Source organism: Salvelinus namaycush, chromosome 7 (genome assembly GCF_016432855.1).
Source record: "Salvelinus namaycush isolate Seneca chromosome 7, SaNama_1.0, whole genome shotgun sequence".
NCBI lineage: Eukaryota > Metazoa > Chordata > Actinopteri > Salmoniformes > Salmonidae > Salvelinus > Salvelinus namaycush.
In genome coordinates this window covers 47,958,682-48,068,510 of record NC_052313.1, presented here as the reverse complement: position 1 = coordinate 48,068,510, position 109,829 = coordinate 47,958,682, and the positions used below count along the sequence as shown (strand labels likewise).

The 109,829-nt window shown below is 43.3% G+C and overlaps 3 protein-coding genes and 1 pseudogene across 3 annotated transcripts in view; 2 read left to right on the top strand and 2 right to left on the bottom strand.

Moving 5' to 3' along the window:
- LOC120050765 (multidrug resistance-associated protein 4-like) overlaps positions 1 to 8,339 on the top strand; it is a 16,177-nt gene extending 7,838 nt beyond the window's left edge. Inside the window, exons 16-20 of the mRNA XM_038997320.1 lie at positions 3,533 to 3,633; positions 7,104 to 7,451; positions 7,591 to 7,680; positions 7,802 to 7,974; positions 8,210 to 8,339. Of these exons, the coding sequence (XP_038853248.1) occupies positions 3,533 to 3,633; positions 7,104 to 7,451; positions 7,591 to 7,680; positions 7,802 to 7,974; positions 8,210 to 8,339 (842 nt within the window). The remainder of the gene's footprint in view (positions 1 to 3,532; positions 3,634 to 7,103; positions 7,452 to 7,590; positions 7,681 to 7,801; positions 7,975 to 8,209) is intronic.
- A 3,242-nt stretch (positions 8,340 to 11,581) lies between these two features.
- On the bottom strand, positions 11,582 to 16,978 carry LOC120050763 (annotated as a pseudogene).
- A 4,686-nt stretch (positions 16,979 to 21,664) lies between these two features.
- LOC120050762 (multidrug resistance-associated protein 4-like) lies at positions 21,665 to 60,706 on the top strand. The gene is made up of 29 exons (XM_038997319.1): positions 21,665 to 21,738; positions 30,056 to 30,166; positions 30,701 to 30,821; positions 30,990 to 31,214; positions 31,302 to 31,391; positions 31,898 to 32,061; positions 32,472 to 32,597; positions 39,277 to 39,526; positions 39,640 to 39,747; positions 42,359 to 42,448; positions 44,141 to 44,332; positions 44,453 to 44,547; positions 44,651 to 44,737; positions 47,693 to 47,789; positions 48,002 to 48,220; positions 49,882 to 50,019; positions 50,212 to 50,249; positions 50,350 to 50,456; positions 50,605 to 50,751; positions 53,209 to 53,288; positions 53,503 to 53,653; positions 53,791 to 54,021; positions 57,752 to 57,852; positions 58,240 to 58,587; positions 59,070 to 59,159; positions 59,281 to 59,453; positions 59,629 to 59,734; positions 60,257 to 60,391; positions 60,638 to 60,706. Exons 1-29 carry the CDS (start codon positions 21,665 to 21,667, stop codon positions 60,704 to 60,706), a joined length of 3,963 nt encoding a protein of 1,320 aa, XP_038853247.1.
- A 2,925-nt stretch (positions 60,707 to 63,631) lies between these two features.
- Positions 63,632 to 90,185, bottom strand: LOC120051320 (multidrug resistance-associated protein 4-like). The gene is made up of 30 exons (XM_038998137.1): positions 90,027 to 90,185; positions 88,137 to 88,247; positions 86,459 to 86,579; positions 86,085 to 86,309; positions 85,386 to 85,475; positions 84,338 to 84,501; positions 79,711 to 79,836; positions 77,173 to 77,422; positions 76,289 to 76,396; positions 75,527 to 75,616; positions 74,945 to 75,136; positions 74,303 to 74,397; positions 74,113 to 74,199; positions 72,076 to 72,172; positions 71,628 to 71,837; positions 70,808 to 70,945; positions 70,644 to 70,681; positions 70,423 to 70,529; positions 70,122 to 70,268; positions 69,872 to 69,951; positions 69,608 to 69,758; positions 69,406 to 69,525; positions 69,138 to 69,248; positions 68,889 to 68,989; positions 67,629 to 67,976; positions 67,402 to 67,491; positions 67,110 to 67,282; positions 66,420 to 66,525; positions 64,585 to 64,719; positions 63,632 to 64,397 (listed from the first exon to the last, which is right to left on the bottom strand). The coding sequence occupies exons 1-30, from the start codon at positions 90,098 to 90,100 to the stop codon at positions 64,311 to 64,313; spliced, it is 3,972 nt and encodes a 1,323-aa protein (XP_038854065.1). The 5' UTR covers positions 90,101 to 90,185; the 3' UTR covers positions 63,632 to 64,310.
- Between the last annotated feature and the right edge of the window lie 19,644 nt (positions 90,186 to 109,829).

The following is a 109,829-nucleotide window of genomic DNA, read 5'->3' as shown; positions in this document are numbered from 1 at the left end:
AATCACATTTCACAAAGTCACATGCTTCATATAAAACAGATGTAGACTAACAGTGAAATGCTTACTTACAGGCCCTTCCCAACAATGCAGAGATAAAGAAAATAGAGAAATAATAGAAAAGTAATAATAAATAACAATAACTTGGTCGATGTGCAGGGGTATGAGGTAGATATGTACATATACAGTGCGCCCGGAAAATATTCAGACATCTTCTCTTTTTGTTACGTTACAGCCTTATTCTAAAATGGATTAAATCATTGTTTCCCCTCAATCTACACACAATATCCCATAATGACAAAGCGAAAAAAGGTTTCTATACATTTTTGCAAATTTATAAAAAATTAAAAACATACCTTACATAAGTATTCAGACCCTTTGCTATGAGACTTGAAATTGAGCTCCGGTGCATCCTGTTTCCATTGATCATCCTTGAGATGTTTCTACAACAAGGTTGGAGTACACATGTGGTAAATTCAATTGATTGGACATGATTTGGAAAGGCACACACCTGTTTTATGTAAGGTTCCACAGTTGACAGTGCATGTCAGAGCAAAAACCAAGCCACTGATGGAATCGTCTGTAGAGCTCCAAGACGACAGGATTGTGTCGAAGCACAGATCTGGGGAAGGGTACCAAAAAAATTCTGCAGCATTGAAGGTCCCCAAGAACACAGTGGCCTCCATCATTCTTAAATGGAAGAAGTTTGGAACCACCAAGACTCTTCCTAGAGCTGGCTGCCTGGCCAACCTGAGCAATCGAGGGAGAAGGGCCTTGGCCAGGGAGGTGACCAAGAACCCTATGGTCACTCTGACAGAGCTCTAGAGTTCCTCTGTGGAGATGGGAGAACCTTCCAGATGGACAACCAGCACTCCACCAGTCAGGCCTTTACAGTAGAATAGCCAGACGGAAGCCACTCCTCATTAACAAGCACATGACAGCCCGCTTGGAGTTTGACTCTCAGACCATGAGAAACAAGATTCTCTGGTATGATAAAACCAAGATTGAACTGTTTAGCCTGAATGCCAAGTGTCACGTCTGGTGGAAATTAGGCACCGCTCATCACCTGGCCAATACCACTCCTACGGTGAAACATGATGGTAGCAGCATCATGCTGTGGAGATGTTTTTCAGCGGCAGGGACTGGAAGACTAGTCAGGATCGAGGGAAAGATAAACGGAGCAAAGTACAGAGATCCTTGATGAACACGTGCTCCAGAGCGCTCAGGACCTCAGACTGGGGCGAAGGTTCACAAGTCTCTGAAAGTCCTAGAGTGGCCCAGCCAAAGCCTTGGACTTGAACCCTATCGAACATCTCTGGAGAGACCTGAAAATAGCTGTGCAGCAACGCTTCCCATCCAACCTGACAGAGCTTGAGAGGATCTGCAGAGAATGGGAGAAACTCCCCAAATACAGGTGTGCCAAGCTTCTAGCGTCATACCCAAGAAGACTCGAGGCTGTATTCACTGCCAATGATGCTTCAACAAAGTACTGAGTAAAGGGTCTGAATACTTATGTAAATGTTATATTTAAGTTTTTTATTAGCAAATATTTATAAAAAACTGTTTTTGCTTTGTCATTATGGGGTATTGTGTGTAGATTGACGATTTTTTAAATCCATTTAAGAATAAGGCTGACACGTAATTTTTGGGGGGGAAAAGTGAAGGGATCTGAATACTTTCCAAAGGCACTGTAACTAGGAATAAAGTATACAGTGCATTCGGCATATGAGTGTGCAAAGTATAGATAATAAACAGTAGCAGCATTGTATGTAATGAGTCAAAAGAGTTATTGCAAAAAGGGTCAATGCGGATAGTTAAATAGCTACCCGGACTAACTACTTAGCACTCTTATGGCTTGGGGGTGGAAGCTGTTTAGGTGTTGCTGTTGGTTCCAGACTTGTTACATCGGTAGCGCTTGCCATGCGATAGCAGAGAGAACAGTCTAAGACATGGGTGACAATTTTTAGGCCCTTCCTCTGACACTGCCTGGCATAGAGGTCCTGGGTGACAGGGAGCCCTGCACTGGGCCTTACGCACTACCCTCTGTAGCGCCTTGCAGTCGGATGCCAAGCAGCTGCCATACCAAGCGGTGATGCAGTCAGTGAAATGCTCTCAATGGTACAGTTGTATAACTTTTTGAGCATCAGAGGACCCATGCTAAATCTTTTTTGCCTCCTGAGGGAGACCAGGCGTTGTCGTGCCCACTTCACGCCTGTGGTGGTGTGTGTGGACCATGATAGATCCTTAATGATGTGGAACTTGAAGCTCTCCGCTCCACTACAGCCCTGTCGAAGGGGGTGTGCTCAGCCCTCCGTTTCCTGTAGGCTATGATCATGTCCTTTGTCTTGCTGACGTTGAGGGAGAGGTTGTTGGTCTGGCACCACACTGCCAGGTTTCTAACCTCACAATAAGCTGTCTCATCGTCGTCGGTGATCAGGCTTACCACCATCTTGTTGTCAACTTAATGATGGTGTTGGAGTCGTGCGCGGCCACACAGTCATGGGTGAACGGAGTACAGGAGGGGACTAAGCACGCACCCCTGAGGGTCCCCTGTGTTGAGGGTTAGTGTGTTGGATGTGTTGTTGCCTATCCTCACCACCTGGGGGGCGGCCCATCAGGAAGTCCAGGATCCATTTACAGAGGGAGATGTTCAGTCCCAAAGTCCTTAGCTTATTGATGAGCTTGGAGGGGATGATGGTGTTGAGCACTGACCTGTAGTCAATGAACAGCATTCTCACATAGGTGTTCCTCTTGTCCAGGTGGGAGAGGGCAGTCCGGAGTGCAATAGAGATTGCGTCATCTGTGGATCTGTTGGAGCGGTATGCAAATGAGTTGGGTCCAGGGATGATGATGTTGATGTGAGCCATGACCAGCCTTTTAAAGCATTTAAGGCTACAGATGCGAGTGCTACAGGCCATAGTCATTTAGACAGGGTACCTTGGTGTTCTTGGACACATGGATTATGGTGGTCTGCTTGAAATATAGGTATGACAGACTAGATCAGGGAAAGGTTGGAAATATCAGTGAAGACACTTGCCAGCTCGTCAGCGCATGCTCGGAGTATACGTCCTGGTAATCCGCCTGGCCCTGCAGCCTTGTGAATATTAACCTGTTAAAAGTTCTTACTCACATCTGCTACGTAGAGCGTGATCACACAGTCATCCGGAACAGGTGGTGCTCTCATGCATGATTCAGTGTTGCTTGCCTTGAAGCAAGCATAAAGGCATTTAGATCGTCTGGTAGGCTTGCGTCACTGGGTAGCTCGCAGCTGGGTTTCCCTTTGTAGTCAGTGATCATTTGCAAGCCCTGCTACATCCGACCAGTGCCAGAGGATTCGTTCTTAGTGCTGTATTGACGGCTCGATAGAGGTTGTTATGGGATTTCTTATAAGCGTACGGATTAGTGTCCGGCTCATTGAAAGCGACAGCTCTAGCCTTTAGCTCAGTGCGGATGTTGCCTGTAATCCATGGCTTCTGGTTGTTGACATGCTGTGTAGCCAATTAATAGATTAAATGTTCTTATCTGTTCTAATCAGGGCTGGAGGCGGGAGCTGTGGGTTTGGTGTTGTCCTACGCTGTCACCCTTCTTGGGAACTTCCAATGGACCATTCGTCAGAGTGCAGAGATGGAGAACATGGTAAGATCACATCAAAGTCCTAACTCTGGTATTGTCCATCCCCCAGCTCCCCAGGCCCAGGACATTTTACAATATGTGAAGGATTTTACCTGGGAATAAATATCCACAGGGAAAATAATCAAACCCATAGATCAAATCACATTTTATTGGTCACATACACAGCAGATGTTAATGCGAGTGTAGCGAAATGCTTGTGCTTCTGGTTCCGACCATGCAGTAATATCTAGCAAGTAATCTAACAATTTCACAACAACAAAGGAATGAATAAGAATATGTACATATAAGTATGTGGATGAGCAATGGCCGAACGGCATAGGCAAGATGCAGTAGATGGTATAGAGTACAGTATATACATATGAGATGAGTAATGTAGGGTATGTAAACATAATATAAAGTGGCATTGTTTAAAGTGACTAGTGATACATTTATTACATCCAATTTTCTATTATTAAAGTGGCTAGAGATTTGAGTCAGTATGTTGGCAGCAGCCACTCAATTTTAGTGATGGCTGTTAAACAGTCTGATGGCCTTGAGATAGAAGCTGTTTTTCAGTCTCTCGGTCCCAGCTTTGATGCACCTGTACTGACCTCGCCTTCTGGATGATAACCGGGTGAACAGGCAGTGGCTCGGGTGGTTGTTGTCCTTGATGATCTTTTTGGCCTTCCTGTGACATCGGGTGGTGTAGGTGTCCTGGAGGGCAGGTAGTTTGCCCCCGGTGATGCGTTGTGCAAACCGCACCACCCTCTGGAGAGCTTTGCAGTTGAGGGCGGTGCAGTTGCCATACCAGGCTGTGATACAGCCCGACAGGATGCTCTCGATTGTGCATCTGTAAAAGTTTGAGTGTTTTTGGTGACAAGCCAAATTTATTCAGCCTCCTGAGGTTGAAGAAACACTGTGGACCATTTCAGTTTGTCTGTGATGTGTATGCTGAGGAACTTAAAACTTTCCACCTTCTCCACTACTGTCCCGTCGATGTGGATAGGGGGGTGCTCCGTCTGCTGTTTCCTGAAGTCCAAGAAAATCTCCTTTGTTTTGTTGACGTTGAGTGAGAGGTTATTTTCCTGACACCACACTCCGAGCGCCCTCACCTCCTCCCTGTTGGCCGTGTCGTCGTTGTTGGTAATCAAGCCTACCACTGTAGTGTCGTCTGCAAACTTGATTGAGTTGGAGGCGTGCATGGCCACGCAGTCGTGGGTGAACAGGGAGTACAGGAGAGGGCTGAGAACGCAACCCTGTGGGGCCCCAGTGTTGAGGATCAGCGGGGTGGAGATGTTGTTTCCTACCCTCACCACCTGGGGGCGGCCCGTCAGGAAGTCCAGGACCCAGTTGCACAGGGCGGGGTCGAGACCCAGGGTCTCGAGCTTAATGACGAGTTTGGAGGGTACTATGGTGTTAAATGCTGAGCTGTAGTCGGTGAACAGCATTCTCACATAGGTATTCCTCTTGTCCAGATAGGTTAGGGCAGTGTGGTTGCGATTGGGTCGTCTGTGGATCTATTGGGGCGGTAAGCAAATTGGAGTGGGTCTAGGGTGTCGGGTAGGGTGGAGGTGATATGGTCCTTGACTAGTCTCTCAGAGCACTTCATGATGACGGAAGTGAGTGCTACGGGGCGATAGTCGTTTAGCTCAGTTACCTTAGCTTTCTTGGGAACAGGAACAATGGTGGCTCTCTTGAACAGCAGACTGGGATAGGGATTGATTGAATATGTCCGTAAACACACCAGCCAGCTGGTCTGCGCATGCTCTGAGGACACGGCTAGGGATGCCGTCTGGGCCGGCAGCCTTGCGAGGGTTAACACGTTTAAATGTTTTACTCACGATGCCTGCGGTGAAGGAGAGCCCGCAGGTTTTGGTAGTGGGCCGTGTCGGTGGCACTGTATTGTCCTCAAAGCGAGCGAAGAAGTTGTTTAGTTTGTCTGGGAGCAAGACATCGGGGTCCGCGACGGAGCTGGTTTTCTTTTTGTAGTCCGTGATTGACTGTAGACCCTGCCACATACCTCTCGTGTCTGAGCCGTTGAATTGTGACTCTACTTTGTCTCTATACTGATGCTTAGCTTGTTTGATTGCCTTGCGGAGGGAATAGCTACACTGTTTGTATTCGGTCATGTTTCCGGTCGCCTTGCCGTGATCAAAAGCAGTGGTTCACTCTTTCAGTTTTGCGCGAATGCTGCCATCAATCCACGGTTTCTGGTTGGGGAAGGTTTTAATATTCGCCGTTGGTACAACATCATCGATGCACTTGCTAATAAACTCGCTCACCGAATCAGCGTATACATCAATGTTGTTGTTCAATGCTATCCGGAACATATCCCAGTCCACGTGATCGAAGCAATCTTGAAGCATGGAATTAGATTGGTTGGACCAGCGTTGAACAGACCTGGGCACGGGCGTTTCCTGTTTTAGTTTCTGTCTATAGGCTGGGAGCAACAAAATGGAGTCGTGGTCAGATTTGCCGAAAGGAGGGCGAGTGAGGGCTTTGTATGAGTCGCGGAAGTTAGAGTAACAATGATCCAGAATTCTGCCGACCCAGGTCGCGCATTCGATATGCTGATAACAATTAGGGAGCCTTGTTTTCAGATTAGCCTTGTTAAAATCCCCAGCTACAATAAATGCAGCCTCAGGATATGTGTTTTCCAGTTTACATAGAGTCCAATGAAATTCTTTCAGGGCCGTCGAGGTGTCTGCTTGGGGGGGATATACACGACTGTGATTATAATCGAAGAGAATTCTCTTGATAGATAATGCGGTCGGCATTTGATTGTAAGGAATTCTAAGTCAGGTGAACGAAAGGACTTGAGTTCCTGTATGTTGTTATGATCACACCACGACTCGTTAATCATAAGGCATACAACCCCGCCCTTCTTCTTACCAGAGAGATGTTTGTTTCTGTCAGCGCAATGCGTGAAGAAACCAGGTGGTTGTACCGACTGATAACGTATCCCGAGTGAGCCATGTTTCCATGAAACAGAGAATGTTACAATCTCTGATGTCTCTCTGGAAGGCAACCCTTGCTCAGATTTCATCTACCTTGTTGTCAATAGACTGGACATTGGCAAGTAGTATACTCATGAGAGGTGGGCAATGTGCCCGTCTAATAGTTCCTTCCGGCTGTATGTAATAAGACTTAAGATTTCCTGGGGTAACAGTGTAAGAAATAATACATAAAAAAACTAAATACTGCATGGTTTCCAAAGAACGCGAAGCGAGGCGGCCGGACCTGTAGAAATATGATTAATTGGAATCAAAGGGTTTTAGTTGCATTCTGTCATTCAGGAATGTTCAGCTGAAACAGCTCACTTAAGAAAGCAGCGTGTGGATTATTGAAGTTCTGTAAAGTTCTATAATTTAGAAGCCATACTAGCATTAGACCAAGGTTAACCACATTCCCAGTCTCAAAGAGTAGGCTGTCAGACGAGATTAGAACCAGGTTTGTTTGTTTGATTGACATGGTTATTTATTTACCGTCCTCAGATGACGTCAGTGGAGAGGGTGGTGGAGTACACAGAGCTGGAGAGTGAAGCACCCTGGGAAACCCAGAAGCGTCCTCCCCCTGAGTGGCCGAGCCAAGGCCTAATCACCTTTGACTGGGTGAACTTCTCCTACAGCTCAGATGGACCTGTGGTCCTAAAGGACATTAAGGCCATGTTCAGGCCCAAAGAGAAGGTTGGCATCGTGGGCAGGACAGGTGCGGGGAAAAGCTCCCTGGCATCGGCTCTCTTCCGCCTGGCAGAGCCAGAGGGCAGGATCTACATCGATGGAGTTCTGACCTCTGAGATCGGCCTTCATGACCTGCGCCAGAAGATGTCCATCATACCTCAGGTAGCTACTGTTGGTGGGTCTTCTGTGGCTGCTCTGTCCCGTAGTCCTTCTGAATGTAGTAAAGAAAAGGCTTCTTGTTCAGATATGGGTCTGTTGGAGCTTAATACATGTTTCTGTTTGTGGCCAATCTGTTTTGCAGGACCCAGTGCTTTTCACCGGCACCATGAGGAAGAACCTGGACCCTTTCCACCAGCATACAGACGAGGACCTGTGGAACGCTCTCCAAGAGGTACTGCTCCTCAGACTTCTATTGATACAGTAACAAGATATACTCACACACATTTACATACAGGTTAATATGTGTCTTTGGTGGCATCGGGGTCTTACTCCAGTAACTGTTTCCTCTCCAGGTCCAGCTGAAGTCTGCGGTGGAGGAGCTGCCCAATAAGATGGAGACGGTTCTTGCCGAGTCGGGCTCCAACTTCAGTGTGGGTCAGAGGCAGCTGGTCTGTCTGGCTCGAGCCATCCTGAGGAAGAACCGCATCCTCATCATCGACGAGGCCACGGCCAACGTGGACCCCAGGTACAGAGCTGCCTCACACACACACACACACACACACACACACACACACACACACACACACACACACACACACACACACACACACACACACACACACTGTCTGTCCTTTAGAGCTGATCAGCAGAGGCAGCTGATATGCTTTACAACTGGGAGGCATCTAGTAGTCAAGCAAAGCGTGATGGAGTTTCTTTATCTTGGTTGAGTCTCTTTCCCGAACTGTGTCTTGGCTCTGTAGAACAGACGAGCTGATCCAGAAGACAATACGAGACAAATTCAGGGAGTGCACTGTGCTCACAATCGCCCACCGCCTCAACACCATCATAGACAGTGACCGCATTCTGGTGAGAGCTCTTCCCATCAAATAGATGTATATCTGTCACACACACACACACACACACACACACACACACACACACACACACACACACACACACACACACACACACACACCTCATCAGTCATATAAATGAGATAAACCAGACTGAGCAGGTTGTGAGAAATGTACTTTTATTCTCTTTAATTTCAGGTTGATCTGAGATCTTATCCTATGTTTGTTTAGTGAAATGAGCTTACCCTGTTTACACTTCTCTGAAGGTGCTGAGTAATTAATTCAGTGCAGAGTGGTTACTCTCTATTGTAAACGGAGCGCTAGATCAGTGGTTCCCAAACTTTGGGGGTCGGCAGGGGGGGGGTCCCCCCCATCCCAAAAAATTGTTAAGTAAAGGTCTGAATTTAAACTTAATCCTGAAAGTTGTAATAGAAGAATGCAGAAGGTGCAGTTTTGATATTGGGGGGTGCATCAGCAGTTGTCCTCATCATGACAGTCATTGCAGACCTTAGAGAGCTATTCATCTAGGCCATGTCAGCTAAAGATTTTTAGCAAGGTTTTTTTGCCTATTGATTGTTGTAATGTTTGAGTTTTAAAATGGCAAAAAAAAAATCTGCATCCCATGGCAAAATGTATAGAATTGCTGGAAATACGCTAAATAAGAGGCGTATGAACAGTGCTTCAGCCCATAGAAAGACGGGGGAAGGCACGGGATGTTCCCCAGTGCTGGAAGTGGAGACTTAAGTGAAACAGTTTGGGAACCCCATAGATTTTCACTCCAGACCAGTTTAGCCAGGCTGACTTACTGACCTTTGACCCTGCCTTCAGGTGCTAGGAGCTGGTATGATCCAGGAGTTTGACGAGCCGTACGTCCTGCTTCAGAACCAGGAAAGTGCCCTCTACAGGACAGTCCAGCAGATGGGCAAGGCTGAGGCAGCTGCCCTGCTTGAATCAGCCAAACAGGTGAGCACTAACACTGCATCCCAACCCAGCACACACATTCTCTCAACTTAATGTCTTTAGTTTAATCAATGCACTAACAATTTATTCAGGAGTTTGGCCAGAAAATCTGTATAATTTGTTAATCATTTATTCCATCATTGCCATGGCTAATGACTTGACTTGTATATTAGACTTTTGGTGAATTCTGATAGCCCAACTGAAAATGTCTACCAAGTCACTGACACAGTTCACAATATTTTCATTCAGGTGTATATGAACAACGACAACAGCCATGGTCCAAAAATGGCCATGGCCTTCTTTGAGACGGTTGTGTGACGGTGCAGGGACTTGACGAGCAGAAAGAGATATGTGATATCTGCCCAATTTATATATTTTTTCCCACTAATTGGTCTTTTAACCAATCAGATCTTTTCATATCACTCTGGCTGTGTAAACGCAGGCAGAGTAATTAATGGTAAGTTGTTGATTACTTGTTTTCATGCAAAATCAGGAAAGATTTCTGGAACTGACTTTAATATGCAGTGCGTTATCAGTTTTTTTTATTTAAATAAGGAAGCAAAATGTATTTCCTTATTGACACTTTGCTGATGTGTGTTGCATATTTAATACTACTTTCATTGACAATCATAAGAAGAGTGTTACAACAATGGAAGTAGCATTGCATTTTCATACTTTGTGCCTCAATCTTTTACTATTTGAACTGCTGCTACTCCTATTGATTTATTCTACTGCACAGTATCCTGACATCATGCTGCACTGTTTATGCAATCACTTTACTGGGCAATGGAACTAATTGGCGTGTGTATTCATATACGTGCAATAGAAAATTACACTTCACCATTGTACGCACATGAAAAGACATGCTGTCATTATGCTATAAGGGATTCAGGGATTTTCATGAGGATTAACTTGACCAAAGTGAGTAACCCATGTATGTCTCACGTTGTTTGCATGAGTGAAAGCTGTGTGATGACAATCTAGATCATTTAAAAGCAGGAATACCTACCCGTCAATGTGAAAATGCATTGAACTTATCTTGAACTTTGACTTATTCCCTAATGGGGCAGTATAGAGACCTTGACTTTAGATTTAGAAAATGTATAATTTTGATTCCATTGGTTTTGCAGTGGATGTAAAATGTAATTGTTTTCCCAAAGGTGGTGTTATTTTTAAATGTACCTATAGCAACATAGTACCTCCTGTTTTTTACACGTTTCAGATATACTGATGTTCCTTACATAGTAAAGTTTGTTTGTAAAATAATATTGTGAAATGTAACCTTTATTCAAATTAACTGTTATTTAAGTCTGGTCTCTTATGTCAAGTCTTCAACTCAAAACATGTAGTTGCGCTTCTTTTGGAGTTTGTACTATATATATATATATACTAATCAGTATTGACTAAAGAAAAGGGACCAAAATGATAGCTCCTCAATTTTACACCATCTGTTCCTTTTCACAAGCTGGTTTTGTAAGCCTCTTTCCACAATTTCACTTTACCCTCTTCAAACACACACTTAAACAGTATTACATTATCCACCTTTTATAGACATTAACATTTTCAGATAAACCAAATATACACAGGTTTGACAAGTATATCAAGTATTTAAACGCATCATCTGTGACATTTTGCATTGAATACTTTGTGAAATTCCTAATCATGATTATCTAAGGAGAACCTTGCGCAATGTGAGTAGGAGGATGCATTATATAAAAGGCCAAGTAGGCTGCGTTTAGACAGGCAGCCTAATTCTGATATTTTTCTCCACTAATTCGTCTTTTGAACAATCGCATCAGATCTTTTTCAGACCTGAAAAAAATATCCAAATTGGGCTGCCTGTCTAAACACAGCAGTAGAGTTTTCCTTATCCAATCTTGTTCTGAGGACAAATGTGAATGGTTGGATGAAAGCTCAATGGTCAGTGGGCAGAGCTTGCAAGAGGCGAGAGCAGGTGAGAGTCAAATAAAGAACAGCCTTTTAGGGTTGGAGGGGGATGGGGGGGTGTTAAACACAGGTTGTGACAGGCTAGGTTGCCAGGTTGAATCCGGCATGTGCCTTTGTTTTTATACCTTCCCCAACATTCCTCATCTACATGACTAACGGACTGAACAGCTTTAAATATGTGAAACAACCAGTGTGGTGGTCTCCCCCTGATGGGGCAGGGATAGGAACCAGAAGGTTACAGGTTCTAATCTTGTTGATGCCAGAGGTTCGAATCTCTGTGGTTTTTCTTAAATGAAAACCAGTGTATTTAAGGAAAAAAATAAATTGTAATACTGAAGAGTAGACCGATACCCAGTTGGACGTGTTGGGTGATCATTGTGACTGGAGAGCTCTCACCAGAATACGATTGCTGTCTATGTTGGCGATGGTGAGCACGGTGCATTCCCTGAATTTGTCTCTCTATCGTCTTCTGGATCAGCTCGTCTGTACTACAGAGCCAAGACAAACAGACAGGTGAGGACACAAAGCTGGGAGGAAGAAACACTCACACTTTTGTCTACTACTAGATGCCTCCCAGTCTCATGTTGCATTCATAACCAAGTGGGAAGTTGGTAATTACCAGCTGGATGCATTCACATGCTTTCTTATTGAGAAAAGACAAGTGGCTTATTGACAACATGCCTGTAAACAAATTAGTGTTCGAAAACCATATTACTAAATAGCTTTTTATGTAAAAAAAATAATGTTTTTACTGTTTCATTTAACTGCCAAAAATGCTGTTATTGAGAATTTCCTTAGTAGGTGACGTCAGAGGTCAGCATGTGAGAGAAGTCGGAACTCAGGGATGATAGACAAATTTCCCCACTAGTAATTACCAGTTGAAGGGGCCTTCAAGTGGATTTTTCCCAGTCATAAGGGGTTAATACCACCTTCCTGCTTGGTTATGAATGCAGCATTAAAGCATATCAGCTGCCTCTGCTGCTCAGCTCTAAAGGACAGACGGGTCCTCCATGGCAACACGTGTGTGTGTGTGTGTGTGTGTGTGTGTGTGTGTGTGTGTGTGTGTGTGTGTGTGTGTGTGTGTGTGTGTGTGTGAGAGAGAGAGGCAGGTCTTTACCTGGGGTCTACGTTGGCCATGGCCTCGTCGATGATGAGGATGCGGTTCTTCCTCAGGACAGCTCGGGCCAAACAGACCAGCTGCCTCTGACCCACACTGAAGTTGGAGCCCGACTCGGCCAGAACCGTCTCCATCTTATTGGGCAGCTCCTCCACCGCAGACTTCAGCTGGACCTGGAGAGGAAACAGTTACTGGAGTAAGAGCCAGATGCCACCAAAAGCCCATTAACCTGTATGTAAATGTGTGTGAGTATATCTCGTTACTGTATCAATAGAAGTCTGAGGAGCAGTACCTCTTGGAGAGCGTTCCGCAGGTCCTCGTCTGTGTGCTGGCTGAAAGGGTCCAGGTTCTTCCTCATGGTGCCGGTGAAAAGCACTGGGTCCTGCAGAACAGAGGGACCACAAACAGAAAAATGTAATAAGCTCCAACAGACCCATATCTGAACAAGAAGCCTTTCCTTTGCTACATTCAGAAGGACTACGGGACAGAGCAGCCACAGAAGACCCACCAACAGTAGCTACCTGAGGAATGATTGACGCAGGTCATGAAGGCCGATCTCAGAGGTCAGAACTCCATCGATGTAGATCCTGCCCTCTGGCTCTGCCAGGCGGAAGAGGGCCGATACCAGGGAGCTTTTCCCCGCACCCGTCCTGCCCACGATGCCAACCTTCTCTTTGGGCCTGAACATGGCCTTAATGTCCTTTAGGACCACAGGTCCGTCTGAGCTGTAGGAGAAGCTGACCCGGTCAAAGGTGATGAGGCCTTGGCTTGGCCACTCAGGAGGAGGATGCTTCTGGGTTTCCCAGGGTGCTTCACTCTCCAGCTCTGTGTACTCCACCACCCTCTCCACTGACGTCATCTGAGGACAGTGAATTAACCACGTCAGTCCAACAGCCCTGGCTTTTGTACTAGCATGGCTTCTCTAAGCAGCCCAGTACATCATTGGGGGCCAGCTCCCTGCCATCCAGGAAGGAAGGCCCAGAAAATCATTAAAGACTCCAGCCACCCAAGCCCATAGACTGTTCTATCTTGCTTCTGCACAGTAAGCAGTACCGGTGCATCAAGTCTGACAGCAACAGGCTCCTGAACAGCTTCTATCCCCAAGCCATAATACTTCTAAATAGCTAACAAAATGGCTACACGGACTATTCGAGGTATCCTTGTATTTAATTTTGTCTCTATGCTCACTCACAGGACTCTACACACTCACTTCATTTGCACACACACAAATACATACAATCGTCATATTAGCTGCTGCTACCCTGTTTATCATACATCCTGATGCCTAGTCACCTTACCCCTATACATATCACCTCTACCACTCCAGTATCCCTGCACATTGTAAATATGGTACTGGAACCAACTGACCCTGTATATAGTATGCATACTTAATTTCTAGTGTTCTTATTTCTCATGTGTTTTTGTTCTCTTGTTTTTAGTACTACATTGATATTGATTACTTCGTTGTTGGGTTTAGAGCTAGCAAGAAAGGCATTCCACTGTACTTGTGCAGTACATTAAAACGTGAAACAAAAAGCACTATAGAGAGCGGCATTAAGAAGCTTCAGAAAACCCTCAGGCTGGATTCTTGAAAGAGCTGTTATGGACGAACATTCCATCCTGGCATGAATACCAGCATGAACAAGATGAAAGGCCAAATAGACCAGGAGGCACTTTCAGAGTCACCACTAATAGTTCTGAGAACTGGGTTACACATCTCAAACAACATATTTACAGACTAAGTTCTCTGGTGGGTTTGTAAAGCCTATTGTGAAGATGCAGGGCCAAAATGTGTCGTGGCTCACCTGAATGAAGTCCACAAAGGTCCAAGGTAAGTACGCATCCAGTTAGCCGATGTCCTTAGAGAAGCGGTTGATGACTCTTCCTGGGACACAAATTCCTGGTCTTCTCTCCTCTTAAAGACTTTTCTTTCTTTGTCTACAGATATATTATGTCTGACTTCAAGTAAACACAAATGCAGCATCCCTCAACACAAAACTGTGGCAACAGAAAATCGCTTTCCCTATATGTTCCAGTTTGTGCATGGCTTATGGCTCACCAATTGGGTTAATGTCAAAGAAGCGTACAGGTGTCCGGAGGATAGAGTTGAACATGCGGTTGTGCAGAGACTGAGCAGCTTTCACCAGCACATTGAACATCACCAGACTCCTGGCAAAGCCAAAGATGAGAGTTGCTCCAGTCAAACCTGAAAACACAGATTTCCCATTTTAGAATGTTACATTTTGAAGCACACATTTTGTAACAGACACACAAAGGTTATGGAGGAAGAAAGAGCCTGCATGACACTATTCTAGGAGTAGCAAAACAATTTCCAGAGTAGGGTTTCCACTGTGTCTCACCTGCGTAAATGCCGAGGTAGAAATCCAGGTTCAGCTCTTCAGTGACGTTGACACCATTTTGGACGGTCACAGTGCCGTTAACGTTGAGCTTCTCCTGCTCTCCTGCCCTGTCAATCACAGAGGAGACAGAGCTAAAGCAGAGAGCCAGTCCCAACACAGCATGTTAAAAGGGTAACATGACAGTTGCATGACTGGAAATGAACAGTGAAATTATGTCTTACCAATAGGCCAACCACCAGTCCTGCAGAATATATGCTGCCTGCACACAAAAACACAAGTGTGTTAGTAGACCTATATCATTTAATGAAGTCGTCATCAGATTGAGTTTCTTCCACACTACTAGGGCTGTTTTTGACCATGTAGTTGTACTGGGGTTATGATGTCATTACCTGAGCTAGGAACTGGAGTAATACAACTCCTATCAACACCAGGATGTTGGCGCCTGCCTTCAGGTACTTGACATAGAGGCTGACGCCGATGGTCCCCTCCGAGCGGCTCTCCTCGACTACTGTCTGGACAGGCTCTGCCTGCATTACACACAAACATCATAGGATTTATTGGGGGTTATTCATTAAAGCCACTGCAAATAAAATGACATCTGTGCAACATGATGTTAAGTGAGTCATTCTGTGCACTCTGTGTAGGATCAACTCTGTAGAGGTTCAAGCACGAGGGAAGTTGAGAACTTACACAACCCCTGTGTTGGGGAATCTGAGCATGTCAACAAGATACAGATTCACTTGTTTTTTTAATGACTTCGCTGTGGCAAAAAAAGTATATATTACGTGTGACTAAAGAATTTCAGTTCATTATTATAGCTACTGCCTTGGGCCAAATCAATGTAATGGTGTAAAGGCCGGATCTCTATGGCAAGACATCATTCACCCAAGTGTCGTCAAAATCGGGTCAGTGCTGTCTGAGATATTGCGTGTGACGGACTTTGCTGTGTCTGGCAAACTTCTACTAAAAGTTTGTACGCACTGCCTTCTTGTGGACAAAAAGAGCAAACACAGGTAACTTTCTTCACTCACTGCTTTGCTACAAAATATCATCAGGGACACAGAGTGAAAATGCTCCTAGCGACTGTATCTAAGAGCTGAACAGGAAGTGGGGGAGACCCACAGGAAGCTGTTCAGTTCCATCTTTAACGGAGCGTTTGGGGGAGGTGTGAGAGACCACTGAATTCTGCTAGAGGGTGCAGCGAGCGGCTTTCAGTCTCCGCCCCTGGGGCTTGTGTCCTCTCCTCCTCTTCCCTCTTCAGCAGGGAGGTGAAGTCGACCCCAGAGCGCTGGAGTTCGTTGTACGTCCCCTATGTCACCATGTGACCCTGAAACTGACACACGAAAGTCACACCTCAAAAAGCGTCCGGAGTTTGCATGTAATGTATACAGTTGAAGTCGGAAGTTTACATACACCTTAGCCAAATACATTTAAACTCAGTTTTTCACAATTCCTGACATTTAATCCTCGTAAAAATTCCCTGTCTTGGGTCAGTTAGGATCACCACTTTATTTTAAGAATATGAAATGTCAGAATAATAGTAGAGAGTGATTTATTTCAGCTTTTATTTATTTCATCACTTTGCCAGTGGGTCAGAAGTTGACATACACTCAATTAGTATTTGGTAGCATTGCCTTTAAATTGTTTATCTTGGGTCAAATGTTTCGGGTAGCCTTCTACAAGCTTCCCACAATAAGTTGGGTGAATTTTGGCCCATTCCTCCTGACAGAGCTAGTGTAACTGAGTCAGGTTTGTAGGCCTCCTTGCTCGCACACGCTTTTTCAGTTCTGCCCACACATTTTCTATAGGATTAAGTTCAGGGCTTTGTGGTGGCCACTCCAATACCTTGGCTTTGTTGTCCTTAAGCCATTTTGCCACAACTTTGGAAGTATGCTTGGGGTCATTGTCCAATTGGAAGACCCACCTACGACCAAGCTTTAACTTCCTGACTGATGTCTTGAGATGTTGCTTCAATATATCCACATAATTTTCCTCCCTCATGATACCATCTATTTTGTTGGAAAAATGACGTGTGTCCTGCACAAAGTAGATGTCCTAACCAATTTGCCAAAGCTATAGTTTGTTAACAAGATATTTGTGGAGTGGTTGAAAATCGAGTTTTAATGACTCCAACATAAGTGTATGTAAACTTCCGACTTCAACTGTAAGTCTGTCTCTGTGCATTTATACAGGTGTTCCCATGTGTGTTTACATCAACTTTGTTTACACTAAAACCTCAGTGTAATACATGGTAACACATACCTCCCCCTGCTTGCAGTGTGGGTCCTGCATTAACTTAAGCGCATTGGGTAGTGCATGTGTGCTCCTATGTAGTCTTAAAGTGTGTGTGTGGTATTTGGGTTCTCTGTCACCTCCCTGGCCAAGGCCCTTCTCCCCAGATCTGTGCCTTGACACAATCTTGTCTCGGCGCTCTACGGACAATTCTTTCGACCTCATGCCTTGGTTTTTGCTTTGACATGCACAGTGCATCTGTGGGACCTTATATAGACAGGTGGGTGCCTTTCCAAATCATGTCCAATCAATTGAATTGACCACAGGTGGACTACAATCAAGTTGCAGAAACATCTCAAGGATGATCAATGGAAAGAGGATGCACCTGAGCTCAATTTCGAGTCTCATAGCAAAGGGTCTGAATACTTATGTAAATAAGGTATTTCTGTTTTTTATTTGTTATACATTTTAAACAATTTCTAAAAACCTGTTTTCGATTTGTCATTATGGGTTATTATGTGTAGATTTCTGAGAAACAATTGATTTAATACATTTTAGAATAAGTCTGTTATTTAACAAAATGTGGATAAAGTCAAGAGGTCTGAATACTTTCCGAAGGCACTGCATAGGCATAAGGCTGAGACAATAAGACACAGTGGCAAAATAAATTCAACCACACCCTTGTTTCATCACAAAACCGGAGAGCAACATCTGTCCGGTGGAGTCCATAAAGCATATTGCATGTAACAAACATTTACATGACCTACACAGCATGGTCAAGCAAGTTAATGTTTCTGAAGTTTTTGGACTACTAAACAACTATTGATTTAGAACCACAGAGAGTTACCGCTAGTTGAAAAGAAAACAGGAGCTGCCTCCCCTATTCCAGCACCATTTCAACTTCAACATTTCAGCATCATCAAATCACCTATGCTTAGTCTAATACAGTGACAACTAAAAGATACCAAAAACTATTTTGTCCAATCAATGCAAGCTAAATATGATGTTGCTGTCCATAGTACTGGTTTGTGTGTGTGTGTGTGTGTGTGTGTGTGTACGTGCGTGCGTGCGTGCGAGTACAAAAAAAACATGTTGACTCATCCTACTTGTAGAGAAACGGCAATGCCATCCTCCTCTCGTTCATTTGGCCGAAACAGTCTATGACTATGTCATACAGTAGGCCTACAAGCTTTTAGTTTTAGTTTTCCTAGGCTACCTGGCTAAAATGCTTGCAGAGTATGGTAAACCAGCCATGTCGTGGACACCGATGTCTCACTTCCGGACAGGCTGAACACCTTCTTCCGTTGCTTTGAGGATAATACAGTGCCACCAACACTGCCCGCTATCAAGGACTGTGGACTCTCCTTCTCTGTGAATGGCGTGAGTAAGACATTTAATCTCTACAAAATCGGTGGACCCCCCACAGGACGGTTGAGCTAACGTAGGCTAATGCGATTTGCATGAGGTTGTAAGTAACAAGAACATTTCCCAGGACATAGACATATCTGATATGGGCAGAAAGCTTCAATTTTTGTTAAACTAACTGCACTGTCCAATTTACAGTAGCTATTACAGTGAAAGAATACCATGCTATTGTTTGAGGAGAGTGCACAGTTATGAACTTGAAAAGTTATTAATAAACCTATTAGGCACATTTGGGCAGTCTTGATACAACATTTCGTACAGAAACACAATGGTTCATTGGATCAGTCTGAAACTTTGCACATACACTGCTGCCATCTAGTGGCCAAAATCTAAATTGCGCTTGGGCTGGAATAATACATTATAGCATTTCTCTTGCATTTCAAAAATATATTTTTTTATTAACTTTTACCAGATCTAATGTGTTATATTCTCCTATATTAATTTCACATTTCCACAAACTTCAAAGTGTTTCCTTTCAAGTGGTATCAAGAAAATGCATATCCTTGCTTCAGGTCCTGAGCTACAGGCAGTTAGATTTGGGTATGTCATTTTAGGCTAGTCAAGGATCATATCACCTGCAACCCTAGACCCACTTCATTTTGCTTACTGTCCCAATAGATCCACAGACGATGCAATCGCCACCAAATCACACTGCCCTGCCCCATCTGGACAAGAGGAATACCTATGTAAGAATGCTGTTCATTGACTATAGCTCATTAACCCACAAATGCTGATGCTCCAGATACTCAACTAGCCTAAATAAGGCCAGTTTTATTGATTCTTTAATCAGAACAACAGTTTTTAGCTGTGCTGACATACTTGCAAAAGGGTTTCATAATGATCAACTAGCCTTTTAAAATTATCAACTTGGATTAGCTTATTCAACGGGCCATTGGAACACAGGAGTGATGGTTGCTGATAATGGGCCTCTGTTTATGGAATATCTACATGGGTGTACAATCAGCCATTTCCAGCTACAATAGTCAATTACAACATTAACAATGTCTACACTGTATTTCTGATCAATTTGATGTTATTTTAATGGACAAAACAATTGTTTTTCTTTCATAAACAAGGAAATTTCTAAGTGACCCCAAACTTTTGAATGGTAGTGTATATGTATATATATTCTTAATCCATTCCTTACTTAGATGTATGTGTATTTTGGGTATATGTTGTGAAACTTAGATATTACTTGTTAGATATTACTGCACTGTCGGAGCTAGAAGCACAAGAATTTCACTACACCCGCAACAACATCGGCTAAACACGTGTATGTGACCAATACATTTGATTTAGATTTTTTATTATACCTCAGTGGGAAAACGAGCTCGGGCCTGCTGTGCATGTGCGGCAACATGGGTTGCCATGTCTGCTGTTTTTGAACACATTGAGCTACTTTCAAAAAATATGTCGCGGGTATTGGCATTGGGCTGCTTCTAAATTGCACGCGGCCGCCACGGCAATTTCATAAAAATATATATTTCACCGTGACCTGCTGCTGCTGACTATCAGGCAGTGAGGCAGCCTGTTTCTGAGTGAGTGGGAGTGGTGGGGAAGGACGGAGGAGTGTCAGCACGTGCAGGTAGGCTGCTTAGATTGTCATTATGGAGACACCTATTTCCAACCCTTTTTCCATGAAACATATTAACACGCTAGAACTGATGCGCATCAAGAAATAACGGTGACAAAGCACGATAAATTCCCTCAGAGGTGGTATAAACTGCATTCTAATGTCAACTTTACATATGGTAAACCAGATGAGCCAAGTGTCGCAGTGGTCTAAGGGCACTGCATCTCAGTGCAAGAGGCTTCACTACGGTTCCTGGTTCGAATCCAGGCTGTATCACATCCGGCCGGGATTGGGAGTCCAATAGGGCGGTGCACAATTAGCCCAGCGTCGTCAAGGTTTGGCCGGGTCATCATTGTAAATAAGAATTTGTTCTTAACTGACTTGTAAAAAATAAAAAATGATCAAGGGTTTTACACATGCTCAGTTCTTGGATCTCAAGCGCTGCGCCAGTGGCAATTTGAAATGGAAGTAAATGAACTCCCTCACGTTTTTCTGTTATGGGGAAAAGTCCAGAATGAAACTGACATTAAATGTGGAGAATTATAAATTTGCATCTGTTGGCCATCAATTAGCTTATTTATTTATATGCATATTTAGGCTAGCCTACCATTTTATACAATAAATATGTGGAAATGATAATATAACTGGAGTCATTGCAAATTTGTGCCACTTGTATAGCCTACCCGGAGCTGGCAAACGGGTTTAGTAAATAGCATATAACTTCAGTTTGTTGTTGTAACCTTGTGTTATTATGCAAATATTAATGGCCATGTTTAGTTCAGGAAATGGGAAGTTATCAATTATGATTATGGTCACAGTTCTGTTGCAATTGCTGACAGACACGTTTTATTTTGGGACAATCTGTTTCATGTAGTGAATCTGCTGTTCAGTGCGTTTGTATGGGCTAATAGCCCAAAATAATTTTGTGTCATATCATTTTGTAAGGCGATGCCTGCATCTAGCTAACCGAACCATGACGAAGTTGAATTACAATCATAAACCCAGATTTTAGTCAGTAGGCCTAGACTATGCCTATTGAAATGATCTTGCAGATAGGCCATTTATAATGTTTTGCAGTCTTAACATCTGGCACATATTAAAGGCACAATTGCTAGAAAATAGCCTAACATTCGTTTTTTGAAGTTTAATAAGGGCAAATTATATTTTCTCTTGTGACATATTCAAATTAATTTATTAGTCACATTAGCTCGCAATAATTGTTAATTTGATGGAAAACCGAATTTTGCTTAGGTCGTTAGAAGTTAAATCGAGATTCCTTCTTAATTCGCTCAATAACGTTATGGGGAAATTGTTTATTGGTTAAATGTGGCAACTCCTCTCTTGCTGCGAAAAAAAAATGTGGGCAAGTTTTCAGGCCTTGTGTGTGGGTTTTAAGTAGTCATTGGACTGTAAATTTAGTAACACCTGGCAACCCTGGGCGGACATGCGCTCTAGACTTATCAGGTCAAGCAGACCGGTTGTAGTTTTTATGGCCGATATAACGAGCTGGTGGCGAAAACTTTGATTAAACAATTCAGGGACGGAAACAAATAAATCAGATTACATAATTATATGTAAGGATAGTAAATTGATATACAATTACAAAATCATCTGTAATTGTCAATAGTAAAACAACGCTTAAAACGATGTTGAAAACAGAAAATGAATGTGAATTCGTCTGGACACGGTAGACTCCTCCTCACCGGTCTATTTATTTACACATTTTGGCATAGTGTCATTACACAACAATGGAACAACTGAAGAGAGATGTGCAATTTAATCCATTAACAACAGCCAATTTTTTTTCACGGGTGTTTTTCTGGTAAGTACACAACGCTGTTTACAGTTAACACTGTAGCTCGATATTTTGAAAGTAGCCAGTTAGTAAGGGATAATCAACAAGGGGCTGGCTATGCGTTCTATGGAACTATTAATTATTTTCCAGAGAACACAGAGCCCCGAGTTGAATGCTCTGCACCATTGGTTACTGCTTACTCAGGCAAAAAGCAAGTTTAGTTTAAAAAACATACAAAAAACGCAATGTATCACAGCGCCTATCTTTCTAAAGATCTACTTTAACTGTATATAAAAATATGTATATATGAATAGTGTGTAAATAGTATTTTTGTTGTCTCTTGGTGTCTTTCCTATATATCACTTTTATTTAATTTTGGTGGGAATTTTTTATTGAACTTAATGTCATATCTTATGTTGTTGGTCTTGTTCTGTACTTTGTAACGTGTCTGTGTGTTTTATGTGAATCCCAGGAATAGTAGCTGCTGCATGTGCACTGAAGTAGCTAGCAAGTTTACAAGAAGCTAGCTACAGTAGTTGCCTTGATAAGCAAGCAAACAAACAGACTCGATAGTTTAGCTAACCAAACCATCAGTCCTAGCTTGCTATTATGAAAATCAATAAAAGTTCACAATAAGTTGCAGAGCATTTGATTTGCCTGCTAAAACCATTGACGACTGCTTGCCGTTTAAGGGATTGTTAAGTAAATGTTGATATTAACTATTTGATTGTAATACAGTATCATTAACCTCTTGAAGCAACCTGGTCTCAGATCATTTTGTATGGTTATGTATGTAAATCCTACAGTATAGACTCCATTTAGTATGATATGTAACATTTCGTATGGATGTATTAATTTGTGGATGTCCATCGTCTATTTCGTATGATATGTTATGAATTGCAATTCGTACAATATGTTAAACATTTTCAAAGTGTACAATATGTTATGAATTTGCAAACGTACAATATGTCAGGAATTTGAAAAATGTATGATATGCTACGAATAGTTAGAACTACACATTTACAATTTTTCCATGCCAAACAATTGTGCACGTTTAGCTCTATCATCAGAGTTATACAGCAAATAACTGCATGATGTTCATGATGAGTAAACATCAATTGATCATGTAATTACAGATAAGTGAGGGTAGCCTCAAGATATATTGGCCACCATTAATTGTATATTTGAGTGACATAAAAGTGAACTATACCTGACAAGTATGAGTGTTTTAGGTGAATTTCCCAATCATTTATGGGCTCTGCCTGTCGAGCAGTAGAAGGGCCCATTTGTGACCTACCAGCTCGATTCGGTCTTATGTAGCAACATTTGAATTTTATTTTTATTTTTATTTCACCTTTATTTAACCAGGTAGGCTAGTTGAGAACAAGTTCTCATTTGCAACTGCGACCTGGCCAAGATGGTGTTTTTTACATTGGATAGAAGTAAAGACTCAGAGCTAGAAAATTGTATATCATACACTACAGAGGATCAATGGAAAAGTAATTCTGCTTTGAAAGTTGATTAACTTGTAACCCCACTTTTGAGAAAATGGTCCTTGAATGTTTTGGTACACCTACTGGAGAGCTCTTTGTCTACACTCATTCAGCATAGTTCACACCCTCATAAGTAAGCCTTAGCCCTTCCCATCTCTTTAAGGATTCACATGAGGCCATGTGCTAAACAGAGGGAGTGCAGAAGTGTACTGAACAACCAAATATTTCAAGACTAAAGGCTGGTTTATACTGCGTCTATCGACATGTCTGTAGACAGTTATCACAGTGGCATCATGAACATTCTATTGTCGTCCGACATCAAACTTGAAATTGTCGTTATGAAAAAGTATAAACACAAAAACTACAGGCTGCATGACACCAATAAACCCATCTGTTTTAACAATGAATTTAGTATGTGTCAATGTAGCAAACCAGGCAACTAAATACAACTTTCTAAACAATGTTTTGGTTCGTTTCTAGCTTCAAATAATGACCATATCATATAGCTGACCATCTTAACTTTAGCTAATTTGTATGAATTATTACAAGAAAATAAACTTACAACAAGATCATTATTTACAAGGTAATAGCAAGCTAATTGCAGAAAATAGCTTACGATTGTGAGTGTGATGAAATAAAAACAGGGGATTCTACCAGATACTTTTTTTTACTTGGACACTGTCTCATTGGCCTAACCTTATATCCTAATTTGACTGGTGCAGGTCATGTTGTTCTTCACATTACCGTCTCTGGTAAACACACACTATATCAAAGTTTATTTGTCACATGCACAGGACACAGAAAGTGTAAACGGTACAGTGAAATGGTTACTTGCATAGTGCAGTCTTTTGTTCAGACATGTAGCTAGCTAGCTAAACAATGAACCATAATCCCAACTCATAATGTTACTACCCTGCATGAATCTGCAGGTAGCTAACCAACTAGGTTCAATGTTAACTAGCTAGCTAACATTAGGCTATAACTAGCAATGCAAATGGCTCCGAGATATGAATAATATTACGACACAGATCATACATGTAACATTAGCTATCAAGCCAGCCAGCTAATGTTAGCTAGTTGGCTAAGAGGAGGCTTTAACTTGCATTGAAAACGACTTTCTGAACAATTTGAAACTGGTCATATCTGAAAATGTAGCTAGCTAGACTCTTAACCTGTCACGGATGCCATGGTTGTCCTTAGTTTGAAGATGTGCTCTCGAGAAAGGTGTTTTATACAACAGCCTGTGTGTCCTCTTTTTGACTCCCTCCACATATTTGCAATCAAAAGCCAGAATTTTCTCAATCTCCTTAGCTATCATACTCTGCTTCCACCGGGCATTCCACTGATTTCCAAACTCAGCCCTCCAGAAAGTGGAGAGCAGCACTTTTGCAGTTCTTCGTGATATCTTTAAAAAAAAAGCCACATTAGAAATAATGACCTACACATAGTACAAGTTAGAGACAGAAGCGTGCTACATGGCAGTCCAATCCGAACTCATCTCTCGACATGTCCAGGCCATCCATTATCTCAGCCAGAAATGGCTAGAAGGTAGGTTCCTGTCTTTTTCCGGGGCTAAACCAACTATGCTCGTAATTTAACATTTTATTTGTATTTACAGATGGCATACACGTTTGTTATTAAAGCAGATTCAAAAGGCACTCGCACATCTGAGCAATCTTATTTGCAGGTGCATGGAAACAATTGAACAAGATGAAGGAAAAGGAAAACCGCACACTGCTCTTGATAGTATCACGTGAGGCCGATACGTAAGCTTATTAAATATCGGTGATACTATCAAGAGCAGTGTGCGGTTTCCTTTTTCCTTCATCTTATTAAGGCAGATGAAAAGTTCACATGTTCCAGAAGGTCAAAAATGCATTTTGATCAAATATATATGTTTACGTTCAAATGCCTCTCCTGTGAAGTAGTGACGCGCGACATATGCCTAGTTTCCTGAAATGAGTCGATGTACACTTAGCTGATAATGTTTACTTTGCAAGCTACCGTTAGAAACTTTGTACAGTTGCCTGAACATAGTGGTATGTAAACCCAACGTAGGCATACCTAGCGAAGTATTCAGACCCCTTGACTTTTTCCACATTATGTTACAATACAGCCTTATTATAAAATGGATTGAATACAAATATTTCCTCATCAATCTACACACAATACCCCATAATGACAAAGCGAAAACAGGTCTTTTGAAATGTTTGCAAATTTCTTAAAGAAAAAACAGAAATACCCTATCATAGCAAAGGGTATTCAGACCCTTTGCTATGATACTTAAAATTAAGCTCAGGTGCATCCTGTTTCCATTGATCATCCTTGAGATGTTTCTACAACTTGATTGGAGTCTACATGTGGTAAATTAATTTGATTGAACATGATTTGGAAAGGCACACGCCTGTCTATATAAGGTCCCACAGTTGACAGTCCATGTCAGAGCAAAAACCAAGCCATGAGGTCGAAGGAATTCTCTGTAGAGCACAGAGACTGGATTGTGTCGAGGAACAGATCTGCGAAAGGGTACCAAAAATGTCTGCAGCAATTGAAGGTCCCCAAGAACACAGTGGCCTCCATCATTCTTAAATGAAAGAAGTTTGGAACCCCCATGACTCTTCCTAGAGCTGGCCACCCGGTCAAACTGAGCAATCGGAGGAGAAGGGCTTTGGTCAGGGAGGTGACCAAGAACATGATGCTCACTCTGACAGAGCTCTAGAGTTCCTCTGTGGAGATGGGAGAACCTTCCAGAAGGACAACCATCTCTGCAGCACTCCACCAATTAGGCCTTTATGGTAGAGTGGCCAGACAGAAGCCGCTCCTCAGTAAAAGGCATATGACAGCCCGCTTGGAGTTTGCCAAAAGGCAACTAAAAACTCTCAGACCATGAGAAACAAGATTCTCTGGTCTGATGAAACCAAGATTGAACTCTTTTCCCTGAATGCCAAGCGTCACGTCTGGAGGAAACCAGGCACCATACCTACGGTGAAGCATGGTGGTGGCAGCATCATGCTGTGGGGATGTTTTTCAGCGACAGAGACTGGGAGACTAGTCAGGCTCGAGGCAAAGATGAACAGAGCAAAGTACAGAGAGATCCTTGATGCAAACCTGCTCCAGAGCGCACAGGACCTCAGACTGGGGTGAAGGTTCACCTTCCAACAGGACAACGACCCTAAGAATGGGAGAAATTCCCCAAATACAGGTGTGCCAAGCTTGTAGTGTCATACCCAAGAAGATTTGAGGCTGTAATTACTGCTAAAGGTGCTTCAACAGAGTACTGAGTAAAGGGTCTGAATACTTATGTGCTATCAGTTTTTGAAAAACTTTTTCAATGTACAATTTCTATTTTATTTTTTAAAACACGTTTTTTTGCTTTGTTATTATGGGGTATTGTGTGTTGATTGATGAGCGGGGGGGAAATGATTTAATCAATTTTAAAATAAGGCTGTAACCTACCAAAATGTGGAAAAAGTCAAGGGGTCTTGAATACTTTCCGAAGGCACTGTGTGTGTGATATATACCACCGTTCAAAAGTTTGGGGTCAGTTAGAAATGTCCTTGTTTTTGAAAGAAAAGCTACATTTTTGTCCAGTAAAATAACATAAAATTGATCAGAAATACAGTGTAGACATTGTTAATGTTGTAAATTACTGTTGTAGCTGGAAACTGCAGTTCTTTTAATGGAATATCTACATAGGTGTACAGAGGCCCATTATCAGCAACCATCACTCCTGTGTTCCAATGGCACATTGTGTTAGCTAATCCAAGTTTATCATTTTAAAAGGCTAATTGATCATTTGAAAAGCCTTTTGCAATTGTTAGCACAACTGAAAGCTGAAAAGGAAATCCTGGCTGGCCAAACCCTTCTCTAACTCGGACGACTCTGGGCCAATTGTGCGCCGCCTCATGGGTCTCCCGGCCAGCCTGGGATCGTACCCAGCGCTGTAGTGACACCTCAAGCACTGCGATACAGTGCCTTAGACCACTGCGGCACGCAGGTGGCCCTCAGTCAACAACATTTTTTGTTTCATTTCTTCCCACACTTTTCTGTGGGAGGAAATACAGTACTCAAGAACATCACTTTGGATAGGTTAAACATTTTGTTGACAGTGATTCTTGACTTGAAGTTGGTAATTCGGTTTGATCATTTATTTACTTCTTCTTTCACTTCCAACTCTTTTTCTCCCAATTTCTCTCTGCAAACTCTTTATTGCACAGAATCAATCCCAATATTTTGATTTGTTTCTTTACCTCTATATCCAAAGTAGTTTTCTTTTCAGGTTTTCCTGTCTATACTGCCTCTGATTTGGCCTGATTTAGCTTTGCAGCAGATACTTTCTCATAATGCCAAAAGTACTCTGACAATGTCAAAATCCTTTTTGTGTGTGAACAAGAACAGTCACGTCGTCGGCGTATCCTAGACTCAACACTTTATCTTGATCTAATAATACACCCTTTGGACTTATAGCCATACTGTATAGGGCTGAGCAAGGGCAACCTTGTTTAACTCCGCACTTTATGATCATATCCTCTGTCAGGTGGCCATTTACTGTTCACTTGGCATACAGACTTGGCATACAGACATTTCACCATGTTTATCAACCTTGTTGGGAACCCATAGGCTGCCATAGCGTTCCATAAGTATTTTCGCGAGAGGAAGTCAAAAGCCTTGATCAAGAGCCACTATGTCAAAACCGTGTTCACCTTCATTTGTTTTGCTCAGGATCTCCCGTAGGGTACATGAATTGTCCTACATAAGTCTACCCTTTACAGAGCGGGTTTGTTCTTTATCAGTAAAAGTGTCCAAGCATTGTGATATTTCATTATTTATTTTTTTATGTCTAAAAACCTGTTTTTGCTTTGTCATTATGGGGTATTGTGGTCCTTTAATACATTTTAGAATAAGGCTGTAGCGTAACAAAATGTGGAAAAAGTCAAGGGGTCTGAATACTTTCCGAATGCACTGTTTCAACAATAGTTTTTCGGTGGAATTTTCCATGTGTCAGTCTCTTTAAAAAACCACTATCTGGATATTCTCTGCTGTCACATGTTCATTTCAATTATCATCATAACCCAACATATGGTTGTATTGCTCTTGTTTATATTTTTGTTGTCTTTTGAGTTTTGTAAACAATCAATGTAAAGCTTCAAAATATCTCATGGACTGTCACTCCATGCATAGACCCACATCTATTATATTTGAGAGAGCGGTTCCATTTCTCCAGCCTCGTCCTTCAGTTTAAGTGGTGCGGCTGGCCACAGACCCCAGATTATCCATTCAATGCTGCCTGATTATCCATTCAGTGTTTTCCGGGGTTAGGAAACACCACAAAATCAGTAGAGCAAAGCAAGCAAACTGATCACAGGTCAGTCAAAAAGTTAACCTTCTATCCCATGTGTCATAAAGCACTACTAGAGTTCAGAGAGAATGTTGCACAGTGTTGATGCACAGTATGATGAACTGGTTGTTTTGAGCAAGATGAAGATTTGTGATTTGACACATCCACATCTGAATGTGCCATTCCACACTGCTCGTTGCTTCAGTCTAGAAGGAGGCAACCAGTTGCAATGCTCTTTCAAGCTGAAAAACAAGGTAACAGTAGCTAGGTTTCCATCCAATTAGTGACAGATTTCCATGGGAATATTCAAAAATCTTTATAAAACACTTTGCGCATTTTAGACCTGAGATGTTTCCATCAAACTGACTTTTTGCGGATAAAAGGCTGTGTGAGGACATAGTGCACATAACAATAACTTTTGCCTTTCAATTTCCATGTACTGAATGAAAAATACAAGTTAATTGGGTTTCCATCACATTTATCAACACTACTGATGGTTTTGTCACAACTGTTGTTATATGACAAATGTGTCCACTCTGGTCTTGGCACATGTGCTTTAACCAACAGCTCGCTGATGCAGTGTGGGTAGTCTACCTACATTATGAGATTATTATGAATAACCAATATTATTTGTATTTGTCAAACGGCAGCCAAGCATCGATCATCATGTCACCAGAATAAGACCCTCGATATTTATTGGAAAGGAGAATCACCTTACACATTCACCACCCTGTGAAGTTCATCATAATTGATTTAATCTGTAGTTTAATAAACTGCATGCTTTCCCACGTCGTAGTGGGAGGACCACACAACATATCATCTCGTGACTCCAAATTTACTACGATATGATGGTTATTATATCAATATTTTCCCATAAATACATTTTACCAACAAATGGATCCCACCATGTCGAACTAAACGTGTTCTGTCGACATTTATACAATTGTATAAATTGCATTTAGATGTAAAAACATTGTTCTTGCATGCATATTGATCACGCTACAGTTGCCACCTGTAATAGGATATTCTTTGTTCCATACTATTTCCTATATCAGTGACACTGCTGAGGGAGAGTGGCTGAGGTCACGTAAAGTTAGCTGACACAACTAAAGCAAATGAGCTATTGGTTAACACATTCATAAATAAGTAGCTTTATCTTTTTAAGGTACATCTAATTTGTTACTCTTCAACCAAGTTGTCGTAGGGCAGTGCAAACAAACCAGGCCCTCCTACTACATGTATATCCTAATCAAATAAAAAACATAAAGCAGAACATTGAGTACAGTGCATTTTGACGTTGGGGTTCTTGGATTAAATGTTGCTCATACACATCCACTTCCTGTTTTGTGTTTTCTCTTTCCTCAATGTGCATTGGTTAATTATTGCATTAGTTAATTGGTTATTGCATTGGTTAATTAATGCATTGGTTAATTGGCTATTGCATTGGTTAATTGATACATTGGTTAATTAACCTGCTCTGTCTCTCTCTCCCCTCCTTTTTCTTCTCTATCAGTTGGGTAACCCCTTTATTCAGTATTGGAAATAAGCGGAGGCTAGAGGAAGATGACATGTACCAAGTACTTCCCGATGATGCTTCTCAGGGCCTGGGAGAGGAACTACAGAGGTATGACATACTGTGGCCCAGCTCTATTTTTCCCTGGGCCTATCCCCTAACCTAGCCCTATCCCCTAGCCTAGCCCTATCCCCTAGCCTTATTCCCCAGCCCCATCCCCTTATCTTCTAGCCTAGTCCTATCCCCTAGCCTAGCCCTAGTCCTATCCCCTAGCCCTATCCCCATCTCCAAGACCTATCCCCTAGCCTTATCCCCTAGCCTAGCCCTATCACCTAGCCTAGCCCTATCCCCATCTCCCAGACCTATCCCCTAGCCTTATCCCCTAGCCTAGCCCTATCCCCTAGCCTAGCCCTTTCCCTCTTCATTGTTTACATCCCTTATTGTATTGTTGGTCTTTTTTTGTTTTGTTTCCTGAGCGTTGATTGATGACTTTCCCTGGCTCCATTTGGAGTTTTATGCTATACCACTGAATTTAGCACCATTGTGTATTTAGGCTCCAAATAGCCCCAGGTAGAGATTACAAAAATATCAATGGCCTGTGTTCTGTTTTCTGATCATAATCTAACAATGTGCTAATCTTTACAGACATTGGGATAAGGAGGTTCAAATGGCTGCCAAGGAACTGCGGATGCCCAAACTCACCAAAGCCATCGTGAAGTGCTATGGGAAACCCTACGCAGTGCTGGGGATCTTTAGTTTCACTGTAGTATGTAGAAATATACGTTTGCCTGTTTTTTAAAAGAACATTTGATCTATGTACCTACGGTACATGGTGAGTGGGTTATCTATCCATATATGTCAGCTTTTACAGTGTAATTAAGTGGATTTGAGTTCAGGTTGAAATCGCTCTACCTCTCTCTTGTTCCCCCAATAGGAGGTGGTTAAGGTGATCCAGCCAGTGTTCTTGGGAAAGCTGATCCAATACTTTGAGAAGTACGATCCTGATAATATGGACGCACTCTATGAGGCCTTTGGCTACGCTGCTGGTGTCTCTCTGTCCACCGTTGCACTGACCGTCCTCCAAAGTCTCTACTTCTACCACGTCCTGAGGACCGGCATGAAGATACGAGTGGCCATGTGTCACATGATCTACAAGAAGGTCATTCTACGCTGCATACTTGCATACAGCATTATACAAATTAAAATCTTTAAGAACAATTTACTAGTAAATTGAATTCCCCCATAGGCCCTGTGTCTCAGCAGTGCAGCAATGGGAAGAACAACCACGGGCCAAATAGTGAACCTGCTATCCAACGATGTCAACAGGTTTGATGAGGTAAATGCAGGAAGTGCATGAAGACATGCGGTTACTTTGGATGAAATGGTTGAGCACATCATCTCCCTCAGTTCATTCCATAGGTTTCTGAAGAGTATGGCTGTAGCTTATATGACAATTGACACTTCATCAAATGTACAGGAATGGAATGCACCAATATTTGAGCTGTCTTGTCATCCTGTCCGTACATAAGTTAAAAGTACATAAGTTAAATCCAGACGGAGAGAACAAAGTCATGGATGAATGGAAAATGCAGATGGTTGCTTAGCACAAATGTTTACAATAGTTCGATGCTAAACTCAAACCAGACTGAAAGAATATAAATGTATATAACATGGGGAGCCCATGCAGCTTCTTCGGTGGTATAAAGATTATGACAAGCGTGGCCTGTTGTATTAGGTCATGAATCCAGCTCGAAGGATCATATCATCTATGTTGTGCTAAATGCAACTACTTAGAAACATTATGTAACAGCTAAATTAACCAAGGATTACTGGTCTTTGTAGGTGACCACCAATCTGCACTACCTCTGGATAGCACCTCTGCAGGCTGTGGTGGTTATCATACTCCTGTGGTATGAGATTGGCCCGTCGTGCCTGGCAGGCGTGGCTGTCCTTTTGTTCCTTATGCCACTACAGACCATGTTTGGAAAGCTCTTTGGCTCCCTCAGGTGAATTACATACGTTACATGACATGACTTGAATTTACAGTCAGAGTGGGGTCTTAGTAGAAGTTGACTGTTCTTATCTGTAGGGGCCAACATGTTTCAGTGAGTGGTTCCTATGCTTCAATGATTATGTCATAGAGCTACCTTAGGTCAACCTATATGTTAATGATGTCCATGTTTTAAACCCCTTTTCAGTTTTGACTGTAATGATTACCTCTTGGAACACTTCAAGCACGTGTGAAGAAAAGTTAGGCGTTATGAAACCTTAAAGCAATGCAGCCTTCTCTGATTCTACGAAAGAGTTATCTTAATTGTAAACATTGCCATCGGTTCATTAAACTCAGGAAACGTCAGAAGTTTTTGTTCACAAGGAGATATGTCTGAATTGACTGAGTGAACTCCTTTCCTTGCAGGAGTAAAACTGCTGTCCTCACAGACAGTAGAATACGCACCATGAATGAAGTGGTGTCTGGAATCAGGATCATCAAAATGTATGCCTGGGAGAAGCCCTTCTCAGCACTCGTCAATGAAGTCCGAAGGTAAAAACTACAGTAGTAACATAAATGGTATATGTTTATTTCTATTAGCTAGATACACAAATGGTATGATAAACCAAGGTCCCCCAGCTAGATGGGATTGATCCCTTTAACATTCGCATTCCTTGTACAGTCCATTTTGTCTTGATGGTGGTGCCGTGGAGCCATGGTGCTTGAACCCCGCCATGGCTGTTTGCAGCTATATTTTTACATGAATTTCCCCTATGGGAGAATAAATATGTATTGATTTAAATTGAAAATAACTTTTTGCATGTTTGCACCTGTTGTTTTCAAGAGGGAATATCGAAGACCAGAAAGTAAATGGGTCGTTCCACCAAATGAATACCTTCTGGGTAGTGTAACTTATTTCACCTAATTTTAACATTCTGTCATAAAGAGCACATGTTCAACTTAAAGGAGAAATCCACCCAAAACCCCTCGTTCCTTTAATTTACATTGTTAAATAACACTAATATGTGAGAACAATATTGTTTGTAAACTAATGTTAAAGTACTGTTGGTAGCAACATGGAAAATCATTGTGTAAATCTGTTCCAGCTCAAGTCAACTACAAAATCCACAATGCAATGCTCTCTCTATGGGCTGGCTAGCTAGCTAGCTAGATAGCACATGTAGCTACACACAGTAATATCAAAGACAATATCAGCATGTAAAGTAGCTAGTTAGCTCTAAAATCACCTAAACAAACTGCACTATCAATTTAGAAGTCTACAATATCACCATGTTCAACCTGTAGATTGATGTACCTCACAGAGTGGTCTTAACATTCGCAACGGCAGATACATTTGAGGAGATGGAAAATGTTGCCCATGCTACATCAAGGAGCGCTTATGGAGCCAGATACCTGCCAATAGGTTGAACATACGTATCATTAGGATTGTAAGAAAATCCATAGGTAAATTGTTAGGATCGTAACACGGAACCCAAACCGGCTGCGCCCCTGCTGGAATCTCATCTACTGAAATGTGTCTTCTGCATTTACCCCTTTGAATCAGAGGGGTGCGGGGGGCTGTCTTAATCGACATCCACGTCTTCAGCGCCCAGGGAACAGTGGGTTAACTGCCTTGCTCAGGGGCAGAATGACAGATGTTTACCTTGTCAGCTCAGGGATTCGATCCAGCAACCTTCCGGTTACTGGCCCAATGCACTAACCACTAGGCTACCTGCAATCGAGTACAGGCTTAACATGACAACAGAGACAGAATATAATAAGGAATTTTATTGAATAGTTTGAGGCCGGTAATTATGCTGTATTGGACAGTATCATATGGAATGTTTCTGGATGAAATGAGACATCTGCGTGTATGTCTACCCAGCCACACATTCCATAAGCGATATGCATGATTAACATGAAACGGATTTCTGCATAAATTAGTCACAAAATTTGATCTGATCTTTATCTTAGTCACAACAATAGACAAACACAGTGTGCTTAAACTAATAACACACAAATTATTGTATTTTTCTTGTCTATATTGAATACATAATGTAAACATACACAGTGTAGGTTGGAAAAAGTATGTGAACCCCTAGGCTAATGACTTTTCCAAAAGCTAATTGGAGTCAGGAGTCCAGGAGAACTGATTGCTGGGGCTGATATCAAGCAAACGGAAGACATTTTGTTTATGATGAGATGAAATAAAAATGCCAAGAGTTAAAGGCAGCAGTAGGTCTACTGAGCTCATAAAGCATGGATGACATATTTGAGTCGCTGATGAATCAATTGATCAAATGACTACTGTTGCAAAGCTTCACTTGAGCAAGGTTACTTAAAATCAAATATGAATGACTAGCTTACAGACCACGATTGCTGCGATGGATTGTCGATGAGGCCATTCAACAAGTTCTCTTGAGTTCAGCTTAGTAAAGCCCACTCCTATGCAGCCAAGTAGCTCTGAACAGTACTCAGTCTGTGTAGATCAGTGGACGGGAATTCTCATACCCGGCGGGGTACGACCATGGATGACACGCCAGTGTTATATAGTGTTCCATTCGTTGAGCCACTAGCAACAGCATAGATGCACCATTTTCCCTGTAGAGGATAGCTAAATTGCATGTTGTTTAGCAAATGGTGTTGATATTGCCTGCCTTGACAGCAGAGGGGGCACTTGATAATTGTAATGGCAATTACTCCTGCACCTTAGTTCGGAGTTCACTCCTATCCAAATCATATAGCTGTGAACAGCACGACAGCAATCAGCCTGTGTAGACCAGTGTACGGGAGTGCTCACGGCCGGCCGGGCACGACCATGAAAGACGTGCCGACGTTATGGCGTTCCATACATTCTAATAGACTTAATAGAGAGGAGAGAGCAATAGCGAGGGAAGAGGAAACAGCACAACATGTGGAAAGAGTAGGCCCGTGGTCTACACACCTGAAACCATACGTAATGCCTACACTGCGCTAGATCAACATGACATGATCAAATTGGCATAGCCCTATGATGAGTGAACAAGATTGCCACCAGTAAGCATGTCATTGAATGTCTATCCTGTACATATGACAATAACATTTGATTGTATTGGTTTGTGCAGGCATGATATCCGCTACAAAGAAGACTACGCTATAATGACTATGCATTGCGTGCAGAACTTAAGAATGAAGTGACAATGAGTAACGATGAATATCGTCAGATAATAGGCTAAGCATGGATTATACTTGCGAGCCACTACCAGCAGCATATAGCCAATGCGACCTTGTCCATGCGGAGGATATATCTCTGTGTACTTCCTGAAAAATAAAGTTTGACACAAGACAACATATTAGGCACGTTCATATTGCACCTTAGCCCTGGGCTAAGGGAGATTTTAGTAAACGTGCATTTACAATGATCCATCCAGATCTGATAGCCAGTCATAGCTGTGGGAACTAGGGGTGCTGAGGGTGCTGCAGCACCCCATGATAAATCACAATGAAAACATAGTTTTATATAAAAAATAAATCCACCAAATTAGTGCACTAGGCCTCTATTACTCCTGTACGAGCAGATAAAAATACTCGTCAGTAGAGTCGGGAGAAAAATACCTAAATATATATATATATATATTAGATGGCTAAACGTGGCAGCATGATGGGGGAATCAAAATGCCGCCAGGGACATGTGAGAAACAAAAGTAGGCTACAGTGATACTTCAGTGACAAGTGTCGGCTGGGCAAGTAGCCTGTAGCTATCCCTGCAAATTGAAATACAGTGGACAATGATGATCCGTCCGAGTATTCGGGGTCCTCCCCTTGCATCGATTTCCACAAATAATTCCACTTGTTGAATAGCCTACAGTTACCGGCTCAGAAACCAGGAATTAAAAAATATGCCATGGATAGTGAAATTATTTGATTGAAATGAGCAACAATTCCCACACAGAAATACCCTCTGAAGCGCAGGCTGAAGCCTGAGGTAGCCTACACGATTGCCATGAAGGCAAAGCATGACGGTGTAAATTACAGAGACAATGTGGATGAGTTGTCGAAGACTGTTGATGCAAATCTAATACAACACGTTACTGAGTACCACTCTCTGTATTTTCAAGCATAGTGGTGGCTGCATCATGTTATGGTTATGCTTCTAATCATTAAGGACTGGGAAGTTTTTCAGGATAAAAAAGAAATGGAATGGAGCTAAGCACAAGCAAAATCCTAGAGGAAAACCTTGTTCAGTCTGCTTTCCACCAGACACTGGGAGATGAATTACCCTTCAGCAAGACAGTAACCTAAAACACCAAAGGCCAAATCTACACTGGAGTTGCTTACCAAGAAGACAGTGACCGAGCTACCGTTTGGAATTAAATCTACCTAAAAATGGTTGTCTTGCAGTGATCAACAACAAATTTGAAAGAACATGAAAAAATGTTGTAAGAATAATGGGAAAAGTTGCAAAATCCAGGTGTGGAATGCTCTTAGAGACTTACTCAGAAAGACAGACTCACAGCTGTAATCGCTGCCAACGTTGGTTCTTCAAAGTATTAACTTATGTAAATTATATATTTCTGTATTTGATTTTCAATAAATTAGCAAAAAATTCTAAAACATGTTTTCACTTTGTCAAAATGTAATCCATTTTGTATTCAGGCTGTAATGCAACAAAATGTGGAGTCAAGTCAAGTGGTATGAATACTTTCTGAAGGCACATATGCGTGTCTGCATGTGCGGTTTATAGTATTTGGCTGAGGGCCAGGCACCCCTAGCAGGGCCTCACAGAGGGAGCAAAACCACATTGACTTCACCAGCTGCCAGCAAACAGCTTTCAGTTACATCACAGGTCTGGTCCCCTGATCCCTCTCACCATGAACAGCCAACACTATCCAGCCATGAGACCTGGTCGTATCGTAGTCTTCTTTCTGCTTCTCTTTGGCCTTTAACATGAGGAGAAGTTGCATGTTTTTGTCTCTGAATGTTATTGAATGTTACATTCTATGGTAGCTTTTAGTGGAATGTCTGGGGCATTTGTGGAATTCCCATTCCCAAAACATTCTACCTCCCATATTCCTGGCTGCAGCAAAGTGCACAAAAGCTGTAATAGTCATTCTGCAGTTCTTCTTCCATTTTTCTTTATCTGTGAAAAACCTTTGTTAAAATCTATTGATGCATCCATACACCACATCAGTGACTTGTTTCATCAATAAGTGCATAGATGACGTCGTCCCACAGTGACCGTACGTACATACCCCAACCAGAAGCCATGGATTACAGGCAACATCCGTACTGAGCTAAAGGCTAGAGCTGCCGCTTTCAAGGACCGGGACTCTAACCCAGAAGCTTATAAGAAATCCCGCTATGCCCTCAGACAGACCATCAAACAGGCAAAGCGTCAATACAGGACTAAGATTGAATCGTACTACACTGGCTTCGATGCTCGTCGGATGTGGCAGGGCTTACAGACTATAACGGACTACAAAGGGAAGCACAGCCGCGAGCTGCCCAGTGACACGAGCCTACCAGATGAGCTAAATCACTTCTATGCTCGCTTCGAGGCACACAACACTGAAGCATGCATGAGAGCATCAGCTGTTACGGACAACTGTGTGATCACGCTCTCCGTAGCTGATGTGAGTAAGACCTTTAAAAAGGTCAACATTCACAAGGCCGCAGGGCCAGACGGATTACCAGGATGTGTACTCCGAGCATGCACTGACCAACTGGCAGGTGTCTTCACTGACATTTTCAACCTGTCCCTGACAGTCTGTAATACCTACATGTTTCAAGCAGACAACCATAGTCCCTGTGCCCAAGAACACAAAGGCTACCTGCCTAAATGACTATTGCCCCACTCACATCAACACTATTATCCCAGAAACCCTAGACCCACTCCAATTTGCATACCTCCCCAACATATCCACAGATGATGCAATCTCTATTGCACACCTACGTGAGAAAGATATTCATTGACTACAGCTCTGCGTTCAACACCATAGTGCCCTCAAAGATCATCACTAAACTAAGGACCCTGGGACTAAATACCTCCCTCTGCAACTGGACTTTCTGGCGGCCGCCTCCAGGTGGCAAGGGTAGGTAACAACACATCTGCCACGCTGATCCTCAACAAAGGGGCTCAGTCCCCTCCTGTACTCCCTGTTCATCCACGACTGCATGACGACTCCAACACCATCATTAAGTTTGCAGACGACACAACAGTGGTAGGCCTGATCACCGACAATGACGAGACAGCCTATAGGGAGGAGGTCAAAGACCTGGTCGGGTGGTGCCAGAATAACAACCTATCCCTCAACGTAACCAAGACTAAGGAGATGATTGTGGACTACAGGAAAAGGTGGACCCAGTACGCCCCCATTCTCATCGACGGGGCTGTAGTGGAGCAGTTTGAGAGCTTCAAGTTCCTTGGTGTCCACATCACCAACAAACTAGAATGGTCCAAACACACCAAGACAGTCGTGAAGAGGGCACGACAAAGCCTATTCCCCCTCAGGAAACTAAGATTTGGCATGGGTCCTGAGATCCTCAAAAGGTTCTACAGCAGCTGCAACATCGAGAGCATCCTGACTGGTTGCATCACTGCCTGGTACTGCAATTGCTCGGCCTCCGACCGCAAGGCACTACAGAGGGTAGTGCGTGCGGCTCAGTACATCACTGGGGCTAAGCTGCTTGCCATCCAGGACCTCTACACCAGGCGATGTCAGAGGAAGGCCCTAAAAATTGTCAAAGACCCCAGCCACCCCAGTCATAGACTGTTCTCTCTACTACCACATGGCAAGCGATATCGGAGTGCTAAGTCTAGGACAAAAATACTTATTTTCCACCATAATTTGCAAATAAATTCATAAAAAATCCTACAATGTGATTTTCTGGATTTTTTTCTTTCTCATTTTGTCTGTCATAGTTGAAGTGTACCTATGATGAAAATTACAGGCCTCTCTCATCTTTTTAAGTGGGAGAACTTGCACAATTGGTGGCTGACTAAATACTTTTTTGCCCCACTGTACCTAAAGGGGTCTTAAAATTCAAAATCAAATAGCTAAATGATCCGTATAGTATGACCATCTTAAAACAATTCCATATGTTAACTTAGTAGAACCTCCCCCAACGACTTAGACTTTTATAGGTTAAAGGAAAGATTTATAAAGACTCCATTGAATTTAACAGATGTGTAACAGAATGTTTTGTTTTATTGCATTATTATTGAAAAACTTCACTTTCATTCTTCCCTCAGGAAAGAAATCTCCAAGATCATGTCGAGCTCCTTCCTGCGAGGCCTAAACATGGCCTCCTTCTTTGCGGCCAGTAAGATCATCGTCTTCATCACCTTCGCCGTCTACGTCCTCCTGGGGAACACCATCTCAGCCAGCCGGGTGTTTGTGGCAGTGTCTCTGTATGGTGCCATCAAGCTCACAGTGACCCTCTTCTTCCCACTGGCCATCGAGAAGGTGTTCGAGACCATCATCAGTATCCGCAGGATCAAGGTACTCTATAGATCATCTGGCACAAAATGGCTGCTGTGCCTCACCTAGGTGCAATGAGTTATTGTAGTTTAGTAAGGTTTGTTTGGCTGAATCATCTCTCTGTTGACCCACAGCATTTCCTTCTGTTGGATGAGATTGTGAGACCCAACATGAGATTCACCCTGGAGGAAAAGAAAGAGATCTCTGTTGAGATCAAGGACTTAATTTGCTACTGGGACAAGGTGAATATTCTGGCAGGGTCAAATGTTTAATGTCCACATGTTTTATAAAAGGTTAATATTACATTTTCTTTGTATTTTACAATCTTCTCCTTCATTTCGATCTTGCCTCATCGCTGCAACCCCCCAACGGGCTCGGGAGGTGAAGATCGAGTTGTGCGTCCTCCGAAACATGACCCGCCTAACCGCACTTCTTAACACCCGCCCACTTAACCAGGAAGCCAGCCACACCAATGTGTTGGAGGAAACACCATTCAACTGACGACCAAGGTCAGCCTGCAGGCACCCGGGCCCGCCACAAGGAGTTGCTAGAGTGCGATGAGCCAAGTAAAGCCCCCCCCCCGGCCTAATCCTCCCCTAACCCGGACCACGCTGGGTTAATTGTGCGCCGCCCTATGGGACTACCGATCACGGCTGGTTGTGATACAGCCCGGGATCAAACCCAGGTCTGTAGTGATGCCTCTAGCACTGCGATGCAGTGACTTAGACCACTGCGCCACTCGGGAGGCCCAAATGTCCACATTTTGATATACAGCGCCTTCAGAAAGTATTCAGACCCCTTGACTTTTTTCACATTTTGTTACGTTACAGCCTTATTCTAAAATAGATTTATTTATTTTTTCTCAGCAATCTACCCACAATACCCCATAATGACAAAGTGATAACAGGTTTTTAGAAATGTTTGCAAATGTATTTTAAAACATCTACAGAAAAACCTTATTTACTTATTTACAAGTATTCAGACCCTTTGCTATGAGACTCGAAATTGAGCTCAGGTCCATCCTTTTTCCATTGATCATCCTTGAGATGTTTCTTCAACTTGATTGGAGTCCACCTGTGGTAAATTCAATTGATTGTACATAATTTGGAAAGGCACACACCTGTCTATATAATGTCCCACAGTTGACAGTGCATGTCAGAGCAAAAACCAAACCATGAGGTTGAAGGAATTGTGCATTGAGCGCCAAGACAAGATTGTGTCGAGGCACAGATCTGGGGAAGGGTACCAAAAAATGTCTGCAGCATTGAAGGTCTCCGAGAATACAGTGGCCTCCATCATTCTTAAATGGAATAAGTTTGGAATAACCAAGACTCTTCGTAGAGCTGACCACCCGGCCAAACTGAGCAATCGGGGGAGAAGGGCCTTGGTCAGGGAGCTGATCAAGAACCTGATGTTCACTCTGACAGAGCTCCAGAGTTCCTCTGTGGAGATGGGAGAACCTTCCAGAAGGACAACCATCTCTGCAGCACTCCACCATCCAGGCCGTTATGGTAGAGTAGCTAGATGGAAGCCATTCCTCAGTAAAAGGCACATGACAGCCCGCTTGGAATTTGCCAAAAAGCACCTAAGACTCTCAGACCATGAGGAACAAGATTCTCTGGTCTGATGAAACCAAGATTGAACACTTTGGCATGAATGCCAAGCGTCACATCTGGAGGAAACCTGGCACCATCCTTACGGTGAAGCATGGTGGTGGCAGCATCATGAAGGGGGGATGTTTTTCAGCGGCAGGGACTGTGAGACTAGTCAAGATCGAGGCAAAGGTGAATAGAGCAAAGTACAGAGAGATCCTTGATGAAAACCTGCTCCAGAGCTCTCAGGACCTCAGACTGGGGAGAAGGTTCACCTTCCAACAGGACAATAACCCTAAGCACACAGCCAAGACAATGTAGGAATGGCTTCGGGACCAGTCTTTGAATGTCTTTGAGTGGTCCAGCCAGAGCCCAAACTTCAACCTGATTGAACATCTCTGGAGAGACCTGAAAATATCTCCCAACACTCCAACAGCAACACTCCCCATCCAACCTGACAAAGCTAGTGAGGATCTGCAGAGAAGAATGTGAGAAACTCCCCAAATACAGGTGTGCCAAGCTTGTAGCCCCAGTGGTGCAGCGGTCTAAGGCACTGCATCTCAGTGCAAGAGGTGTCACTACTGTCCCTGGTTCGAATCCAGGCTGTATCACATCCGGCCGTGATTGGGAGTCCCATAGGGCGGCGCCCATTCGGTGATCCGGGTTTGGCTGGGGAAGGCCGTCATTGTAAATAAGAATTTGTAATATCAGTTTTTTATTTTTAATAAATTAGCAAACATTTCCAAAAAACTGTTTTTGCTTTGTCATTAAAGTGTATTGTGTGTAGATTGATGAGGGGGGAAAAACGATTTAAACAATGTTAGAATAAGGCTGAAAACTGTTATGTTTTAATTCTCAGAGTAAAAACTCTACGGACACTATGAAAGCTCAAACCAAGTTTATTCTTCCGAGGGTCAATACAGCTGCATTAGACAAAGACATTCACACACGCACTGATATTTAACCCGTTCTCCTATGCTGAATCTCCTCCTACACATCTGAACAAACATTGCATCTTTATTGCTAGGCAGGAAACTAAGTGATACAGGCCATAAACTGGCACCCCTCAGGTCTCTATTACAACTAATGACTAATAACATTTAAAGTTCAGAAATCCAATCCTATCAAAACTAACAAAATGTGGGGAAAAGTCAAGGGTTCTGAATACTTTCCGAAGGCACTGTACAAAACAAGAAGACGCCTGTCCTGTGTGGTAACTTCATGAATTGCTATGAAATGTCCCTCCCTTCTATCACCACAGTGTCTGGATGCCCCGTCTCTCCAGAACCTGTCACTCACAGTGAAATCGGAACAACTCGTTGTTGTCATTGGACCTGTGGGGGCTGGAAAGGTCAGAGGTCATGCATAGTTAGGACTGTTACGGTGACCATATTACTGCCACTCCGGCGGTCACGAGTTATGAAGGCAGTCAATGTCCACGTTACCATTTAGTCACAGGAACTAGGCTTCTCCAAGCTCTGATGGTCATTAGTAGCCTACCAAACTTACTAACTGCCTGGTACTCTATTGTCCCTCTAATCACTCTGACATCAATGCAAATGTATCGAAAATGTAATCTAACACTTCATGAGAGCCCATGAGCTCAACATTTCTATAGGCTATGCAATTGCACATGAAAACAGAGTGGTGGCCTCTGTTAAAAAGAGGATCCCATCAGCTTTCTATAGACTAGGCCTACTGTATTTATTTCTCAACTTTCCTAATATTAAGCACATTGCTTCTCTTTACAACAGGAGTATAGCCTACCTGGCTGACCAACAAAATTAACCACGGGAAAGCATCCTCCATTCGCTATTTAAGTGCATAGATTACATTAATTTGTTAATTAACCATTAATGATAATGGTCCATTTTAAATAAAAACAACATTTCACACATACAGTACCAGTCAAAGTTTGGACACACCTACTCATTCCAGGGTTTTTCTTTATTTTACATTGTAGAATAATAGTGTAGACATCAAAACTATGAAATAACACATATGGAATCATGTAGTAACCAAAAAAGTGTTAAACAAATCAACATTTATTTTATATTTGAGATTCTTCAAAGTAGCCACCCTTTGTCTTGACAGCTTTAGTATATGTAAAGACAATGTTAAATCAAGATGATCAAGATGGGTGACAATATTACCCTATCACTTATATATTATCACTTTTTGTAATCATAGTTGCACGGGATGTAGGGGAATGCCGCCGGGAAATTCGAGGCATTATCAAGTGCTTGTCAAGTTGTGAATGAGAGTGATGAAGTGTGTACAGCCTGTGTAAAAAAACAAAGCAGAGCTCATGCCTTTCATGCAACGTTTTTCAAATCATCAGTAGAGTCACATCATGCAGCCTTACAATGTATTCAAACTCAAAACATATAGTCCAACATTTGTAGAACAGGTAAAGTTACATTAATAATTCTATATTAAGCATATAGGAGTACCTATCTTTGTTAACCGCTCAACACGGAATAGCCGCATGTGCGCACTCCTTCAAATCGTTTGGAGAAAATATTATATTTTATTCATCTTTGTTCAATTGTATTCTTCATACTATAAAATAATGCCACGGAATTCTAATCAAATCTTGTCTGCTAAATGAACTAGTGTAGCCCACAGCCATATGGCATAGCCAGATGAGGACCTAACATAAGGACAACTCAGAGTATGCCATTCTGTTCTTCTGAAATAGACTACATTTTTTCATATCATGTTTCTTTAGACCTGTCTAAAATAAATAATGGATTTATTGTGAGGGTGTAGGCTATATTACATGGATTTATTCGACTTTTTAAAATGTAGATGTTCCAACGGTCTGCATCAGTGGCTTGTAGGCTGTGTGTTTAAGCCAGGAGATGCTAAATGTGTTTACGTTAATTAACGGTCAATTACCGTGAGACCGGCAGTTATTTGCTTGACCATCACCGACTGATGAAATTTCGTGACCGCCACAGCCTTATGCACAGTACATATAGTAAAATATGTAGTAAGCCATATCAGCCAGCTCACTTGTTTACCCTCCCATCTCCCACAGTCCTCTCTGCTCAGCGCTATCCTGGGGGAGCTGCCTCATAACAAGGGGGTGTTGAGGGTCAAAGGTCAGCTGACCTATGCCTCTCAGCAGCCCTGGGTGTTCCCTGGAACCATCCGCAGCAACATCCTGTTTGGCAAAGAGCTCCATCCTCAGAAGTATGAGAAGGTCCTGAGAGCCTGCGCCCTCAAGAGGGTAAGACGCACTGAATGGAGCTCTCATGGTATTTATTCTAGGAGCTTTGCAGTGGTTGTAATGGCTTTGTGTTCAATGACTGTTAACCCCTGTTGTCGCTGTTATCACTTCTGTGTTTAGGACATGGAGCTGTTGCCAGACGGGGACTTGACATTGATAGGGGACAGAGGAGCCACCCTCAGTGGGGGACAGAAAGCTAGAGTGAACCTGGCCCGGTAAGACCACAGCTCCACTTCATACCAGAGTAGAAATGAGTTGAGGTACTTTCTATAGATGAATATCCTCCAGTCTCTATCTGAAAGCCTTGTTGTGTCTCAGGGCTGTGTACCAGGATGCTGATATCTACCTGCTGGACGACCCTCTAAGTGCTGTGGATGCTGAGGTTGGGAGACACCTGTTTGAACAGTGAGTGAACCACAGTTTCAGCTGAACAGGTTGTATTTTTTTTACCTTTATTTTACCGGACTCGTCCCATTGAGATAAATAATTACTTTACAAGAGACAAAATAGCAGCTCACAAAGTTTCAGACCCATTTACAACATAAAACTACGCACTACAGTTTAAAAATATACATTTACACATTGAACAGCAAGATGATTTGGGGAGGTATGGTGCAACTATGAAATTATGACCTCTTCCTAAAACTGTGTTTAAAAAGAGAATTATAAAAAAATCCAAATAACTTCACAGATCTTCATTGTAAAGGGTTTAAACACTGTTTCCCATGCTTGTTCAGTGAACCATAAACAATTAATGAACATGCACCTTTGGAACGGTCGTTAAGTCACTAACAGCTTACAGACGGTAGGCAATTTAGGTCACAGTTATGACAACTTAGGACACTAAAGAGGCCTTTCTACTGACTCTGAAAAACACAAAAAGAAAGATGCCCAGGGTCCCTGCTCATCTACGTGAACGTGCCTTAGGCATGCTGCAAGGAGGCATGTAGATGTGGCCAGAGCAATAAATTGCAATGTCCGTACTGTGAGACGCCTAAGACAGCTCTACAGGGAGACAGGACAGACAGCTGATCGTCCTCGCAGTGGCAGACCACGTGTAACACCACCTGCACCTCAAACATCACACCTGCGGGACAGGTACAGGATGGAAACAACAACTGTCCGAGTTCAACCAGGAACGAGAGAGGCTGGACTGAGGGCTTGTAGGCCTGTTGTAAGGCAGGTCCTCACCAGCAACAACATCGCCTATGGGCACAAATCCGCCGTCGCTGGATCAAACAGGACTGGCAAAAAGTACTCTTCACTGACAAGTCACAGTTTTGTCTCACCAGGGGTGATGGTCGGATTCGCGTTTATCGTTGAAGGAATGAGCGTTACATCGAGGCCTGTACTCTGGAGCGGGATCGATTTGGAGGTGGAGGGTCCGTCATTGTCTGGGGCGGTGTGACACAGCATCATCGGACTGAGCTTGTTGTCATTGCAGGCAATCTCAACGCTGTGCGTTACAGGGAAGACATCCTCCTCCCTCATGTGGTACCATTCCTGCAGGCTTATCCTGACATGACCCTCCAGCATGACAATGCCACCAGCCATACTGCTCGTTCTGTGTGTGACTTCCTGCAAGACAGGAATGTCAGTGTTCTGCCATGGCCAGCGAAGAGCCCGGATCTCAATCCCATTGAGCACATCTGGGACCTGTTGGATCGGAGGGTGAGGGCTAGGGCCATTCCCCCCAGAAATGTCCGGGAACTTGCAGGTGCCTTGGTGGAAGAGTGGGTTAACATCTTACACCAAGAACTGGAAAATCTGGTGCAGTCCATGAAGAGGAGATGCACTGCAGTACTTAACTTCTCTAGGGTAGGGGGCAGCATTTGGAATTTTGGATGAAATGCATGCCCAAATTAAATGGCCTGTTTCTTGGGCCCAAAAGATATGATATGCATATAACTGGATAGAAAACACTCTAAAGTTGGATAGAAAACTCTAAAGCTTCCAAAACTGTTAAAATATTGTCTGTGAGTTTAACAGAACTGATTTGGCAGGCGAAAACCTGAGAAAAATCCATTCAGGAAGTACTTTTTTTTTTGGTTTGTAGTTTTCTATTCAATGCCATTACAGTATCCCTTGACTTAGGACTCAACTTGCAGTTTCTATGCCTTCCACTAGATGTCAACAGTCTTTAGAATGTGTTTCAGTCTTGTATTCCGAAAAATGAGGAAGTAAGAGCAGTCTGAATGAGTGGACCCTAAAGTTTCTCGGAGCTTTTTCCTGCGCAAGACTGAGAGAGTGCGTTTCTTGTTTACATTTTATATTGACGACGTTATTGTCCGGTTGAAATAGTATCGATTATTTAGGCTAAAAACAACCTGAGGTTTGAATATAAACATCGTTTGACATGTTTCTATGAACTTTACGGATACAATTTGGATTTTTTTGTCTTCCTGTTTTGACTGCGTTTCAGCCTGTGGATTACTGAAGAAAACGCGAACAAAACTGAGGTTTTTGGGTATAAAGAGACTATCGAACAAGAGGAATATTTATTGAGTAAATGAATGTCTGCTGAGTGCAACCATATGAATATCATCAAAAGGTAAGGGATTAATTTTATCTCTTTCTAAATTGTGTAACTGTTCTATCTGGCTGGCTACTGTTTGTAATTATTTGTCTTGTGGGCTAGGTTCTCATAATCGTAATGTATGCTTTCGCCGTAAAGCATTTTTAAAATCTGACACCGTGGTTGGATTCACAAGAAGTTAATCTTTAAACCTATGTAAAATATGTTTTGTTTTCAGAATTTTTATAATGAGTATTTCTGTATTTGAATTTGGCGCCCAGCAGTTTCACTGGCTGTTGAAGTGGTGGGACGCTACCGTCTCACGTGCCCAAGAGAGGTTAATGCAGCTGGTGGCCACACCAGATACTGACTGTTACTTTTGATTCTCCCTTTGTTCAGGGACACATTACTCCATTTCTGTTAGTCACATGTCTGTGGAACTTGTTCAGTTATGTCTGTTGTTGAATCTTATGTTCATAGAAATATTTAAACATGTTAAGTTTGCTGAAAATAAACGCAGTTGACAGTGAGAGGACGTTTCTTTTTTTGGTCACATGATTCATTTTGCATATGGTTTCCTAGAAACAAAGGGTGGCTCAACTAACCCTTCGGCTCAACTTACCCCACTATCCTTTAGAACAACTGAACTACATTCTTCCCAGACTCAGATTAGGTCTACTTACTGGCTGCTTCTTTAGGGCAGGAATGGGTTTTTGTATAGCATTTACAAGTAAAAGGATGTTCAGGGTCATGTGGATTCTCTGACGTTAGAACAGGCCTTAGGTCTTCACCAGCAGGTTGAAACTGCACTTAAACTGTCTGTCTCCATGTGTCTGTGTGTCCAGGTGTATCTGTGGTATTCTGAAGAATAAGCCCCGCATCCTGGTCACCCACCAGTTGCAGTACCTCCAAGCAGCCGACCAGATCCTCGTCCTCAAGGAGGTGTGTTCCTGGCAGGGTTTAACATTCTACACATGCTTTGTAACCTACATATGACCACAGGTGCATTTCTGCTTACCTTTTAATTTGTTGAGCACATAACACATGTCTGCTGTCAATCTTCATGAACTGAATAGTTCACCCAAAGGCATATACATTTACATATGAATACAGACTCCAGAAGTTGGGCAGGGTGTGACGTGTGTGTGTCTCAGGGTCACGTGGTAGCGAGGGGGACATACTCCGAGCTGCAGCACTCTGGGGTTGACTTCACCTCCCTGCTGAAGAGGGACGAGGAGGAGGAGCCACAAGCCAACAACAATCACTCAGTGGTCAAACACGCCTTTTCCCAGAACTCAATTTCCTCCCGGAATTCATTGGTCTCCCACACCTCCTCCATGCACTCTGTTAAAGATGGAGCTGAACAGCTTCCGGTGGGTCCAAACCCCACTCACTTCCTTTCAAGCCCTTAGATACAGTCACAAGGAAGATTTTCATTCTGAAGTGTGCCTGGTTGTTCGTCCCTTAGTTAACTTCTACTTCATCACAATCCCGGATCCGGGAGCACCCCCATCAGTAAAAAAGCTGACTAGCATAGCCTAGCATAGCGTCACAAGTAAATACTAGCATCTAAATATCATTAAATCACAAGTCCAAGAAACCAGATGAAAGATACACATCTTGTGAATCCAGCCATCATTTCTGATTTTTAAAATGTTTTACAGGGAAGACACAATATGTAAATCTATTAGCTAACCACGATAGCAAAAGACACAACTTTTTTTTCCCACCATTTTTTTCCTGCATAGGTAGCTATCACAATGTCGACCAAATAAAGATATAAATAGCCACTAACCAAGAAACAACTTAATCAGATGACAGTATGATAACATATTTATTGTATAGCATATGTTTTGTTAGAAAAATGTGCATATTTCAGGTATAAATCATAGTTTACCATTGCAGCCACCATCACAACTTTCACCAAAGCAACTAGAATAACTACAGAGACCATCGTGTATTACCTAAATACTCATAAAACATTTCTGAAAAATACACAGCGTACAGCAAATGAAAGACAAAGATCTTGTGAATCCAGCCAATATTTCAGATTTTTTAAGTGTTTTACAGCGAAAACACAATATAGCATTATATTAGCTTACTACAATAGCCAACCACACAACAGCATTGATTCAGGCCAACAATAGCGATAACGAATAAACCAGCAAAAGATAATTTTTTCACTAACCTTCTCAAACTTCTTCAGATGACAGTCCTATAACATCATATTACACAATACATATAGAGTTTGTTCGAAAATGTGCATATTTAGCGGCACAAATCGTGGTTATACAATGAGAAAAGTAGCCAAGCTGCCAACAATATGTCGGGAGAAATCTTGGGAGAGGCACCTAATCTAATCAGTAACTAATCCTAAACTTGACTAAAAAATACAGGTTGGACAGCAAATGAAAGATACATTAGTTCTTAATGCAATCGCTGTGTTAGATTTTTTAAATTAACGTTACTACGACATACAGCGTGCGTTAAAGCGAGACCGCACCGAGATTAATGGCGGAATATGAGTTTAACATTTTTCAACAGAACAACGAATTAACATCATATATAGTTCTTACTATTTGATGAGCTTCCATCAGAATCTTGGGCAAGTTGTCCTTTTTCCAAAAGAATCGTTGCTCGGTTGTAGATTGTCGTCTTCAACGTTGGAATTAGCAGTAAACATTAGCCATGTGGCAAAGACGTGTCCAACTCACTAAAACGCAGCACTAATAAATATCCGAAAATCGCAATATACTGATATAAACTGATATAACTCGGTTTAAAATAACAACATTATGATGTCTTTAACACCTATATCGAATAAAAACAGCCGGATATATCTAAGGGCTATAACGGGAGCTTTCTAGAACGACATCCAGAGTTCCTTTTTGCGTCAGGGCGAAGAGAAGAAAGGGGGAACCCCACGTTGCCAGCCCATTTATAAGCTCTCAGATCAGACGATTTTCATTCTGAAGTGTGCCTGGTTGTTCGTCCCTTAGTTAACAGGGTATTATCTGTCCATGTCTCCTCCCAGGAGGAGCCTGTCCAGACAGTAGCAGAAGAGAGCCGATCGGAGGGCAACATCGGCGCCAGCCTATACTTCAAGTACTTAAACGCAGGAGCCAGCATCCTGGTTATGCTGGGCACAGTCCTCCTCAGTCTCATCGCGGAGGTATTAACGGATCCAAAATGTCAGGCAGTGAATAGCCATATGTCACCATTCTACCTCATAGCATCTACAGTAAATACAAGCATTTTGACTTCTGATAGATGTGTGCAAAATTTAACTCTGAACAGATCAGTGCATTGGAACCAATGACATTGCAATGATCGAACCAACTATAATGTAATTTGTCACCCACAGGTAGCGTATGTTCTTCAGGATTGGTGGCTGGCCTATTGGTAAGAAGCATCTATCGTACAGTAGTTAATTATTTGTTTCACAGTTCAGTTGGACCATAGCATTGTGAACATTCAAATAACAATGCTGTTTGATTGGCAGGGCAGGAGAGCAGGAGAAACTCAATATTAACAGCACTGTGATTGTCCAAAATGGCCTCAACATCACTCAAGAATTGGACCTCAGTTTCTACATGGGTATTTATGCAGGTATACAGAGGAAGAGCATTCCTACATACACTCTATATTTACGTTTCCCTTCAAAAAATGGGAATATTTTCCAAGTAAGAATGAGGTTGTCCTCTTCCCTCGGAGGAAGCTTTGGAAAATCGTGACAAGTCACCTTCTCTGTGTTCAGGTTTGACTCTGGCCTCAGTCATCTTTGGCTTTGCCAGGAGTCTGGTGATGTTCAATGTGCTGGTGAAAGCTGCTCAGTCTCTGCACAACCGCATGTTCAACTCTATCCTCCGGACACCTGTACGCTTCTTTGACATCAACCCAATTGGTGAGAAACCCCCCTGTGAAATAGAATCTGTTTGTGTTGTCTTTTTCTTGTTGAGTACAATACAATTACTTGGAATTGATTCCTGACCTCAAAATGCTTTGAAACCGGTTAGGGTGAGATGGGTTAAATGTTCTCTTCCCACTGGGAACAGATGTAATTTTAACATTTAGTTTTGATTTATATTTGGTGTAGTGTGTATATACAGTTGAAGTCTGAAGTTTACATACACCTTAGCCAAATACATTTAAACTCACTTTTTCACAATTCCTGACATTTAATCCAAGTAAAAATGTCCCCGTCTTAGGTCAGTTAGGATCACCACTTTATTTTAAGAATGTGAAATGTCAGAATAATAGTAGAGAGAATTATTCCAAGTGGGTCAGAAGTTTACATACACTCAATTAGTATTTGGTAGCATTACCTTTAAATTGTGTAACTTGGGTCAAATGTTTCGGCCTTTAAATTGTGTAACTTGGGTCAAATGTTTCGGATAGCCTTCCAAAAGCTTCCCACAATAAGTTGGGTGAATTTTGGCCCATTCCTCCTGACAGAGCTGGTGTAACTGAGTCAGGTTTGTAGGCCTCCTTGCTCGCACACACTTTTTCAGTTCTGCCCACACATTTTCTATGGGATTGAGGTCAGGGCGTTGTCATGGCCAGTCCAATACCTTGACTTTGTTGTCCTTAAGCCATTTTGCCACAACTTTGGAAGTATGCTTGGGATCAATGTCCATTTGGAAGACCCTCTTGCGACCAAGCTTTAACTTCCTGACTGATGTCTTGAGATGTTGCTTCAATATATCCACATAATTTTCCTCCCTCATGATGCCATCTATTTTGTGAAGTGCACCAGTCCCTCCTGCAGCAAAGCACCCCCACAACATGATGCTGCCACCCCCGTGCTTCATGGTAGGGATGGTGTTCTTTGGCTTGCAAGCCTCCACCTTTTCCCTCCAAACATAACGATGGTCATTGTGGCCAAACAGTTCTATTTTTGTTTCATCAGACCAGAGGACATTTCTCCAAAAAGTACGATCTTTGTTCTCATGTGCAGTTGCAAACCGTAGTCTGGCTTTTTTATGGTGGTTTTGGAGCAGTGGCTTCTTCATTGCTGAGTGGCCTTTTAGGTTATGTCGATATAGGACATGTTTTACTGTGGATATAGATACTTTTGTACCGGTTTCCTCCAGCATCTTATCAAGTTCCTTTGCTGTTGTTCTGGGTCTGATTTGCACTTTTCGCACCACAGCACGTTCATCTCTAGGAGACAGAAGGCGTCTCCTTCCTGAGCAGGATGACGGCTGCGTGGTCCCATGGTGTTTATACTTGCGTACTATTGTTTGTACAGATGAACGTGGTACCTTCAGGCGTTTGGAAATTGCTCCCAAGGATGAACCAGACTTGTGGAGGTCTACAATTATTTTTCTGAGGTCTTGGCTGATTTCTTTTGATTTTCCCATGATGTCAAGCAAAGAGGCGCTGAGTTTGAAGGTTGGCCTTGAAATACATCCACAGGTACACCTCCAATTGACTCAAATGATGTCAATTAGCCTATCAGAAGCTTCTAAAGCCATGTCATCATTTTCTGGAATTGTGATACAGTGAATTATAAGTGAAATAATCTGTCTGTAAACAATTGTTAGAAAAATGACTTGCGTCATGCAAAAAGTAGATGTCCTAACCAACTTGCCAAAACTATAGTTTGTTAACAAGAAACTTGTGGAGTGGTTGAAAAAATCGTTTTAATGACTCCAACCTCAGTGTATGTAAACTTCCGACTTCAACTGTATATAATATATCTCACCGTCATTGGATTTAGGTTAAAAGTTGGGTGAAAAAAATACAAAATTCCCTTACGTTTGTTAGGAATTGAAAACTGGTCAAGTTGTAGAGAAATGCTTGATGCAAAATACAAGGTGAACAACTTCTATATTTAAAGGTTTAATAGACAGACATATGCACATGGAAAGACAGAAATGTTCCTCTAAGAAGTTTGCAGCAAACTTAGTTCCGCCCTCTACAGAGGAGAGGGCGGAACTAAATACTCTTGCCTTACCTGTTCTCTGTTTCATCCTTCCGTGTCAGGTGCCAAAGCATTAAATCAAGGCTGAGACCTTGGGGTTGAATAGACTATACAATTTAAACGTCTTAATGGCTTACGACACCCATGGTCGATTTTATGGCTCAGGGGCCCAGATACCAGTAACTAAGACCTGATTTATGGTGACCTCTGGCCTTACAGAGGGTACCTAGAGGCCAAATGTCAATAGGGAATAGTCATCCAAATATAGCATTCTTAGCACATTGATGACTTTAAAAAAAATCTTATCTGTTTTCCACGTTTATCAGTCACCACCACATTTAATTGTTTTGTTGAAATGACATGGGAAACGGCGTTGATTCAACCAGTTGTTGCCCAGTAGATTACGTCCTCGCGTTTCCTCCTGTTCTGTCACAGGAAGAATTCTCAACAGGTTCTCTAAGGACATTGGCCAGCTGGATTCCATGTTACCGATTACCTTTGTTGACTTCAGTCAGGTAAGTGACTGCCTCTTCCTCAGAGATGGTAAGAAGTTGAATTATTATTGCTTAAATGTCACACCCTTTTCTGTATAATTGTTCATCCCTCCAAAGTGTATTGCCCTAGAGGGGAACATCTATGTATTTTGGCAGGCGGATATAGATTTCCCAATCCAGTATCTAAATCTTTTCATCTCTTCATGTCTCCTGGGGTGTATCCGATTTTCCACAGTTGATCCTGCAGAATATCGGCGTGGTGGCGGTGGCAGCGGCAGTCATGCCCTGGATCCTCATTCCTGTGGTTCCTCTACTCATCGTCTTCCTGTTCCTGAGGCGCTACTTCCTGCAGACGTCACGGGACGTCAAACGCCTGGAGTCCACCAGTGAGTGACAGGACTGACTGGGATAGTGAGGGGAGGCGAGGGACAAATGATAATTGTACATTTGCTCTATTAATGTGTATGATTTCCTTTTGTGTCTGCAGGCGTGTGTGTGTTGATGAATTTCCTGTGTTCTGCAGCTCGGAGTCCCGTCTTCTCCCACCTGTCCTCGTCCCTCCAAGGTCTGTGGACGATCCGAGCCTTCAGAGCCGAGGGGAGATTCCAGAACACCTTTGACGCTCATCAGGATCTGCACACAGAGTCCTGGTTCCTGTTCCTGGTCACCTCTCGCTGGTTCGCTCTCCGACTGGATGGAATCTGCGCGGCCTTTGTCACTGTCACCGCCTTCGGCTGCCTCTTCCTCAGAGATGGTAAGAGGTTGAATTATTATTGCTTAAATGTCACACCCTATTCTGTATGTAGTGCACTTTTGACCAGTGCCTTAAAACCTCTACCGAATCACCCTTCCGGGATCCTCCTCATCAGAAACGCTGACTAGCATAGCCTAGCATAGCGCCACAAGTAAATAATAGCATATAAATATCATGAAATCACAAGTCCAATACAGCAAATGAAAGATAAACATCTTGTGAATCCAGCCAACATGTCTGATTTTTTAAATGTTTTACAGCGAAAACACAACATATATTTATGTTAGCTCACCACCATATCCAAAAAAACACAGCCATTTTTTCACAGCAAAGATAGCTTTCACAAAACCCACAAATAGAGATAAAAATAATTACTAACCTTTGAACAACTTCATCAGATGACAGTCTTATAACATCATGTTATACAATACATTTAATGTTTTGTTCGAAAATGTGCATATTTATAGGTACAAATCCTGGTTTTACATTGTGAACATGGCGCAAAAATGCTCCAAATTGTCCGGAGAAATTTTGGAGAGTCACGTAATCTAACAGAAAAACTCATCATAAACTTTGCTGAAAAATACATGTTGGACATATAATTAAAGATACACTGGTTCTTAATGCAACCGCTGTGTTAGATTTAAAAAAATTACTTTAGTAAAAAGCACAGCATACAATAATCTGAGACAGCGCTCAGCCATTCTCCGCCATGTTGGAGTCAACATATTCAACAAAAATACGAAATAACATCATAAATATTCCCTTACCTTTGATGATCTTTCATCAGAATGCAGTGCAAGGAGTCCTAGTTCCACAAATCGTTGTTTTGTTTTAGAATGTCCATTTCTTCTGTCGAATTAGCAACTTTGGCTAGCATAGTGGAGCTCACGTGTCCATGAAAGTTTGACGCATGGATCGAAACATTCAAAAAGTCATAATAAAAGTCGAATAAACTGGTCAAACTCAGTTGATAATCCATCTTTAGGATGTTTTTCTCGTATGTATCCAATAACGTCCCAGACGGAGCATTTCTTCGTGTCTACCTAAGGCATTGCAGACAACGATATGGTGCACCCAGGTGCGCAGCAAAATACTGCCAATATGGCTGACCTGTCACTCCAAAAGCTCTCATTCGGTCCCACATCAGGCTAGACACCTCATTCAACGTTCTACTGCCTGTTGACATCTAGTGGAAGGCGTATGAAGTGCATACATATCCATAAATACAAGGCAATTGAATAGGCGAAGCCCTTCAGAGACCCATTTCAGAATTTTCACTTCCTGTTTGGAAGTTTGCCTGCCAAATGAGTTCTGTTTTACTCACAGATATAATTCAAACAGTTTTAGAAACTTCAGAGTGTTTTCTATCCAATAGTAATAATAATATGCATATCATATGATCTAGAACAGAGTACGAGGCCGTTTAATTTGGGCACTATTTTTTCCCAAAGTGAAAATAGCGCCCCCTATTAAGAAGAAGTTAAGGGGCCCATGATTCCATTACATAAGCTGTTACACAATGGTAGAAATCAATGTTGGTTATATATTATGACATAAAAAAATGATGGAATTCAAGGTTGGATAATCTTTCTGCTCAAATTCTTTGGCTCATTACCTGTTCCCTAACAACAATTGATATTACACTTGGGGCCAAACAGTTTTCCAAGCTATGTCAAGAAACATAATTAATAAGGAAATAAAATAAATCCCTTCCCAACAATGCAGACATAACATAGAGAAATGTTAGAAAAGTATATAACACAAGTAATAATTAAAACATAATGATAACTTGGCTATATACACGCGGTACCAGTACCGAGTCGATGTGCAGGGGTTCGAGGTAATTGAGGTAGATATGTACAAATAACTAGGAATAAAGTGACTAGGCAACAGGATAGATAATAAACAATAGCAGCAACGTATGTGATGAGTCAAAGAACTTGTGCAAAAAGGGTCAATGCAGATAGTTAAATAGTTAACCAAATAGCTACCCGGACTAACTATTTAGCAGTCATGGCTTTGGGTAGAAGCTGTTCAATGGTCTGTTAGTCCCAGCATCGTTAGTGCTTGTCGTGCGATAGCAGAAAGAACAGTCTATGACATTGTCTTTGACAATTTTTAGGGCCTTCCTCTAACACCGCCTAGTATAGAGGTCCTGGGGGGCAGGGAGTTCGGCCCCAGTGATGTACTTGGCCGTACACACTACCCTCTGTAGCACCTTGCAATTGGAAGCCAATGCAGCTGCCTTACCAAGCAGTGATGCAGTCAGTCAAGATGCTCTCAATGGTGCAGCTGTAGAACTTGAGGATCTGAGGACCCATGCTAAATCATTTCAGCCTCCTAAGGGAGAGGCATGGTTGTGCCCTCTTCACAACTGTGTCGGTGTTTGGACCATGATAGATCCTTAGTGATGTGGACAACGAGGAACATAACTCTCGACCCGCTCCACTACAGCTCTGTCGATGGGGGCATGCTCGGCCCTCCGTTTCCTGAAGTCTACGATCAAGTCCTTTGTCTTGCTGATGTTTAGGGAGAGGCTGTTGTCCTGGCACCACACTGCCAGGTCTCTAACCTCCTCCCTATAGGCTGTCTCATCTTCGTCTGTGATCAGGCCTACCACCGTTGTGTTTTCAGCAAACTTAATGATGGTGTTGAAGTCATGAGCGGCCACACAGTCATGGGTGAACAGGGAGTACAGGAGGGGACTAAGCACGCACACCTGAGAAGCCCCCATGCTGAGGGGCAGTGGGTTGGATGGGTTGTTGCCTACCCTCATCACCTGGGGGCGGCCTGTCAGGGAGTCCAGTTGCAGAGTGAGGTGTTCAGTCCCAGGGTCCTTAGCTTAGTGATGAGCTTGGAGGGCATTATAGTATTGAGCACTGAGCTCTAGTTAATTAAAAGCATTCTCACATAGGTGTTCCTCTTGTCCAGGTGGGAGAGGGCAGTCTGAAGTGCAATAGAGATTGCGTCATCTGTGGATCTGTTGGGGTGGTATGCGAATTGGATGGGTACAGGGTGTCTGGGATGATGGTGTTGATGTGAGCCATTACCAGCTTTTTAAAGCATTTAAGGCTACAGATGTGAGTGCTACGGGGCAATAGTCATTCAGACAGGTTACCATGGCGTTCTTTGGTACAGGGACTATGCTGGTCTGATTTGAAATGTAAGTATAACAGACTAGGTCAGGGAGGGGTTGAAAATATCAGTGAAGACACTTGCCAGCTGGTCAGCATAAACTCTTGAGTACACATGGTAATCCATCTGGTCCTGCGGTGAATATTAACCTGTTTAAAGTTCTTACTCACGTTGGCTACGGAGTGCGTGATCATACAGTTGTCTGGAACAACTAGTGCTCTCATGCATGATTCAGTGTTGCTAGCCCCGAAGCGAGCATTGAAGGCATTTAGCTCATCTGGTAGGCTTACGTCACTGGGCAGCTCGCAGCTGGGTTTCCCTTTGTAATCCGTGATCGTTTGCAAGCCCTGCCACATCCGACGGGTGCCAGAGGATTCGATCTTAGTGCTGTATTGACGCTTTGCCTGTTTTATGGCTAATCTGAGGTCGTAGCGTAATTTCTTATAAGCGTCCGGATTTGTGTCCGTCTCCTTGAAAGCGGCAGCTCTAGCCTTTATCTCAGTGCGGATGTTGCCTGTAATCCATGGCTTCTGGTTGATGACATGCTATGTAGCCAATTAATTGAGTAAATGTTCTTATCTGTTCTAATCAGGGCTGGAGGCAGGAGCTGTGGGTTTGGTGTTGTCCTATGCTGTGACCCTTCTTGGGAACTTCCAATGGACCATTCGTCAGAGTGCAGAGATGGAGAACATGGTAAGATCACATCAAAGTCCTAACTCTGGTATTGTCCATCCCTCAGCTCCCCAGGCCCTTTTACAATATGTGAAGGATTTTACCTGGGAATGAATATCCACAGAGAAAATAATCAAACCCAGAGATCTGCGCCAGTGACCTGTAGAAATAAGATTAATTGGAATCAAAGGGTTTTAATTGCATCCTGTAATTCAGGAATGTTCCGCTGAAACAGCTCACTTAAGAAAACAGGGTGAGGATTATTGAAGTTCTGTAAAGTTTTATAATTTAGAAGCCATACTATCATAAGACCAAGGTTAACCACGTTCCCAGTCTCAGAGTGGGCTGGTAGACGAGATTAGAACCAGGTTTGTTTAATTGATATGGTAATGTATTCACCGTCCTCAGATGACATCAGTAGAGAGGGTGGTGGAGTACACAGAGCTGGAGAGTGAAGCACCCTGGGAAACCCAGAAACATCCTCCTCCTGAGTGGCCAAGCCAAGGCCTCATCACCTTTGACCGGGTCAGCTTCTCCTACAGCTCAGACGGACCTGTGGTCCTGAAGGACATGAAGGCCATGTTCAGGCCCAAAGAGAAGGTTGGCATCGTGGGCAGGACGGGTGCGGGAAAAAGCTCCCTGGTATCGGCGCTCTTCCGCCTGGCAGAGCCAGAGGGCAGGATCTACATCGATGGAGTTCTGACCTCTGAGATCGGCCTTCATGACCTGCGCCAGAAGATGTCCATCATACCTCAGGTACGGTGCATTCGGGAAAGAATTCAGACCCCTTCACTTTTTCCACATTTTAGTACGTTACAGCCTTATTCTAAAATGGATTAAATATACTTGATTCCAAATGTGTTATTTCATAGTTTGTTTTCACTATAGAAAATAGTAAAAATAAAGAAAAACCCTTGCATAAGTAGGTGTGTCCAAACTTTTGACTGGTACAGTATATAATTTTTTTTGTTTGCAAAAATGTCTAAACTTGTTTTCGCTTTGTCATTATGGGTATTGTGTGCAGATGGATGAGGAAAACAATTTAATCCATTTTAGATTAAGGCTGTAACGCAACAAAATGTGGAAAAATTCAAGGGGTCTGAATACTTTCCAAATGTACTGTCGCTAACAGTGGGAGGATCTTCTGTGGCTGCTCTGTCCCTTAGTCCTTCTCTTTTCAGATATGGCTCTGTTAGAGCTTATTACATTTTTCTGTTTGTGGCCCCTCTGTTCTGCAGGACCCAGTGCTTTTCACCGGCACCATGAGGAAGAACCTGGACCCTTTCAACCAGCACACAGACGAGGACCTGTGGAACGCTCTCCAAGAGGTACTGCGCCTCAGACTCCTATTGATACAATAACGAGATATTAACCTGTATGTAAATGTGTGTGAGTGTGTGTGCTTTTGGTGGCATCGGGGTCTTACTCCAGTAACTGTTTCCTCTCCAGGTCCAGCTGAAGTCTGTTGTGGAGGAGCTGCCCAATAAGATGGAGACGGTTCTGGCCGAGTCGGGCTCCAACTTCAGTGTGGGTCAGAGGCAGCTGGTCTGTCTGGCCCGAGCTGTCCTGAGGAAGAACCGCATCCTCATCATCGACGAGGCTACGGCCAACGTGGACCCCAGGTACAGAGCTGCCTCACACACACACATACACACACACTGTCTGTCCTTTAGAGCTGATCAGCAGAGGCAGCTGATATGCTTTACGACTGGGAGGCATCTAGTAGTCAAGCAAAGCGTGATGGAGTTTCTTTATCTTGGTTGAGTCTCTTTCCCGAACTGTGTCTTGGCTCTGTAGAACAGACGAGCTGATCCAGAAGACAATACGAGACAAATTCAGGCAGTGCACCGTGCTCACCATCGCCCACCGCCTCAACACCATCATAGACAGTGACCGCATTCTGGTGAGAGCTCTTACCTTCAAGTAGATCAAATCTGTCTCACACACAAGATAAAAATGAGAGGGGGGGCTTTAAACTTACTCCTGAAAGTTGTAATAGTAGAATGCAATTTTGAAATTGGGTAGGGCATCAGCAGTTATCCTCATTGTGTCAGTCATTGCAGACCTTAGAGAGCTATTTATAACTTGTCAGAAATGTCCAATTCAACTAGGCCATGTCAGCTAACATTTTTTTGCCTATTGATTTTGTTGTAATGTTTGAGTTTTAAAATGGCAAAAAAATGTCTCCATTCCATGGCAAAATGTATAGAATTGCAGGAAATAAGCTTTAAACCTGCAACATGTTCTCTCCGCCAAGAGGGGTGTGAACAGTTTGTGTCATGAACAGTGCTTGTGCCCACAGAAACAGACAGGGGGCACCGGATGTTTCCCAATGCTGGAAAGGGGCCTGAGTGAAACTGCTTGGGAACCCCATAGAATTTCAGTCCAGCCAGGTTGACTTACTGACCTTTGACCATGCCTTCAGGTGCTAGGAGCTGGTATCATCCAGGAGTTTGACGAGCCGTACGTCCTGCTTCAGAACCAGGAAAGTGCCCTCTACAGGACAGTCCAGCAGATGGGCAAGGCTGAGGCAGCTGCCCTGCTTGAATCAGCCAAACAGGTGAGCACTAACACTGCATCCCAACCCAGCACACACATTCTCTCAACTTAATGTCTTTAGTTTAATCAATGCACTAACAATTTATTCAAGAGTTTGGCCAGAAAATCTGTATAATTTGTTAATCATTTATTCCATCATTGCCATGGCTAATGACTTGACTGGTATATTAGACTTTTGGTGAATTCTGATAGTGACTTGGTAGACATTTTCAGTTGGGCTGACACAGTTCACAATATTTTCATTCAGGCGTATATGAACAACGACAACAGCCATGGTCCAAAAATGGCCATGGCCTTCTTTGAGACTGTTGTGTGACGGTGCAGGGACTTGACGAGCAGAAAGAGATATGTGATATCTGCCCAATTTATATATTTTTTCCCACTAATTGGTCTTTTAACCAATCATATCAGATCTTTTCATATTACTCTGGCTGTGTAAACGCAGGCAGAGTAATTTTAATGGTAAGTTGTTGATTACTTGTTTTCATGCAAAATCAGGAAAGATTTCTGGAACTGACTTTAATATGCAGTGCTTTATCAGTTTTTTTTATTTAAATAAGGAAGCAAAATGTATTTCCTTATTGACACTTTGCTGATGTGTGTTGCATCTTTAATACTACTTTCATTGACAATCATAAGAGTGTTACAACAATGGAAGTAGCATTGCATTTTCATACTTTGTGCCTCAATCTTTTACTATTTGAACTGCTGCTACTCCTATTGATTTATTCTACTGCACAGTATCCTGACATCATGCTGCACTGTTTATGCAATCACTTTACTGGGCAATGGAACTAATTGGCGTGTGTATTCATATACGTGCAATAGAAAATTACACTTCACCATTGTACGCACATGAAAAGACATGCTGTCATTATGCTATAAGGGATTCAGGGATTTTCATGAGGATTAACTTGACCAAAGTGAGTAACCCATGTATGTCTCACGTTGTTTGCATGAGTGAAAGCTGTGTGATGACAATCTAGATCATTTAAAAGCAGGAATACCTACCCGTCAATGTGAAAATGCATTGAACTTATCTTGAACTTTGACTTATTCCCTAATGGGGCAGTATAGAGACCTTGACTTTAGATTTAGAAAATGTTTCCATTGGTTTTGCTTTAAAAAAATGTTTTGTAGTGGATGTAAAATTAAATTGTTTTCCCAAAGGTATTCTTATATGTACCTATAGCAACATAGTACCTCTTTTTCAAGTTTCAGATATGGATGTTCTTTCCACAGTGAAGTTTGTATTAAAATGAAGGTTACATTTCAAACAAACTTATTTAAGTCTTGTCTCATGTCACGTCTTCAAAGCAAACATGTAGTTGCTTTTCTTTTGGAGTTTGTTAATACTAATCAGTATTGACTAAAGAAAATGGACCAAAGTGATAACGCCTCAATTTCACACCATCTTTTCCTTTTCACAAGCTGGTTTTGTAAGCCTCTTTCCACAATTATTTCCCTTTACCCTCTTCAAACACACAGTTAAACAGTGTTACACTATCCACCTTTAGATAAACCAAATATACACAGGTTTGACAAGTATATCAAGTATTTAAATGCATCATCCGTGACATTCTGCAGTGAATACTTTGTGAAATTCCTAATCATGATTATCTAAGGAGAACCTTGCGCAATGTGAGTAGGAGGATGCATTATATAAAAGGCCAAGTAGGCTGCGTTTAGACAGGCAGCCTAATTCTGATATTTTTCTCACTAATTGGTCTTTTGAACAATCGCATCAGATCTTTTTCAGACCTGAAAAAAATATCCAAATTGGGCTGCCTGTCTAAACACAGCAGTAGAGTTTTCCTTAGCCAGTCTTGTTCTGAGGACAAATGTGAATGGTTGGATGAAAGCTCAATGGTCAGTGGGCAGAGCTTGCAAGAGGCGAGAGCAGGTGAGAGTCAAATAAAGAACAGCCTTTTAGGGTTGGAGGGGGATGGGGGGGTGTTAAACACAGGTTGTGACAGGCTAGGTTGCCAGGTTGAATCCGGCATGTGCCTTTGTTTTTATACCTTCCCCAACATTCCTCATCTACATGACTAACGGACTGAACAGCTTTAAATATGTGGAACAACCAGTGTGGTGGTCTCCCCGATGGCACCGTGCACTCGGTACAGGGATCAGAAGGTCAGAGGTTCAAATCTGTGTGTTTTTTGTTTTCTAACCCAACCCTTATTCCTGAACTTTCCGACCTCGACAGAAAAATATCTAATAAGGAAAACCACATTCATGAGTCCTGTGACTTTCCTCACAAACATATCACCACGTCAACAGTTGCAATAGTGAAACGAGCTGATTTAAAAATTGTATAAAACAAGTCGATTAGGAGCTTTATTTAATCCGTATGGCATTAGTTCCACGCTATAGCGCAATTTCCTATGTTCCCGCGTGCACAGGGACTGTATTCAAAGTAAACACCTCGTCAGCTTAATCAGAAAGGACCTTTACATTTCAATCATGCTATAATGGGGATCTTCTGCGCTACAGATTGAATCTAGCCTTTAAATCACTCAGAAATAGAAGTGATATTCATTCATGTAAACTCATCTGACAAGACCTGACGATGAGGATCAATGCTGAATATAAAAAGGCACAGTCAATTACAAGCTAGAAAAGCCCCCGTATACGCCATTTCAAGTCCCAGTGCAGCCAAACGTGATTTTCCTAGGTTAGGTTGCCAGTTCGAATCCGGCACACGACTTGTTTTTCAACCTTACCCAACATTCCTCACTAATCGCATTTCTAATCTACATGACTAACCATTTCTTAACCCAGTGCAGTCAAAAATGATTTTCCTGTTTTATAAAACATTTCTATACTGAGGTTGGAGTAACTGAAATTATGAAAATGATGATGCCCCTGTAGTGTAAGAGCTGTTTGAAAAGACAGGCTGAAATTTCAGCCTATTTTGGGATAGAGTTTTGGCCTTCCATGGTGACATCACCATGCGGTAAATGAGTTAGACCAATAAGAAAGAGCGTTCCAAACCTCTGCCAATAAGCCAATTTTCCCCTCCCACTCAGGCCACTCCCAGACAGTATTTGCAACATTTTTGCCTGAGAAATTGCCCTTTTGACTAAATATTTAGTGGGATTCATATTCAAACTACCTGAGTATTGAGTTTCAGAAGACATTCGCAAACCCTATTTGGTACATTGATGCAGTAACTACAGTAAATAATGCATTTGGAGCTGCTGGTGCAAATAAGTTGTTAAAAATAAAGACAAATCACTGGTATACAAAAAAAAGTTACACTTTACATGAGATTGATTTGGTATGGCTAAATAACTTACGTTTTTACTTTGAATACAAATTACATTTATAGTAAATATGATTTATACAGAGATGATTCATCTAAAACTGCTGCAAAAAAATGAAAGCACTAAACTACATTACGTAGTATTTACTTACAAATCGGATATTAAATTGGCCACAAATGAATCTAAGGAAAGAGTCCTCAAATGTTGGCTCTTGTAAATTGTATACGCAAGTCTGTCTCAAATCAGTCAAGTCACGATTATACAATCAATTGTCATGGGTCTCGATGGTTATTACTTTAAATCGATTGGTTACTGCATGTTCGTATAATGATAAAAAAATAAAAAAATAAATAAGGGACGGTTAACATTTAGTGTTATCCCACCACGTACTTTCCCAACTTTTTTTTTAGCTTGGGGGGAAAAAATCCCTACAACTGCATAAGTGGATTTAACTCAACTCGGCCTGTGGCACACTGGACCAAACCGTTGCGATTCCTGTCCAACTGGAGTTTCCAACATGGAGTTTTTGCTGGGTGATAAGGCACTGTTGATCTCTGTAGACTAGAGAATGCCATGGGACTGCAGTGCCAGCCGACTCCGAGGAGTAGTACTCCAGGCTTTAAAACAATAGTCAAAGCCTCCTCCAGGTTGTTACAGGGCCGTCTCAAAGATGACCAAATTGCCTTCTGCGCCGACCCCGCCGTTGGTCGTACTGGGACGACTCCGGCTATTGTATGCCTGAATCAAGATGAGACAACCGGTGTTAGTGTATGCCAACCCGAAATGCCAGAGGTATGTGGTGGATGCACAAGAACACAACTCCCACACATCTGTGTGGTAGCATGTCACTTTGAACATTAAGCTATTTCACTGCCAGAGAACAGAGTGAAGTAGACACGCTCTGTTGAGTCAGTGTGCTACGTACCTGTTTAGCTGACTGCAGGAGGGCAACGGCCTCCTGCCTGCCTGTCTGCTGGACCATCTTGAAGAAGATACCATCGTGGTTCTGAAGTAGGGTGTAGGGCTCATCGTATGCGTGGATCTGACCCGCGTCTAGAACCTGGGAACAGTCAAGTTATATAGTAGGTAATTGATGGTGTATCATTAGGGATACAAAAAGGACCTGACAAGCCCTTGGGACACACACAAAACCGTTCAAAAGTTTGGGGTCTATTAGGAATGTCCTTGTTTTTGAAAAAGCACATTTTTTGTTCATTAAAATAACATCAATTTGATCAGACATTTAGTGTTGTAAATGACCATTGTAGCTGGAAACGGCTGATTTTTAATGGAATATCTACGTAGGCGTACAGAGGCCCATTATCAGCAACTATCACTCCTGTGTTCCAATGGCACGGTTGTGTTAGCTAATCCAAGTTTATCATTTTTAAAAGGCTAATTGATCATAAAAAAAACATTTTGCAATTATGTTAGCACAGCTGAAAGCTTTTCTGATTAAAGAAGCAATAAAACTGGCCTTCTTTAGACTAGTTGAGTATCTGGAGCATCAGCATGTGTGGGTTCGATTACAGGCCAAATGGCCAGAAACAAACACTTTCTTCTGAAACTCGTCAGTCTATTCTTGTTCTGAGAAATGAAGGCTATTCCATGTGAGAAATTGCCAAAAAAACTGAAGATCTCATACAACGCTGTGTACTACTCCCTTCATAGAACAGCACAAACTGGCTCTAACCAGAATAGAAAGAGTGGGAGGCCCCAGTGCACGACTGAGCAAGAGGACAAGTACATTAGTATTGTCTAGTTTGAGAAACAGACCCACTCACAAGTCCTCAACTTCATTAAATAGTACCCCCAAAACACCAGTTTCAACGTCAACAGTAAAGAGTTGACTCCGGGATGCTTGCCTTCTAGGCAGAGTTCCTCTGTCCAGTGTGTGTTCTTTTGCCCATCTTAATCTTTTCTTTTTATTGGCCAGTCTGAGATATGGTTTTTTCTTTGCAACATGCCGTAGTCACCTCTTCACTGTTGACATTGAGACGGGTGTTTTGTGGGTACTATTTAAAGAAGCTGCCAGTTGAGGCCTTGTGAGGGGTCTGTTTCTCAAACTAGACAATACTAATGTACTTGTCCTCTTGCTCAGTTGTGCACCGGGACCTCCCACTCCTCTTTCTATTCTGGTTAGAGCCAGTTTGCGCTGTTCTGTGACGGAGTAATACACGGTGTTGTACGAGATCTTCAATTTCTCGCATGGAATAGCCTTAATTTCTCAGAACAAGAATAGACTGACGAGTTTCAGAAGAAAGTGTTTGTTTCTGGCCATTTTGATCCTGTAAATCAAACCCACAAATGCTGAAGCTCCAGATACTCAACAAGTCTAAAGAAGGCCAGTTTTATTGCTTCTTTACTCAGGACAACAGTTTTCAGCTGTGCTAACATACTTGCAAAAGGGTTTTCTAATGATCAATTAGCCTTTTCAAATGATAAACTTGGATTAGCTAACAACGTGCCATTGGAACACAAGAGTGATGTTTGCGATAATGGGCCACTGTAAGCCTACGTAGATTTTCCATTAAAAAAATCTGCGGTTTCTAGCTTCAACAGACATTTACAACATTAACAATGTCTACACTGCATTTCTGATCAATTTGATGTCATTTTAAATAGACAAAAAAAAGAGCCTTTTCTTCCAACAATTTAAATAACCCCAAACTTTTGAACAGTAGTGTATATAAAAAGAATACTGTAGAGTAGACAGGTAACCAGTTGGGTGATCATTGTGTAACTGTGGAGCGCTCTCACCAGGATGCGGTCGCTGTCTATGATGGTGTTGAGGCGGTGGGCGATTGTGAGCACGGTGCACTCCCTGAATTTGTCTCGTATTGTCTTCTGGATCAGCTCGTCTGTTCTACAGAGCCAAGAAACAGACAGGTGAGGACACACAAAGCTGGGAGGAAGAAACACACTCACACTTTTCTACTACTAGATGCCTCCCAGTCTTATGTTGCATTCATAACCAAGTGGGAAGTTGGTAATTACCAGCTGGATGCATTCAACTAATTGAGAAAAGACGAGTGGCTAATTGACCATAGGCTGCATCAAACAAAAATTACAGCCATCGTGCCTGTAAACAAATTAATGTTCGAAAACCATAAGTTGCTTTTTATTTTTTTTTAAAGTATGGTTTTACTGTTTCATTTAACTGCCAAAAATGCTGTTATCGAGAATTTCCTTAGTAGGGGATGTCAGAGGTCAGCATGTGAGAAAGGTCAGAGCTCAGGGATGATAGACGAGTTTCCCCACTAGTAATTACCAGTTGGAGGGGCCTTCAAGTGGATTTTTCCCAGTCATAAGTGATAAATACCACCTTCCCACTTGGCTATGAACGCAGCATTAAAGCATGTCAGCTGCCTCTGCTGCCCAGCTCTAAAGGACAGACGGGAGGTCCTACATGGCAACGTGTGTGTGTGTGAGAGAGAGGAAGCTCAGTACCTGGGGTCCACGTTGGCCGTGGCCTCGTCGATGATGAGGATGCGGTTCTTCCTCAGGACAGCTCGGGCCAGACAGACCAGCTGCCTCTGGCCCACACTGAAGTTGGAGCCCGACTCGGCCAGAACCGTCTCCATCTTATTGGGCAGCTCCTCCACAACAGACTTCAGCTGGACCTGGAGAGGAAACAGTTACTGGAGTAAGAGCCAGATGCCACCAAAAGCCCATTAACCTGTATGTAAATGTGTGTCAGTATATCTCGTTACTGTATCAATAGAAGTCTGAGGAGCAGTACCTCTTGGAGAGCGTTCCACAGGTCCTCGTCTGTGTGCTGGCTGAAAGGGTCCAGGTTCTTCCTCATGGTGCCGGTGAAAAGCACTGGGTCCTGCAGAACAGGGGCCACAAGCAGAAAAATGTAATAAGCACTAACAGACCCATATCTGAACAAGAAGCCTTTCCTTTGCTACATTCAGAAGGACTACGGGACAGAGCAGCCACAGAAGAACCACCAACAGTAGCTACCTGAGGTATGATGGACATCTTCTGGCGCAGGTCATGAAGGCCGATCTCAGAGGTCAGAACTCCATCGATGTAGATCCTGCCCTCTGGCTCTGCCAGACGGAAGAGCGCCGATACCAGGGAGCTTTTCCCCGCACCCGTCCTGCCCACGATGCCAACCTTCTCTTTGGGCCTGAACATGGCCTTCATGTCCTTCAGGACCACAGGTCCGTCTGAGCTGTAGGAGAAGCTGACCCGGTCAAAGGTGATGAGGCCTTGGCTTGGCCACTCAGGAGGAGGACGCTTCTGGGTTTCCCAGGGTGCTTCACTCTCCAGCTCTGTGTACTCCACCACCCTCTCCACTGACGTCATCTGAGGACAGTGAATTAACTACGTCAGTCAAACAGCCCTGGCTTTTGTACTAGCATGGCTTCTCTAAGCAGCCCAGTACATCATTGGGGGCGAGCTCCCTACCATCCAGGACGGAAGGCCCAGAAAAACATTAAAGACTCCAGCCACCCAAGCCATAGACTGTTCTCTCTGCTTCTGCACAGTAAGCAGTACCGGTGCATCAAGTCTGACAGCAACAGGCTCCTGAACAGCTTCTATCCCCAAGCCATAATACTTCTAAATGGCTAACAAAATGTCTACATGGACTATTTGAGTTACCCTTGTATTTAATTGTCTCTATGCTCACTCACAGGACTCTACACACTCACTTCATTTGCACACACACAAATACATACAATCGTCATATTAGCTGCTGCTACCCTGTTTATCATATATCCTGATGCCTAGTTACCCCACCCCTATCACTCCAGTATCCCTGCACATTGTAAATATGGTACTGGAACTGACTGACCCCGAATATAGCTTACCGACTTCTCATGTTCTTCTTATTTCTCATGTGTTTTTGTTCTGTTATTTTTATAGTACTGCAATGACTACTGCATTGTTGGGTTTAGAGCTAGCAAGAAAGGCATTCCGCTGTACTTGTGCAGTACGTTAAAACGTGAAACTAAAAGCACTATAGAGAGCTGGATTCTTGAAAGAGCTGTTATGGACGAACATTCCATCCTGGCATGAATACCAGCATGAACAAGATGAAAGGCCAAATAGACCAGGAGGCAGTTTCAGTCACCACTAATAGTTCTGAGAACTGGGTTACACATCTCAATCAACATTTCCAGACTAAGTTGTCTGGTGGGTTTGTAAAGCATGTAGCATCTCTGAAGGGATTGATTGTAATTACAGGTGTTCCTCTACATATCTGGGTTGTCTCACCATGTTCTCCACCTCAGCACTCTGCCGTACCCCCCACTGGAACATCCCCATGAGAGTCACAGCGTAGGACAACGCCAAGCCGACAGATCCAGCCTCCACCTCTAACAAGGCCAGAAGAGAAACAAACAGGACACTAGTTAGACCCAATGTTAAATCATTTCTATTCTAGGTCTGGCAACAAGCTGTAGTTTTCATAGCCTCCTTCAGCTAACTGTAATTGTGTTGGCTCTGTGTGCCGTTGTCTCTTACGGTCTCGAAGCAGAAGGCAGCCAAAGGCGGTGATGGTGACGAAGACGGCGCACATGCCATCCAGGCGGACGGCAAACCAGCGAGAGGTGACCAGGAACAGGAACCAGGATTCTGAGAAACGAGAGACTGATTCAGTTTTATTCCTATAGAACAGAGCAGAGACTGTTTGAGAATTATATTTAATAACACGTATACATTCTACCCAATGTACTTAGAACCATTGGAGACAAACAAAATGGAAGTAAGGCAGCATTGAAAGGAGAACCACCTGAGTGCAGATCCTGATAAGCGTCAAAGGTGTTCTGGAATCTCTCCTCGGCTCTGAAGGCTCGGATCGTCCACAGACCTTGGAGGGACGAGGACAGGTGGGAGAAGACTGGACTCCGAGCTGCAGAGAGACACATGGTTACTGATTACTATCCATGTGCGCGCACACACACTATAAAGCAAAAAAGGCCACTGGCACTCACTGGTGGATTCCAGGCGCTTGACATCTCGTGACGTCTGCAGGAAGTAGCGTCTCAGGAACAGGAAGACGATGACAAGAGGAACCAACGGGATGAGGATCCAGGGGATGACGGAGGCCGCTACAGCGATCACGCCGATGATCTGCAGGAATATCTACTCAGGAAAACAGCCCCAAAGACATAACCAGAGGAGAGGGAACAGGTTAACTGGTGATCGAATAGTAAATACCTTGTGAAGATGCAGGGCCAAAATGTGTCGTGGATCACCTGAATGAAGTCCACAAAGGTCCAAGGTAAGGCCGCGTCCAGTTGGCCGATGTCCTTAGAGAAGCGGTTGAGGACTCTTCCTGGGACACGGAGAAAACACCAGGAATTTAAAAACTTTTCTTTCTTTGTCTACAGATATGTTATGTCTGACCTTAAGTAAACACAAATGCAGCATCCCTCAACACAAAACTTTAGCAACAGAAAATCGCTTTCCCTATATGTTCCAGTTTGTGCATGGCTTATGGCTCACCAATTGGGTTGATGTCAAAGAAGCGTACAGGTGTCCGGAGGATAGAGTTGAACATGCGGTTGTGCAGAGACTGAGCAGCTTTCACCAGCACATTGAACATCACCAGACTCCTGGCAAAGCCAAAGATGAGAGTTGCTCCAGTCAAACCTGAAAACACAGAATTCCCATTTTAGGATGTTACATTTTGAAGCACACATTTTGTAACAGACACACAAAGGTTATGGAGGAAGAAAGAGCCTGCATGACACCATTCTAGGAGTAGCAAAACAACTCCCCGAGTAGGATTTCCACTGTGTCTCACCTGCGTAAATGCCGAGGTAGAAATCCAGGTTCAGCTCTTCAGTGACGTTGACACCATTTTGGACGGTCACAGTGCCATTAACATTGAGCTTCTCCTGCTCTCCTGCCCTGTCAATCACAGAGGAGACAGAGCTAAAGCAGAGAGCCAGTCCCAACACAGCATGTTAAAAGGGTAACATGACAGTTGCATGACTGGAAATGAACAGTGAAATTATGTCTTACCAATAGGCCAACCACCAGTCCTGCAGAATATATGCTGCCTGCACACAAAAACATATGTTAGTAGACCTATATCATTTAATGAAGTCGTCATCAGATTGAGTTTCTTCCACACTACTAGGGCTGTTTTTGACCATGTAGTTGTACTGGGGTTATGATGTCATTACCTGAGCTAGGAACTGGAGTAATACAACTCCTATCAACACCAGGATGTTGGCGCCTGCCTTCAGGTACTTGACATAGAGGCCGACGCCGATGGTCCCCTCCGAGCGGCTCTCCTCGACTACTGTCTGGACAGGCTCTGCCTGCATTACACACAAACATCATAGGATTTATTGGGGGTTATTCATTAAAGCCACTGCAAATACAATGACATCTGTGCAACATGATGTTAAGTGAGTCATTCTGTGCACTCTGTGTAGGATCAACTCTGTAGAGGTTCAAGCACGAGGGAAGTTGAGAACTTACACAACCCCTGTGTTGGGGAATCTGAGCATGTCAACAAGATACAAATTAACTTGTTTTTTTTAAGGAAAGTACGACATGTACTTTGCTGTGGCTTGCATTGCTTCTACTAAAATTACAAGGCAACAGTAAACACTGTCCCCCACGAATAATGCAGTGCCCCCCTCCTCCCTCTCGGGCCAATTGAGATATAGCTTGTGACTAAAGAACTTCAGTCTTATTATAGCTACTGCCTTGGGCCAAATCAGTGTAATTGTGTAAATGCCGGATCTCTATGGCAAGACATCATTCACCCAAGTGTCGTCAAAATTGGGTCAGTGCTGTCTGAGATATTGCGTGTGAAGGACTTTGCTGTGTCTGGCAAACTTCTACTAAAGGTTTGTACGCACTGCCTTCTTGTGGACAAAAAGAGCAAACACAGGTAACTTTTTCTTCACTCACAGCTACAAAATATCATCAGGGACACAGAGTGAAAATGCTCCTAGCGACTGTATCAAAGGACCGGAAGTGGGCGGGACCCACCGGAAGCTGTTCAGTTCCATCTTTAACAGAACGTATGGAGGAGGTGTGGGAGACCACAGAATTCTGGGAGAGGGTGCGGCTGCGTGGCGAGCGGCTTTCAGTCTCCGCCCCTGGGGCTTGTGGCCCCTCCTCTTCCCTCTTCAGGAGGGAGGTGAAGTCGACCCCAGAGCGCTGGAGTTCGCTGTACGTCCCCCTTGCCACCATGTGACCCTGAAACAGACACACGAAAGTCACACCCCACCTGGAGTTTGTATGTAATGTATAAGTCTTGTCTGTGTGCAATTATACAGGTGTTCCTATGTGTGTTTACAGTGTAACCCATGGTAACACATCTCCCCCGTGCTTGCAGTCACAGGTCCTGCATTAAACTTAAGCACAGGGTAGTGCATGCGTGCTCCTATGTGGTCTTAAAGCATATGTAGAATGTTAAACCCTGCCAAGAACACACCTCCTTGAGGACGAGGATCTGGTTGGCTGCTTGGAGGTACTGCAACTGGTGGGTGACCAGGATGCGGGGCTTATTCTTCAGAATACCACAGATACACCTGGACACACATGGAGAGACAGACAGGATACAGACACATGGAGACAGTCAGATGACAGCAGACCTGCCAACCCTGTCCAACTTTTCAGAGTACCAGACTCATGTGGGCAAATTGGAGATTGTCACCTATCAAACAGGGCCAATCACTAGGGCCAGCTCACAAGTATTGGCATTTTAGACACAGTTCCTAATCAACACTAAAAGCAAAAACATTTAACAAAATGAACACATCGACAAAGACCTCAAACTGGCTCCACAAAGCTTAAGTAGGCTACCGCAAAGGGAATCTGAACGCTGTTCGATAGAAGAGGCCAGTGTTTCAGCCTATGTAAAGGTGCCCATTGTATTTCTTGGCAGCGCATACATCATTTTGAATGTTTGAAATTTATAAAATCTAGTGCCAAGGCATTTTAGAAGCATTGCCTCTATAGCTGATAACGGACACTCATTATTCATCGCGCAGTCTTCTAAACTCCAACTCCATTTAATGCCAAGATGTTTATTTTTGATTATAATTTTGTAATGTTTTTTTGTGACGTGGATCATAATTGCAGTTAGTCTATTTGGTTGCGTGATCCTCGTAATATTACGTGGAAAATACAACTAATGGGACGCAGAATTAAATGTATATCACACTCGCACAAATGCGACCAGTTATTTTTCGTATTTGCATTTCATTTCTTTCACTAGCAAATGCGAGTGAACTGCTGGCACTTTCGAGCCCACTGAATGTCCATCTTATGTTCGCTAACGTTAACTTGAAACAATAGTGTTTACCTTTCCACAACACAGGGAGTTGAAAAGGGATTTGTCCATGTGTTTACGTACAGCTGACAGTTGGCAAACTCCGCATCACAACAAACAGGAGGTGCTATGTCGAACAATGATGTATTACTCGCCATGTCCGTTGACAAACTCCGTACATATGTGTTGCAGCTCGAGAATCGGGATGTTTGATTTACTCAGTGGATTTATTTTTTTATTAAAAATGAAATAAAAATTCAGGACCTATTCATTTCTGCGTACTTTTAACCCGGATCTCGTGCCTGTGTACATGGACAGAATTGCATTGTTGGTACCCAAAATGCGTGCATGTTGGCAGGTCTGTGACAACATCCACACCAAAAACACAGATTTACTCTTACAAATGGTTAGAACACGTTTCAATAGCGTTATAGCTTTTTGTAAAAGTGAGCCCTGCACAGTAGAAGTGCAGCCCACTGCTCATCACTGCCCTGCTGGTTCCATTATGAACACTTTCAGGGGACCATGTCATGTGACAGGATAAGGTAGAGTAGGGCTCTGTTGCCATTGTGTGCCTGACAGCAGCACCACTCCTTTTCCTGCCTTCCAGAGGCTAGGGCTGCTTTGATGGAGACCTCAGGGAGGTAGGAACAGAGCACTCCAGACTTGCTGCTACTCTGCCAGATAAATCACTAGCCACCAACAAACGACTGGGGGACAGGAGCAGGAACAGAATCCTTCATAACGCCCCAGAACAATAGTGGAAGTACTGTACATATTCCAGTTTATGCTTCAGTAAGTCAGTAGTTCATCCACTCTATTACATACTTCAGTAAGAGAGGAACACAATGCTGTATGCTTTGCTCATGATCAATGAGGCCATTTCCTTGCTTAGCCAATGTTTAGCCTTGGTGAGCTACCCTGTGGCAATCCCCATGACCCCTTATAAAGGAAAAGGAGAGTGAGGATTATGCTGCTGCAAAAATGGATGAGCTCGCACAGACATCAATTCAACATCTATTCCATGACGTGGAAACAACCAGTGTGTGCCCAGTCGGTTGTGTTCTCTATTGTTTTGCTCTTTTACAGTCATGTTGAGACGGTGTACTGAGAGCAAAGTCCTATCAGTGTATTGCATCACTCTATTCAGTTGTAAAAAAAAAAAAAAGTGTTTAGTTGAAACTGTGGTTCACTCACTGTTCAAACAGGTGTCTCCCGACCTCAGCATCCACAGCACTTAGAGGGTCGTCCAGCAGGTAGATATCAGCATCCTGGTACACAGCCCTGAGACACAACAAGGCTTTCAGATAGAGACCGGAGGATATTCATCTATAGAAAGTACCTCAACTCATTTCTACTCTAGTATGAAGTGGAGTTGTGGTCTTACCGGGCCAGGTTCACTCTAGCTTTCTGTCCCCCACTGAGGGTGGCTCCTCTGTCCCCTATCAATGTCAGGTCCCCGTCTGGCAGCAGCTCCATGTCCTGAACACAGAAGGGACAACAGAGACGACAGGGGTTAATAGGACCCACAACCATCACAATCCCTCAAACAGAAGGACCATAATGACTATGTGTAGGACATGATCTTCCACACACAGAGTGAATGCAGTTTGTACACCGTGAAAGAGGACAGTGTTACAGAGTGCATGGCTGGGGAAGTGACATTACAGATTTCTGTGTGTTTGAAGTGTTCTCCATGGCAAGTGAATGTGTGGCTGAAAGTCCAGTCCTCCGATCAAAGAGGAAGTGTGTTTGTAGAGCAGATGTCCGTTTCATGGGATGTGGTTGTGAGAGCGTGAATCTAGTCTCACATTGTGTTCAATAGGGCAGAGGGGACAGAGCTTGTATGTGTTCATGTACGAGTGTTGACAGCTCTAATGAAAGGCGTACCACCTAGAGCCCAAGGTGTTGGTGCTCTTTGCAGTCAAAGTTCAAGAGATCCAACGTTCACAATGGAGCTTCACCAATCCTTGCATTTAGCAATCTCCCAGCGTTAAATACAATGAGAGCTCCATTCAGTGCGTCTTACCCTCTTGAGGGCGCAGGCTCTCAGAACCTTCTCATACTTCTGAGGATGGAGCTCTTTGCCAAACAGGATGTTGCTGCGGATGGTTCCGGGGAACACCCAGGGCTGCTGGGAGGCGTAGGTCAGCTGACCTTTGACCTTCAACACCCCCTTGTCGTGAGGCAGCTCCCCCAGGATGGCGCTGAGCAGAGAGGACTGTGGGAAATGTGAAGGGGGAACAGGTGAGCTTGATAAGAACATACACTGAGTGTACAAAACATTAGGAACACCTTCCCAATATTGAGTTGGATTTAACAAGTGACATCAGATAAGGCATCAGCATTGACCTGGATTCACCTGGCCAATCTGTCATGGATAGAGCAGGTATTCATAATGTTTTGTACACTCAGTGTACACAAAGGCAGGCACTATGTCACAGTAAGAGGAGAGAACATCAATGTTTACACATCCTGCAAAACCGTTTTCTGATTCACACTGTAGCTAAATATATATTCCAGTTGGCTTACTTCCCTCTCGCTACGTTGGCGGTCCTCATACAGTGATGTAATAGGCTGGCACACCAAGCTAAGAAACATGACCTCTGACCTTTCCAGCCCCCACAGGTCCAATGACAGCGACGAGCTGCTCTGACTTTACTGTGAGTGACAGGTTCTGGAGAGACGGGGCGTCCTGACTCTGTACAGAGCGAGAGAGGGGTCATTTCAGGTTACACTTTATTATAAGAGTGAGCTCCAAAATGCATAAATATACAAATGCTAACCTGCCTTGTTATTGTAATGGTGAGAGGTTAGCATGTCTTGGGGGGGGTATGAGCTAACTTTATCACAAATCATTCAGGACTATCCATAATCACGGTAGCATCCACATTAATGTAGAAGTGTTTAGAAACATATTCTATTCTTATTTACAATAAGTGACATTATTTACCATTAATTTCTATTGGGCACAAAATAATCTGAAACAACCAAAACAGCAAATGCATCCAAAATGTTTGTAGACTCACAAGTTTAATACACAAGTGAATTTGTTTATAAATACTTTTGGTCCCCTAAAATGGGAGGACTATGTACAAAAAGTGCTGTAATTTCTAAGCGGTTCACCCGATATGGATGAAAATACCCTGAAATTAAAGCCGACAGTCTGCACTTTAACCTCAGTCAGTGTATCATTTCAAATCCAAAGTGCTGGATTAGAGAGCCAAAACAATAAAACATTTCTCTGTCTCAATACTTTGAGCTCACTGTACACACACACGTAGCATCAAGCTGTAATAAAGGTGTTTGTGATAGCAGTAAACGGTACTGTAGGTGTATCTAGGAGTCTGGGTGGCAGTAGTTGAACATTCACCTTGTCCCAGTAGCAAATCAGGTCCTGGATCTCCACAGAGGGCTCCTGCTTCTCCTCCTGGAGAAATCCATGGTTGCTTTTCACAATCTCATCCAACAGGAGAAAAGTCTGAGATTGGAAACAATAGTTCACCAAGAGTTCAATAGTGATATACAGCCATGTCTCCTTATGTTAACAAAACTCCCACATCGAGATGGACCCGAGACTTTGTTTACAATCGTGTTGGATCGAGATGACACATTCAACAACTTGAGGATCTTGATTGCAATGATGCCTGTTACGTTCCTGGCTTTGAACAATCAGATGACATACAGTAATGTAAAGCCTGGCTGTGGCTCAGATAAGTCCCATGATGATTTTACAGTCACTGATCATAAAGCATGATAATGTGACATGATTACATAATGAGTCTTAGGGGATCAGCCAGAGCTGGGCCTTGTGTTTCACATTGGCATCCAGGCAACTGTCAGCACAGCACATCTAAAAAGGAACCCAGCACAGAGACGACGACACCTGCACTGTCAGAAGCCAACACGTGCAGAAGACTAGCCTTGCTCAACTTCAAGAGAGCTCTGGTATTGCATGGTTCACACATCAAGAGATAATACATATCTGTCAAGAGATAATGCATAAAGTAATGCACAATAACCAGAACAACTTGTTGGATAAAAACCACCCAAGAAAGAATGTGATTCATATCAGCAGCAGCGCTTAGATCTGCAGTTCACATGGATTCTTTTTAACAAGGGACAATGCGTCATAGCATCTCTACCTTGGATTAACTACAGATACTGTGTGCTTCCCAGGAAAACATTACCATATGATAGCACAAAAACTCCTTCGGAGAATGCAACCATTTAAGAAGCTCACATGTATTTAAATACCTTGATCCTGCGGACGCTGATGCGCGTCTCAGCCAGTTTCTCTACGGCCGAGGGGAAGAAGAGGGTGACGGTGAGGCGGACGGCACTGTACAAAGACACGGTCACAAACACCCGGCTGGCTGAGATGGTGTTCCCCAGGAGGACGTAGACGGTGAAGGTGATGAAGACTATGATCTTACTGGCCGCAAAGAAGGAGGCCATGTTGAGGCCTCGCAGGTAGGAGCTCGACATGATCTTGGAGATCTCTTTCCTGGGGGGGGGGGGGGGGGGGGGGGGTGAGAGAGAGGCATTCCGTAACAAAAACAAACCCAGGAAACATTTCAACACACACGCTCGAATGAAGACCACAGAGAATGCCTGGGGATGCTACATGAAAACCAGGAAGAAGACACACTGATAACATGGCTTTGATGACTGCGTTGGTTCATCTGGCAGCTGGCCCCTTATCTTAGCCCTGTGAGTATGTGTAAACATGCATGGATATTCAGAGGGAGAGGAGCAGGGGTTGTCCTGTTGCGTGGGGAGAGGTTGTTGCTGTCCAGACTTCAAAAACAGGGCCGATGTGCACCACAGAGTCACTCGGTGACATTATGAACCACTGCTTAAGGAATCCCTACGTAGCCCTATTATAAAAATACTCAAACTGAGCAATTTAGATCACTGGGAAGAACCATGGACACCCTGTTCTCCTTATACTAACAGGCAGGTGACAGAGATTTAGACAGCCTTATGACTGGATAGTAGTAGCATGTCCATGTCACAGCTCTGAGGTGGAGAAGCTGTGACAGAGCTTGTCGACACCTGTTAACATGCCAGTGGCTTTGTGCCAGCTCTGTGATACGTTGTCCATTTTAGGACATCATCGTAGTATCCACGGAGTGTACAAAACATGAAGGTCACCTTAATATTGAGTTGCACCCCCCTTTTGCCCTCAGAAGAGCCTCAATTCATTGGGTGGTGGACCATTCTTGATACACACAGGAAACTGTTCAGCGTGAAACTCAGCAGCGTTGCAGTTCTTGACACAAACCGGTGTGCATAGCACCTACTACCATACCCCGTTCAAAAGGCACTTAAATATGTTGTCTTGCCCAGTCACCCTCTGAATGGCATGCATACACAATCCATGTCTCAATTGGCTCAAAAATACTTATTTAAGCTGTCTCCTCCCTTTCATCAACACCGATAGAAGTGGATATAACAAGTGACATCAATAAGGGTTCATAGCTTTCACCTGGTCAGTCTGTTGTGGAAAGAGCAGGTGTCCTTAATGTTTTGTACACTCAGTGTACATGGTGGTTGTGTGTCAGAGGCCCACTAGCAATACCACACCAGGCAATAGTGGTGCTTATGAAAAGTAGGGTTGGGCGGCATCCAGATTTTCATGCCGCTTCCGTACCATACTGGGGTATGGTGTTACCGGCAGTGCACACAAGGGGGCACCATTTATTTTCAAACAGTAAAAAAATCAAATGTATTCCCATAGTGGACGCTTGCTAATTGTTAACAAGTGCAAGTCAACATAAACAAATTGCAAGGATAGACACCCCAGCTCATAAAGCTGTACAACTATCTTAAATGGTTTGGTGCACACACAAAACAAATATTAGACAGCAGGGATCTTGATCCAGGAGGGGATTTATTGTCTCTGCTGTAACCAAGAAGCTTGATCTTGCAAATGAAAATGCAAATGAATTACTTAAAAATCATACAATGTGATTTTCTGGATTTTTGTTTTAGATTCCATCTCACAGTTGAAGTGTACCTATGATAAAAATTACAGACCTCTACATGCTTTGTAAGTAGGAAAACCTGCAAAATCGTTAGTGTATCAAATACTTCTTCTCCCCACTGTATATATACACACAAATGTATAAGTTATACAAACATAGTTGTCAGTCAAATCCTAGTGATTACCACCCAAGCCTAATAAAAGGGTTATACCGGGGTATTTTGAAATACCCGCGGTATGATTTTTTCAAAATACCCCAGTATAACCCTTTTAGGCTTGAGTGGTAATCACTACCATTTCAGTCGATTTGACTGACAACTGTATGTTTGTATAACTTATACATTTGTGTCAGTGTTACTTTGGCACAAAGTACTAGATAAGATTATCTAGACAATGCATAGAGTCTATCTAAAATGTCTGGACAAACCCTCAGGAGAGACAATGTAGTTAGTGTGTTTGACAGTTTCCTTAATAAACATTGTTACATCATCACAAGAAGCTATTGTTGGTGTCGATTCCTCATCACAGAAAAATGACAAGAAGAGGAAGGTCTTTGGTTAAAACACACCATGGGACTTTCACTCACGTCAGCAATCCTAACAGAACAACCAGCTGAAATGAATCATGGGTGATAACAGAGAATTCTTGAAATAACATTTCACAATCTGTAATGGGCTTTGGACAATAGCGCTTGTTATGCCTTATTACAGTAACAATATCTACAAATCTAACACTATCTCAATATTGAGTTTGTTCTGTGCAGTGGGATCAGTTCAAAAGCTTCAATGTTACACTTTTTCTTTTACCTTCTGACTTCATTGACGAGTGCTGAGAAGGGCTTCTCCCAGGCATACATTTTGATGATCCTGATTCCAGACACCACTTCATTCATTGTGCGTATCCTATTGTCAGTCAAGGCAGCTGTTTTACTCCTGCAAGGAAAGGACAGTCATATATTAGGTCTGGGTTCCTCAACCCCCCAGCTATTTTATTTTTGGAAATCTGTTCCAAAGTATTCCCACGCATAATAGAGAGATACATATGATTGTATACAAATGTAAGTAAGGTTTGAAATTACTATGATTTAGTCAAATATATCTGTTTCGGCTTCTTGCAGCCAATTTGCAGTCTACAAATGTAATTGTTTTCCAGCCCCCTGAACATCTGCTCAAGAAAAATAGAAAATCATCCCGCAGCTGAATCTAGTTGATGATCCCTGCATTAGGTTAAAAAAGACCACATATATATGTTTCTTAGACAATCCTAGTTTATTGACAAGACAGCCAATTGTGCCATCACATGGTCCACGCTAGGGTTAGGCGTCCCGCGTGCTAGCGTAGCAACAACTACCACGCGGCTTCCCTGTTCCATCTATTGCTGTACACTGGACCCTATGATCACATGGCTACATAGCGGATGCCTGCTGGAATGTTCATTTATCACGGGACTCCACTTTGTTTACCTTTGTTTATCTGTCGGCCCTAGCCCCGAACTCAGGCCCTGTGTGTAGTTAACCGACCCTCTGCCCATTCATCGCCATTTTCCCTGTTGTTGTCTTAGCTGATTAGCTGTTGTCTTAGCTAGCTCTCCCAATCAACACCTGTGATTGCTTTATGCCTCGCTTTATGTCTCTCTCAAAATTTCAATATGCCTTGGATACTGTTGTTTAGGATAGTTATTGTTTTAGTTTACTGCGGAGCCCCTAGTCCCACTGTACATGCCTCAGATACCTCCTTTGTCCCACCTCCCACACATGCGGTGACCTCACCCAGTATAACCAGCATGTCCAGAGATGCAACCTCTCTTATCATCCCTCAGTGCCTGGGCTTACCTCCACTGTACCCGCACCCCACCATACCCATCTGCACATTATGCCCTTAATCTATTCTACCACACCCAGAAATCTGCTCCTTTTATTCTGTCCCCAACGCACTAGACGACCAGTTTTGCTAGCCTTTAGCCATCCTACTCCTCCTTTGTTCCTCGGGTGATGTGGAGGCCAACCCAGGCCCTGCGTGTCCCCAGGCACTCTCATTTGTTGACTTCTGTAATCAAAAAAGCCTTGGTTTCATGCATGTTAACATCAGAAGCCTCCTCCCGAAGTGTTTTACTCACGGCTTTAGCACACTCCGCCAACCCTGATGTCCTTGCCGTGTCTGAATCCTGGCTTATGAATTTCCATACCAAACTACAACATTTTCCATCAAGCTAGAACTGCCAAAGGGGGAGGAGTTGCAATCTACTGCAGAGATAGCTTGCAAAGTTCTGTCATACTTTCCAGGTCTATGCCCAAACAGTTCAAGCATTTAATTTTAAAAATGAATCTCTCCAGAAATAAGTCTCTCACTGTTGCCATCTGTTATAGACCCCCCTCAACTCCCAGCTGTGCCCTGGACACCATGTGTAAATTGATTGCCTCCCATCTATCTTCAGAGTCCGTTCTGTTAGGCGACCTAAACTGGGATATGCTTAACACCCCAGCAGTCCTACAATCTAAGCTAGATGCCCTCAATCTCACACAAATTATCAAGGAAACCACCAGGTACAACCCTAAATCCGTAAACATGGGCACCCTTATAAATATTATCCTGATCAACTTGCCCTACAAATACACCTCTGCTGTTTTCAATCAGGATCTCAGCGATCACTGCCTCATTGCCTGCATCTGCTATGGGTCCGCGGTCAAATGACCACCCCTCATCACTGTCAAACGCTCCCTAAAACACTTCTGCGAGCAGGCCTTTCTAATCGTCCTGGCCCGGGTATCCTGGAAGGATATTGACCTCATCCCGTCAGTCGAGGATGCCTGGTCGTTCTTTAAAAGTAATTTCCTCACCATCTTAAATAAGCATGCCCCTTTCAAAAAAAATTGAACTAAGAACAGATATAGCCCTTGGTTCACTCCAGACCTGACTGCCCTTGACCAGCACAAAAACATCCTGTGGCGGACTGCAATAGCGTCGAATAGTCCCAGCGATATGCAACTGTTCAGGGAAGTCAGGAACCAATACACACAGTCAGTCAGGAAAGCAAAGGCTAGCTTTTTCAAACAGAAATTTGCATCCTGTAGCTCTGACTCAAAAGTCTTGGGACACTGTAAAGTCCATGGAGAACAAGAGCACCTCCTCCCAGCTGCCCACTGTACTGAGGCTAGGTAACACGGTCACCACCGATAAATCCATGATAATCAAAAATTTCAATAAGCATTTCTCTACGGCTGGCCATGCTTTCCTCCTGGCTAACCCAACCCCGGCCAACAGCTCCGCACCCCCCGCAGCTGCTTGCCCAAGCCTTCCCAGCTTCTCCTTCACCCAAATCCAGATAGCAGATGTTCTGAAAGAGCTGCAAAACCTGGACCTGTACAAATCAGCTGGGCTAGACAATCTGGACCCTCTCCTTCTAAAATTATCCGCCGCCATTGTTGCAACCCCTATTACCAGTCTGTTCAACCGCTCTTTCGTATCGTCCGAGATCCCTAAAGATTGGAAAGCTGCCACGGTCATCCCCCTCTTCAAAGGGGGTGACACTGTAGACCCAAACTGTTATAGACCTATATCCATCCTGCCCTGCCTTTCTAAAGTCTTCGAAAGCCAAGTTAATAAAACAGATCACTGACCATTTCGAATCCCACCGTACCTTCTCTGCTGTGCAATCTGTTTTCCGAGCTGGTCATGGGTGCACCTCAGCCACGCTCAAGGTACTAAACGATATCATAACCGCCATCGATAAAAGACAGTACTGTGCAGCCATCTTCATCGACCTGGCCAAGGCTTTCGACTCTGTCAATCACCGTATTCTTATCGGCAGACTCAATAGCCTTGGTTTCTCAAATGACTGCCTCGCCTGGTTCACCAACTACTTCGCAGACAGAGTTCAGTGTGTCAAATCGGAGGGCCTGTTGTCCGGACCTCTGGCAGTCTATGGGGGTACCACAGGGTTGAATTCTCAGGCCAACTCTTTTCTCTGTATATATCAACGATGTTGCTCTTGCTGCTGGTGATTCCCTGATCCACCTCTACGCAGACGACACCATTCTGTATACATCTGGCCCTTCTTTGGACACGGTGTTAATTAACCTCCAAACGAGCTTCAATGTCATACAACACTCCTTCCGTGGCCTCCAACTGCTCTTAAACACTAGTGAAACCAAATGCATGCTTTTCAACCGTTCGCTGCCCGCACCCGCCCGACTAGCATCACTACTCTGGACGGTTCTGACCTAGAATACGTGGACAACTACGAATACCTAGGTGTCTGGCTAGACTGTAAACTCTCCTTCCAGACATCTCCAATCCAAAATCAAATCTAGAAATCGGCTTTCTATTTCACAACAAAGCCTCCTACACTCACGCCGCCAAACTTACCCTAGTAAAACTGACTATCCTACCGATCCTCGACGATGTCATCTACAAAATAGCTTCCAATACTCTACTCAGCAAATTGGATGTAGTCTATCACAGTGCCATCCGTTTTGTCACCAAAGCCCCTTATACCACCCACCACTGTGACTTGTATGCTCTAGTCGCCTGGCACTCGCTACATATTCTTTGCCAGACCCACTGGCTCCAGGTCATCTATAAGTCTAGGCTAGGTAAAGCTCCGCCTTATCTCAGCTCACCGGTCACGATAACAACACCCACCTAGCACGCGCGCCAGCAGGTATATCTCACTGGTCATCCCCAAAGCAAACACCTCCTTTGGCCGCCTTTCCTTCCAGTTCTCTGCTGCCAGTGACTAAAACAAATTGCAAAAATCACTGAAGCTGGAGACTTACATTTCCCCCACTAACTTTAAACATCAGCTATCTGAGCAGCTAACCGATCGCTGCAGCTGTACATAGTCCATCTGTAAATAGCCCACCCAATCTACCTACCTCATCCCCCATATTGTTTTTATTTACTTTGCTGCTCTTTTGCACACCAGTATCACTACTTACACACCATCATCATCTGCTCATCTACCACTCATGTTAATCTGCTAAATTGTAATTACTTTGCTACTATGGCCTATTTATTGCCTTACCTCATGCCATTTGCACACACTGTATATAGACTTTCTTTTTTTTATTTTATATATTGTGTTATTGACTGTACGCTTGTTTATTCCATGTGTAACTCTGTTGTTGTTTCTGTCGCACTGCTTTGCTTTATCTTGGCCAGGTCGCAGTTGTAAATGAGAACTTGTTCTCAACTCGCTTACCTGGTTAAATAAAGGTGAAATAACATTTTTTATGGTCCACGCTAGGGTTAGGATTATGTTCTCATATGGTCTATGCTAGGGATAATCATTACACATCATAAAAGCAGGCCAAAGATCAGTTAAAGCAATTGGTCTGGTCATTGGGTTTCATATTGGGCAAGAAAAGGCACTCACTGACCTCCCTGCTTGTTTTGAAAATCTTAAGCTCAGACTCCTATCTACATTGTGTGTTACCTGAACTTGGAGAAGAGCCTTCCGAACATGGTCTGCGTTGGCATAAGGATGACGAGGACGGCCATGCCTGCGAGGCATGATGGGCCAATCTCCACCCACAGCAGCCCCAGGACGGCCGCCGCCTGGAGAGGCCCTACCCACAGGAAGTGCAGGAAAATGGTCACCTGTAACCAAGAGGGATCACGTGTTGGAACTCATAGGGTGAGTGTTTCTAAACAAGAACAGGATTTTGGGAGGTTATGGTACATCAGTTGTCTCAAATTCCCTCCAGTGTGCCACCACAGTGACTTATGGGCCTGATGTGGCCCACAAGCCATGAATTGTAGACCCGTGTTCTAGACCCCTGTGTTACATCTATAACATGGCTGCTTCATCTACACTGTAGCTACAGTCACTGAATTCAACTGTGCACGTTCCATTCAGCCATGTTCTAAACAGTAATATGTAGCAGCATCTTTCCTTGACTTTGACTCATTGACCACAATATGCAACAAAACAGGAGGGTGGAGTAGGGCAGTGTTTCCCAACTGTGGTCCTTGAGTACCCCTAACAGTACACAGTTTCATTGTAGCCCTTGACAAACGCACCTCATTCAACTCATTGAGGGCTTCATGATTAGTTGACAAGTTTAAATCAGGTGCACTTGTGCAGGGTTACAATAAAAATGTGTACTGTTGGGGGGTACTGGAGGACCAGGATTGGGAAACACTGGAGTAACAACTCAAAATGTTATTTTGTCTGCCAGGTGCCCGGAGAAGCCTGTGACTCTGACCTTTATCAAAATGCACAGTACTGTACTTTAAAAACTCAAGTGTTACTTTGCCTGGCACCATGCAGGTTAACAACTCAGTCAGCCTTGTGCGACTTAGGCAATCTTCCAGGGTTGAAGTAACAGAGCTGATATTGGATTGGGTCTGTGTCTGCACAGTGGATCAAAAGGTCTTAAAAGTATAGGTTCATTTCCAACAGCTTTTTCTACTGTTGCTAATACACTAAGTCAGCAATATGCAAAGTGACAAAAAAAATAGATGCATTACAGGGTTCATACCTCATCAAACTTGTTGACATCGTTGGATAGCAGGTTCACTATTTGGCCTGTGGTTGTTTTTCCCATCGCTGCGCTGCTGAGACACAGGGCCTGGGGTGACACATACATTACCAAGTTAATTATTGAAAACTCAATAAATAACCAGGTAATTTGTCACAATACGAAGAAGAAAATACCTACATGTCAGTTTGGAAAGGCAGTCATACCCTAGAGCAGGGTTTCCCAGCCCTCTCCTCAGGGACCACTAGTCGCTTCATATTTTTGATGTAGCCCTAAACTGGCACACCGGATTCAATTACTCTATAAATCATCAACCCCTTGACTAACTGAATCAGGTGTGCAAGTTTAGGTTTAAAAATGTGAAACGTATGGGTTGGGAAATACTGCCCTAGAGCAGGGGTGTCAAACTCAATCCAAGGAGGGCCAAGTGTCTGCGGGTTTTTGGTTTTTCCTTTCAATTAAGACCTAGACAACCAGGTGAGGGGAGCTCCTTACTACTTAGTGACCTTAATTCATCAATCAAGTACAAGGGTGGAGCGAAAACCTGCAGATACTCTGCCCTCTGGAATGAGTTTGACATGTGCCCTAGAGGGCAATCTCAATCCTTTAGTCTGCCAAGTTCAAGTTCAGGACATCAGATACGACCTTGAAAAAAACAGTTTAAAAAAAGGTCTGTAGACATGTGTCTCTTATACTGACCTTCTTGTAGATCATGTGACACATGGCTACGCGCATCTTCATGCCGGTCCTCTGGACGTGGAAGAAGTAGAGGTGATGCGTGACGGCCAGGATCAGGGTGGACAGACAGACACCAGCAGCGTAGCCAAAGGCCTCATACAGTGTGTCCATATTATCAGGATCGTACTTCTCAAAGTATTGGATCAGCTTTCCCAAGAACACTGGCTGGATCACCTTAATCACCTCCTATTGGGGAAAGAAGAGAGGTAGAGAATACAGGGGATATGAGGTGAATCCACAGCTTGATATATAAAACATACGGCTAAGATATCATTAATTCCCTAGCAGGGTACCGGTAAGTCTTACACAGGCTGTGTTTCTCTTCTTCTACGTACCTCAACAAGAGTAAAGATCCCCAGCACTGCGTAGGGTTTCCAGTAGCACTTGATGAGGACTTTGGTGAGTTTGGGAGGCCTGAGATCTTTGGCAGCCTTCTGCACCTCATGGTCCCAGTGCCTGAGGAAAGATGGCTTTCATTTTACTTTGGGAGAATCTCAATTGCAATGATTTGATTTCTCACGTCCTCTCCAATGACTTTTGAGGACCGACGACGCAAGGAATCCCTATAGGTACCTGGACGTTCAATTCTGCGTTGCGTCATGTGGTGATACAATTGTACTTAAAAGGGGCAATCTACAATTGGTACATCCATTTCTTTACATTTCAATTAATGATATATAGCCATTGATTTGTGAGCTTAGGTGAACTGTCTTACTCCATCACAACACACACCACTGTGTCTAAACAATGTTATTGTAAGCAAACACTATACATCTTCAAAACATGGTTAAAACTATAATTCTGACCTCATGGATGGTCAGTGTTTGCATCCATTGCTCCGTCTGAATTTTAGAGTATGAATGTGTAACGCAAAGATAAACTCACTGAAGGTTCATAATATAAACATCAGATCAGTCTTGAATGATGCCCTAATTACACACCAATGTGTCACCAGATCACACATGGAACACCTTTAAATAGTTCTGAAGTAACTACATTGATTTGTCATTTTAAAATATATCGATGTCGTTTTCCCTGCAAAAACAATATTTTAAAATAGTTCATATTACTCTAACCACCTGCGGGCCGAAATGGACCCACTGCAATATTTGACACCCCTGTTTAGATAAAGACAATGGATTGGTCAGCATGACCACATTTAAACAGACATAGGATATGTTATTTAAATGTGTGTATGATACGCTACGTTGCGAATAGAATAATGGTCCGGTTACTTAAGACAGAAACAAAAGTAGGTCGGGGAGCATGGGTCCGTCCAGCAACACAAAGGTTGCATGTTTTAGTCATGTCGGGGACAACTGTAGCATTTTAGCTAACCCTTCCCCTAACCTCAACTTAAATTCTCCATACCTGCTAAGCAAATACTCCTGACCTGCTGCTTTAGCCACTAACGTTAGCCACAAATGCTAACAACGCAACAAGAAGCCTGGTCTCAAAGAAAGATGTATAATACTATATGTCCCCCAATATGCTTGATACATTCAGTCATCCAAGTTGTATGATGTGGTACAACCGTTATTACATTTTGTAAGGTAACATATACTAAATGGAGAGAGACAAATGTACATTCCAAATCCTACAAATCTCCCTGAGGCCAGGTTGGATAGGTGAATATTGACAATGGCTTGGTGAAATGCTGAAAGACTGTTTATTTTTTCCCCTCATCATTTACAGGAGGGTATGCATGCTTCCTTTTATAACTGTCCTTGAAAGCAGACAGGACAGGCAGCATGTAAAATATTAACAAGGACAGGTTAAATGCAGCAACTCCTTTCCATTCATTTATCAAAGGGTAAACAGCCAACAGGATATGGCTTTCATGATATGCTTGGTGTATAGTAGTGGTAGGATAAACATCCTCAGGTGGGCGATAAGCAACTGGTTTGAAGGCGATTCCGCTATTACGTTTTATTTAAGGTGATGTTTGTGCTTAATTAACAACAATTCAACAGGCCACTTCTGTATTGGTTCAAAATGATACATTTGCCATACCTCTGTAGTTCCTCTCCCAGACTCTCAGATCCATCCTCCGGAAGCACTTTGTACATATCATCTTCCTCTAGCCTTCGTTTGTATCCAATGCGGAACAAAGGATTTAGCCAGCTAATGAAAAAGGGAAGAGAGAATATATGGAAAAGGGGAAGAGAACAGAGGTAGAGATGAAGAGAAGTGTTTAATACATGTAGTGTTACATTCAGGACGAGTAGGGCAATGCATGCACTAGACCAGAGGTTCCCAAACTCGTTCCCGGGGCACGTTTTTTCCCGTTTTTTTCCTTCCTAGCACTACCCAGCTGATTCAAATAAAAAAAATCTTGATGATGAGTTAGTTATTTGAATCACTGTGTAATGATAGGGGGAAAAAACAAAATGTGCACTCCGAGAGGCTCCAGGACCGAGTTTGGGAAACGCTGCAGTAGACCAGTGCGTCCTAAACTTTTTCACTCATGCCCCCCTTTCATCTAGGGCTGGGAATTACCAGGGACCTCACGATATGATATTATCCTGATTCCTAGGTGCCGATATGATATGCATTGTGATTCAATACTGCGAGTTTATTGTGATTCAATGTTCCAAACATATTGCTCACCATATGTCTGCTGCAGAGGGACAAGAGAGAGCTATGAGAAAACGAGTTTTGATCTGTCATGGAAATAAAATAAAGTGGTGAAATTAATTGGCTCCCTATTTAAAAAGAAGATAGAGAACATGCAATGATGGGGAAAAAAAATACTGGAGATTTGGTACAGCTACTGCAAACTAGCACAAATAATATTTGGATATTCAAAACGATAGCTACATAATCGGGATATTATTTTTGATCTATCGTTTTCCCGATCACTACTTTCATAATCACCTGGACATTTCTGACAAGTTATACATAGCTCTAAGGTCTGCAACGACAAGAGGGAAAACTGATGATGCACTACCCAATTTCGAAATTGCACCTTGTGCATTATACTACTACAATTGTTTTTTATTTTATTTTTTTACTTTTGGTTATTCCTCATCTCCCACTACCTCTCCAAGCCCCCACTGCAGACCCCTCGCAGCCCCCAGTTTGGGAACCACTGCAGTAGACGATCTACTCTATTTGTGACATAGGCCTACTGGTAGCATGTCTTTGTAAAAAGCATTTATTGCAAATGCTTGAGTACCCAAGTGTGTGCACTGTGCATGTAAAATTTACAAATTGTCAGCAAATGCCTTAGCAAACGTTGTTTTAAATACCTACTCGTCTCCTTTTGAGCTCATTTGCACTGAAAAAAAATAACGATTTTGCTCATAACATTGTTTTACCCGTTTTACCCATTTGTACATTACTGTATTTATACGTGGGGTGGGGTACTGTTTTTCAACTGGAAAAGTCAACAACAAAAATTGCTGGAGCGCGTCTTTAATGTAAATATAAGGCACAGATGGTCTCATTTAATTCAAAACGAGGCATCCATCCTTTCCCTTCTCGCAGAGGTTTACCTCTGAGTGTATCCGAAACAAACGAGATGGGGATTAATAGCCTAGTTTGCGCAAACAATATTCTTGGTTCATAAATTACTGGAATCTTATTTGGCACCATACATAATCCAAGACTGTATGAATCAACCGGAAATTGTGATTTCACAGTGGGGGAAACCATGGAATTACATGGGTAAAACGCACTTTGTGTTATAAGCCAGACTAGTGCTTTAAGTTATAAGTGTTCATTATGACGTTATACCTAATTTAATTAAACAGCAAATCGTTCAACCTCTCAAATTAAAATTGACCAAAGATTTTTTCGAATAGCCTAACAGTAACACTTTCAGTAAAAACTATAACGACTTTCTGTAGAGCCTAGCTCAGCCTCCTTTCAATAACCCGGCGGCGAAGGTTGTTGACTTACCAGAAGAATACCTGGGAGAAAAGATTAGCTGTTGCCGATGGATTCGTCTTCGCATCTTTTTTTACAGGTTCCATATTTCCCTGCTGGCACTATTCAAAGGCTTGGCCAACTTCCATGTGTGCGGTACGACAAAGTCTGCTACCTCCACTCTTCAAAACTGTTACTTTATTTCCTGTTGTGTAACTTGGTTGCACGCACATGGTACTAAATTACAAGACAGACAGCCAATAGAAAATGTGAAAATTATGTCAAGCCAATCACTGATCTCGAGTCGGAATTGTGCTGTGGCACGCCACGCGCTAGCTAGCGCCAAACTGGGTCGTCCCTAGTTACCAAAGTCATAATCCCCGCCTATTTCTGAAATGTATCTTCTTAAAAACATTTTTTTTCACCTAACCTTAACCACACTGCTAGCCTTATGTCTAACCTTAAATTAAGATCAAAAAGCACATTTTGGTTTTCATGAATTTTTACGAAAAAGACCATTTTGACTTTGTGGCTGTGGTAACTAGTGGAAAACCAGAGAGCCGTGGAAATATAGTAATTGGTGGCAATCAATAGCTGAGACTGAGGTCTCATTCAGTAATGTCCAAAATGTAAATGCATAGTACTGCATGCTACATCCTTTCTAGGGGTAGAGCCAAGTTGACTCTAAGGGCAACTTCTACATGGAGCTAACTTCGAGTTCATGAACCTCCTGGTTCACTTGAAGGCATTGGTTTGTTGGGAACATGAACTCTACAAAGATACTGCTGCAAACTAGTAAGGTCATTCCACAAATTCAGTGCCTTTTGAGAAGTGTAACTTAGTCCCCAAAAACCTTAGATTTCACCTCATTTTAACATTCTGTCATCAACTCAATAAAAAACAAGTTTTCCCATCTCAAAAGGACAAATATTTGGCACTTATTTAGTGCCTATTTAGTGCCAAATAAAATAACAAGGTTGACCTTAACAGGGATGACAAATTATTTTTCAATCAGCTATAAATCCCTTTGTGACATGGGAAATGGAAGGTCCTTGTGTGAAACAGGGAGTGGCAATTGAATGCAAGCTTCACAAATTTGTGTTCATTGTTTCGACCTGCTCAGTTTTATACCACAAAACACCAGAAAATGGCCAAAAACAGTAGAACCAGCTCACCTGCTTTTACTCTACGATTTGACAATTAGATGTTCAATGACTCTTTTGAATAAATTTTTTTATAGTTTCACCATATTAAAACGAGAGTTCAGTTCCAGTAACAGGGTTGACCTTAAAATGAGGGACACTAATCACATGAAATAAATAATAATCTTCAGAAATTACTTTGTCAAAGCAACAAAATAACTTGGGCTTTACAATGATGGTGAAACTTGGAGACATTTTGGGATTATGTGGGTTAAAATCTTCCTAGAAGTGACAAAGGGTTGACATAGGCTGAATATTGGCACTTTAGCAAGCCTGTATTCATAGAAAAAAATCTGGTTTATTGAATTCTCCATGTGTTCTATATTAAAGGGCACTTCATTTAATATAACAGGCTTTTAAAATTCAATATTGGTGCATAATTTCTACTTAAAATATCAAAGAAAAGGTCATATTTTTGTGGAACGACCCTCTAACAAATATAAATGAGAGCTACAGTCTTGAGAGTTTAAGCACATCAACATCAAACATATCACTGTGTAAGTGTGTGAAGCCCCCTATAACAGTTATGTACCATACCTATTTGTTATTTGGTTACAAACAAATAATAAAAACAATAGGGATCCTGCTTCTTCGGTGCTAAGAACTCTAAATAGGTGTGACACAAAACTAACTGTAAACCTGACTGTGTGTTCATGTTCCTGAATCCCGGCTAACAAAAACGTATCCTTAGAACATACATAGCCTATCAGGTTCCAGGGATGTGATCTGGTTTCTCTCTCTAGCAGAATGGGTAGTAAACAGTGACACCATAACAACCATCTGTTATATATTAGTGCTGTGGCAAATATGTACTCAGTGAGGAGCTAACCTTCAAGCAATTCATTTGAACCACATGTAACCACACAGAGAGCAACAACTTTTCAGCATGCACATACACTATTCTTGACACAAAGCATTTTTGAATGTAATTTTCAACAGTAAAAGCTACTGTAGACCTGCTGGAAGGCTCACTAAAGCATCGCTCTCTCTTTTCTCTCTCGCCTCTCTCTGTATAGCCACATATATACCTGGCGCTAACATGCATCCTTTTTCCTGATCTTGTCCACATTCTGATTGTGCCCACATTTTCAGAAATGTGTCTACACATTGTATTCAAATGTGGCTCATATCTTTCCACTGTGTCCGCATTGTGACCAGATTTCCTGGTCCCTCCCTGTATGCAAATTATTTGACATTTAAGACACATATTGATGCCATAAGTCAATGGTCCCATTGGGCACACACTGGTTGAATCAATGTTGTTTCTACGTAATTTCAATGAAATTCAAAGAGGGGAAACGTGTTTACATTGCCAAAGCAAGTGGAATAGAAAATAAACAAACGGGAAATAAAGAAGGGAAATAAACAATCACAAATTATCAGTAAACATTACACTCACAAAAGTTTTAGGCTATGTTGTAATAATGTGAAAGTAGTTGAAGTATGAAAGGGGAAATAAATAAACAGATAAATATTGTTTGTATTTACAGTGGTGTTTGTGTTCCACTGGTTGCCCTTTTCTTGTGGCAACAGGTCACATATCTTGCTGCTGTGGTGGCATACTATGGAATTTCACATAATAGATATGGGAGTTTATCAATATTGGATTTGTTTTAAAATGATTTGTGTTTCTGTGTAATCTGAGGGAAATGTGTGTCTCTAATATGGTCATACATTTGTCAGGAGGTTAGGAAGTGCAGTTCGGTTTCCAGCTCATTTTGTGGCCAGTGGGCACATAGTCTGTCATCTCCTGAGAGCCAGGTCTGCCTTTGGCGGCCTTTCTCAATAGCAAGGCTATGCTCACTGAGTCTGTACATAATCAAAGCTTTAATTTTGGGTCAGTCACAGTGGTCAGGTCTTCTGCTACTGTGTACTCTCTGTTTAGGGCCAAATAACATTCCACTTTGCTCAGTTTTTTTGTTGAGTCTGTTCTAGGTTTTAAATAATTCTCTTTTTGTTTTCTAATAATTTGGTTGGGCCTAATTGTGTTGCTGTCTTGGGGCTATGTGGGGTCGGTGTGTGTTTGTGAAGAGAGTCCCTGTACCAGCTGGCTGAGGGGACTTTTCTCCAGGTTCCCCTCTCTGTGGGTGAGGGATTTGTTAAGGAAGATTTGACAATTGCTTCTTTGTAGGTGATTGTACAATTTAATATTTTTTTTCTGGATTTTAATAATTACTGGGAATCGTTCTAATTCTGCTCTGCATGCATTATTTGGTGTTTTTTGTACTGCATTTCATTAAACTTAATTGTACAATGTAGTGGGCTCTGGTAGTCTTTAATAGCTGAGTCTAAGATTTTTAATTGATCATCTATATGTTTTCACTCTTTGTTCTTTGTTATAGGGCCAAAAAGATTGTAGAAGTGGTTGATCCATACATCTCCATTTTGGAAAGATAACTCTTCATGTTGTTGTTTGTTTAGTGTGTTCCAAATTTCCCAGAAGTGGTTAGATTCTATGGATTCTTCAATTACATTGAGCTGATCTCTGACGTGCTGTTCGTTATTTTTTCTTCGTGTATTTCTGTACTGTTTTAGTGTTTCATCAAATACATTTTTATTAGTCACATGCGCCGAATACAACAGGTATGCTTACTTACGAGCCCCTAACCAACAATGCAGTTTTAAAAATAATACGGATAAGAAATAAAAGTTACGTACAAATAATTAAAGAGCAATAGCGACAATAGCGAGACAATATACAGTGGGGGTACCGGTACAGAGTCAATGCGCGGGGGCACCAGTTAGTTGAGGTAATATGTACATGTAGGTAGAGTTATTAAAGTGACTATGCATAGATGATAACAGAGAGTAGCAGCAGTGTAAAAGAGGGGGGGGGGCAATGCAAATAGAGGTGAAGGTTGAGTCATGCGTCCTCCAAAACATGACCTGCCAAAAAACACTCCTTAACACACACCCGCTTAGCACCAATGTGTCAGAGGAAACACTGTTCATCTGATGATCACAGTCAGCCTGCAGGTGCCCGGCCCACCACAAGGAGTTACTAGAGCGAGATGAGGCAAGTAAAGCCCCCCCGGCCAAACCCGGACAACGCTGGGCCAATTGTGCGTTGCCCTATGGGACTCCCAGTCACAGCTGGTTGCGACACAGCCTGGGATTGAACCCAGGTCTGTAGAGACACCTCAAGCACTGTGATGCAGTGCCTTAGACCGCTGCACCACTCGGGAGGCCACATTTTATTTTGCAATTTACAAATAAAAAATATAATAATTACAAAAATGTAAAAAAGCATTAGTGTTTAGTGAGTCCGTCAGATCAGAGGCAGTAGGGATGACCAGGCATTTTCTCTTAATAAGTGTGTGAATTGGACCCTTTTCCTGTCCTGCTAAGCATTCAAAATGTAACGAATACTTTTGGGTATCAGGGAAAATGTATGCAGTAAGAAGTACATTATTTTATTTAGGAATCTAGTGAGGTAAAAGTAAAAGTTGTCAAAAATATAGCTAGTAAAGTAAAGTACAAATAACCCAAAAAGCTACTTAAGTGCAAGACGTGTGTGACTGGCTGCAGGGAGGTCAGGCGCAGGAGAGCAGAACTGGGTAATAACCGGACCAGTTTAATTTGCAAAAACCAACGGCACCCAGAACAACAAAATATGGGTAGAAAATAACCCATCGCGAACCAGTCAGAGTGCACAAACACTTTTTTTTCGACCTTCGTCTCTCCCGAGCCCGTACGGGAGTTGTAGCGATGAGACAAGATAGTAATTACTAGCGATTGGATACCACGAAAATTGGGGAGAAAATGGGATAAAATTTAAAAAAAAAAAAAAAAAAAAAGGAAAATGAAAGGTGGATCGGCGATGGCTAGAAGACCGGTGAACGCCGAACGCCACCCGAACAAGGAGAGGAACCGACTTCGGCGGAAGTCGTGACATTAAGTTGTACTTTAAAGTATTTTTACTGAAGTTCTTTACCACCACTGCCAGGAAGTTGTCTGAAAGGAATTTAATTTGTTGTTGGCTAATTGTTTTCTGGTAGGTTTCTACACTATTTTCCTTCCATCTTTAGCATTTCTTAATTGTATGCAGTTTCTTCGGCTTGATGCCTCATGATTGAGTATTGCTCTGTTCATGAAGGCTGTGACTTTGCTGTGATCTGATAGAGGTGTCAGTGGGAGGACTGTGAACGCTCTGAGATACTCTGGATTGAGGTCAGTGATGAACTAGTCTACACTACTGCTGCCAAGGTAGGCGTACCTACCGTAAGACCAAATGTCTGCTGGAAAGCAGACTGAACCAGGTTTTCCTATAGGACTTTGCCTGTGCTTAGCTCCATTCCATTTCTTTTTTATCCAGAAAAACTCCCCAGTCCTTAACGATTACAAGCATGCTCATAACATGATGCACTCACCACTATGCTTGAAAATATGAAGAGTGGTAATGTGTTGTATTAGATTCAAAGGACGTTGGTGGCACCTTAATTGGGGAGGACGGGCTCCTGGTAATGGCTGGAGCGGAATAATAAGAATGGTATCAAATGCATTAAATACATGGTTTCCATGTGTTTGATGCCATTTAATTTCCTCCGTTCCAACCGTTATTATGAGCCGTGCCTCAGCAGCATCCACTGGTTGGATTTGCCCCAAACACAACACTGTCTTCAGGACAAAAAGTTTATTGCTCTGCCAAATTTTTTATAGTATTACTTTAGTGTCTTGTTGCAAACAGGATGCAGGTTTTGGAATATTTGTATCTTGTACAGGCTTCCTTCCTTTCCCTCTGTCATTTAGGTTAGTATTGTGGAGTAACTACAATGTTGTTGATCCAGCCACAGTTTTCTCCTAACACAGCCATTCAACTCTGTAACTATTTTAAAGTCACAAATGGCCTCATGGTGAAATCCCTGAGCGGTTTCCTTTCTCTCCGGCAACTGAGTTAGGAAGGACGCCTGAATCTTTGTAGTTGACTGGGTGTATTGATACACCATCCAAAATGAAATTAATAACCACCATGCTCAAAGGGATATTCAATGTATGCTTTTTTTCACCCATCTACCAATAGGTGCTTTTCTTTGCGAGGCATTGGAAAACCTTTCTGGTTTTTGTGGTTGAATCTGTGTTTGAAAGTCCATGCAACTTATTATGTGACTTGTTAAGCAACATTTTTACTCCTGAAGTTATTTAGGCTTGCCATAACAAAGAGGTTGAATACTTATTGAATCAAAACCTTTGAGCTTTTCATTTGTAATTCATTTGTAAAATGAATTTAATCCATTTAAATATAGGCTGTAATACAACAAAATGTGGAAAAAGTCAAGGGGTGTGAATACTTACTCAAGGCACTGTAAGTAGCACACAATAGGACATTTTTCTCTGTTGAGATTATTTCCTTATTTATTTCTAACCAGATAATAGTAAAATGTTCCTGTTTTTATTATTTAATTGAGTGGGTTAGGTCTGCTCTATACCAAATTAGCATACCCCCTGAGTCTCTTCCCTGTTTCACACCAGGTCATTTGGTGGATGGTGTCACGATCGTTGAAATGATTAGACCAAGGCGCAGCGTGCGTAGAGTTCCACATCATTTTAATAAACCGAAACTCACTGAACAAAAACAACAAACAACCAACCGACCGACCGACAGACCGACAGACCGACAGACCGACCGACAGACACGTGAGGCTACTGTTGTGCACTCAGGCAACTAAATGTAGACAAGATCCCACGAAACACTGCCTAAATATGATGATCCCCAGAGACAACGATAAACAGCTGTCTCTGATTGGAAACCATACCAGGCCAACATAAACCATTAATCCCCTAGATGACTCACCATAGTCACTATCACGCCCCAACCAACAGAGAATAAACAGCTCTCTATGGTCAGGGCGTGACAGATGGGACTACCAGCTCTCTGTAACCTAGATGGAAACCAGTAGGTCCATCTCCTCTATATCATGTTTCTTGTAGGATGACAAAGTCTGGGTTCCTGCTCTTTAGTCCAAAGGCAGATCTTGTATAATCCAGGATGAAATAGTCAAAGCTTTGTGTTACATAGTGTCCAGTGTTGTTATTTGTGTGGTTTAGGCTCGAACCATTAGGTGTAAGCTGAGTATCTGGTGCATGCCTCTTAGGCTGCAGGATGGGGCTTGGGCGGGTGTATTAGTGGGGGTTGGGCCTGTTGCTCTGCTTACGGCCTTTCTCTATCTCTCTTTCTCTCTAACTCTCTCTTTCTCATTATCTTCATTACAGCAAATAACAGAGATAACACCCTCTGGGTGTAGTGCATTGGCTGAAACTAAAAACAGCAGAGTCATGCTATCTTGCTGTAGCTTTTTCGCTCCTCTCTGGGGCAAAAGCTCAGGGAGAACAGCCAACAAGGGATTACACTGTTACCCTGCTCAACCAACTCAGTAAAATTCATCAAGAAAGGATCAAGGCTATTCCCTTATTGAAACCTTGTGATACGATTAATCTTCTACATCAGCGTTTTTCCTTATCCTTTCTTCCCCTCTTCGTTTTCTCTTTCCCTACTTGTAAGGCAAGTGGCCATAGTCAAAGGACTGGAAAAGGGAAATGTATGTCACCATAAATTGATCTGTGCGAAGTGTGGTAATCTTGGGATTATGTAAACGGAAAAGACTAGAAAACATGATGCAATACACACTAAAACCAAATGGTTCTATATAGTGCCAAATAAGAGTTATTTGGCTTGTAACCATTGTGGATCCCTTTTTGGTTTGAAGGTTCTATAAAGAACCATGCTCATATGGTTCTAAATGGAACCTGAATGGTGCTATAAAGAACCCTTTCCTACAGTTCTATAAAGAACCATTAAAAAAGGTTCTATATAGCACCAAAAAAAGGTTATTCTATGGTTACAACCCTTTTTGGGGCTATATAGAACCTTTTTTAATGGTTCTTTTTTTATGTTCCAAAGTATTCCCACGCATAATAGAGAGACATGTGCCCTTAGAACAGCCTCAATTCGTCAGGGCATGGACTCTACTGTCACGTTCCTGACCTGTTTTCTGTTGTTTTGTATGTGTTTAGTTGGTCAGGATGTGAGCTGGGTGGGAATTCTATGTTGTGTGTCTAGTTTGTCTGTTTCTATGTCCAGCCTAATATGGTTCTCAATCAGAGGCAGATGGTAATCGTTGTCCCTGATTGAGAATCATATATAGGAGGCTTGTTTTGTGTTGGGATTTTGTGGGTGTTTGTTTCCTGTCTCTGTGATTGTCTGCACCAGATAGGTCTGTGTCGGTTTTTGCACATTTGTTATTTTGTATTGTTGTTTGTAGTGTTTTACTTGTTCTTTATTAAACATGTTTAACACTAGCCGCGCTGCACTTTGGTCCTCTCCTTCACCCCTGGAAGAAAACCGTTACAGAAACACCCACCAAACCCGGACCAAGCAGCGTGGCAACGGGCAGCAGCAACAGCAGCAGCGGTACAAGGAGGAATGGACATGGGAGGAGATTCTGGACGGAGAAGGACCCTGGGCAGAGCCAGAGGAGTGTCGCCGTCCCAAAGCGGAGCTGGAGGCATCAAAAGCGGAGAGGCGGCATTATGAGGCGCTTGCAAGGCAGAGTGGCTGGAAACCCGAGAGGCTCACCCAAAAATTTCTTGGGGGGGGGGGGGGGGGGCTAAAGGGGAGTGTGGCGATGCCGGGTTGGATACCTGAGCCAACTCCCCGGGCTTACCGTGGAGTGAGAGGGCGTCGTACTGGTCAGACACCGTGTTATGCGGTAAAGCGCACGGTGTCCCCAGTACGCGTGCTTAGCCCAGTGCGGGCTATTCCACCTTGCCGCACTGGGAGGGCTAGGTTGGGCATCGAGCCGGATGTCATGAAGCCGGCCCAACGTATCTGGCCTCCAGTACATCTCCTCGGGCCGGCGTACATGGCACCAGCCTTACAGGTGGTGTCCCCGGTTCGCCTGCATAGCCCAGTGCGGGTTATTCCACCTCGCCGCACTGGCAGGGCTACGGGGACCATTCAACCTGGTAGGGTTGGAGAGGCTCGGTGCTCAAGAGCGCGTGTCCTCCTTCACGGTCCGGTATATCCGGCGCCACCTTCCCGCCCCAGACCAGTACCACCAGTGCCTACACCACGCACCAGGCTTCCAGTGCATCTCCAGAGCCCTGTTCCTCCTCCCCGCACTCGCCCTGAGGTGCGTGCCCTCAGCCCGGTACCTCCAGTTCCGGCACCACGCACCAGGCCTACTGTGCGCCCAGCGCCGTCTGAGCCATCCGTCTGCCCAGCGCCGTCTGAGCTGCCTGCCTGCCCAGCGCCGTCTGAGCCATCTGTCTGCCCAGCGCCGTCTGAGCCATCCGTCTGCCCAGCGCCGTCTGAGCCATCCGTCTGCCCAGCGCCGTCTGAGCCATCCGTCTGCCCAGCGCCGTCTGAGCCATCCGTCTGCCCAGCGCCATCTGAGCCATCTGTCTGCCCAGCGCCATCTGAGTCATCCGTCTGCCACGAGCCATTAGAGCCGCCCGTCTGTCCCGAGCCATTAGAGCCGTCCGTCAGTCAGGAGCCGCTAGAGCCGTCCGTCAGTCAGGAGCCGCCAGAGACGCCAGCCAGTCAGGAGCCGCCAGAGACGCCAGCCAGTCAGGAGCCGCCAGAGACGCCAGCCAGTCAGGAGCCGCCAGAGACGCCAGCCAGTCAGGAGCCGCCAGAGACGCCAGCCAGTCAGGAGCCGCCAGAGACGCCAGCCAGTCAGGAGCCGCCAGAGACGCCAGCCAGTCAGGAGCCGCCAGAGACGCCAGCCAGTCAGGAGCCGCCAGAGACGCCAGCCAGTCAGGAGCTGCCAGAGACGCCAGCCAGTCAGGAGCTGCCAGAGACGCCAGCCAGTCAGGAGCTGCCAGAGACGCCAGCCAGTCAGGAGCTGCCAGAGACGCCAGCCAGTCAGGAGCTGCCAGAGACGCCCTCCAGTCATGAGCTGCCCTCCAGTCATGAGCTGCCCTACAGTCATGAGCTGCCCTACAGTCATGAGCTGCCACTCAGTCCGGAGCTGCCACTCAGTCCGGAGCTGCCACTCAGTCCGGAGCTGCCATTAGTCCGGAGTTGCCCCTCTGTCCTGAGCTACCTCTCTGTCCTGAGCTACCTCTCTGTCCTGAGCTACCTCTCTGTCCTGAGCTACCTCTCTGTCCTGAGCTACCTCCTAAATCATGTGGGGGCCTTGGGGAGGATTCTTAGGCCAAGGTCGTGGGCGAGGGTCGCCACTCAAAGGACGCTAAGGAGGGGGACAAAGACAGTGGTGGAGTGGTGTCCTCGTCCTGCGCCGGAGCCGCCACCGCGGACAGATGCCCACCCAGACCCTCCCCTTGAGTTTTAGGGGTGCGCCCGGAGTTCGCACCTTGAGGGGGGGGTTCTGTCACGTTCCTGACCTGTTTTCTGTTGTTTTGTATGTGTTTAGTTGGTCAGGACGTGAGCTGGGTGGGAATTCTATGTTGTGTGTCTAGTTTGTCTGTTTCTATGTCCAGCCTAATATGGTTCTCAATCAGAGGCAGATGGTAATCGTTGTCCCTGATTGAGAATCATATATAGGAGGCTTGTTTTGTGTTGGGATTTTGTGGGTGTTTGTTTCCTGTCTCTGTGATTGTCTGCACCAGATAGGTCTGTGTCGGTTTTTGCACATTTGTTATTTTGTATTGTTGTTTGTAGTGTTTTACTTGTTCTTTATTAAACATGTTTAACACTAGCCGCGCTGCACTTTGGTCCTCTCCTTCACCCCTGGAAGAAAACCGTTACATCTACAAGCTGGCCCATGTTGACTCCAATGCTTCCCACAGTTGTGTCAAGTTGGCTGGATGTCCTTTGGGTGGTGAACCATTTTTGGTACGTACAGGAAACTGTTGAGCATGAAAAACACAGCAGCGTTACAGTTCTTGACAAATACGGGTGCGTCTGGCACCTACTACCATACCCCATTCAAAGGCACTTAAATATTTTGTCTTGCCCATTCACCCTCTGAATGGCACACACAATCCATGCCTCAATTGTCTCAAGGCTTAAAAATCCTTCTTTAACCTGTCTCCTCCCCTTCATCTACACTGATTGAGGTGGATATCAATAAGGGATCATAGCTTTCACCTGGTCAGTCTATGTCATGGAAAGAATAGGTGTGATGTTTTAACAAATGCTCTTATCCAGAGCGACTAGGGTAAAGTTCCTTGCTCAAGAGCACACCAACAGATTTTTCACCTAGTCAGCTCGGGTATTTGAACCAGTGACCTGTGGCCCAACGTTCTTAACTGCTAGGCTACCTGCCGTCAAATATTATATCTGTTTGCGCTTCTTTTGGTCAATTTGCAGTCTGCAAATGATTTGTAATTATGTTCCGGACCCCTAGCCATCCGCTTAAGAACAAATCAGCCCCCATGGCTGAATCAGCTGATGATCTCTGCCATAGGCTTTATTATTGAGTTAATTGACAAGTTGAATCAGGTGTGCTCTCTCTGGAAAGGCTGGGGTCCCTGAGGAGAGAATTGAGAACCACTGAGTTAGCCAACAGCTCAGTTGATATAAGGCCTTACATGATTATTTCACAAGACACAGCATTGGTCATGTATAAAATGTAATGGCGTAACACAGCAGATTACATACACTGGAATGACACTCTCTCTCACGGTTGCACAAAAAGAGCTGTGAGCAAACCACGCCCCAATTTTTTTTCGCAACCTACATTTTAATGACCACTAAAAAAAGCGAATAACCCTTTTGTGAACTGTAAAGAACCATTGAATAGCTCAAAAGGTTATTTGGGTTATTATGGTTCCTCATAGAACCATCACCTTTCCCAAAGAACCTTAAAAAATTCCATTGAATTTTGAATGGAATAAGCAAACTCTCATATACAAGCTTGTACATAATTGTGTTATGACATGGTAAAGGAAAATATATATTTATCTGAGGTTGTCACATTTGAACTCTTGGAGTCATGGATGGACTTTGCTTCACAGCTCAATCACGTTGTCTGCCTAGTTACACATTCAGTCATTCTGTCATTTGTTGTTACAATTTCTTCCTAACAGAAACACATGGATAACCTACCCATGACCCCAGAATTTGCACCCACTATTTAGGGGTCAGAAAGTGTGACCTCAATGGAAATCCACTGACATTGCTAATGTCTACAACACAGTATACTAATGGTAGGAAAGTGAAGTGGCATTCTCTCAACCGTAGGATCACACTATTAAAAAACAGATTATGTTCACCTTAATTTTTATTTGACAGTTTTCTGAATGAAGCTGAACCTTATGTGCTGGTTTCCCAGCCACAAAAAAAGGGAAATCTCTTTAAGAATGTATTTTTAGTCCTGAACGTAGCTTAATCTAACCCTATATGACCTTTACATGAAAGTCAATCACCAGGCGAAGAACCATGCCTTTGTGATGCCATACTGTGTTCATACGAGAAGGGTGACATATTGTTGTCTTGTCTAAGTGTCCTATGATGCTGTGCCATTGTCATGACAGCACATATTCCGCTTTATCATTGGAGCAGCCCTAGATCAAATCTCTTTGGCAACAGCTGCTCTGGCAACACACCCAGATGACATAAATACTATTGTCAGGGGTTTTTAATGGGCCGCACACCACATCCTCACCTCACCTTGTTTATAGAGGGTCACATGGTCAACGCACAGCCGTCTGTAATAGTTTAGTGTAAATGGTTTTCTTGAGATTTCAGATGTCATTTATTATTCCATTTGACTGGCTCTAGTCACTGACACAAAGAGGGAAATTAGCCCACAATAGTGACTGTTCAGAGGAGCTAGTAACTCTCAAAACAGAAACTGCAGGCTGGCCTAGCCCTCGAAATGACTCTTAACAACTGTACTCAAGAGCTTTTATTTATTTTAGGGAGGCATGCGGCCAAGCGATTAGACTAGAGAGGTGAGCCAGCAACTGGAAAGTTGCAAGTTTGAGTCCTGGGTCTGACAGTAAAAATCTGGTGGGAAGTGAGCTTCTCTGTGAAGTAGAGGTGTTGTGTTCACGTTCTGTAGGTCTGGTCATCTGATTGGACGTTCACTTTTAGAGTATGCTATTGGCCAACAACTCAAATAGGTCATATGGTTATAAAAGGGATTCAGATTCCTTGTGTGTTTCTCTTGGTTCCTGCTCTCCTTCGGTGAGGTCAGAGTATGTGAGCGGAGTGGAGCTGGAGCGTACAGGGTCGTCCACCTCTACCACAAAGGGACAAGTAGGATCAGGATGAACAAAAATCCATACAGAGGTGAAACGTCCCTTGAGCAATGCCTGTCAGACTCAGGAGTCAAGCAAAAACGGATCTGGGGCTTGCGGGTTATGACCGTGGGAGGCGCTGCAACCACACCAAAGTTGCGTATAAAACGCCTGTAAATACTCATAGTGACCACTAGGGCTGTTAAAGGCAGTTTTCCACTCATCTCCCTCCCTGATTCTCACCAGATTGCTGGAGGAGATTGAAACCTGCCTCCAGCAACTCCCGGATGTAATTGTCCATGACTGCTGCTTCAGGAGTCGAGAGGGAGTACAGACCCGGGGAGGTGTGGAGCCATGGAGGAGTTCTATGGCGCAGTTGTATGGACGATGGGGGGGAAGGGTGGTGGCTTGCCTCTTACTGAAGGCCACCTGGAGGTCGAAGTATTCGGGAGGGAGAGAGGAGAAGTCTTGGTCTTCAATGGATGCAGGAGGACACGGCAAAGCTCTTGGTGGGGGTCTTAGACATTTAGTCTGGCAGTCCTTACCCCAGTCTATTAGGTGTCTTGTGGACCAGGAGAATGGTGGGTTAAGTAGTGCTAGCCAGGGGTACCCTAGGATAAGGGGGTTCTCGGGAACAGTGATCAAAAGAAAACTAAGAGTCTCTGAGTGGTTCACCACAACCTCCAGTAGAATGGGCTTGGTCTGATATTCCACTTGACCGGAGCTGATAGGCCGTTCATGGAGGGTTTGAATCTGCAGAGGGATGGGACACTTCACGCAGGGGATTTGTAATTCTCTGGTGAAGTCCTGATCAATTAAATTATCTGCGGCCCCGGAGTCCACGAAGGCTTGAATCTGGTGCTGACGGTTGTCCCAGTGGAGGGTTACGGGTAGTGACAGACGGTGACTGGGTAGCAGGGAGGAAACTGCACAGCGCATCAGGGTCTCCCCCTTATCCTGGCGAGCCCTAGCATTTCCCATCAGCTCTGGGCATGTAGCATGGAGAAGGCAGAGACCTCCGCAGTAGAGGCAGCAGCCTTAGCGCATGCGCCTGTCACGCACCTGTGAGCTAAAGAAATGTGTGCGTCCCAGCTGCATGGGCTCCTCAATGCTGGATTCGGGAGGCTTGGGGTGCTCAGGAAACCGGGATACTGGGGTGGTGTCAAAAAGGCACTGTCTTTTTTCGTCCACCAACTGGGTGGTCGAAGACTCATCGCAGCTCGGCAATGAAGGCTAATATGGAGCTGCAGGATGGTGGCTGCTGTTCCCACACTGCCGTTGCCCATGCCAGGGCCTTGCCCGAGAGTAGAAAGATGATGTAGGCGATCATGGCCCGATCGGTGTGGAATGAGGAGGACTGTAGTTAGAACACCAGAGAACACATTGAGTGAAGGACCCATTGCATCCTCCCGGGTGGCCGTCATACCGCTCGGGGGCTGGGATCTTGGGTTCCCGGTGCAGGTTCCCTGGAGGAACTACGGCGACATCTGTAGCACTGGGCGATGAGACTTGGACATTGGCTCCTCCTGGGTTGAGGTTGGACTGTGGTCGGAGGGAGTTGGCAAGTGCCCGGAGGGTCTCTGAAATTTTGGAGAGTTTTTCTTGCTGCTGCCACAGCAGTGCTCCTTGGTGGGTTACAACTTTCTTGATCTGGGTGATCTCTGCTGGGTCCATGTTAGGGCAGAAGCTTGCTGTGACGTGGTAAGGTTGGACCCAGGTGAAGAGAAGAGAACAGACTAGGAATCAGTGTTTAAGGAAGAACTTAATACTTTATTGAGAAACGGTTGCCACAGGATAACAGTACACTTGAAAAAACAACAAACTCAACAAAGGTCTCAAACTCACTCAGGAAACGAACGCATATGGTAAACAATTCAAGCTTCTGCAAAGGACAACAAAAAAACACATCTCTTTTAACAGGGAAATCATAATGAGTAAATTGGACACACCTGAGTGTCGTTAATGCCTCTAGGACGGTCTCTGCCACTCTCTGGTGACAGGTGGAACCATGACAGAAGGCAAGACAAATCAAAGTGACATATTTATGTAAGAAATGGTCTGATATCAAACTGTTGATTCAGACCTCTAGGAGACATGGTGCACAAACGGTGAATCGAATCCAATTCTCTTCTCAATAACAGCTTATCAGTATCCCTCCCTTCTAGGAGTCTTAACATGTTCGATGCCAATGTATTTCAAAGAGCTAATGTTGTGACGAGCCTCCATGAAATGAGTAGCCACAGGGTTTCTCTGGCCAAGGGTCCTGATATTACTTCTGTGTTCTGCTATCCTTGTTTTCAGAGCTCGTTTAGTTTTTCCTACATAGCATAGACCCCAAATACCCTTGATCAGGTATATCAATTTTTTTGTGGAACATGTAATGATGCCCTTAATCTTAATGACCTTGCCCGTAATAGGGTGATTGAACATAGTGCATTTTTTCGTAAAATTACACTGGGTACATCCGCCACATCTATAGTTACCGTCCGGCACATTGTCTATCTAGAAAAGTACTACATGGCACTGGTGGAAGATCAGACCTCCCCACCATTTGACTGATGTTGGGGGCGCGTCTGAAGACTACCCACGGACCACATCATTAAACGTATTTTCCAGTTGTGGATCAGTACTCAAAATGTACCAGTGTTTTTTAATGATGTGGTCGAACTGTTTACCAAGTGGGGAGTATTGAAGGAAGCATTGAACGCGTTGGTCAGGTGCGCGGGGAGGTTTGGGCGTGAGGGTGTCATCAAGGGTCATATTTTTTTATAACGTTCCCTTGCGTCATGCAGCCATTCTTCTGGGTAGCCCCGCAGTCTGAAACGCTCATCCAGATAGACGGCTTGTTTCTCATAGTGACTCTGTGTACTACCAATCCTGTGTATGCGACTGTATTGGCTAATGAGGAGGCTCTTTTTTAGGGGTGTGGTGTAGAAGCTGTCTCCACGTAACAGTGAATTCCTGTCCGTCGGCTTCCTGTATAGATCCCGTGCTAAATCCACCCCATCCCTCTTAAACAAAATGGCAAGAAAACTTGTTTCATGCGCATCAAAGGCTAGGGTGAATTTCAAATGTTGACTGCTTGTATTGATGAAGGAGTGGAATCGATGAAGTTCCTCTGCTGTGCCCTGGAATTAAAGGAATACGTCATCAATTAAGTGTTTCCAGAGTCTGATATGGCGCAAGAATGAATTGTTAGGGCTGAAAATCACATTCTTCTCAAACAACCCCACATGTAGATTGGAATATTTCGGTGCCCTTTTACTACCCATAGCAGTTCCCTTCTGTTGAATGAGCATGTCATTGTCAAACATGAAAAAGTTCTTAGTCCTACAACCCGAGCAAATTCAATAATACGGTCAGTGCTAGGGAGTGTGCCAGTGGGTCGTTGACTAAGACAGTGTGCCATGGATTCTAGGCCTCCCTGATGGGGGATATTAGTATACAGGGATTCAACATCAAAGCAAGCCATAAGCGTCTCCCCATTGATATTGTGCATTGTCTTAAGGGTGTTAATCATGTCCATAGAATTGCGTACATATGCAGAGTGACACAACACTGGGATTTAGAAAGGAATCTACAAAAGCAGAAATATTTTCAGTCAATGAACCAATGGAGGCCACAATAGGTCTCCCTGGCGGCTTATCCAATTGTTTGTGGATTTTTGGTAAGGAACGAATAACGCTGCTGATTAGATAGTCTACTTTCATGAACTCACATTCTTTTTGCAGAATGTCTCCACTTTCCACAAGAGACTTCAGCTTGCAGTGAATCTCATCTCTGAACAGTGGTGTGGGGTCACGTGGCAATTTCTGATAGAAAGCCGTCACGGTTTAACAACACAGCTAATTAAGTGTATCATTTTAGCGAAGTATTTATAAACAAAAAATCTGATCTCTTAAAAGTTTCCTAAATGTTTCTTCTATTATCTATACAATAGGCCATAGTTGATTTTGGCTCCGTTTGATTGTGTTATTTTGCCTAAAAACCTGTAGGCCTACCTATAGAATAAAAAAACTCTGGCAAGAGTGGCCAAAAGGGTGTTTAGCATCCCCAGTGGCTCTGCAAGCATGGTGAGAAGATATTCTCTGCTGCTAGCCTGCTCTCCAGGCACCATCGCATGAGCAACAGACTCTGGCCAAACTGGTGTATCTAAATATCAATTCAAAGGCACTTTAGACTGAGTCTAATAGTGTGTCACCCTCACAAATGCTTCACAATGTATTTCTTTGTAGGCTATAGACTTGAAATAATTGAAATAATCTAGCCTAAATAATTCATTTCCGTTCCATCTTAGACTCCCTGTCTGTCTCCTGACCTATTTAGAGTGTTTATATGCTGTTTAATATGACATGAAGTCTATTTGAAATGATGAGAACTTCTTACATTCACCTTTACATTTTTATGGTAATACTTTTCATTCAAATCATATGGTTTGGTTTCAATACTTCAAAACCAAATGGTAGGTCCACGTAGTCACAAAAATAATTCATTTTTGTTCCTTCTTGTGTCTTGTCTGTCTCCTGACCTAATTAGAGTGTTTATATGCTGTGTAATATGACATGTAGCCTAAATGGTAGGTCCAGGTAGTCACAAAAATGGATGGGTGCTGGTTAAATTGTGATTTTAATTAATGGAATGAATTTGGATTCTATATATATTTTTTGCGATTTTCTGACTGCTCAACTCTGCTCACATACTCTGGGTGAGGTATTCTCTCTCTCACTCTCTCACACACACACACACACACACACACACACACACACACACACACACACACACACACACACACACACACACACACACACACACACACACACACACACACACACACAAAGATAATCTACCCATAACCTGTTCCTTTGGACCCACTATTTAGGGGTCAGACAGTGTGACCTCACTGATCTTTGTAATGTCTACAACACAGTATACTAATGGTAGGAAAGTGAAGTGGCATTCTGTCAACCGTAGGATCACACTATTAAAAAACAGATTATGTTCGCCTTGTTTAGCCTAAATACTATTATCAGGGGTTTTTAATGAGCTGCACACCACATTCTCACCTCACCTTGTTAATAGAGCTGCACATGGTCAATGTAATAGTTTATTGTAAATGGTTTTCTTGAGAGACGGACTCACTCTTCACAGGTTCTACTCACATCTAAATGTCAGCTTTAATTCGTTATTCTATTTGACTGGCTCTAGTTACTGACACAAAGAGGGAAATTAGCCCACAATAGTGACTGTTCAGAGGAAAATACAGTGCCTTTAATTGATTTGCCCCAATAACATTTCTCCTATTTACTGAGTCAACATAACAATTGCCGTTCAAGAATGCAATAGCTGTCACGTTCCTGACCTGTTTTCCTTGTTTTTGTATTTGTTTAGTATGGTCAGGGTGTGAGTTGGGGTGGGCATTCTATGTTATGTGTTTCTATGTTTAGGTTCATTGTCTATTAGCCTGATATGGTTCTCAATCAGGGACAGGTGTTTTACGTTTCCTCTGATTGAGAACCATATTTAGGTAGGTTGTTCACACTGTTTGTTGGTGGGTGATTGTCTTCCGTGTCTGTATGTATGTTCGTACCACACGGGACTGTAGCGTTGGTTTGTAGTCTGTACCTGTTCGTGCGTTCTTCGTGTATTTGTAAGTTCTCATGTTTTAGGTCAGTCTACGTCGTTTATTTGTTTTGTAGTTTGTTAAAGAGTTTTCGTGTTTCGTCGTTCTGTTAATAAATATTCATTATGTATTCATCACCCGCTGCGCCTTGGTCCGCTCATTCACCACAAGACGACCGTTACAGAATCACCCACCAAACAAGGACCAAGCAGCGTGAAAAGCAACAACAGCGATCGCAGGATTTCTGGACATGGGAGGAAATACTGGACGGTAAAGGTCCATGGGCTCAACCTGGAGAATATCGCCGCCCTCGTGAAGAGCTGGAGGCAGCTAAAGCCGAGAGGCGGCGGTATGAGGAGGCAGCACGGAAGCAGGAGAAGGATCTGGGCTACACTACGTGGGAGGAGATCGACAGGTGGGCGATCGACCCAAGGAGAGTGCCGGAGCCCGCCTGGGATTCTCTGGCACAGTGTGAGGAGGGATACCGGCGAATGGAGGCAGCACGACGACGCAGTAGGAAGCCTGTTAGTCAAGCCCAAAAATTTCTTGGGGGGGGTGGCTAAAGGGTAGTGTGGCGAAGTCAGGTAGGAGACCTGCGCCAACTTCCCGATCTTACCGTGGAGAGCGAGAGTACGGGCAGACACCGTGTTATGCGGTAGAGCGCACGGTGTCTCCTGTACGTGTGCTTAGCCCGGTGCGGGTTATTCCACCTCCCCGCACTGGCAGGGCTAGATTGAGTATTGAGCCGGATGTCATGAAGCCGGCCCAACGCATCTGGCCACCAGTGCGTCTCCTCGGGCCGGCATACATGGCACCAGCCTTACGCATGGTGTCCCCGGTTCGCCTACATAGCCCAGTGCGGGTTAT

Bases quoted from the DNA above. Each gene is read 5' to 3' on its own strand.
- LOC120050762 (XM_038997319.1), top strand. From the start codon at position 21,665: ATGGAACAACTGAAGAGAGATGTGCAATTTAATCCATTAACAACAGCC. The intron at 32,598-39,276 runs GTAAAAACTACA...TTCTTCCCTCAG, and splicing joins CTCGTCAATGAAGTCCGAAG to GAAAGAAATCTCCAAGATCA. The intron at 50,250-50,349 runs GTAAGAAGCATC...TTTGATTGGCAG, and splicing joins GATTGGTGGCTGGCCTATTG to GGCAGGAGAGCAGGAGAAAC.
- LOC120051320 (XM_038998137.1), bottom strand. From the start codon at position 90,100: ATGGAACCTGTAAAAAAAGATGCGAAGACGAATCCATCGGCAACAGCT. The intron at 85,476-86,084 runs GTCAGTATAAGA...GTGTCACCCCAG, and splicing joins GTCACATGATCTACAAGAAG to GCCCTGTGTCTCAGCAGCGC. The intron at 69,952-70,121 runs GTGAGCCATAAG...TCCGTGTCCCAG, and splicing joins CTTTGACATCAACCCAATTG to GAAGAGTCCTCAACCGCTTC.